The following is a 104,336-nucleotide window of genomic DNA, read 5'->3' as shown; positions in this document are numbered from 1 at the left end:
ACCAATTTTCTCATACTGTGGGGGGGGGCTGGCCACCAATTTTTTTTTCTCATGAGGAGTCCTAGCCACCAATATTTTTTAATGGGGGGGCCCTGGCCATAAATGTTTTTTATGGGGGGCCCTAACCACCAATATCTTTTTATTTTTTATTAACATGTGGGAACCCTAGCCACCAATATTTTTTTTTGTTTTTTTTTACTGTGTGGTGGGGGGCAGACCTGTAGGTGGGGCTTGAGGTGGGTGCAGCCCAGGGGGCCCAGGAAATTTTGTCGTATGGGGCCCTGCGATTTCTGATGGCGGTCCTGTTCATGGGATAACATTTAAATATAACTGCCCTTCATTTGTTTATGAACTAAAGTTAAGTAGGAAGAGGAAGGCTTAGTGGATACAACTGCTGTGGAGTCTCAGGTTCAATCCTGACCAGGGCACTGTCTCCAAGGAGTTGTATTCTACGTGGGGGTTCCCTCAAGGTACTCTGGATTGTCTGCCCCTAGTGTAGAAAGAACTTTCCTCATTCACCTCTGTCCAATCTGTGGCCAATTTGTCTACCAATGCACTGGGACATCAGGGGGAAATAATTAGATCATGCTGTGGGCTTCTGGGGTCCCACTGGCTGAGAACCCCTTCCAATCGGTCTGGCTAAGGGTTCATAGTGTCATTAATACCCCCCCCTGCCAATTCACTTCCATAGCGTATATTGTAATGCAATTATCAGGGTTTAATAATTCAGTATGGTGTTAAAGTTCAGCACTGTGCTCTAACATCACATAACACAGACCAGAGTTTGCTCAAAGCAGTCTGACAGATTAACAAATTGATCTACAGGGAGGAAAGGGTTTATCCGCCAGATTGGATTTTAATAAATCTGCCCCTGTGGGTGCCGGGACCAGGGGTCCCCTAATTATAATAGAATTTAACAATGACTATTACTTTAATGAATACACGGATGTATTTCCCCGGGGGAAAAGAGAGAACGATCAGTGTTTGACCTCGACAGGTCTGAGATGCCGGATTTTCTGATTCAGACTTTTCCATCCGTGGGGTTTAATCAATTCCGAAAAATTCGTGATTTTTTTTTTTTTTTTTTTTTAAATCAGAATTTTTATAAAATACTGCATTTATTAAACCCCAAGGATGGAAAAGTCTGAATCAGAAAATCCGGCATCTCAGACCTGTTGCATATAAGTCAATGGGAGAAGTCCCCATGATTTTTTGATGTGCGCTGGGTTTTTGCGTAATACACCCGGTGAAAATTCAGTGAAATTCGGATGAAAAAATCTGGCAAATCAAATTTTCTGGAAAATGTAATAATAAAATAAGGATAAAAAACCTGAACGTATTAGATCGGAGTTTGTAGCAGAAAATACTAAGATAAATTCCGACTTTGATAAATAACCCCCTAAATGTCCTAGACCTGTAAAAGCACTGCTGCCCAGAGAGGCCTCTCATTGGCTTATATAGGAAAGCGGGAGAGATGAGGAAGCTCAGCTGAGGCCTTTAACCTTTTAAGTGCTGGCACCAAACATCTCTGAGTCAACGGTCGCTTCTACTATTTTTGTTCAACTTGCCCTTTATTAAATCCTTTACAGCTGTATCTGGGGGTGCTATAAAGATGCACCAGAAATGCGCGTGGGCATCTCAGACAATCTCTCGCTAGTTGTAGATCGCGGCATCATTTATTCACTAGGCGCATTAACCCCTTCCTTCCCGGCTGGCGTCTCGCGTATGAACCGTATGAAGGGTCTCACAAAGGAAGGATTTTCTTGGCAATGGAGATGCTCGGTTGCAAAGTCTGAATTGGCAGTATATATTGATATTGATTATATATTGATATTTAAAGGGGAACTGCTGAAATAAATCTGAGAGATATTCTTTATTATTTTTCTATATACATGTGACAGCCTGTAACTGCCGCCCCCTGGTGTTCAGCTTATTTGCCAATACATTCCTCTCCCTGTGAGACACTGATTTATTCTGCACTTTACTCATATATAATGTGATGGATCCAGGATCAGTATCATTCATGTTACTCAGCAGCTCCTCCAGGGAGGGAAAGAGGGGGGAAGACAATACACACGGTCATTTCCACAACTGCCTGTTTCTTATACAGCAACTCCCAGCACAACTCCCAGCACAACTCCCTGCTCAACTCCACCTGATGTGGGAATTTCTGACACATGATCTGTATCTCCCTGTCCATTATTGCTGTGAGCAGAACTGTCTGCGCTCCTGCACATGTGTTGTTATAGAAAGTTACAGTGGCAAACAGAATGTGCAGTAGGACAAGATCGAGACAGTAGAACAAGATGGAGACAGTAGGACAAGATGGAGACAGTAGGGCAAGATGGAGACAGTAGGACAAGATGGAGACAGTAGGACAAGATGGAGACAGTAGGGCAAGATGGAGACAGTAGGACAAGATGGAGACAGTAGGACAAGATCGAGACAGTAGAACAAGATGGAGACAGTAGGACAAGATGGAGACAGTAGGACAACATGGAGACAGTAGGACAAGATGGAGGCAGAAAAAGAAGAAGATAAAGATAGAAGGGCAAAATGGAGACCATAGGACAAGATGGAGAGAAAAGAAGAACACGATGAAGATAGAAGGGCAAGATAAAGACTTTAGAACCAAATGGAGACAAGTGAACCAGATGGAGACAGGAGGACAAGATGAAGACAGTAGGACAAGATGGAGACAGTAGGGCAAGATGGAGACAGTAGGACAAGATGGAGACAGTAGGGCAAGATAGAGACAGTAGGGCAAGATAGAGACAGTAGGACAAGATGGAGACAGTAGGCCAAGATAGAGACAGTAGGACAAGATGGAGACAGTAGGGCAAGATGGAGAGAGTAGGACAAGATGGAGACAGTAGGGCAAGATGGAGACAGTAGGACAAGATGGAGACAGTAGGACAAGATGGAGACAGTAGGACAGGATGGAGACAGTAGGGCAAGATGGAGAGAGTAGGACAAGATGGAGACAGTAGGGCAAGATGGAGAGAGTAGGACAAGATGGAGACAGTAGGACAAGATGGAGACAGTAGGCCAAGATAGAGACCGTAGGACAAGATGGAGACAGTAGGGCAAGATGGAGAGAGTAGGACAAGATGGAGACAGTAGGGCAAGATGGAGAGAGTAGGACAAGATGGAGACAGTAGGGCAAGATGGAGACAGGAGGACAAGATGGAGACAGTAGGGCAAGATGGAGAGAGTAGGACAAGATGGAGACAGTAGGACAAGATGGAGAGAGTAGGACAAGATGGAGACAGTAGGGCAAGATGGAGACAGTAGGGCAAGATGGAGACAGTAGGACAAGATGGAGAGAGTAGGACAAGATGGAGACAGTAGGACAAGATGGAGACAGAAGAACAAGATGGAGACAGTAGGGCAAGATGGAGACAGTAGGGCAAGATGGAGAAAGTACTGTCATGATTGGCCCATGTATTGGGATCTTTATGGCAGGCTAAGACAAGACATTCCTCATTTATTTAATTGTGACCACTAAATGCATCACTGGCAGGAGGGGTCACAGTCTTGTCCACGCCCAGGTGGGGAGCAGGTTCCTACCATGTCTTTTCTCTTTGCGCCCCCCCCCCACAGCTGTGAGTTCTGCTCCCCTGTAGTTCTGACACTGGTCTCCTCAGTAACACTCCCCCCGATTATTCCAGAGGAACATGTCATATAAATAAGAGATGAATAATGTGGCGTATAGAGTGTCTCTAACTAACGTTCCATAAACCTCACAATCCCCCTATCACTGTACAGCTCTGGGAGGCTGGAGGACCTCTTCCCATTGGGTCAGCTCAGCCCCTATAGAAAACAGACATGAATTAAACCCACTGTGATTGGCTCATTATCATTGGAGTCTGTCCAACTTAAGACTGTCAGTAAGTGATACCTTTTTCTGTGGACCAACCGTGACTGCCCCATGCCACTCCAAAAACAAGGATTTTAACCTCTTCATGACCTCTTTATATGTTTCTTACAGGCCCATTTGGTGCCCTTGTGTCTTCCTTCCAAGTGTGGCCACCAGAGGGCATTGTTTCACTTCTGTCTGATAATCACAATGGCAGCTCCTGCTTTATGTAACTGTCTGCAGAACAACCTATAGGGTTATGTGTTGTTACTCCTATAGGAATTAATAGATTCCCTTTACTGTAACGCCTCCCAATAGTTTCCCATTAGATTTCATAAAATACCTTTTAAAGGCGCACTGCTTCTGTAGCTTCACCTGCTGCACTCACCTTTAAAGGGTAAGTCCTGGAATAGGAAAAACACTAAGAATCAGAGCTCTGTACCTGGATAAGTACTGGGGGAGATTGGATTCCCTTACCCAGGGGGAGGTTCCTGTCTGACCATGGGAAAGAGAACAGCCCAGGAGCAGGAAGTACAGAGAATCAGAGCTCTGTACCTGGGTAAGTACTGGGGGAGATTGGATTCACTTACCCAGGGGGAGGTTCCTGTCTGACCATGGGAAAGAGAGCAGCCCAGGAGCAGGAAGTACAGAGAATCAGAGCTCTGTACCTGGGTAAGTACTGGGGGAGATTCACTTACCCAGGGGGAGGTTCCTGTCTGACCATGGGAAAGAGAACAGCCCAGGAGCAGGAAGTACAGAGAATCAGAGCTCTGTACCTGGATAAGTACTGGGGGAGATTGGATTCCCTTACCCAGGGGGAGGTTCCTGTCTGACCATGGGAAAGAGAACAGCCCAGGAGCAGGAAGTACAGAGAATCAGAGCTCTGTACCTGGGTAAGTACTGGGGAGATTGGATTCACTTACCCAGGGGGAGGTTCCTGTCTGACCATGGGAAAGAGAACAGCCCAGGAGCAGGATGTACAGAGAATCAGAGCTCTGTACCTGGGTAAGTACTGGGGGAGATTGGATTCACTTACCCAGGGGGAGGTTCCTGTCTGACCATGGGAAAGAGAACAGCCCAGGAGCAGGAAGTACAGAGAATCAGAGCTCTGTACCTGGGTAAGTACTGGGGGAGATTGGATTCACTTACCCAGGGGGAGGTTCCTGTCTGACCATGGGAAAGAGAACAGCCCAGGAGCAGGAAGTACAGAGAATCAGAGCTCTGTACCTGGGTAAGTACTGGGGGAGATTGGATTCACTTACCCAGGGGGAGGTTCCTGTCTGACCATGGGAAAGAGAACAGCCCAGGAGCAGGAAGTACAGAGAATGAGATTTGGTCACCTGGGTAAGTACTGGGGGGCAGACTGGATTCATTTACCCAGGGGGGGAGTCCTTGTGAGGCTCACTATGCTGAGTGAGTGGGAGGATTCAGTACATTCAGTAAATTCTAATATAAGTTGCCCCCATAAATTAATTTATATCCAATGCCTCCCCCCCACTCATATTCCTTTGTGCCATTGACCCCCCATTGCGTTGTGCTCCCACCCCCTCTATTAGCTGCATTGATCCTCTGATTGGCCACTCACTGCTGAGACATGTAATGCTTTTAGTGCCACAGTCTCGCCCCTCCTGCAGCGCCTCTTATTAGCCGCACTCGTGTATGCGGGGGTAACTGCTGGTGTCGCTCACATTAACTCTGGATTATTTAGCAGCAATAATGTTACTCACAAGCCCAACTCATTCTTATATAGAGATTGACTGCTGTGTGACAATAACATTATATACAAGCCTGCTGGGAGTTGTATCTCTCTCTGTAATACTCAATTAATCACAGTGCACAGTATAGGTATTTTATTGCGCCAGTGGGTACCTGGGTATGTGGGGAGGTAGTTACTGTGCAGGTGGGAGAGGGGTGGGATACACCAGTGAGAATGAGGAATGAATGGATATTGGGAAGTTGTATCAGGAGTCAGAAGCAGCAGTGCAGAGAAGAGAAAGGGACAGACACAATGACAGTTACACAGAACTATAAACCCAGTGAGAATGAGGAATGAATGGATATTGGGAAGTTGTATCAGGAGTCAGAGGCAGCAGTGCAGAGAAGAAAATGAGGAATGAATAGATATTGGGAAGTTGATTAGAATGACAAGTTCCCCTTTAATAACAAGTGATTGACAGTATAAATGGCAGGAGGCAATGGGTCACATTTAAGGCATTGATAGTCGTGTGTCGGGGGGGGGGGTACCAGGTAATTAATCCCATTGTTCGGTATTTTTACCTGAAAAAACAGACTTTGGACAAGAAAAGATTTAACCCATTAAGTGCTGACACAGACACTGATATAAAGGTACAATTGTGTATTGTCTTGTTGCTAGGGTAAGTGGGCCCTAGCAACCAGCTAGCAGTCCAATAAAGCTATACATATATATATATATCTTGCTGAGGGTATAATGTTTAATACACAGGATAAGAGTTGCACAAGACAAGCCTGTCGGCCGGGGTTAAAGGGCACACGTACCTTATCTGAGGGTTTCAGTATCTACGTGAGGAACTTGCCCAATGTGGGTAAATAGTTGCCTCACCTGAACTTTGATTCTACCAAATATTGACTTTCTGCCACTAAGGGACCCAGTGATCTCATCTTTAACCTCATGTTTGGGTCTGGGGCACCCGAGGGCGACACTATGAAAGGAGTAAACACTGAGAGTACGGGAGACTCAGTCTCTTAAAGGCATACTAACATCAGTAAGTGCAACACTCGCCCGCTGCGCTTGTACATGGGAATATATGGGCAGTGCCCTCAGTGGGTCATGGAGTTTGAGGCGCAGCATGGCAGCTCCCACTCATAGAATTATGTAAAAGTTTTAGTATTCTACACACAGAAGTGAACTCACATCATTAAAGTCAAGAGGAGTTTGAGCACATCCATTCCCTGCGCCCCAGTGTACCCCAACTACACCCTGGCACCTCCAAAGGAGGAGAAGAACAGGAAAGTTGCAAAATAGAGTTGGCATGTCTGTAACTGATGTAGCTTGCCCATCACTTGCCCCTCTGCTCATCACTTGCCCCTCCGCTCATCACTTGCCCCTCTGCCCATCACTTGCCCCTCTGACCATCACTTGCCCCTCTGCTCATCACTTGCCCTTCTGCTCATCACTTGCCCTTCTGCTCATCACTTGCCCCTCTGCTCATCACTTGCCCCTCTGCTCATCACTTGCCCCTCTGACCATCACTTGCCCCTCTGCTCATCACTTGCCCTTCTGCTCATCACTTGCCCTTCTGCTCATCACTTGCCCCTCTGCTCATCACTTGCCCCTCTGCTCATCACTTGCCCCTCTGCCCATCACTTGCCCCTCTGACCATCACTTGCCCCTCTGCTCATCACTTGCCCTTCTGCTCATCACTTGCCCTTCTGCTCATCACTTGCCCCTCTGCTCATCACTTGCCCCTCTGCTCATCACTTGCCCCTCTGACCATCACTTGCCCCTCTGCTCATCACTTGCCCCTTAACCATTAAATGGCCAACCAACATAGTAGTCTGACTAGGCTGTGCCCCAGCATCTAGACATCCGGTCAGGGTCAGTGTCCCTTCACAAAGCAGCCCCTTGGTTCTGATCCAAGCAGAGATATACTCAATATAAACCAGTTTTGCCGCTATTCATGCACGGCTGTAACAAATCCCATTCACAGCGGGGGGTTGGGGGGGCTGCAGGGCAATTTTGGGGTCTATGTAATTGTGTCTTTTTATTTGGGAAAATAAGTGGCAAGTCCAATGTCTGGGGATCCCCATGATCTTATCTGTATATTTCTGCTCTGCAGCCTCTGGGTCTGCTATAGAAACTCTCTGCCTGTGACTCACCTGCCCGGAGTCTTCTGATTGGCTACTGAGTGGCACCTCCAATCCCTGCACTTTGTACATCACTTACTTCTCCTGTTTATTTATCAGTGTCTCCCGTTTGTTCTCTCTCGTTCTATGAACTGACTCTCTGTTGTCTCACCTGGAACTTTGTGTTTTGGGTCTGAGTTTCACCTAAAGAAACACCAACAGCTTCACACGTGGGTCTGAGCCAAAATCTACATCCGACTGGAACATAATATTTGTGTTCCAACTGCGAAACTACAACTCACAGACACATAATGCACCGCGCAACCTAGAGTGATACTTCCATGTGTCCCATTAGTTATAGGAGCCTCCCAGGGCCAGAATATATAGTTCAGTGTACCCCTAAAACTATATCAGCCTGACACCCCAATGTTTCTATATATCTGTAACCTTGTTATGAGCTAAGGGGGCCCAGTCTGAAGGTCAGTTAGGGGGAAATTTGGGGTGAGTGTTTATTTGTACCCTGGGTACCCCTGGAACTATAGCAGGGTGACACCCCAATGTTTCTATATATCTGTAACCTTGTTATGAGCTAAGGGGGCCCAGTCTGAAGGTCAGTTAGGGGGAAATTTGGGGTGAGTGTTTATTTGTACCCTGGGTACCCCTGGAACTATAGCAGGGTGACACCCCAATGTTTCTATATATCTGTAACCTTGTTATGAGCTAAGGGGGCCCAGGCTGAAGGTCAGGTGGAGATTTGGGGTGAGTGTTTATTTGTGCCCTGGGTACCCCTGGAACTATAGCAGGGTGACACCCCAATGTTTCTATATATCTGTAACCTTGTTATGAGCTAAGGGGGCCCAGGCTGAAGGTCAGGTGGAGATTTGGGGTGAGTGTTTATTTGTGCCCTGGGTACCCCTGGAACTATAGCAGGGTGACACCCCAATGTTTCTATATATCTGTAACCTTATTATGAGCTAAGGGGGCCCAGTCTGAAGGTCAGTTAGGGGGAGATTTGGGGTGAGTGTTTATTTGTGCCCTGGGTACCCCTGGAACTATAGCAGGGTGACACCCCAATGTTTCTATATATCTGTAACCTTGTTATGAGCTAAGGGGGCCCAGTCTGAAGGTCAGTTAGGGGGAGATTTGGGGTGAGTGTTTATTTGTACCCTGGGTACCCCTAAAACTATATCAGCCTGATACCCCAATGTTTCTATATATCTGTAACCTTGTTATGAGCTAAGGGGGCCCAGTCTGAAGGTCAGTTAAGGGGAGATTTGGGGTGAGTGATTATTTGTGCTCTGGGTACCCCTGGAACTATAGCAGGGTGACACCCCAATGTTTCTATATATCTGTAACCTTGTTATGAGCTAAGGGGGCCCAGTCTGAAGGTCAGTTAGGGGGAGATTTGGGTGAGTGCTTATTTGTACCCTGGGTACCCCTAAAACTATATCAGCCTGACACCCCAATGTTTCTATATATCTGTAACCTTGTTATGAGCTAAGGGGGCCCAGTCTGAAGGTCAGTTAGGGGGAGATTTGGGGTGAGTGCTTATTTGTACCCTGGGTACCCCTGGAACTATAGCAGGGTGACACCCCAATGTTTCTATATATCTGTAACCTTGTTATGAGCTAAGGGGGCCCAGTCTGAAGGTCAGTTAGGGGGAGATTTGGGGTGAGTGCTTATTTGTACCCTGGGTACCCCTAAAACTATATCAGCCTGACACCCCAATGTTTCTATATATCTGTAACCTTGTTATGAGCTAAGGGGCCCAGTCTGAAAGTCAGTTAGGGGGAGATTTGGGGTGAGTACTTATTTGTACCCTGGGTACCCCTGGAACTATAGCAGGGTGACACCCCAATGTTTCTATATATCTGTAACCTTGTTATGAGCTAAGGGGCCCAGTCTGAAAGTCAGTTAGGGGGAGATTTGGGGTGAGTACTTATTTGTACCCTGGGTACCCCTGGAACTATAGCAGGGTGACACCCCAATGTTTCTATATATCTGTAACCTTGTTATGAGCTAAGGGGGCCCAGTCTGAAGGTCAGTTAGGGGGAGATTTGGGGTGAGTGTTTATTTGTACCCTGGGTACCCCTGGAACTATAGCAGGGTGACACCCCAATGTTTCTATATATCTATAACCTTGTTATGAGCTAAGGGGGCCCAGTCTGAAGGTCAGTTAGGGGGAGATTTGGGGTGAGTGATTATTTGTACCCTGGGTACCCCTGGAACTATAGCAGGGTGACACCCCAATGTTTCTATATATCTGTAACCTTGTTATGAGCTAAGGGGGCCCAGTCTGAAGGTCAGTTAGGGGGAGATTTGGGGTGAGTGCTTATTTGTACCCTGGGTACCCCTGGAACTATAGCAGGGTGACACCCCAATGTTTCTATATATCTGTAACCTTGTTATGAGCTAAGGGGGCCCAGTCTGAAGGTCAGTTAGGGGGAGATTTGGGGTGAGTGCTTATTTGTACCCTGGGTACCCCTGGAACTATAGCAGGGTGACACCCCAATGTTTCTATATATCTGTAACCTTGTTATGAGCTAAGGGGGCCCAGTCTGAAGGTCAGTTAGGGGGAAATTTGGGGTGAGTGTTTATTTGTACCCTGGGTACCCCTGGAACTATAGCAGGGTGACACCCCAATGTTTCTATATATCTGTAACCTTGTTATGAGCTAAGGGGGCCCAGGCTGAAGGTCAGGTGGAGATTTGGGGTGAGTGTTTATTTGTGCCCTGGGTACCCCTGGAACTATAGCAGGGTGACACCCCAATGTTTCTATATATCTGTAACCTTGTTATGAGCTAAGGGGGCCCAGGCTGAAGGTCAGGTGGAGATTTGGGGTGAGTGTTTATTTGTGCCCTGGGTACCCCTGGAACTATAGCAGGGTGACACCCCAATGTTTCTATATATCTGTAACCTTATTATGAGCTAAGGGGGCCCAGTCTGAAGGTCAGTTAGGGGGAGATTTGGGGTGAGTGTTTATTTGTGCCCTGGGTACCCCTGGAACTATAGCAGGGTGACACCCCAATGTTTCTATATATCTGTAACCTTGTTATGAGCTAAGGGGGCCCAGTCTGAAGGTCAGTTAGGGGGAGATTTGGGGTGAGTGTTTATTTGTACCCTGGGTACCCCTAAAACTATATCAGCCTGATACCCCAATGTTTCTATATATCTGTAACCTTGTTATGAGCTAAGGGGGCCCAGTCTGAAGGTCAGTTAAGGGGAGATTTGGGGTGAGTGATTATTTGTGCTCTGGGTACCCCTGGAACTATAGCAGGGTGACACCCCAATGTTTCTATATATCTGTAACCTTGTTATGAGCTAAGGGGGCCCAGTCTGAAGGTCAGTTAGGGGGAGATTTGGGTGAGTGCTTATTTGTACCCTGGGTACCCCTAAAACTATATCAGCCTGACACCCCAATGTTTCTATATATCTGTAACCTTGTTATGAGCTAAGGGGGCCCAGTCTGAAGGTCAGTTAGGGGGAGATTTGGGGTGAGTGCTTATTTGTACCCTGGGTACCCCTGGAACTATAGCAGGGTGACACCCCAATGTTTCTATATATCTGTAACCTTGTTATGAGCTAAGGGGGCCCAGTCTGAAGGTCAGTTAGGGGGAGATTTGGGGTGAGTGCTTATTTGTACCCTGGGTACCCCTAAAACTATATCAGCCTGACACCCCAATGTTTCTATATATCTGTAACCTTGTTATGAGCTAAGGGGCCCAGTCTGAAAGTCAGTTAGGGGGAGATTTGGGGTGAGTACTTATTTGTACCCTGGGTACCCCTGGAACTATAGCAGGGTGACACCCCAATGTTTCTATATATCTGTAACCTTGTTATGAGCTAAGGGGCCCAGTCTGAAAGTCAGTTAGGGGGAGATTTGGGGTGAGTACTTATTTGTACCCTGGGTACCCCTGGAACTATAGCAGGGTGACACCCCAATGTTTCTATATATCTGTAACCTTGTTATGAGCTAAGGGGGCCCAGTCTGAAGGTCAGTTAGGGGGAGATTTGGGGTGAGTGTTTATTTGTACCCTGGGTACCCCTGGAACTATAGCAGGGTGACACCCCAATGTTTCTATATATCTATAACCTTGTTATGAGCTAAGGGGGCCCAGTCTGAAGGTCAGTTAGGGGGAGATTTGGGGTGAGTGATTATTTGTACCCTGGGTACCCCTGGAACTATAGCAGGGTGACACCCCAATGTTTCTATATATCTGTAACCTTGTTATGAGCTAAGGGGGCCCAGTCTGAAGGTCAGTTAGGGGGAGATTTGGGGTGAGTGCTTATTTGTACCCTGGGTACCCCTGGAACTATAGCAGGGTGACACCCCAATGTTTCTATATATCTGTAACCTTGTTATGAGCTAAGGGGGCCCAGTCTGAAGGTCAGTTAGGGGGAGATTTGGGGTGAGTGCTTATTTGTACCCTGGGTACCCCTGGAACTATAGCAGGGTGATACCCCAATGTTTCTATATATCTGTAACCTTGTTATGAGCTAAGGGGGCCCAGTCTGAAGGTCAGTTAGGGGAGATTTGGGGTGAGTGCTTATTTGTACCCTGGGTACCCCTGGAACTATAGCAGGGTGACTGTTACCCCAATGTTTCTATATATCTGTAACCTTGTTATGAGCTAAGGGGGCCCAGTCTGAAGGTCAGTTAGGGGGAGATTTGGGGTGAGTGTTTATTTGTGCCCTGGGTACCCCTGGAACTATAGCAGGGGGACACCCCAATGTTTCTATATATCTGTAACCTTGTTATGAGCTAAGGGGGCCCAGTCTGAAGGTCAGTTAGGGGGAGATTTGGGGTGAGTGTTTATTTGTACCCTGGGTACCCCTGGAACTATAGCAGGGTGACACCCCAATGTTTCTATATATCTGTAACCTTGTTATGAGCTAAGGGGGCCCAGTCTGAAGGTCAGTTAGGGGAGATTTGGGGTGAGTGCTTATTTGTACCCTGGGTACCCCTGGAACTATAGCAGGGTGACTGTTACCCCAATGTTTCTATATATCTGTAACCTTGTTATGAGCTAAGGGGGCCCAGTCTGAAGGTCAGTTAGGGGGAGATTTGGGGTGAGTGTTTATTTGTGCCCTGGGTACCCCTGGAACTATAGCAGGGGGACACCCCAATGTTTCTATATATCTGTAACCTTGTTATGAGCTAAGGGGGCCCAGTCTGAAGGTCAGTTAGGGGGAGATTTGGGGTGAGTGTTTATTTGTACCCTGGGTACCCCTGGAACTATAGCAGTATTGAGTGTAAAGTTATAATGTTTGGTGTATAAATGAGTTAAAATTAGAGTTGCACCTTTTCTGGAGAATAATACCAATCTTCCTATATTTTTATATTCTCTGTTAATAACATTGGCATCACGTATATTTTTTAGGGTCCAGATGGAATGAGCTGAAATTTAATATATTTAAACATCTCAGCAGAAATATTTGTACAAAAGAGACATTTGCCCTATTGTGACCCCCCCATGTAAATAACAGCGTAATTCCATGTTTATCCTTCTGACCCCCATTGTATCCTTAATCCCACAGCCTGGGGGCACAGGGGCAGTAAAACACACAGTGATGAACAGAACAAATTGACCAAACAAGGTCTGTGCCCCCGGCCGGTTGTATAAATATAAATAAAGCCGGGGGAGGGGGGATTAACATTACCTTTATGGGGCCCAGGTGTGAAGTTTTGGGTGAGAGGCTCAGGTGAATGATTAATGCTGATTGGACGGGAAGTGCAGGACCGGAATAACTCCAGACTCACCTCTGACACAAACACAATTGTGAGAACTTGGGATCCGTCAGCAAATAAACCATCCGGCCCCAACCAGTCACTCGCTCATTAGATTTGTCTGAAAAAACTGCTTTTAGTCTGAAAAAACTGCTTTTAGTCCAAAAAAGACCAAACAATGGAATAATAGCAACTCCAACCCTGATCTGCCCACAGAGCCTTTCCCCATTAAGTATCACCCCAAATTCTCCCACATATTTAATTAAAGAGTAAGGCCAAACAATTGGGAGAGAAAAGGAAAGGAGAGGGGATGAGAGACAGAAGGAGAGAAGGGAAAGGGGGTTCAGGAGTAGAGAGACAAATGGGGAGAGGAGAAATATAGAAGGGGAGAGAAGAGGGAGAATGGGGGGAGAGTAAGGCCAAACAGTTGGGGAGAAAAGGAAAGGAGAGGGGATGAGAAACAGAAGGAGAGAAGGGAAAGGGGGTTAGGGAGTAGAGAGACAAATGGAGAGGAGAAATATAGAAGGGGAGAGAAGAGGGAGGATGGGGGAGAGTAAGTCCAAACAGTTGGGGGAGAAAAGGAAAGGAGAGGGGGTGAGAGACAGAAGGAGAGAAGGGAAAGGGGGTTCAGGAGTAGAGAGACAAATGGGGGAGAGGAGAAATATAGAAGGGGAGAGAAGAGGGAGGATGGGGGAGAGTAAGGCCAAACAGTTGGGAGAGAAAAGGAAAGGAGAGGGGATGAGAGACAGAAGGAAGAAGGGAAAGGGGGTTAGGGAGTAGAGAGACAAATGGGGGAGAGGAGAAATATAGAAGGGGAGAGAAGAGGGAGGATGGGGGGAGTAAGGCCAAACAGTTGGGGGAGAAAAGGAAAGGAGAGGGGATGAGAGACAGAAGGAGAGAAGGGAAAGGGGGTTAGGGAGTAGAGAAACAAATGGGGGAGAGGAGAAATATAGAAGGGGAGAGAAGAGGGAGGATGGGGGAGAGTAAGGCCAAACAGTTGGGGGAGAAAAGGAAAGGAGAGGGGATGAGAGACAGAAGGAGAGAAGGGAAAGGGGGTTAGGGGAGCAGAGAGACAAATGGGGGAGAGGAGAAATATAGAAGGGGAGAGAAGAGGGAGGATGGGGGAGACCAACTAAATTGCTGCAATTTAGACACCTGGGATAAGTGGATTTAAGTCACATTGGGGCCCCCCACACTTCCACACTGGGGACAAATAACAAGCAGCAGAACAATAACCCCCATGTCACTACACTACAGGAGACAGAGATGTGACAGTCACACATTGGGGCCCCGTGTCCCACAACCTTTGTTCCTGCGCAGTTATAAGGGAGTGACGTATGTGGGTGCAATGGAGTCTGATCAGCTGATTCTCTGATAAAGGGCAAGTTGTATATTTCTGGCAGGGAAAGAAAAGCCTGTGTGCCCCCCCCCAGCACCCTGTTATTTCTCACCCCTATCATAGGGTCCCTGTATATGGCACCTCCCCCTCAGCTGGTGGGAGCCAAAAGCACCCATAGTTGATTCACCCACATACTGAAGGTAATACATATCAACATGTGCAGATTTAAAGGGGAACTAACCCATTCAATCCTGTATAGAATCCAGCCTGCCTGTTGTATAGAATAAACTTAATGTATATTTCCCTTGTCCTGCTAATTGCTTTAAATGAAAAAAAATAGGGGCCTCTGATTGGCTGCCTCAGGGCCTGCTGACTTGGCCTTTAACCCGACACTTAGAATCTGGGTCACTGAATCCTAAAGGTTTTGGCTGAAATGAAAATATCCTTAAAATCATTCTGTTTCAACAACATTTTGCAGAGTCCCTTAAATCTACAGCTTCCACCTGCCCCATTATATCATTTCCTGGTGATTTCTCCTATTTTGGGTTTGTTTTCTTTTATTTGTGAATAAACTGCCATTGGTTCAGAATTAAAGAAAAGGGGCTCAATATATATGTCTCTGCCCTCCAGCTCTTACTGTCAACTGGATTCTGGCAGTTGCACATCCCTGATTATGTGTCCTTCTATCCACCGATGATTCCCAAGGGCCCTTTTCATATACACGTCATGGAACTCATTTATTATAAGGGATAATGTACCCCCTACTGTAAATGATAAGGATATTAGAAGTCACTGAGGGGTTGTTCTGTGACCATATAAAGGCACAAGGCTGCAGGCTGAGTTATACAGGGAACTCTGAGTATCACTCATGTATTATAAGGGATAATGTACCCCCTACTGTAAATGATAAGGATATTAGAAGTCACTGAGGGGTTGTTCTGTGACCATATAAAGGCACAAGGCTGCAGGCTGAGTTATACAGGGAACTCTGAGTATCACTCATGTATTATAAGGGATAATGTACCCCCTACTGTAAATGATAAGGATATTAGAAGTCACTGAGGGGTTGTTCTGTGACCATATAAAGGCACAAGGCTGCAGGCTGAGTTATACAGGGAACTCTGAGTATCACTCATGTATTATAAGGGATAATGTACCCCCTACTGTAAATGATAAGGATATTAGAAGTCACTGAGGGGTTCTGTGCACCCCCTTTAGGCTAAGGCCACACGGCGCGATTTCGCCGCGATTCTGCGCTGGGCGAGTTGCGAGTTGCGAGTCGCTGCGGTTTTTAAGCCGAAATAGCTTTGTTAACTTTGGCGCTGGCGTCAATGCAAATCGCGGCGAAATCGCTGCGCTAATTCACACGCGGCGATTCTTTTTCTACTGTCGCCCGGAAACGCCCAGCGAGGCAACTTCGGGCGACAATAGAAAACGAATCGCCGCGTGTGAATTAGCGGCAGCGATTTCGCCGCGATTTGCATTGACGCCAGCGCCAAAGTTAACAAAGCTATTTCGGCTTAAAAACCGCAGCGACTCGCAACTCGCAACTCGCCCAGCGCAGAATCGCGGCAAAATCGCGCCGTGTGGCCCTAGCCTTAGTGCTATAGAACATATAGAAGAGATTTGTGCCAGAAAACAGAATATCAAGGTTAAACACGACATCAGCAGAAAAAAAAACAGAAAATGCCCCAAACATAAGATAAAGGGTCAATGGTCAGAGACCTTTAATCCCAGGCAGGAGATCAACAACTTGTCAGCAGAGAGGGAACCAATGGGAGGGCAGAGAAGGCGGAGTTATCAGTTCCTTCCCAATATATAGACTGGGTGCCCCAGGAACCCTCATCCTACAGCTCCTGCTGAATTCTCACAGGTAAGAGCCTCACTTGTTCTTGTAATGCTGCCATACTGCTTGTCATTGAGTATTCATTCCTTTCCCACTGGGCTAGGGGGGATATGATTTATTATTTATTATTATTACTTTTATTATTATAATGTCATTTCCTGCTGTGCCTTCCACAAAACAATATAGAGGCTTTGTCACATGTAAGATCATATGTAAATATAATATTAGGGGAATAGAAAGAAGGGGAGGCAGATGACTGATTATTTGCCCTACCACCTCCTGGTTTATTCCCTTTTGAATAAAAATAACATTTAATGTCTCAGTCCTTGAGAGCACAGGCAGCACAGAAGGAGGTGCAGGGATTTATCCAGATCACTGTAATGTCTGGGGGGACCGAGTGTAACTTCCTCTCCTTTTTTTTCAAATTTATTGGAAAATGTAGTTGCCGTTGAAAGCAGCACCTGCTTATAGTCTCTGCACTGCTGGTTGTGACTCATGAAACAATGGAGCCAGCTGATTAGAATGCCTGGAGGAGGCCCGACTCCTGCTGCGCTGTCAATCAGTCAGAGAATAGTATTGAAACATAGAGATTACACCTATGGAAACGGCCTCGCCAGGCAGCAGTGCTGTAAATGTTAATGAGCTTTTTCAACCGCACCTCCCACACCTCAAAACTCACTAACCCCCAGTTTTTCTGTGTATCCCTACAGGTCCCTGAGCTCATTCTATTCCTGCAAACATGAAAGTCCTGGCTTTGGTGGTTCTGGTCATTGCCGTCAGTGGATTGGAAGGTAAGTTCACCTTTTGTATTTTGGGGCAATGCCAGAGCTGCGGGGGGCACTTCCCTTCTCTCATAGGAAGGGGTTAAACCTATGGGACCTGATGGGAAGAACAGGGAACTGTTCCGGGGCAGTAAATAACTAAATCTCACTAATGATCAGGGAATTCTGGGAAAAGCTCATTATAACGTCTCTGTGGCTTTTTATTCTGCAGCCGGAGTGGTCAAGAGAGAAGTGCCCAGTCTGGATGAACTGACCAAGATTTTGTCTACCTGGGCCGATACCGTCAAAACCCAAACACAGGAATGGATCGACAAAGTCCAGAACGGAGAGGTGAAAGCCCAGACAGAGTAAGTTCCAAGCTGCATAGGGATATATAAATATATATATGGGAAGAGGTGCCATATTGATTCCCTTAGACAGTACAGTATGAGGGTATAGCTTATTGTGTGCCCAGAACATTCCTTCTCTGTATATTTGTATTTATACATATGGGAGGAGGAGGTGCCATATTGATTCCCTTAGACAGTACAGTATGAGGGTATAGCTTATTGTGTGCCCAGAACATTCCTTCTCTGTATATTTGTATTTATACATATGGGAGGAGGAGGTGCCATATTGATTCCCTTAGACAGTACAGTATGAGGGTATAGCTTATTGTGTGCCCAGAACATTCCTTCTCTGTATATTTGTATTTATACATATGGGAGGAGGGAGGTGCCATATTGATTCCCTTAGAAAGTACAGTATGAGGGTATAGCTTATTGTGTGCCCAGAACATTCCTTCTCTGTATATTTGTATTTATACATATGGGAGGGTATAACTTATACTCTTTGCTTTCTCTCCATACAGGGAAATCTTAGCACAAGTCAAATCTCACATGGAACCAATACAGGGCCAGTTCCAAGAAATATTCTCCCAGCTCACTAACAAGAAGGCATAAATGGGCCGTTCCTGGAAACCACGCCCCAAATCCCACCGACCCCACCACTTTTTCCTGATTTCATTTGGTTACTGTCCATTCAACTGTTTGTGGTGCAATAAAAACCCATGTCTTTCCAATTTCATTGTCTGGTTCTGGTCCATGAATGGGGGGAGGGAAACCAGTGAGTTACATTGTATCAACCACAGGAAACACAAACTTTATTCGATTTTTTATAAAAAGTAGCAATTACTATAAATGTGTAGCCTTACAGAGTTTTTTTTTTTTAGATGGGGTCAGCGACCCCTATTTGAAATTTGGAAAGAGTCAGAAGAATTAAAAAAAAATATGTGTTTAAAAAAAATAAATAAAAACTTTAGAAATTGAAGACCAATTGAAAAATTGTTTAGAACTGGCCATTCTATAACATACTAAATGTTAACATTAAGGTGAACCACCCCATTAAAAATGACAGAAAATGTGTAATAAATGTATATTGCAAAGTTGCTTAGAATTAGGTTTTCTTTTATTAGGCAAAAGATTCTTTTTTGGACGGATATTCTCTGACACGAGACAGAACCCTATGGGCCACCCTCCACTTTTAAAGTGAATTTTCATCAGTAAAACCTGGCGCTTTTACAACAATGCCACAAAGCGATGATTTTAGTGAACAGTCTTTGTGCTGGTACAACGACCATACAGAATTGACAGGGGGCAAATTCACAAAATTAGATGTGACATTGTATTGGAGTGGCATTAAAATTGGTGTAAATACAATCTCCATAGTAACAAAAGTTTAGGAGGAGGAGCTAAGGGCACAATCAGTGGTACAAGGCGCAGGTACAGCAGAGAGTCACCTGACAGGTTCAGGGGGAGGAGCTAAAGGCACAATCAGTGGTAGAAGGAGCAGGTACAGCAGAGAGTCACCTGACAGGTACAGGAGGAGGAGCTAATGAGAAATACATCAGAAATGTCGTGTGAAAGACAATATGCTGAAACTGTGTTTAAAAGACAAATTCAGAGGAGTCAGGCACCGGGTTTAGAGTATAAACTCTGCGGGACACAGACTTGCACTGCCAGGGCCAATTACAGCAAACCATCATCATGCCCCTCCCCCCATAGGCCCCTTTGTAACTGCCACCTACAGCCCCACCCACTGCCCCTCATTCCTGCTGCAGACTGCACTGGTGTCATGGGCAGCAGTGTTTGCAATAACAGGCATGGGCCGGTGCATTTGGGGAGTGTGAGTTGCCCCCATTCCACATGTTGGTAGGATCCACCACCAATTAGCACAGGGGACCAATGGGCAAATAATTGGGGCCCTAATGAGTAGGGTTGTCAAGTGTTCGGGTTTGACCTGAACGGTTTTTCTAAAGCCTGTTCGAGACTGAACTTTCTGTGCGGTTTTCAGCCTTGTAAAACCCGATCAATAATCTGGCCAATACATGAAAAGCATTTAAATACTAAGATATTAACCTCAACTAGGGTTGCCACCCGGCCAGTATTGGTATTACAAGTTTACTGGCAATGTAGCTGTCAATAAATTTGTAATACCGTTAAAAACACCCCTCGGCCCGCTCCCAATCCCCTGTAAACGTAGCTTTTGTCCTGTTTGGAAATCGCCACACCGTGGCCCTGCCTCCTTTTATGTCATAGCCCTGCCCCCTTTGAGGTCACACCCACACCAGCCGGTAAAAATTTAGCAAAAGTTGGAACCCTAACCTCAACATGGCTTAGTTACTATCAAATACAGTAACTTTCTTATTATTACAGAAACAAAAAAAAAGCAAATCAATCAAAAATAAGTGTATTTCAGAGCTTTCTGGATAACTGATTTGTGTATAATAGATCTCATACCTGTAATGAAAGGATTGGGTTTAATTATCAAGCAGAATATAGCTAAAGAGATAGGAGTGTAACCAGTGTGGTTCAGTGACATCTAAGTGACAGAATAACCTTGCCCTGGCGTCACAACTCCACCAACATCATTGTGCTCACCTCTGACGTCATCATGCCTGTTACTACATCACTGGCCCACCCCCAATGTTATCTGCCCCGCCCCCTGTGTTTGGGTTTAGTTCTCAGCAAAGATGGCTACTAATGAGTCAGGCCAAGTGTAGAGCCGTGCAGCACTGACCCAATGGAATCAGAAGACTAGGGAAGAGCTCATAAACGTTACGTCCCTGGGTCTCATCATCAGCCAGACCTGCTCACTCATTCTTATGGGGATGAAGCAATTTTGCCCACACTCAATATGGCGGCCCGAGCCTTCCATCAGGTGAGTCATACGCATTACCGCTTCCGGGATCCCCATCTCCTGCTTCAATATGGTGGATGAGGCGACTCGCCGAGTGGTGTCGGAGATTCCGCTGCTGAAGACCTTGGCGAGTCCCCGGGATAAGGAGCTGTGGGTGCAGCGGCTGAAGGAGGAATATCAGGCGCTTATAAAGGTACTGGGTGTCCAGCTATATTCCTCCCCTCCCGGGACTGCGGACCCGCTACTTGGGTTCCGCTACTTGGGTTCCGCTACTTGGGTTCGGGGTCCACTTCTTGGGGCAGAGATACAGTTAATGTCACCCGATGCCTGGGGAGCTGGAATGTTCCTACAGTCGGTGTAACCTGGAATTGTGTCCCCTGACACCCACGTGCTTCTGACGTGTTACTGGCTGTGTAAATAGCTCCCTGTAATCACTCCCTTCCCTTATTACTGATAGGGGCCCCTGTGTCCCCTTATACCTGCAACACTCCTGCTTCGTCTGTCACCTTACAGTGTGGCCCCTATTCTCATCTCATGTGTGACACTAGTGTATGGCTCTTCCTACCCCTATGTGTGGCCCTAGTGTGTGGCTCCTCCTACCCCTATGTGTGGCCCTATTCTCATGTGTGGCCCTAGTGTGTGGCCCCTATTCTCATCTCATGTGTGGCTCCTACCCCCATGTTTGGCCCTAGCGCGTTGCTTCTACCCCCCAATGTGTGGCCCTAGCGTGTGACCCCTATTCTCATGTGTGGCCCTAGCGTGTGGCTCCTCTTACCTCCCATGTGTGGCCCCTACCCCCATGTGTATTGATCCATGATTCAACCTGGTAGGCCCGTTGCACAGAATGTCAGCTCTGCAGCCCAATCCCAGAGGCATTTTGTCACACTCCAATAAGCAGTTTCTCTCTCCCCCAGTATGTGGAGAACAACAAGAATGCCGACAACGACTGGTTCCGACTGGAGTCCAACAAAGAAGGTACCAGGTAGTTATGGACATTTCCAGCCACTGCATTATTCCTGCCATGTATTCCATGGCCAGACACGTGACTAACATGTTCATTCCGTGTGCAGGTGGTTCGGGAAGTGCTGGTATATCCACGATCTGCTGAAATATGAGTTTGATGTGGAATTTGATGTAAGTCATTGGGTCAGTTTCTGGCAGTTCTGGTGCCGGTGTTATGTGGGCACAATTAACTTATAAATGGCAATACACATTGTATATAATGCTCTAGAACTCTAGGCCTATTTGTATTAACCTCCAATAGAGATCCCCTCTTGGGTAAGTGAATCCAATCTCCCCCAGTACTTATCCAGGTACAGAGCTCTGATTCTCTGTACTTCCTGCTCCTGGGCTGTTCTCTTTCCCATGGTCAGACAGGAACCTCCCCCTGGGTAAGTGAATCCAATCTCCCCCAGTACTTACCCAGGTACAGAGCTCTGATTCTCTGTACTTCCTGCTCCTGGGCTGCTCTCTTTCCCATGGTCAGACAGGAACCTCCCCCTGGGTAAGTGAATCCAATCTCCCCCAGTACTTACCCAGGTACAGAGCTCTGCTTCTCTGTACTTCCTGCTCCTGGGCTGTTCTCTTTCCCATGGTCAGACAGGAACCCCCCCCTGGGTAAGTGAATCCAATCTCCCCCAGTACTTACCCAGGTACAGAGCTCTGATTCTCTGTACTTCCTGCTCCTGGGCTGTTCTCTTTCCCATGGTCAGACAGGAACCTCCCCCTGGGTAAGTGAATCCAATCTCCCCCAGTACTTACCCAGGTACAGAGCTCTGATTCTCTGTACTTCCTGCTCCTGGGCTGTTCTCTTTCCCATGTTCAGACAGGAACCTCCCCCTGGGTAAGTGAATCCAATCTCCCCCAGTACTTACCCAGTTACAGAGCTCTGATTCTCTGTACTTCCTGCTCCTGGGCTGTTCTCTTTCCCATGGTCAGACAGGAACCTCCCCCTGGGTAAGTGAATCCAATCTCCCCCAGTACTTACCCAGGTACAGAGCTCTGATTCTCTGTACTTCCTGCTCCTGGGCTGTCCTGGGTAAGTACTGGGGGAGATTGCATTCACTTACCCAGGGGGAGGTTCCTGTCTGACCATAGGAAAGAGAACAGCCCAGGAGCAGGAAGTACAGAGAATCAGAGCTCTGTACCTGGGTAAGTACTGGGGGAGATTGGATTCACTTACCCAGGGGGAGGTTCCTGTCTGACCATGGGAAAGAGAACAGCCCAGGAGCAGGAAGTACAGAGAATCAGAGCTCTGTACCTGGACAAGTACTGGGGGAGATTGGATTTATTTACTCGGGGGATCTTCCATTATGGGTTAATGCCGTGGGGTTTGTATTATTCAAGATCAGTTATATTTTATTACTAATCATTTGGTTTAGACAAAAGAATGTGAGTAACAGAATCAGAGCAGAACTGCTTCACTTACTGATCACATGTTCCTCCCACAGATCCCAGTTACCTACCCCTCCACTGCTCCTGAAATTGCCATTCCTGAACTGGACGGGAAAACAGCCAAAATGTACAGGTAATGATGTGGGGGGTGTTCACCATTATCAGCCGAGCGTATAAGAGACTAAACTAAACTTCAACTCTCTAGACTCTGTATTCTCTCTTTGTATTTGTCTTTGCTTAGTGTCCATTCATGTGTAAAGACTATAAACAAATTTAGGCGACTGTTCCTGCTGAATTGTGCTTAGTACAGGGAATACCTATGTGCCATAGTTTTATGGGATCTCTCTGTACAGACTATGAGCAAATTTAGGGGACTGTTCCTGCTGAATTGTGCTTAGTACAGAGGAATACCTATGCTGACATAGTTTTATGGGATCTCTCTGTACAGACTATGAACAAACTTAGGGGCTGTTCCTGCTGAATTGTGCTTAGTACAGAGGAATACCTATGCTGCCATAGTTTTATGGGATCTCTCTGTACAGACTATGAGCAAACTTAGGGGACTGTTCCTGCTGAATTGTGCTTAGTACAGGGAATACCTATGCTGCCATAGTTTTATGGGATCTCTCTGTACAGACTATGAGCAAATTTAGGGGACTGTTCCTGCTGAATTGTGCTTAGTACAGAGGAATACCTATGCTGACATAGTTTTATGGGATCTCTCTGTACAGACTATGAACAAACTTAGGGGCTGTTCCTGCTGAATTGTGCTTAGTACAGAGGAATACCTATGCTGCCATAGTTTTATGGGATCTCTCTGTACAGACTATGAACAAACTTAGGGACTGTTCCTGCTGAATTGTGCTTAGTACAGGGAATACCTATGCTGACAGTTTTATGGGATCTCTCTGTACAGACTATGAGCAAACTTAGGGGCTGTTCCTGCTGAATTGTGCTTAGTACAGAGGAATACCTATGCTGCCATAGTTTTATGGGATCTCTCTGTACAGACTATGAGCAAACTTAGGGACTGTTCCTGCTGAATTGTGCTTAGTACAGAGGAATACCTATGCTGCCATAGTTTTATGGGATCTCTCTGTACAGACTATGAGCAAACTTAGGGGCTGTTCCTGCTGAATTGTGCTTAGTACAGGGAATACCTATGCTGCCATAGTTTTATGGGATCTCTCTGTACATACTATGAGCAAACTTAGGGGACTGTTCCAGCTGAATTGTGCTTAGTACAGGGAATACCTATGCTGCCATAGTTTTATGGGATCTCTCTGTACAGACTATGAGCAAACTTAGGGGACTGTTCCTGCTGAATTGTGCTTAGTACAGGGAATACCTATGTACCATAGTTTTATGGGATCTCTCTGTACAGACTATGAGCAAACTTAGGGGCTGTTCCTGCTGAATTGTGCTTAGTACAGGGAATACCTATGCTGCCATAGTTTTATGGGATCTCTCTGTACAGACTATGAGCAAACTTAGGGGACTGTTCCTGCTGAATTGTGCTTAGTACAGGGAATACCTATGCTGCCATAGTTTTATGGGATCTCTCTGTACAGACTATGAGCAAACTTAGGGGACTGTTCCTGCTGAATTGTGCTTAGTACAGGGAATACCTATGTACCATAGTTTTATGGGATCTCTCTGTACAGACTATGAGCAAACTTAGGGACTGTTCCTGCTGAATTGTGCTTAGTACAGGGGATACCTATGCTGGGATAGTTTTGGGTGGAAGAGGGTTGGTGCATTACTCAGTAATTATGTATTTATGGATATAAATCCGGTGCAGACAGGTTCTGTTGCTGCTCTAGGTTCTGTTACATTATCACACTGTTATTCATTTCACGTTCTCACTTCTGTCCATTTGTAGGGGAGGAAAGATCTGCCTGACTGAGCACTTTAAACCTTTATGGGCAAGAAACGTTCCAAAGTTCGGTCTGGGGCATCTCATGGCCTTGGGGGTAAGTAAGACAAGTGTTTGGGTCTCTTAAATCCATTATAAAAAAAAACCCTGACCGAATGATTCCAGGAGCCCCCAATTACTCACACACTTAGCTCTCATATACAATTACCCCACCCAAAACCTCCCTCCTAGTTTTGAGTCTTGAAGCAATACTTGATTTTCAGGAGTCAGGGCCAGCAGTGCAGATTCTACTTTTACAGTGTGGAAATTTGTGTCATGTGATGCTGTTTTGGGAGGAAACACAAGTTTTGTTTGTGAAAAATATATTTGTTGAATTTGGTAAGTACAGCAGTTCAGTCTTGCTTTATGGTAGGGGTTTTCGATATACACTTGGGTCAGAGCCAGGGTCCTAGTTGTTCTTGGTGTCGGCGTATGGACAGTATAGTAGTGATAGTGCCACCCCTTTTGGGGTGCGGGAGCAGAAGGGAAGTGGGGTGCTGCACCCCCAGCATTGCTTCCCATTCATTGCTGCACTCACTCTTCTATTTTCTCTCCTGCTTGTCTGACAGTTGGGCCCATGGCTGGCGGTGGAGATCCCGGATCTGATCAGCAAGGGGCTGGTGGAACACAAATCCAAGTGAACCTAGAACCCCCCGGGACAGATTTCACATGAACTGATCCAGACGGTTCCCCCTGTGTCTCTGCCGGATACTGTGCCCCTCCATTCCTTGTCGCTCATCCTACGGTTTTATTTATCAGGATCCGGCAATGGCGCTCTCATCAATATTCCGCTGTCTGGGGCGCCACTATATCTCACGCCATAAATACGCTGCCGAATAAAGTCTCTCATTGCTGATCCGACCCAGTGTGGTTCTTTCTCTGAGCCCGACCAATCGGCAGTCACTTATACCTTGTATGAGAACAGAACAGAGTCCGACTCTGGAACCTCAGCTGTGTTAGCAGAGCACTTAAAGGGGCACGCACCCCAGTTTCAATGTCTGCATAATGAAAGTTTTTGGGTGAAGTTTCCCTTTAACATCTGTATGATAGTATGATGTACAGAGGGATGTATTCTGAGACCATTTGCAATAGGTTTTCATTTTTTATTATTTGTAGTTATTTAGCTTTTTATTCAGCAACTCTCCAGTTTGCAATAGCAGCCATTTGGTTGCTAGGGTCCAAATTCCCCCTAGCAACCATGCACTGATTTGAATAAGAGGGCATAATAAGGGGCAGGTTTATCAAAGGTCGAAGTGAAAATTTGAATGAAAAAAAAAATCTAATTTCGAGCTAATTTTTGTGTATTTCAGCTAGGGAATATTTCACATTTGATTTATAATTTGTAAAAAATTTGAATATCAAAATTGATCTCTCTTTAAAACTTTGACCATTCGCCATCTAAAACCTGCCGAATTGCTGTTTGATTTGTATGTTTCGAATTTGGACGCATCCGAACTAATATGGTTTATTCACCCGGAAAAAAAACGTTGATTTTTTTTTTTTTTTTAAATAAATTTCAGTTGGTTGAATTTCTAAGTTTTTTTGATTTTGAAATTCGACCCTTGATAAATCTGCCCCTAAAAGTGTCGCCTTACAGAGCATTTGTTTTTTTAGATGGGGTCAGTGACCCCCATTTAAAAGCTGGAAAGAGTCAGACGAAGAAGGCAAATAATACAAAAAAAAGACCACTATAAAAATAATAAAGACCAATTGAAAAGTTGCTTTGAATTGGCCATTGAATAACATACTAAAAGTTAACTTAAAGGTGACCCATCCCATTTGAAAGGGAAGAGATAAGTATTGGGCTTGGCTGGGTCTATGTTTTGTGTATGAGATCAGTAGTCCTTTATCTGGGTTCTTTTTAGTTTGGTTCAGCCCAATCCCCTGTGCAGCGTCCCATAAAGAGTAGGAATGTCTCCCCTGCAGGGTAGACCTGAATGGAACAGTCTGCTTATGCCCTATCGCTACCCACAGTGCCTGCTATAGGGTAAGAGTAGCAATGGGCGGTGCTATAGATGTCTCCCAGCGGGATCCAACTGCCTGATTGTCTGTTGCTTGTCATATTGCGCAACCGCCAGGTAATTAAACTGTATTAAACAGGCAAAGTGCCCCAATTAAAGATGGCGGCTGGATAGCGGTGATGTCACCATGGGAGCGTCTTCTGCGCAGGTCTAGTGTACATTCGCTCTCCACGGCAACGCGTGTAAATAGTGGGCGTGCCAGGCTGCGTGAGACGCATGCGCACGAGAGGAAAGCGCAGGCAAGATGGCGTCGGATGCTGCGGTTGCTATGAAGCCAGGGAGGGGTAGGCCGTGAGATACAGGCAGGGAAGAGCGCGCAGGTAATGTGCACTTATGTTCTGTGGGTTAGTGGCTGCTGCTTATGGGACCTGTGGGTGCGGCTATTGGCTGCTGGGCCCGAAGTCTGTCAGTCACAGTCTCCACCTCGGCCACAGCCTTGTCACTAGGTCACATTCTACCTGTATCTCCTGCACCCACCCCTCCCCCACACTCTGCAACTCATCCCCCCCACACTGGCCTTATTATATCTATTACTGACCCCCAATACACACTGGGACATTATATCTATTACTGACCCCCCCACACACACACACTGGGTACAACATGTGGGGGGGGGTTACACGTGTGGGGTGTAAAGCTGATGTGCCCTGATGCACCCCTTGTTTAATATCTGCCCCCTCCCTCGGCTGAGTTTAGTAGTTCAGCGGCAGCAGGTGAATGGCAGGTTGTTGCTCGGGGTACAGAGGGGCTGTTCATGTCAGATTTGGATTCAGTAAACACAAATATTTGGCTGTAGCCAAGTGCTGCGCTGATATTCCCCACAGGGATATGAAGGATTAATCCAACAGACAAATAACAAAAAGGTGTCGTGTCCCTGTAGGCCGGGGCTGTTACTAATTGTGTGTATTTACCTGCCCCTCACTCAGCAACTGCCTCTCCTCCCTCCCACAATGAACTGAGCTGAGGTCAGTCGGGGACACACAGGCGCCTGCACCAGGACAATGAGGTACTGCAAGTCTTACTCCTATGCACTTGGTCTTTGTTTATTCTTATTACTTGCTTTTTATTCCTCCCTGCGCCAACTAGATATTCAAAATGCTGTTAATATATGGGATATAAACCCAAAAGTACAATTTTCCCTTATGAATGAAAATATTTTATCTTCCTGTCAGAGCTATAGGTACAGTGGGTAGTACAGTGGTGCAGGTGGGATACACAGTCCCAGTACAGTAGGTACAGTAGGTATGTGGGTAGGTAGTTTGTGTACAGGTGGGAGAGGGGAGGGATACACAGTCCCAGTACAGTAGGTACAGTAGGTATGTGGGTAGGTAGTTTGTGTGCAGGTGGGAGAGGGGAGGGACACACAGTCCCAGTACAGTAGGTACAGTAGGTATGTGGGTAGGTAGTTTGTGTGCAGGTGGGAGAGGGATACACAGTCCCAGTACAGTAGGTACAGTAGGTATGTGGGTAGGTAGTTTGTGTACAGGTGGGAGAGGGGAGGGATACACAGTCCCAGTACAGTAGGTATGTGGGTAGGTAGTTTGTGTGCAGGTGGGAGAGGGGAGGGATACACAGTCCCAGTACAGTAGGTACAGTAGGTATGTGGGTAGGTAGTTTGTGTACAGGTGGGAGAGGGGTGGGATACACAGTCCCAGTACAGTAGGTACAGTAGGTATGTGGGTAGGTAGTTTGTGTGCAGGTGGGAGAGGGGAGGGATACACAGTCCCGGTACAGTGGGTTCCCTAATTTGGGTATTTCTGGGTTACTGGTTTCTGTAAAATAGATCTTATATTTTTCAATTTATATTTTTTCCAGTTCTTCTGCGAGAGTATTATGGGAATTTCCTTGTACTTATATTTGCCTGAACTTTGCATATAATCTTTTCTCCCAGGATCCCCCTCAATATAAGAGCTACGATGCCTCAGGTATGTGAGTCCAGACTAGTCCGGGGCAGAGACATCTCGTCGGTCAGCTCACAGTCAAAGGGCACCGGCAAAGCTTTAAGTTCCCATCGTACGGTGAACACGGAACGACTGAGCTCCGCCTACAGCAATGGAGTTTCATCGGCACCCAAGCTGCGCCCGTTGCCCCCGAGACCCACAGTTGAAGAAAAGGGGAAGGTGGATCGGGGTGGCAGTTCCCAGTGGGCAGAGTCTTCCCGCTCTTCCTCCAGTAAGCGAGGACCCCTGAAGGGCGACCACATGCTCAGAGTAATAAACTCTGCCCAATGCACCAAAGCAACGGGCCAATCAGAAGAGAGCAGAACGGGCAGTTTGTCTCGGTCCAAGTCTGTGAGTCATGGGGACCTGAGTGCCAGTCGGGAGAAAACAGAGGAGGTGATTAAACACTTGGCGCGGGTGCAATTGAGGGAACGCAGTGCTTCTTCTACCAGGCGCCCATTGCTAGACACATCCCTGCTCAAGAGAAGCAGCTCACTCAAGCGACTCCATGTTCTGCCTGTTGTGGAGTCGCAACAGAAACTTGATTCCTCTTCTTCTTCTTCTTCCCGGCTTGGAGGTTGTACCAAGGCATGTGCCCTGCAGCAGCATGAGGAGAATGGGCACTACCAGCTGGGGAGGTCCTGTAATACTTCAGCCAATGAAAGTCCCCTGTGTAATGGTATCAAGGCTCAAGATCGGCCCCTGTCTGTCACGTCTCCTGTAAGTACCAGTCATTTATCTGCTCATTTACAGCACTGCTGCCTAGAGGGGACAGTGAGTTACATGAGAGGTTCACCTTCCAAACACTTTTTTTCAGTTGTTTTCAAATTGTTCTCCAGAAACAAAGACTTTTTTTCAATTGCTTTACCAAAATTTAACCATAAGCTTCCTCATACTGAAATAAGAAACTTTCTAAATACAATCAATTAAAAATTCTGTATTGTTTCTGAAATAATCAAGTTTATATTCACTATTCCTCTCTCAGCATCTGTATTAGAGCTCACTCAAATAACGGATTCCAGTACAAACAAAATTTAACAAAATCCTGCATGTAGAGAGACATGATGTCTGGTGAGTTTAATAGAGTGACCTCTAATACATCTTCTAGGCAAAAGGAGCCCCCCTATAAGATATATTGGATCTAACTGTCAGTGAATATCTGACACCCAACTGACCTGATAGGGAACTGAAGCCTGTCTGTGCTTGTGTGACTGCAGGGCTGTGATTGGCTGTCCCCCTCCTACTGTGCTTCTGGCAGGGACTGTTAGGACACGCCCACCCCTCATTTGAAACCCAGACAGGGACCAGAGAACATCTATAGGGAGCTCCAATAAAGGGGCTATTTTTAAAGATAATATTAATTTTTAGCACCATGTAAAAGCAACACCATATATTACTTAAAATTGCCTATAAAATTAGGGTTCTTTCATTTATCTTAAATGTCTCCTTTAATGAAACGCAGGGATTCTGCTCAGCAGGGACAAAGATAAGAATCAACTAAACCGATTTAGAACAGTTAAAGTCAGCGTCCCCCCGCCCTCCCAGAGCTGCTTTAGAAGGTGAAAAATGAAACTTCATTATTATAAGAAAATAGAAAGTAATTGGCGAAAAAAGTCTTTATTTCTGATTTAATTATCTGAAACCAACTGAACAGAAAAAAAGTGTTTGAAGGTGAACATACAAGATTTCCTATATGTGTGTTTGCTCTACGGCCTATGGGTCATGCTTAATAACATTGGAGATAAATATCTGGAGATGTTGCCCGTAGCAACCAATCCGATCTTTGCTTGTTTTCTAACTTCTAGATGGTTGTTTTAAATCTAATTGCTGATTGGTTGCCATGAGCAACATCTCCAGAAATCTCTCCAGAGAACACACACACGCCCTCATTCTCTATACACCCTGAAGGTTGGAGTGGATTAGGGCCCAGAATTCCCTGTTTGTGTGTATGTGACCCAGAATCCTTTGCTCTCTCCCCTACACTGATCTCCTTGGAGAAAGGCAGTGCAGCTAATTAATCCCTGGGGATGATCTCTGTGAGCCACCTAGAATAGTCCCACGTAGAGTGTAAGTAGGTGAGGAGGCAGCCCAATGTTTTAGGAGGAGATTGCCTTAATCCCGCTCACTGCTCCGAGGAATCCAGAGAAGTGAAGAAGGGGTGCCATGCCTGGGTTACAGGGGGCCCAACTGCCCGAGAAATTGCAGCGCACCCTGATCGATCAGAAAGAAGTGCAGGGCAAGGGGGCAGATATCTCTGAGTCTGTGGTGCACACGGCTATGATGGGGCTACTGCTCATGGCTAGCGAGGTAACGGGGGGGGGGGCTGATGGATGTACCCCTTACACTGACAACTATTCATGTGCCTGACCTGCAGAGCTTACAGTCCAACTTAGTGCTTGCTACTAGAAATGTAAAGTGGATTCTCACCTTATAATTATTACTAGGGAATGGAAATCTGCAGCAGGTTGTTTATGCTCCAGGGGGTTGGGTTACTGGGAGTTGTAGCAGCAGGGACATTAGACTGTGGCCCTTTATTATTGTATTACAGGTATGTGATCCGTTACCCACAAAGCTCCGAAATTACCGGATCACCCATAGACTCCATAATAATGACATAATCCAAATGTTGCAAAATGATTTCCTTTTTCCGTGTAATAATAAAACAGCAGTTTGTACTTGATCCCAACTAAGATATAATTAATCCTTATTGGAAGCAAAACCAGCCTATTGGCTTTATTTCATGTTTACATGATTTTCTAGTAGACTTAAGGTATGAAGATCCAAATTACGGAAAGATCCGTTATCTGGAAAACCCCAGGTTGCGAGCATTCTGGATAACATGTCCCATACCTGTGTTATTGTATTATATACTACACTCCCATGAATGTGGTTACTGGCTCATGATGCACCTTCAGCTTTACATCAGCTGCCATTGTGTCCTCAACCTTCATATTATCTCGCTCAGCCCTGTCAGCACAGGCTGTTTCTTTACAGTAGGGGTAAGTGATGGTTGCCGGGGTATGTGGGTAAGCGAAGGGTTGCCGGGGTATGTGGGTAAGTGATGATTGCCGGGGTATGTGGGTAAGTGATGGTACGACTTAGCTATGGGATGCAGAACTGAGCACCATCACTATGTGCGGCCAAGTACCTTCCTGCGGGAGAATGAGGAATGGGTATGAACACTGTCAGTGGCACATGTCAATCCCTATACAACATACTATACAGTATATATATATATATATATATATATATATCATATAGAGTGTGGCTTTGTGCTGCCTGAGCTCTCCGATAAAGGGGAAGATGCGTTTGCTTGGAATTCTAACCTATTCTTCTCTCTGTTTTACTGCAGCCTCCTCGCCTTCCTGCCCTCGGCTCGGGTCACGTTGGCCTCCGGAATTTAGGGAATACGGTAAGATTTCTTACCGTATGCATTCCTCCCCTGTGAGGTGTTGGCCAGACTTCTCACCCACGTATTTGATTTAATTAGGGGAAATGCTCCTCATTCTCCCTAGTGCCAGGTTGGGGGGTGCCTGTTGTAGGTGTTATGGGAGGACCCTGCTTTGAGATCTGGAGCTAAAGTTCTGACTTCAATGAACTTACAGCCCTATAGGGAGAAGGAGTGTTCAAAGCTGTAGCCATTGTATGTGATGTCTTTATGTGGCACCTATAGCAATAATGGATAGACTTGACCCATAGCGATAGTCATTTATAGGTACAGTTCCCTTTAACAAGTGCAGCTGTCCCAGTGCTGACAATACCATCCCCACACCATGTTTTCTAAATCTGTTTGTCTGTGGTTCCTCACAGTGTTTCATGAACGCCGTGCTGCAGTGTCTGAGCAGTACCAAGCCTCTACGTGACTACATTCTGCGTCTGGAATACCGACATGAACAGCCGGGCAGCTGCAAGGCCCAACAAGAGCTCACAGAAGGTACTGCAGCTTCATTTAGCCTTTACTCTGTTACTCATTGTGATTACATGTGCTCATTCATAGACAAACCGTTGTCTTGCATGCCTTACTTCCTGTTCTGCAGAGTAGCTCACAGGAAGTCTCTATGGTTAGCCATGCAATGGGATACTGCCCTCACATTTACTGCAGCACACATGGGACTAATATAATACAGGGATAGGAAGGGAACATAAGGAACGGATACTTTACAGAAAGGGGGATAGATATAGGGAACAGACTCCCAGCAGGGGTGGTGGGACTAATGCAGTAAAGGAATAGGAGGGAGAGTGAAAGGGGGGTAGATACAGGGAACAGACTCCCAGCAGGGGTGGTGGGACTAATACAGTAAAGGAATAGGAGGGAGAGTGAAAGGGGGGTAGATACAGGGAACAGACTCCCAGCAGAGGTGGTGGGACTAATACAGTAAAGGAATAGGAGGGAGAATGAAAGGGAACATAAGGAAGTGTTACTTTACAGAAAGGGGGATAGATACAGGGAACAGACTCCCAGCAGGGGTGGCGGGACTAATACAGTAAAGGAATAGGAGGGAGAGTGAAAGGGAACATAAGGAAGTGATACTTTACAGAAAGGGGGATAGATACAGGGAACAGACTCCCAGCAGGGGTGGTAGGACTAATACAGTAAAGGAATAGGAGGGAGAGTGAAAGGGGGGTAGATACAGGGAACAGACTCCCAGCAGGGGTGGTGGGACTAATACAGTAAAGGAATAGGAGGGAGAGTGAAAGGGGGGTAGATACAGGGAACAGACTCCCAGCAGAGGTGGTGGGACTAATACAGTAAAGGAATAGGAGGGAGAATGAAAGGGAACATAAGGAAGTGTTACTTTACAGAAAGGGGGATAGATACAGGGAACAGACTCCCAGCAGGGGTGGCGGGACTAATACAGTAAAGGAATAGGAGGGAGAGTGAAAGGGGGATAGATACAGGGAACAGTCTCCCAGCAGGGGTGGTGGGACTAATACAGTAAAGGAATAGGAGGGAGAGTGAAAGGGGGATAGATACAGGGAACAGACTCCCAGCAGGGGTGGTAGGACTAATACATTAAAGGAATAGGAGGGAGAGTGAAAGGGAACATAAGGAAGTGATACTTTACAGAATGGGGGATAGATACAGGGAACAGACTCCCAGCAGGGGTGGTGGGACTAATACAGTAAAGGAATAGGAGGGAGAGTGAAAGGGGGGTAGATACAGGGAACATACTCCCAGCAGGGTTGGTAGGACTAATACAGTAAAGGAATAGGAGGGAGAGTGAAAGGGGGATAGATACAGGGAACAGACTCCCAGCAGGGGTGGTAGGACTAATACAGTAAAGGAATAGGAGGGAGAGTGAAAGGGGAGTAGATACAGGGAACAGACTCCCAGCAGGGGTGGTGGGACTAATACAGTAAAGGAATTGGGGGTGCTGAAAGGAAATATAAGAAACTTTATTTGCTAAAACCACAGCTTGGAATGTTCCTAAGAAATCTCACAGTCTCTCTGCTGAGTGATCTCTGTATTACTGTGTCTGTTTCAGCCTTTGCTGATGTCATTGCCTCTTTATGGAGTCCGGATCCCCCAGATGCTGCAAACCCGGCACGGTTAAAGTCAGTCTTCCAGAAATATGTCCCGTCTTTCACCGGCTACAGGTTTGTCGCTGATTCTGGGTCGGGCTCTTATATAAGGGAGCAGCAGTCAGTGAGGGAGAGAGTTGTGCTTGTATAATCCCCCCTGTATAAACCTCTGATCACTTTCTTCTCCTAATCCCTTCAGATTAGCAAGAGGCCGCAGTGCTGGGTGTGTGGGAACAACTGCCACTCGGAAGCACTAAGCTGCTGCTATTTGTGGCTGACACTTTCCAATCTCATTTACTCCGCTTGAGTGTTTAGGAATTTTGCTGCAGCCGTTGAGCAGTGTCAGTGGATGGGGAACAATCATAGGGCTGTGGGTATCCCCATCATAGGGCTGTGCTACTAATAATAACATACAGCAGCTGGGTGATCCAGTAAAATGATTGCTGGGGGTAAAGCAATTCACCAGCATAATATCACGTGCTGTCTTGTCCCGCAGCCAACAAGATGCTCAGGAATTCCTTAAATTCTTTATGGATCGGATTCACGTGGAAATCAATCGGAAGGGCAGGAAAACTCCCAGCATTCTGTCTGATGCCAAGCGCCCCGCAGCACTGGAACATCAGGATTCTCTCAGGTATCCAGTGTTATGCCCCACCCATGTAACTCCTCATTTGCTGCTTGGCACCCATGTTTGCTTTGTGAGTGACCCTACATCCTTGATAAGAAATCTCAAAGCCGTGGTCCCCTTAAAACAGCAGTTATTTATCTGGCCACTAGATGGTGCTACAGCTACATTCTACTCCCTATCATTGATATCCTTTTTGTTATAAGAAACATGGATGTTACCCTAAATCGGACTCAAATCCCCCCATGTCCTGTTTGGGGCATCGCCAGAATTTGGGCACCTATGCACTGTGAGTCCCGCCCCCTAATGTAATCTGAAAAAGATGAAAACAGCCCAAAGACAGGCCAGTATAAAGGGAAAACGGAATATTAGTGAGTATTCCTTTAAAGGGAAGGGCAGGACCCTACTGACCCTGGTATCTGGGTGGGTTGGTTTCGTGGACAGGCATGTGCTCTATAACATGCCCCTCCTTTCCTGCAGTGATGATGAACGAGCCAATCAGATGTGGAAGCGTTACCTGGAGAGAGAAGATAGTAAAATAGTGGGTGAGTATTTGATGTCCTTGTCCTGTTGTGTAAATCCAATCTCCCCCAGTACTTACCCAGGTACAGAGCTCTGATTCTCTATACTTCCTGCTCCTGGGCTGTTCTCTTTCCCATTGTCAGACAGGAACCTCCCCCTGGGTAAGTGAATCCAATCTCCCCCAGTACTTACCCAGGTACAGAGCTCTGATTCTCTGTACTTCCTGCTCCTGGGCTGTTCTCTTTCCCATGGTCAGACAGGAACCTCCCCCTGGGTAAGTGAATCCAATCTCCCCCAGTACTTACCCAGGTACAGAGCTCTGATTCTCTGTACTTCCTGCTCCTGGGCTGTTCTCTTTCCCATGGTCAGACAGGAACCTCCCCCTGGGTAAGTGAATCCAATCTCCCCCAGTACTTACCCAGGTACAGAGCTCTGATTCTCTGTACTTCCTGCTCCTGGGCTGTTCTCTTTCCCATGGTCAGACGGGAACCTCATTCTACGTAGGTGAATGTAGTGTCCCTGCACAGGATTCTGGGGGGTATGCGTATGAAAGACTTTAAGCCCTGTGTGACCTGTTGTGGCCCAATTCTGCATTCCTACAGATCTGTTTGTTGGCCAGTTGAAGAGTTGCCTTAAGTGCCAGTCTTGTGGCTACCGCTCCCCCACATTTGAAGTCTTCTGTGATCTGTCTCTTCCTATCCCAAAGGTACCCACGTCTGCCATTACTTTCATTGCCTCCAGGGGGCAGCCATGAGTTGTGTGTCATCAGCAGGGGGCGGGGTTACAGCCAGTCACATGTCAGTGCTCATATAAAGCAGCTGACTCCTTGTTTATGTTATTACAGTAAATAAATAGGTGTCTTTCCTTTCCCTGCATGTTTGTGTCTATTGCTGTGCGGGAGCTGCCATATTGCTCAGCCATGTTTCTCCTCTCTCTGCACAGAAAGGGTTTGCGGGGGGCAGGGTGTCGCTGCTTGATTGCTTTAACCTGTATACAAAGGAGGAGGAGCTTAACTCTGAGAATGCCCCGGTAAGGAATTATCCTGACCTGTGGGGGTGTGGCCTGGCCTCTCACTGCAGTGAATGTAGCTGGTGGATGGGTGGGAGCTGCCATACTAATCCTTTCCTTCTTGTAGATCTGTGATCGCTGCCGGCAGAGGACGAGGAGCACTAAGAAGCTCACAATCCATCGCTTCCCCCGAATCCTTGTCCTGCGTATCCTTATTCCTTCATCAGAGCCTAATACCATCTACCCACAATGCAAAGCTTTATCGGGGGACTGTACAAGGTTTAAAGCATGGCTCCCCTAGTTGTGACCATGAGAACTACACACCACCGCTTTCATTTCACAGCAAGCTTTAGAAATGTAGTTTTTTTTCTGAAATACAACTCCCAGCATCCTCTTCTAGCCTCACATGCCCCCTATAATCTCCTCTGCTGCCCGGGCTGTGACTTACAACCGGAGTGAGCTGTTTGCAGCAGTGCAGTAAGCCACTGACTCTAAAAGGGGCTTTGGAGCTTCCGTCTGCCTGTGTGTGGCCAGATTAATGGCCAGGCAACCAATCACAAGCCATGTAGATACATATAGTTATACATATTACCCAGTATGCACCTCATTTGTTTCATATTGCTCTTTAAAGCCATTATCTCCCCATTCCTGTTGCTGGATTGCTCAGGTGCTTGTATGTATGCTGGAGAGTCATGGACAGCAGTGCAGCAAATATTTCACTAATGAGGGCTAATTGGCCAATGTCTGATAATGGCACCCACTGAATCACACTCACTGTACAATGGGTGCACTCCCTTTCACCCTGCAGGAATTCCTCATGCCCCGCCCCCTGCTAATTAAACATTACTCCGCATTCATTACAGTGATATTTATATTTCAGAGCTGACATAATTAAGTCTTCATATTGCCATCTGCATGTCTTAATCGCTTTATTAATGTACCCGGCTCGTTAATAGCAGCAAAACTAGCCAATCAGCATAACGACATGTCATTATGGGCATAATGAGGGGCGGGTCCTGCTCATTATTATAAACATTAATGCACATGATCCAGCAGCCGTGTGACATGTAAAGGGAAAGTATGATTCATATAAATGTCATTCCTCACAGCAACCAGCTTGATTCTCACAAAGGTCACTTGATGCTTCCCTGTACAACTGTTCCTGCTGAATTGTATAGAGGAATACTTATGCTGCCATAGTTTTATGGGATCTTTCTGTACAGACTATGAGCAAACTTAGGGACTGTTCCTGCTGAATTGTGCTTAGTACAGAGGAATACCTATGCTGCCATAGTTTTATGGGATCTCTCTGTACAGACTATGAGCAATCTTAGGGACTGTTCCTGCTGAATTGTGCTTAGTACAGGGGATACCTATACTGCCATAGTTTTATGGGATCTCTCTGTACAGACTATGAGCAAACTTAGGGACTGTTCCTGCTGAATTGTGCTTAGTACAGGGAATACCTATGCTGCCATAGTTTTATGGGATCTCTCTGTACAGACTATGAGCAAACTTAGGGGGCTGTTCCTGCTGAATTGTGCTTAGTACAGGGAATACCTATGTACCATAGTTTTATGGGATCTCTCTGTACAGACTATGAGCAAACTTAGGGACTGTTCCTGCTGAATTGTGCTTAGTACAGGGAATACCTATGCTGCCATAGTTTTATGGGATCTCTCTGTACAAACTTAGGGACTGTTCCTGCTGAATTGTGCTTAGTACAGGGAATACCTATGTACCATAGTTTTATGGGATCTCTCTGTACAGACTATGAGCAAACTTAGGGGGCTGTTCCTGCTGAATTGTGCTTAGTACAGGGAATACCTATGCTGCCATAGTTTTATGGGATCTCTCTGTACAGACTATGAGCAAACTTAGGGGACTGTTCCTGCTGAATTGTGCTTAGTACAGGGAATACCTATGCTGCCATAGTTTTATGGGATCTCTCTGTACAGACTATGAGCAAACTTAGGGGCTGTTCCTGCTGAATTGTGCTTAGTACAGGGGATACCTATGTACCATAGTTTTATGGGATCTCTCTGTACAGACTATGAGCAAACTTAGGGACTGTTCCTGCTGAATTGTTTTGGATTGTGTGACCTTATCAAATGTCTGTGTGAATGAGATGAGGGGGAGGGGTGGTACATATGAGGTGCATTCTGGGTTGGCAGGAGGAGAATCTGGCAGGATCCGTTGGTATCAGATAACACAGTCACACACAGTCCCTTAACTCTGTCATGTCCAGATCTTAACAGATTCTCCACCACCCGCTTCTCTATAAAGAAATGCTCCGTCTCAGTGGACTTCCCTCTGCACCGGCTCAACCTGAAGGAGTTTGCCAGTGAGAAGTCTGGTGAGTTTGGCTCCACCCCCTGCCAATATTGCTCCTCCCTCTGGGCATTAACAGAGGTCCCCTCTGGTGCTGCTAGTCTGAATGTAACAGCAACAGATCATACAATCTACTTATGTATTTTATTGATATAATGAGAGACCCTGTCCCAAGGAGCTTACACTCTAGTGATATAATGGGAGACCCTGTCCCAAGGAGCTTACACTCTAGTGATATAATGGGAGACCCTGTCCCAAGGAGCTTACGCTCTATTGGTATAATGGGAGACTCTGTCCCAAGGAGCTTACACTCTAGTGGTATAATTGGAGACCCTTTCCCAAGGAGCTTACACTCTAGTGATATAATGGGAGACACTGTCCCAAGGAGCTTACTCTCTAGTGGTATAATGGGAGACTCTGCCCCAAGGAGCTTACACTCTAGTGATATAATGGGAGACTCTGTCCCAAGGAGCTTACACTCTAGTGATATAATGGGAGACTCTGTCCTAAGGAGCTTATACTCTAGTGGTGTAATGGTAGACTCTGTCCCAAGGAGCTTATACTCTAGTGGTATAATGGGAGACTCTGTCCCAAGGAGCTTATACTCTAGTGGTATAATGGGAGACTCTGTCCCAAGGAGCTTACACTCTAGTGGTATAATGGGAGACTCTGCCCCAAGGAGCTTACACTCTAGTGATATAATGGGAGACTGTCCCAAGGAGCTTATACTCTAGTGGTATAATGGGAGACTCTGTCCCAAGCAGCTTATACTCTAGTGGTATAATGGGAGACTGTCCCAAGGAGCTTACACTCTAGTGGTATAATAGGAGACTCTGTCCAAAAGAGCTTATACTCTAGTGGTATAATGGGAGACTCTGTCCCAAGGAGCTTACACTCTAGTGGTATAATGGGAGACTCTGTCCCAAGGAGCTTACACTCTAGTGGTATAATGGGAGACTGTCCCAAGGAGCTTACACTCTAGTGGTATAATAGGAGACTCTGTCCAAAGGAGCTCACACTCTAGTTGCATAATGGGAGACCCAGCGTTGAGGGAAGTGTAGTGATGTTTGGGCAGTTGTTACAGTGCTAGTACTCTGATCAGACGACGAGTAACAATCCTGTACTTTACTACCTTCCTCTATTTAGTGTTCTCATTCCTTAAAGGCAAAGTGCCTGCAGCAGAGACAGCTGAGCAGTGTCCATAACAGAGAGACATGATGAGAGGTCATGTGATCATTTCCCATACTACCCACTGCCACTTCCTGTCTGCCCTCTGTGTGACTCACCAGCAAACTCTCCCTGACCCTGATTGGCTGCAGGGCTGTGCATACAGGATACTAAGTGGAGGGTGTGTATGCGCGTTATTAGCTGGAGTTGATACAGTGCTTCTCATTGGTGCTGGCGACCCAGGGTGATAACTAGATGCAATGAGCTCCCCACAGAATTCTAATCACCCCTGTATTGGGAGGGGGAGATGAGGAGGCTGCTCTCCTCCCCACTGCAGGGACATAGACTGAGCTAGTGAAGTGCAGGCCTGTGGCAAAGCTATCAGTACAAGGGCTTCATGGGTTAAATCTTACAGCACCTTTATAAGTCCACTGGGTCCAGACACAACGTACACTACTCATTGGTGCTTAAAGGGGAACTAACCCTCCCATAGTTCAGCTGCTGAATCTTCATTTATTGCACTGCTGTGCTTGCAGGGAACCCTGTGTATAACCTGTACGCATTGTGCAACCACTCGGGCAGCGTTCATTACGGCCACTACACCTCCTACTGCAAGACCCAGTCCAGCTGGTACTCCTACAACGACTCCCGGTGAGTTCCTATCGGGGGTTAATGTCCTTAATTACCTGCTACTCCTGTGACCTTATTCCCATTACACCTGAAATACCTGCCCTATATATATAACTCTCATCCTGCTGTGACAAACAGGAAGTGCTTTATGTAATGACGTACTTCCCCTTTAATCCCATCCTGCAGCGTGTCTCCCATCAGCGAGAGTCAGGTCCAGTCCAACGAAGGTTACGTTCTCTTCTACGAACTTGGCGACGCCTGCTGGAAACCCTAACCTATCAGGAGGAGGAGCTTAGCAATGGGGGCGGTGCTTCGGAAGGAAAGATCCGCCCCTTGTATCACTGCATCAGAACCAGGGACCATTGGACTGGAGTGGGTTGGGGGTTTAGAAGTGAAACTTAAGCAATAAACTCAGACTGCACCCTGATCATGTGACCAATCCAATGACCTATCCCTGCTTTTGTGATATCCCACAGTCATGTGATGTCTGTAACCCCCCCCCCTTTACCCTGCAGCCTATATTTATGTCTAAACAAGCCCTTCCCAATCAGGGAATGTTGGTGCACTACAACTCCCAGCATGCTTGGTTGTATATTTGAAAGAATGCTGGGAGTTGTAGTTCAGCCCAAGGTAAAGAACTAAGGTGTAGATATGGGCTGCTTACTGCCCTACAGGTGCCCATACTCTGTCCCCAGCACTCCACGTGCTGATCTCAGTCTCCTTTAGCTCTGCGGGGGCGTGTTAAATGTAAGTCCCTCCCCCGAGGAAACAACATTGCGTCTTATTTAAGTTTTTACCAAAATCGTTTGGATTTTACTTTTGTTTTGTAAGGTTTGTTTGTACATAAGGTGTTAACGCATCGACCTGTCACATTTGTAAATACCTGATAATGGAATTATATAAATATATATATATATATTAACTTTTAACAGTAAATTTACTACAAAAATGGTTTGCGTTCTATTTTTTTTTGGGGGGGGGTCTAAGGGTTCTTAAAGGGATAATTCACCACAACAAAACACATTGCTTTCAGGTTTTTTTTTTATTCTTTACTAGTTTTTTAAAATGTAACTTAGGGGGCTGTTCCTGCTGAATTGTGCTTAGTACAGGGAATACCTATGTACCATAGTTTTATGGGATCTCTCTGTACAGACTATGAGCAAACTTAGGGGACTGTTCCTGCTGAATTGTGCTTAGTACAGGGAATACCTATGCTGCCATAGTTTTATGGTATCTCTCTGTACAGACTATGAGCAAACTTAGGGGTCTGTTCCTGCTGAATTGTGCTTAGGGAATACCTATGCTGCCATAGTTTTATGGGATCTCTCTGTACAGACTATGAGCAAACTTAGGGACTGTTCCTGCTGAATTGTGCTTAGTACAGGGGATACCTATGCTGCCATAGTTTTATGGGATCTCTCTGTACAGACTATGAGCAAACTTAGGGACTGTTCCTGCTGAATTGTGCTTAGTACAGGGAATACCTATGCTGCCATAGTTTTATGGGATCTCTCTGTACAGACTATGAGCAAACTTAGGGGACTGTTCCTGCTGAATTGTGCTTAGTACAGGGAATACCTATGCTGCTGTCTATGCTGGAGCAGTAGAACAATAAATACACAGTGAGAGTTATGAGGAAGTTTATGTGCAGTAATAAAGTAGAATACGAGGCAGTTAAATATAATGAGTGAGTTTATTGGGAATGGCAGGGCTCCAGCATCTCACACTTCCTCCTGTGCCTGGAGAACATCAGTCTCTGGAAGGGAACTGGGCAATGATTGTAAGCTCTTAGGGACCCAACAATTAGTACATATACTGGTGCTGTGCAGACTGGGTGGGGGAGTGAAAAAATGTAGCACTGTGTCCTATGTGTTCTTATAAATCATCTGTGTCCCAAGGAGCTTACACTCTAGTAATGTATAGGGAGACCCTACCCAAAGGAGCTTACAATTTAATAGTGTATAGGGAGACCCTGTCCCAAGGAACTTACACTTTACTAGTGTATAGGGAGACCCCACCCAAAGGAGCTTACACTCTAGTAATGTATAGTGAAACCCTGTCCCATGGAGCTTACACACTATAGTAGTTGACAGGGAGTCCCAAGGAGCTTACACTTTAGTAATGTATAGGGAAATCCTGTCCCAATGAGCTTACACTTTAGTAGTGTTTAGAGAGACCCTCCCCAAAAGAGCTTACACTCTTGCAATGTATAGGGAAACCCTATCCCAAGGAGCTTACACTCTAGTAATGTATAGGGAAACCCTGACCCATGGAGCTTACACTGTAGTAATGTATAGGGAAGCCCTGTCCCAAGGAGCTTACACTCTAGTAATGTACACTCTAGTAATGTGTAAGGAGACCCTGCCCAAAGGATCTTACACTCTAGTAATGTATAGTGAAACCCTGTCCCATGGAGCTTACACACTTTAGTAGTGTATAGGGAGTCCCAAGGAGCTTACACTTTAGTAATGTATAGGGAAATCCTGTCCCAATGAGCTTACACTTTAGTAGTGTTTAAAGAGACCCTGCCCAAAGAGCTTACACTCTTGCAATGTATAGGGAAACCCTGTTCCAAGGAGCTTACACTCTAGTAATGTATAGGGATCCCCTATCCCAAGGAGCTTAGACTTTATTAGTGTTTAGAGAGACCATGCCCAAAGGAGCTTACACTTTAGTAGTGTATAGGGAGACCCTGCCCAAAGGAGCTTACACTCTTACTGTTGAGGGAGACCCTGTCCCAAAGAGCTTACACTCTTCTTATGTTGAGGGACACCCTGTTCCAAAGGAGCTTACACTCTAGTAGATTATCGGGAGACCCTTTCCCAAGGAGCTTACACTCTATGAAAGAAACAGATCAGTCTGACTGCTGAGGAGAGAAGCCACTGGGCCCTGTAGGAACAGACTGGGGGATGATGATTCTGTGTTTTAAATATTTTATAAGATTTTCACATTAAACAAATAAAATCGATATGACAGTAAATATTATACAGATGAAGAAAACATGTTACAGTCGAGACAATGGCATGTTATTATCAAACATGTTTATTATACAAGAAAACTAACAAGAACTAACGGAAATGAACTAAACTAGTGGATGTAAATGTCATAAAAGAAAGAAAGAAAAAGCTCATTCATCATGTGACATGTAGGAAGTGCTGAATGGAAAGTGAAAGTAATTGTCTGCCCCGCCTCTATAGAGGAGGGGCAGACAATATTTGATTGACAGCTGAGATGTTTAAATGAGTTTACAACAACTATGAATGTTTAATAAAAAATAGAAATTGGATTTCATGTTTAATTTGAAAAGGACTTTTATTATACAGATGTTTGTGTCTGGGTGACAGGTCCACTTTAAGGCTTCTTGTCAACGAAGCTGGTTCATATAAGAAATGGTGTCCGATGATGAGGGGGAATGAAATGAAGCTTTCCTAGAAGCACCTAGAAAAAAAGTTTCCTCTCTTGGGAGATAAAACTTGTCTTAGGAAATGAAGAAAGCTTATTATTATTTAGATGCAGTAAAGCAAAACACGGAAACAATTACATTTTTATCTTCAGTCTAGAAACCAAAAAACGAGTGACCTCCCTCCAAAATGGATTCATCTTTGGACAGGACCATAAATAATGGAAAAGTGACACATTCGTCTCACCACATTTAGGACAATTTGATATATTAAAACATTTTCCCATAGCCTAGAGCAGTGATCCCCAATGAGTAGCTCATGAGTAACATGTTGCTCCCCAACCCCTTGGATGTTGCTCCCAGTGGCCTCAAAGCAGGTGATTATTTTTGAATTCCAGGCTTGGAGGTAAGTTTTATTGTATAAAAACCAAGTATAGTGTCAAGTAGAGTCTCCTGTAGCTGCCAGTCCACATAGGGGCCATCAATAGCCAATCACAGCCCTTATTTTTCACCCCAGGAACTTGTTTCATGTTTGTGTTGCTCTCCAACTCTTTTTACATCTGAATGTGGCTCACGGATGAGAAAGGTTGGGGACCCCTGGCCTAGATGGATAAGCTTCAAGTGCTGTATCCTCCAACTCTCCGCTAAAATTCATTTATTATAATTATTAATAGATTTACACTTGAAACTGTAAAAACTCAGACCATTGAAGCTTTTGATAACGGGGGAGTCTGTACCATAAACCATAAGTAATAATATCTGATTCATGAAGCTTTTTTTTGAGTTTTGACCAAGACATTAAGGGGTAGATTTACTAAGCTTGAGTGAATAGTTTGACCATCAGATTGGTTAAATTCGATCGAATTCGATCTAATCAAATGATTCGAAGTAAAAATTGTTCGACCATTCGATAATAGAAGTACTGTCTCTTTAAAAAATCCTTTGCCAAATAAAAACGACCAAATTGAATGTTAGCCTATGGCTCTGAAATCAGGAAGGTTTAAACCTCCAAGTCTTTACTTATGAAGGGCAATTTTTGCTTTTTTACCGGTCCAAATAAATGTATTTAAAGCAGAGTCAAGTTTCTTAATATCATAGTGGGGAGATTGATTAATGGATATATTAGCTTGGGAAATAGCAAAGATTTAAAAAAAAGTGCTCGTCCCTCAATATCAAGGGGAGAATTGGCCCATGTTTCACACATGGAGGAAACTTTTTGACAGGCTGGTGAAATAGTTGAAGAATATAAATCATTTAGATCTGAAGGAATTATTAATCCTAAATATTTTATCTGATTCTTTGGGTATTTAAGTAGAGAATTAGAAAAAGAACCAGATATATTCATTACTTCAGATTTCTCAACATTGACTTTATAGCTAGAAAAAGACTGAAAGTCTTGGAATAAATCAAAAACAACCTTAAGCAAAGACTCGGGATTTTTTAAAATGAATAATAAATCATGAGCAAAGGCTAATACCTTAAAGGGATACTGTCATGGGAAAAAAATTTTTCCAAAATGAATCAGTTAATAGTGCTGCTCCAGCAGAATTCTGCACTGAAATCCATTTCTCAAAAGAGCAAACAGATTTTTTTTATATTCAATTTTGAAATCTGACATGGGGCTAGACATTTTGTCAATTTCCCAGCTGCCCCCAGTCATGTGACTTGTGCTCTGATAAACTTCAATCACTCTTTACTGCTGTACTGCAAGTTGGACTGATATCTCCCCCCTCCCTTTCCCCCCAGCAGCCAAACAACAGAACAATGGGAAGGTAACCAGATTGCAGCTCCCTAACACAAGATAACAGCTGCCTGGTAGATCTAAGAACAACACTCAATAGTAAAATCCAGGTCCCACTGAGACACATTCAGTTACATTGAGAAGGAAAAACAGCAGCCTGCCAGAAAGCATTTCTCTCCTAAAGTGCAGGCACAAGTCACATGACCAGGGGCAGCTGGGAAATTGACAATATGTCTAGCCCCATGTCAGATTTGAAAATTGAATATAAAAAAATCTGTTTGCTCTTTTGAGAAATGGATTTCAGTGCAGAATTCTGCTGGAGCAGCACTATTAACTGATGTGTTTTGAAATAAATATGTTTTCTGATTACAGGATCCCTTTCAAATGGCCATAGACTCAAAGATCCGCTCGTTTGGCGACATCGGGAGTGTAGAAGGCTGTCTGCTCTAGGAAGTGGAGGTCTCCATCTAGACCTCGATTTGGTCTGCTCTTGAGAAGATGTTGCATCGTTTGAAAGTCTACATTGTCGAGATATATCGTATCTCTTCCATCTTTGATCCTTTGGGGGAGAGACAAGTTTCGAGTTAGACTGAAGCAAGATTTCCACTGTTATTCTTTTCCAGAGGTGAAGTAAATGTTTGTGCCTCACCAGGATCACTGAAAACTCTAGTTCCAGAAGGCAGAAAAATCTTTAGTATAGCAGGAAACTTCAAGGAAAAATGAATATGTAGATCAGCCAGAGATTGGCAAGATTTGGAAAATTCCTTTAGTTTTTGGGACAAAAGCAACGAGGAGTCTTAAAATATCAAAATCTTATTCCCATCAACATCAGGGGGCACATTTATCAAGGGTCGAATTTCGAAGTGTAAAATACTTCAATATTCAACCATCAAATTGAAATACTTCGACTTCGAATATCAAAGTCGAAGGGGCAGATTTATCAAGGGTCAAATTTCGAGGGTAAAAAAACCCTCGAAATCGACCCTCGAAGTAAAATCCTTCTAATTCGAATATCGAATTCGAAGGATTTAGAGCAAAAGCTTCGAACAAACCATCGAATAAAAATCGTTCTATTGAACAATGAAATTGTTCGAATTGAACGATTCAAACTATTTTTAGCGATCAATCTAAGGATTTTTATTCCATCAAAAAAACTTAGAAAAGTGTTGGGGAAGGTCCCCATAGGCTAAAATTGGACTTCGGTAGCTTTAATCTGGTGAAGTATGAAGTCGAAGTTTTTTTTAAAGAGACAGTACTTCGACTATCGAATGGTCGAACGATTTTTACATCGAATCGTTCGAATCATTCGATTCGATCAAATTAGATCGAATTTGACCAATTCGATGGTCGAAGTAAATAAGATCTTTAAAAACTTTTTGTTGTTGCAAAAAATACTTCGAAATTCAAATACTTTTTTATTCGAACTATTCACTCGAGTTTAGTAAATCTGCCCCAAAGTATTTTTCACCGAATTTGGCCATCGAATGATCAAAGTAAAATCATTCAATCATACGATTAAATCGTTCGAATCAAACGATTTTAGCGTACGATCGAATGATTTTACTTCGATGGTCTAGAAGGTTCCCATAGGCTAACATAGCACTTTGGCAGGTTTAATTTGGCGAAGTATTGAAGTCGAAGTTTTTTTAAAGAGACAGTACTTCGATTATCAATGGTCGCATATTAGAACGATTTTTACTTCGAATCGAAGTCAAAGTGAATTCAAAGTCGTAGTATCCTATTCGATGGTCGCAGTATCCAAAAAATTAGTTAGAATTTTTTTACTTCGAAAATTCCCTCGAATTCACTTCGACCCTTGATAAATCTGCCCCCAAGTGTTTTAATATTTTTTGTAGGCTTGAAATAGTCTATTTTTGTCGGAATAATCCAGGTATTTGACAATTACAGCTCTGGTCTCATGGGCTGGAGATCTGCAGGGGGTCCAATCCTGCGAAGAATCTCTATTTTGAAGCTTTGACATTCTTAAGGGAGACCAAGTTTGAGGGGAATTGTTTTAGAAATCAAAGGGGCAGATTTATCAATGGTCGAAGTGAATTTGAAGGAATTTTCGAAGTAAAAAAATTTTAAGTAATTTTTTGGATACTTCGACCATCGAATAGGATACTTCGACTTCGAATTCCATTTGAAGTAAAATAGTTAGAATATTCGATCATTCGATAATCGTACTGTCTCTTTAAAAAAACTTTTACTTCAATACTTCACCAAATTAAACCTGCCGAAGTGCTATGTTAGCCTATGGGGACCTTCTAGGGCAGTTTTCTAAGTTTTTTGAAGTCGAAGAAAAATCGTTCGATCGATCGCTGAAATCCTTCGAATCGTTCTTTACTTCGACCGCAAATGACCAAATTCAACGAAAAAAACATTGACTTCGATATTCAAAGTTGAAGTAATTCAATTCGACGGTCGAATTTTGAAGTATTTTCAACTTCGAAATTCGACCCTTGATAAATCTGCCCCAAAGTGTTTAATGAGTCATTTTGGAAAGATTCGGGAACGTTTAGGAATCCGAGATTGTTCCTCCTGGATCTATTTCCCAAATCATCCAGTTTCAACTCAAGTTCTTGAGTTTGTTTCTAGGGATGCACCGAATTCGGGATTCGGTTCGGGATTCGGCCTTTTTGAGCAGGATTCGGATTCGGCCGAATCCTTGTGTCTGGCCAAACCGAATCCGAATCCTAATTTGCATATGTAAATTAGGGGCGGGTAAGGAAAATCACATGGCTTTTTGTCACAAAAGAATATTATTTTTCACTTTTTCCATTCTTGGCCCTAGTTTACATATGCAAATTAGGATTAGGTTCGGTATGCGGTTCGGTATTTGGCCAAATCTTTCACCAAGGATTCGGCCGAATCCCAAATAGTGGATTCGGTGCATCCCTATTTGTTTCTCTAAAGAGTCCAACCCGGATGAAGAATCAATCATATCGTCTTGGATTTGAGAAACCACATCCTCGATCTCCCCAAATCGTTTATCGTGTGCTGAGAGTTTCTCTGAGATGTTAAGGTGGCCATAGACGCAAAGATCCGCTCGTTTGGCAACATCGCCAAACGAGCGGATCTTTGCCCATTAACGAGCATGGCTATATCGGGGGTAATCTGATTGTTCGGCCGATGTGCCGTGGGTCCCGGCGGGATCAGTTGGGTCAAAATCAAACCTGACCGACCGACTAAACGACCGATCTCCGCCGGATGAAAGATGTCGGCACACGCCACACACGCAGCGCCGGATTTCAATGAGGGGCGCCCCTAGGCCGCGCGGTCCGACCAGGCGGCTGCGCGGTCCTAGCGCCCACCTCACCTCCCCTTCCCATTGCGCCGGCGAAAAAAGCGCCGGTCGCAGCTGCTGTAATTGAATGGGGACGCACACGTCCCCATAATGCGGCTGGGCGGCATGCCGCCCCTATTTTTTAGGCCCAGGCCTATGCAGCCTTGCCGCATATCCGGGCCTGCACACACGATCCGAAAATGGTATAAATCCTCGATTCGTACGATAGGATCCGTGTGTCTATGGCCACCTTAAATCATTTAATCTGGAGTTTGTCGTTGGCTCAATGTCTGGATTAATGAGTTTGGCTCGTTGAGCCGCAATCAGAGATTAGATCCGGTCAGATAAGGAGGATCTGAGTGAAGCAGATTAGTGAGAAGTTTTATTAGTGTCCAAATCCTGTTGTTTTCCCATTTTGCCGTTAGCCTTTTCGTATGTTTTGCCATTAGTAGGGATGGGCGATTTTTTTCGCCATGTTTCGCCGAAAAAATTACGCCCATAGACTTCTTTGGCGAAAAATAAAAGGTGCGCGTCAAAACAATTTCGAAGCGCGACAAATTTTTTGTGACGGCCATAGACTTTAATGGGCATCTGCGACATTTCACCGGCGGCGGATTTTTGGTTAAACGGGTCAAATTCGCCGATTCCCTAGCCATTAGCTTTAGAGGACATTGTAGATGAGGGAGAAAATGTTTCCATATACAAGAAGTATTAAACAACAATCCCAATACTTGTATTTAATAATGTGAGTATTTAGTTTCTCTTTAATGTAATTTTTCTTTTTTTTATTATTCAATTTTTTTCTTTTTTTTTATAAATTTTCCTTTTTTCTTTGTTTATTTATTGTTTTTTCCTCCTTGCTTCTCGAACTCAGTTTCCGTCTCACCAAACAGCAGCTTTTCAACTCTCACTACAAACATTTTTCATCACCAGTTGCGACACAAACTGTGACCAAAGTGAGTCGGTGAAAGGAAACCGATATTATGGCGATTCTAGACCCCAACCTCCATTCCTGCCGGCGCCAAACCGCGAGTCCTCGGGATGACGATTCTATTTGTGGTCACGGCTCTGCGTGAAACTGGCGCCACAGGGAAATTCCCCCACGGGATGATTTGGGCAGTTCCTCGGGGGCGGGTTGTGTGGAAATCTCTTCTGTTTATTCTGACTGCATTTGTTCGGCTGGGGAGGAACTATAGAGGCGGCAGACCCTGTGGCTGCTGGGGGAGGCTGTGGGGGAGACGATGCCCAGTCGCCCCTGAATAGATTGGAAGGAACATTATGTTTCCTTGGGGGTGGGATTATTGGCCCCTGTGTGGGGCCACAATGACAAGGCACCTGCCTAGGAAGGTCATTGAATAAAGTAACATGTAGATATCAAGCACCTATAGGGAGACAAGCAATGGGTTAACTATAGTCCCGGCCCTTGCAAGTGTCAGCAGTGGGGTTATATAATAGTATCAATGTAGGGAGTAAATAAAATAACTCTCCTCTGCGCAAGGAGTAGTAACCTACGATCCTGGGGCTCATCATCAATGGATCATATAATTATTAATCATTATCCGCATAGTATCACTATAATAACCATTAGTCAACTACAGCTCCCAGCATTCCCTCTAGTGGTCGCTTATGTGTAACTGTCAGTTATTCCCATCAGCAGCCACTGGCTGACAGCTAAGGACCTGCTCGTCCCTTTCAACTTGCCCCCCCACTGGCCACCACTGGTATTGCACCTACTTGCCTCCCCCAGCACTTCATTCCAGTGTGAACCATACACACCTTCAGCACCCACCTGTACACCCAGCTGTACACCCCCATCTGTACACCCATCTGTACACCCACCTCTGTACACCCCCATCTGTACACCCACCTCTGTACACCCATCTGTACACCCACCTGTACCCCCATCTGTACCCCCATCTGTACACCCACCTGTACACCCACCTGTACACCCACCTGTACACCCACCTGTACACCCACCTGTACCCCCACCTGTACACCCATCTGTACACCCACCTGTACACCCCATCTGTACACCCACCTCTGTACACCCATCTGTACACCCATCTGTACACCCATCTGTACCCCCATCTGTACGCCCACCTCTGTACACCCATCTGTACACCCATCTGTACACCCACCTGTACCCCCACCTGTACACCCATCTGTACACCCATCTGTACCCCCATCTGTATGCCCACCTCTGTACACCCACCTGTACACCCACCTCTGTACACCCAGCTCAGACAATACATTACTAGAGCAGACGTTGCTTCTCCAGGTGTTGTAGCAACTCCCTGTACCCTCAACATAACACAGGGTTACTTGCTGGGAGTTGTAGTTTAACAGCATGTGACACTAATATGGAGTCTGGTCCCTACACCCCAATAAAACAGCCCCCCATTATAACCCATCACTTGTACACTCACTACAGGCTCCCCCCTCCTTCAATAATCCTGATTGTATGTCAGCTGGGGGTTCCCAGAGCAGGAAGAGGACACAAAAGCTAAAGCAGCTCCCCCGCCCTTCATGTAACTCCCCTCCAGCCTCTTCTATTGAAAGCTGATGAACAACTGGCCTACTGAGTGTAGCAAATGTCACGTCTCCATTAATAGAGGGCTAAGGCTCCCCCCACCCAGCAAACAAACAGCCCGAGGCCTGGGGAACAGGATCTGTGAGTAGGAGGAGGGAAGGCGGAGCCAAGAGGAGGAGGGGGATGTTGGAATCATGAAAGCAGCATCAGAGGGAAGGGAGGAGAGAGTGAGGCCATGACAGATGAGAGCTGAGCCCACACAGGGACAATATCAGCAGATTGGAGCACATTTCACCCACGGCAACAAATAAAGGGTAAGTTCATTTTCTTCATACAAAGGAGATTGGGCTGAGGATTGTCCTGGGGATGAGAATGGGGGGGGGGAGAGAGACCTGAGCTCCCACTGCGGCTGAGACTTTAACCCTTTCCACTCTCCCTCTTTTTAACTCTTTCCACTCTCCTGCCTCTTTAAATGGACCTAAACTGCCAGCTCCTTCCCGGCTTTAAGACAGTTTGCCACCTGCTGCTCACCTGAGATAAGGATGCTGGGAGATACAGTATGGCCGAGGATAGCATTTCTCCTTTCGATCGCTAGCTCCCAGGAACAGGGCTGCTTACCTTGTGTACATGGGACTGACTGATGTGAGGGGAGGTTATAGGGTTTCATGCCCCCATGTGAAAGTGTAAGGAGATTAGAATGTTTATTCCCTGGATAGTGACAGAGGGATAATGTATTCTGTATATAGTGAATAAAGTACCCCCTGTTGTTCATTATAAGGATATTATAAGTCAAGAGGAGTGACTGTGCCTTTATACAGGTCCTGGAACTCCGGGGTGACTTGTAATAACCTCATCAAGGGCTACTTTATTATAATACACAAGTTGTAGTGAGTCATGTGACAAAAATGACATCACTAAGCTCTGTTTATAACTGATGACATCACTAAGCTCTGTTTATAACTGATGACATCACTAAGCTCTGTTTATAACTGATGACATCACTAAGCTCTGTTTATAACTGATGACATCACTAAGCTCTGTTTATAATCAATGACATTACTAGGAGCCATTTATTACTGATGACATCACTAAGCTCCATTTATATAATTTTAAAGGGATACTGTCATGGGAAAAAATAATTTTTCAAAATGAATCAGTTAATAGTGCTGCTCCAGCAGAATTCTGAACTGAAATCAGTTTCGCAAAAGAGCAAACAGATTTTTTTTATATTTAATTTTGAAATCTGACATGGGGCTAGACATATTGTCAGTTTCCCGGCTGCCCCAAGTCATGTGACTTGTGCTCTGATAAACTTCAATCACTCTTTACTGCTGTACTGCAAGTTGGAGTGATATCACCCCCTCCCTTTCCCCCCAGCAGCCAAACAACAGAACAATGGGAAGGTAACCAGATAGCAGCTCCCTAACACAAGATAACAGCTGCCTGGTAGATCTAAGAACAACACTCAATAGTAAAATCCAGGTCCCACTGAGACACATTCAGTTACATTGAGTAGGAGAAACAACAGCCTGCCAGAAAGCATTTCTCTCCTCAAGTGCAGGCACAAGTCACATGACTTGGAGCAGCTGGGAAATTGACAATATGTCTAGCCCCATGTCAGATTTCAAAACTGAATATAAAAAAATCTGTTTGCTCTTTTGAGAAATGGATTTCAGTGCAGAATTCTGCTGGAGCAGCACTATTAACTGATTCATTTTGGGAAAAAAAGTTTTCCGATGACAGGATCCCTTTAAGGATATTCATGGCTTTTGTGTATTATATAGTGATACAATGTAACAGGTGGAAATCTCCTGTAATGACCAAATGCTTTGATGCTCCTCATGTTCCTCCTCTCATAGTGTCGCCCCGACAACCTGCCAATCTGACCAATCAGCTTTCACCATTCCATAGGCTACAACCTGAACCAACTCTGGGCTTTATAAACTCCAATCTGATAATCCCAAAATCTGAGGCCTGACCAAAGATTGGGCCAGAGTCTGCCCCCCTCTAGTTAACTTGCTGTTCCCCTGTACCGTCATTGGTCAGCACTGAGGAATAGGTTGGTGCTATATATATATAATACACAAAAGCCATGAATATCTTGTAAATTATATCCTTATAAACGGTGAGTTCTGATGTCATCAGTTATAAACGGTGAGTAGTGATGTAATGTGATGTCACATGACTCACTAAAATTTGTGTATTATAATAAATAAAGTACCCCCAGTTGTAAAATATGAGGATATTAGAAGTTACCTCGGAGTTCCATGACCTGTATAACTCGGCCTTCGGCCTCGTACTTTTATATGGTCATGAAACTCCTCGGTAACTTATAATATCCTTATATTTTACAAGAGGGGGTACTTTATTCACTATATAACTGACAGTCTCCTGAACTCTGATTGGCTGCCGCCCTCTCCTTTCATTATATTCAGCTCTTTCCTCCTGACTTTGTGCTGAACATGAAGCGTCACTGTGTGGCGGCTGCTCCATTTTGTTGGCAGAAAGTAACTGGCCTCTCTCTATTACAGGGCTCCAAAGGGCCAACAAAAACATTGCCGGTTCAGTTATATAGCGACCAATCAGATCATTTGTTCAACGAGAGGTTCTTAATGTTCATTCCCTGCGTTAGAGTTTCCTACAGACCAAGGGATCCGAACTGTACTTGCTATAGAGTTAGGCTGTCACAGGCTGCTGGGAGTTGAAGTTCTGGAACTGCTACAGGGCATTTGGGTAACACTTGTTTTAGCTGTTTAACAGCTGGGACTTATAGTTTAGTCTGGCTGCTCCTTCTCTTGGTAGGAAATCCCATAACCTGACTGTCCTTACAGTATGAACCCCTTCCTATACTGATGGTGAGATCTCCTTTCCTCCCCACCAATGAATCACTCATTCCCCTCTCTTGGTAGGGAATCCCATAACCTGACTGTCCTTACAGTAAAGAACCCCTTCCTATACTGATGGTGAGATCTCCTTTCCTCCCCACCAATGGATCACTCATTCCCCTCTCTTGGTAGGGAATCCCATAACCTGACTGTCCTTACAGTAAAGAACCCCTTCCTATACTGATGGTGAGATCTCCTTTCCTCCCCACCAATGAATCACTCATTCCCCTCTCTTGGTAGGGAATCCCATAACCTGACTGTCCTTACAGTAAAGAACCCCTTCCTATGCTGATGGTGAGATCTCCTTTCCTCCCCACCAATGAATCACTCATTCCCCTCTCTTGGTAGGGAATCCCATAACCTGACTGTCCTTACAGTAAAGAACCCCTTCCTATACTGATGGTGAGATCTCCTTTCCTCCCCACCAATGAATCACTCATTCCCCTCTCTTGGTAGGGAATCCCATAACCTGACTGTCCTTACAGTAAAGAACCCCTTCCTATACTGATGGTGAGATCTCCTTTCCTCCCCACCAATGAATCACTCATTCCCCCTCTCTTGGTAGGGAATCCCATAACCAGACTGTCCTTACAGTAAAGAACCCCTTCCTATGCTGATGGTGAGATCTCCCTTCCTCCCCACCAATGAATCACTCATTCCCCCTCTCTTGGTAGGGAATCCCATAACCTGACTGTCCTTACAGTAAAGAACCCCTTCCTATGCTGATGGTGAGATCTCCTTTCCTCCCCACCAATGAATCACTCATTCCCCTCTCTTGGTAGGGAATCCCATAACCTGACTGTCCTTACAGTAAAGAACCCCTTCCTATGCTGATGGTGAGATCTCCTTTCCTCCCCACCAATGAATCACTCATTCCCCCTCTCTTGGTAGGGAATCCTATAACCTGACTGTCCTTACAGTAAAGAACCCCTTCCTATGCTTATGGTGAAATCTCCTTTCCTCCCCACCAATGAATCACTCATTCCCCCTCTCTTGGTAGGGAATCCCATAACCTGACTGTCCTTACAGTAAAGAACCCCTTCCTATACTGATGGTGAGATCTCCTTTCCTCCCCACCAATGAATCACTCATTCCCCCTCTCTTGGTAGGGAATCCCATAACCTGACTGCCCTTACTGTAAAGAACCCCTTCCTATGCTGATGGTGAAATCTCCTTTCTTCCCCACCAATGAATCACTCATTCCCCCTCTCTTGGTAGGGAATCCCATAACCTGACTGTCCTTACAGTAAAGAACCCCTTCCTATGCTGATGGTGAAATCTCCCCCCCCCCCTTAAATAACTTATTCCCCTAAAGGAATTTAGTGGAGCCAAGGAATTTCAGTGAAGTGGATAGTCTTGTTTAAGAACAACAGATCGTTGCAACACGAGGCAATTTAATAGAAGGTTATGGGATGTCGTCACAGGCAATGAATGGGGCAGTTGATTGGGAATAGGGTGGGGGAGCCTGGGGGTTTGATTGGTGCAAAGGAGATATAATAAAACTGTTGACATAACAAGAGAGTTACTCGTAGTTGAAAGACGCGTATCACTAGTTAGTGGCTGAGAGGGGATGAAGCTGCCGTTACTTTGCATATAATGATCAAGGAGAGATATGGGGGTTACTCGCAGGTCGGTTGGTTTGGACTGAACTTTAGCCCCGCCCACAGCCTTCTTCTGCCCCTGCCACCTTTTTATATACTGGCACAGGCCCCGCCCCTTGTGTACAGGTACAGGTATATAAAGAGGGAACGGGAGTTCTTGTTGAGCGGCTCATCACTAGAGACAAGGTAACCAGCAGGTGCCTCCCCTCTGATCATCTCTGAAGTGCTTCCAAGGTCCTAGAGGGTAAGTGTTTAACTGAGCCCCACCCCCCTCCTCAGCTGCACTTGAACCTTGGCTGTAGATAAGCTGCCAGTGCCCCAACCCCTCCCCAACTGTCACATTTCCCATGCCATTATGTACATACAGCTTTCTGCTCTCATCTTACCAACTGTCAGTTTTTAAAGGGAAACTGTTGCTCATATGAATATAAATCTTCACTTATTGGCAGTGAGTGCTTAAAGGGGCAGTAGCACAAGTATTTATTTAAATAGGATCTGATATTCCCCGGTACTGACTGTGTTTTTGCTTCAGTTTATATAAATGTTCCTCCCAGTTCTTCTCCATCTGCTCAGGGGGGGAGATGCAGTTCTGCGTGGGAGGGTCCAGCTGCCGTCTCTCTATACTGCGGCTTTGGTGGGGAAATTGCTGCCAATTTGCAATAAATATGAGTAATAAAGTAATAGAGACAGAATAGGGCCCCATAGCGACAGTATTGATCAAGTACAACTATAGAATTACTTCTCCTGTGCTCTCCATCTGCCAACTATAACCTACAAGTGTTTATTCTTCATTTATATGAACATTATTATCCTAATTATCAAACAGTTGGCACGAGTAGAGCAGTAATTATTTGCAACTTTACTGCCAATGTCACTGGCACACGGCACAGTCTCACCCGCCTGCACTGTCATACTGCAGCCTTCCTCTACTACATGCGCCCTCTTGTGGCTGCACAGATCCTATCTGATCCCCATTGTAAGCAGCAGTCCTGTCCTGCTTTATGGCAGCTGAGATTCTAGCTATCTGTATAACAGAACATTCTGTCCCAGTGGCTGCACATTAGAAAGAAGTTGTTACTGGTAAATACTGAAATGCCGCCCAACCTGAGGCTTTCTACACTGTAGCAGAGGATACTGGGAGTTGTAGTTCAACACCAGCTGCAGAATGGGGTATAGGGCAGTGTAGAGGGACACTAGATGTCATTATCCGGCTTCAGTTCAGTCTCCTACAAAGTAACACTTCCCACTGAAGCACAATGGGGGGTCTCCTGGTCTCTATGTGCTGAGTCAGCTGGGGAAGTTGGGCATCATGAGACCAGGAGGGAAAAGGAGGAAGTTCTAGTAAATGAATAGTAAAAACATGGGTTTCTATTTTGAGTTCAAATGGCGCTACATTAGTAGTAGGTTGAGAAGAAGTTAGTAGTAGGTTGAGAAGAAGTTAGTAGTAGGTTGAGAAGTAGTTAGTAGTAGGTTGAGAAGAAGTTAGTAGTAGGTTGAGAAGTAGTTAGTAGTAGGTTGAGAAGAAGTTAGTAGTAGGTTGAGAAGTAGTTAGTAGTAGGTTGAGAAGTAGTTAGTAGTAGGTTGAGAAGTAGTTAGTAGTAGGTTGAGAAGAAGTTAGTAGTAGGTTGTTAGAAGTAGTTAGTAGTAGGTTGTTAGAAGTAGTTAGTAGTAGGTTGTTAGAAGTAGTCAGTAGTTGGTTGTTAGAAGTAGTTAGTAGTAGGTTGTTAGAAGTAGTTAGTAGTAGGTTGTTAGAAATAGTCAGTAGTAGTGTAATAAAAAACTCTCACCCTGGTGGTCCAGTGGTGCGGCAGGGACGCCCGCCACGACGCTCCTCTTCGGCCGCCATATTGGATACTTAGGGCGCATGCGCCCGCATCTCGTTCCTTATATTGACGCGGACGCGCTGTCGTGATGACGCTGTCACTCAATGGCGCACAAATCAAGTACTATATTAGTCTCATTCTGGCTTCCAGACCTTGCCCTTATAGGATCTTGTTCCTGGTGCTTCTGTGCTATTGAGCTTCTGATTTATCCGTGTTTTGATTCCTGCTGTGACCCCTGCCTGGCTATTGATTATCCTGACTTCTGACCCCTGCCTGATTACCGACTTCGATTCTGATTAACCCTCTGATTGACTTCCTGGTTTAACCCTTGCCTGCCTGACTACGTTTATTCTCTGCCTGCCCCGACCCGGCCTGATCTGACTAATGTATTGCCTAATGCCTTGTACCACGACCTTCTGCCCAAAGACTTTCCCTACAGTTGTGCCCCTTCGCATGTTTAGAAGCCCTCGCCTTGCACCTCTCGTTTTAAGACCTGGCGGCATCTGAGTAGCTGAGGGCTCCTCCCGAGGCCAAAGGCGGCTGCTACAGGCGGAAGCACGAGCCGAGACCAGGGTGCTTGCCATCGGTTCTAGATTATGTTGCCAACCGTTACAAGTAGGTTGAGAAGAAGTTAGTAGTAGGTTGTTAGAAGTAGTTAGTAGTAGGTTGTTAGAAGTAGTTAGTAGTAGGTTGTTAGAAGTAGTTAGTAGTGGGTTGTTCTGGGACAATACACTGGCAGCACCTTCATTACTTTACCCCCCTCCCCCCATATGTTTCTGTCCCTAGGAGTCAATTCTATGCCAGGGGAGCTTTTGGTTTCATGTCCCCTCACTTTTTGTTGCACCCCTAGGTCCCAATGATGAGGCGTGTGTTAGAGCGCCCCTGCACTCTGGCAATGCTCATTGGCTTCCAGTTTGCCTTCATGGTCTACTTCTCCTTTGGTGGCCTCCGCAGCCTGACCTTTATCTTCGGACACTCCATTGAGCCCAGTTTTGACTATTCTCGCACCCATGATGTCTACAGCAACCTCTCCCTGGTCAACTCCATGGTGCTCCCTACTAGCACAGCAGAGGACATCCTGCTTCCTAGATGCCCAGAGAGGTCACCTTATTTGGGTAAGTCTTGAGAAGGTCAACTTCTGGGAGTGGGGTGCATGATGGGACTATTGTAGGTAGATTAGGGTGCATGCTGGGACTGGTATAGAAACAATGGGGTGCATGTTGGGACTGGTATAGAGACAGTGGGGTGCATGCTGGGACTGGTATAGAAACAATGGGGTGCATGCTGGGACTGGTATAACTTGGAGGCAAGAGGGTTGTGAGGTCCAGACCCAGATTTCCTATTAGGGCCCAGTAGTTGGAGCACAGACTAGTTAGTAGTAGTAGTTGGAGCACAGACTAGTTAGTAGTAGTTGGACCACAGAGTGGAAAAGATGGCTTCCTGACCCTATTTACTCTATCTTAGTGGGCCCCATTACCGTCACCTTCAGCCAAACCCCCTCCCTTAAAAAGGTTCAAGATAAGAACCCCCTGGTGATAAAAGGTGGGGAGTACAAGCCCCCGAACTGTGAGGCCCGGCACCGCACGGCCGTCATCATCCCTCACCGGAACCGAGAGACTCACCTGAGGCACCTGCTCTATTACCTGCACCCCTTCCTGCAGCGCCAGCAGCTCCACTACAGGATCTACATCATCCATCAGGTGAGGGATTGTTTTGGGTATTGGGGTGCTGGACTGCCACTTTGTGGGGTCACACAGATCAGAAGTTGATTCTCTTGTCATACGTCTCTGTCCCTCAGGCGGGTAACTCCACGTTTAATCGGGCCAAGCTGCTGAATGTTGGGGTGAAGGAAGCTCTGCGGGACGAGGACTGGGACTGTCTGTTTCTCCATGATGTAGATCTGATACCTGAGAATGACTTCAACTTGTATGTGTGTGACCCCTGGAGCCCCAAACACGCCTCTGTAGCCATGAACAAATTCAGTTACAAGTGAGGGGCTAGTGTTGCTTCTCCCCTTTCTGATGCCCTTGTCTCTGCTTCTTTATCATCACATGTTCTCCTCTCTTCAACGGATCTTCCTTCTTCCCTCTTTATCCATCTCTCTGCTGGTTCTCCCTGCTTCTCAAACTCCCCATTGACTCTCCCTTCTTCCCTCTTTATCCATCTCTCTGCTGGTTCTCCCTGCTTCTCAATCCCTCCAATGACTCTCCCTTCTTCCCTCTTTATCCATCTCTCTGCTGGTTCTCCCTGCTTCTCAATCCCTCCAATGACTCTCCCTTCCTCTGTGCTTACCCATGTCTCTGTTAGTTCTTGGTGCTTCTCTCCAGTAGCTCTCACTTCTTTCCTGGTTGCTCAGCACAGAGTAATGTACTACTCCCATCTTCTCACCAATAGCCAACTGCACCTCTCACGTGTATATGACATTTTTTCTTGTTCCCACGTCAGCCTGCCATACCCTATGTATTTTGGGGGAGTCTCTGCCTTGACCCCAGACCAGTATATGAAGATGAATGGATTTCCTAATGAGTATTGGGGATGGGGAGGTGAAGATGATGATATTGCCACCAGGTAAGTTTGATGGATCACATCTCCTTTCTGTTAAACCTTTTATCCCTTTCCCATCTTTTCTCATTTGCTAAAACTCTTTTCTGCCGCCCAACATACCCATTCACCTCATTTTTATCAATGTCTTATTTACCTTCACCCCCTTATCCTTCACCAATCCTCCACCACCAATCTCCCTCCCCATTTTTTCTTTCCACATACCCAAATATTTAGCAGGTGGGCGGCCCTATACCCCCCCACCAATGATTTTGAGAGCTGACACCATGTGGGGTGCTGAGCCACTCCCCCTTCTCATCTCTTGTTTTCTTCTCTCCGTGCTGCATGACTCCCCCATCTCTTCCACTTGGATTTCATTTCTCCATTGAGTTTTCTTTTGTCCCTCTGGCTGTTATTTGTGTGTTTGACCAATCAGATGGCAGCAGGTAAGTGAATGGAGTGAAACAGGAGAGCAACGGGAGCAGCTATTGTGTAGCCAATAGGAACTCCCTGTGCTGCCACAGCCCCGGCAATGCCCTCAGCCCTCAAGTGTCTGTGCCCAGGAGAGCAGGGCATTATGGGTCTCTGTCCTAAAGATTTTGGGAATAATGGATGAGCAGGGCAGTATGGATCTCCGGGTCTTGTCCTAGAAGACAGGGCCCCATTGGTCGTTGTACCAAGGAGAGTAGGTAATATAGGTAATATAAGTAATATAGGTAATATAAGTAATATAGGTAATATAAGTAATATAGGTATTATATGTAATATAAGTAATATAGGTATTATATGTAATATAAGTAATATAGGTATTATATGTAATATAAGTAATATAGGTATTATATGTAATATAAGTAATATAGGTATTATATGTAATATAAGTAATATAGGTATTATATGTAATATAAGTAATATAGGTATTATATGTAATATAAGTAATATAGGTATTATATGTAATATAAGTAATATAGGTATTATATGTAATATAAGTAATATAGGTTTCAGAAAATCTATGATGGGTGGAGCAGTGCAATGGGGCCTCACTAAGAGCAACAGTATTATAGGGATCAGGAATAAATGAGGCAGCAGATTGCATTGTGGGTAGAGAGGTGCACTGTGGATCTGAACATCATAGGTAGAACTGACCCAGTTAGTAGGCTCCTCCCCCTGTAGATTCTCAGTTACTGGAGGCGGCCATGTCTATTCTTGCAGTAGAAATACCGACATGGAGAGAATGTCTCCACCCTCTATATCTGCCTTAACCGGACTCCTTTATTTCCCTACACTTTAGGGTCCGTCTGGCCGGTATGAAAATCACCCGCCCGTCCGTTGCCGTGGGCCACTATAAGATGGTCAAGCACAAGGGAGACCATGGCAACGAGGAGAATCCACACAGGTGAGAAACTGCTTCACCAAAGGTCCAAATGTGTAGGCCGAGGCCTTCTGTGCCCAGGAGATTAGCAGGTCCCATTAGCCATTTCTTCTGTTACTGGACCTCCTCCTGCTGGTCTCCTGGGCACGAGGCCCATCAAAGTAAAGAACCGGCTGAGAGAAATAGGGGGTGGCAATTATTTAGCAAACCAGACCCCTAAGAATATCTTGTTCACTTCTCCTGCAGGTTTGACCTTCTTATCAGGACCCAGAGAATGTGGAAGACAGACGGCATGAACTCGCTGAACTACAAGCTGCTGGCCAGAGAGCTGGAACATCTCTACACCAACGTGACTGTGGATATAGGGGTGGACCCCAGGGCAAAGAAACCCCTCAGAAATCGGGGTCCAACCCCTCCACCGATCCGTCGCTATGTCAACAAGACGAGCAGCACCTCAGTTGACAGTCAAATAAGAAACCAGGCGGATAAACTAACCAATGTGTCGGAAATAAATGGGGTGGAGCCATCTGCAGAAAATAAGGGCCCCGTTGTGGCCCCGGAGTCAACAACAACTGAAAAATTGTCCCTGCCCATTGCAAGTGCCCCACCCAGAGAAAGAGTGGAGGACAAGCAGATAAGAGTGATTCGGAGTACAGAAGATAATAATAATAAGGCTCAGGTAAAAGAAGTGCAAGCTGACGTGGCAAGGAGGGGTAGGGCGCAGCGCAGCAGCAAGCTGGAGAGGCAAGTGGACTCGTTTCGAGCAAAACCTCAGGACGATGTAGGAAAGTCTTTGCCACAAAGTGATCTTAGCAGAGCTCCCGTCTAAACCAATCGGATGGGGCCCCTCGTAATGCTTCTGATTGGTTACTGCGGGGCGGGACTCGGATGCTTCTACCTGCGTGTGCCGATTTTTGTTTCGTTGCACCAGTGAGACCTCAGTGTCTTATGGAAAATGATGGGATGTTGTTTCTGTTATGGGCTCGTAGCAACCAGCGACCAGCGACTCCTTAGCTTTCAAGCTGTTGGTTATGGCCGAGCAGATTCCTACAGCCTCTTGCATTTGGATTTTCGGGGATGACTAGGGATCGTGACCAGCCTTCTCCCAAACATTCATCCCGGACACCGGAAATTTATTAAATTAGGAATCTTCCACCTCTAATATAAGCCCAGGGGGACCAGCAATGGCCGAAGACTGACAGTTGGGGATCTCCAAGGCAACAATAATCCAAAAAACTAATGTAAACCATTTGAAGGCCTCAGGGGAAGCTTTACTGGGAATGGGACCTCCCTGTACCCAAACCAGTGTCACAACTGGGGTGTCCCCTAAATAACAGGAGCCTCAGTGATGGGACGGGGGGGATACAGGATCCACTGTGAATATAGAACTGATCAATCAAGCGACACTGCCTTGTAAAAATCTGTACGGGCAGCAGCCGACCTCTCCACATCCGCAGTAGACAAGGTTGTGCATAGAAATGATGGGTATATTTTTTAAAGGGTAAGTTAACGTTCGGTGCTGTGCACTGACCACTATTACAGAACGATTATCTCCTCCCCCATCAGGGGAAATAATCTTCTGTCCCACACCAAACATTTTCGGTGTTGTTCTTGCAGGAAAACGTTTTTTTGACAAGTACGAGTGCGCCAGTATTTATTTAGCGGAAATTTAAATAAAAAAAGTGTTTTAATCCGGACCCCTTCAGGACGGCCCTTGTGAGTAGAACTCGGCTGGACCCTCTGTACGGGGGAAGGGGCCATGATGTATTTGCTTAAATTATGTCCAACCACAAATCTGCCTCTTTATTTAACAGGTTTTATGATTAATTTATTTCAGATATAAATATATATATATGTGTGTGTATATATGACACTGTAATTCACCATGTGCTGGAAGTGATTTCATTCAGATTAAAGTAAATAAAATAAAATGCTCTTTTTTAAACATATTATGTTGTTTAGAGGCGTGGCCTAATTAAACATCCTTTTATGGTGGTGGGGGATGGGAACAAAAGGACCCCCCAGAGGAGTAACTACAGAGGATTCGGATTCGGTACAGCCAGGCAGAAGAATTCGGCCTTTTTCAGCAGGATTTGGATTCGGCTGAATCTTTCGCGAAGGATTCGGGGGTTCGGCCGAATTCAAAATAGTGGATTCGGTGCATCCCTAGTAATTAAAGGGATCCTGTCATTGGAAAACATGTTTTTTACAGAACACATCAGTTAATAGAGCTGCTCCAGCAGAATTCTGCACTGAAATCCATTTCTCAAAAGAGCAAACAGATTTTTTTATATTCAATTTTGAAATCTGACATGGGGCTAGACATATTGTCAATTTCCCAGCTGCCCCTGGACATGTGACTTGTGCCTGCGCTTTAGGAGAGAAATGCTTTCTGGCAGGCTGCTGTAAGTAAATGTGTCTCAGTGGGACCTGGATTTTACTATTGAGTGCTGTTCTTAGATCTACCAGGCAGCTGTTATCTTGTGTTAGGGAGTTGCTATCTGGTTACCTTCCCATTGTTCCCATTGTTCTGTTGTTTGGCTGCTGGGGGGAAAGGGAGGGGTAAGTCGGTCACTTACCTGTGCGACTCCAGTGTCCCAGCATGTAGTGAGGGATAAAGTCCTGGCACGGGACAAACAGAAATGGGATCAGATAAGTCTTTCTTTTCAATTTCTTTTTATTGTAGGTAGAAGTTGTAGGCAGAAGTTGTAGGTAGGATTTGTAGGTAGAGGTTGTAGGCAGAAGTTGTAGGTAGAAGTTGCAGGTAGAAGTTGTAGGTAGAAGTTGTAGGTAGAAGTTGTAGGTAGGATTTGTAGGTAGAGGTTGTAGGCAGAAGTTGTAGGTAGAAGTTGTAGGTAGAAGTTGCAGGTAGAAGTTGTAGGTAGAAGTTGTAGGTAGAAGTTGCAGGTAGAAGTTGCAGGTAGAAGTTGTAGGTAGAAGTTGTAGGTAGAAGTTGTAGGTAGAAGTTGTAGGCAGAAGTTGGAGGTAGAAGTTGTAGGTAGAAGTTGCAGGTAGGATTTGTAGGTAGAAGTTGTAGGCAGAAGTTGTAGGTAGAAGTTGCAGGTAGAAGTTGTAGGTAGAAATTGTAGGTAGAAGTTGAAGTTGTAGGTAGAAGTTGCAGGTAGAAGTTGTAGGTAGAAGTTGTAGGTAGAGGTTGTAGGAAGTTGTAGTTGGTACAGTGGGACAAGATACTAACACTTTACTTCAGGGCTGTTATTATTACAGCTGAAAAGGACATGTCCCCATATTTGCTGAATATTCGGAATTGCTCATATGGAGCGAGAGGGACCCGGAATCATCCTCCTGTACATTCGTTCTGATCACTAGTGAAGGGCTGGGATGGACTTGTCACCTGATTAATGTTCACTATACTCCGCCTCGGCTTCTGTCGCACTCCCAGCTGATCAGCCACCACATTCGTTGCCAGTTCTAGAATTTTCTTGGAGGCCACGGCGTTGGGGTCCCCTATGCTGCTATGAACCATGCGCCCCCCAACATCACCTCGTGAGAATAAAGGGAAAGGAGCCAGTTAACATCCAGCCACAAAGGAAAAATATATAATATTAGTAGCCATGGGGGCAACCATTCAAGCACAGGATACACAGTAGATAACAGATAAGTACTACTATAATTTATATAAACAAGCTGATGTTTAGCCATGGGGGCAGCCATTCAAGCACAGGATACACAGTAGATAACAGATAAGTACTACTATAGTTTATATAAACAAGCTGCTGTGTAGCCATGGGGGCAGCCATTCAAGCACAGGATACACAGTAGATAACAGATAAGTACTACTATAGTTTATATAAACAAGCTCAGGTGTAGCCATGGGGGCAGCCATTCAAGCACAGGATACACAGTAGATAACAGATAAGTACTACTATAGTTTATACAAACAAGCTGCTGTGTAGCCATGGTGGAAATTTGAAAAATGGCTATATGGCACAGGTTAAATAGTGGATAACAGATAACACCATTATGTCCTACAGAGCTAATCTGCTGTGTAACCTGAGCCTATTCTCCTTTGAATGGCTGCACAGCAGCTTGTTTATATAAACTATAGTAGTACTTATCTGTTATCTACTGTGTATCCTGTGCTTGAATGGCTGCCCCCATGGCTACACAGCAGCTTGTTTATATAAACTATAGTAGTACTTATCTGTTATCTACTATGTATCCTGTGCTTGAATGGCTGCCCCCATGGCTACACAGCAGCTTGTTTATATAAACTATAGTAGTACTTATCTGTTATCTACTGTGTATCCTGTGCTTGAATGGCTGCCCCATGGCTACACAGCAGCTTGTTTATATAAACTATAGTAGTACTTATCTGTTATCTACTGTGTATCCTGTGCTTGAATGGCTGCCCCCATGGCTACACAGCAGCTTGTTTATATAAACTATAGTAGTACTTATCTGTTATCTACTGTGTATCCTGTGCTTGAATGGCTGCCCCCATGGCTACACAGCAGCTTGTTTATATAAACTATAGTAGTGTTTCTGAAGCAAACACATCAGTTTTACCAGTGCAGGGCAACACTATATGATATTTTCATTGCTTTAAAACAGTTGAATTTTTTTGTGTCACTGTTCCTTTAAAAGGAAAGCAAACAGGATCGTTTTTAGGCCCCTCCCACTCCATTGGTTTCCTTTGTTTCCTTTCTACCGTTGGCCAGTGTTCCTGTTTGTGTGCCCAGAACATTCCTTATGCAGTGTCTGTACAGTGACAGTACAGGGTATATAGTAGTGCAGTGCGGGAGCTGCCATAGTGCTGCAATGAAACCCCAATAAGACTTTATCATTGAGAAGGTCAGGTGGTTACGGTGAGTCGAGTGGAGCTGGAGCCATGTTTGTTGTGCTGTGGGAAGGCAATGGAATCATATCCCCAGCAGCGCTCTGTCCTCTGATGATCAGATCAGGTGTCCAAAGCCCTGGGGAACACGAGACAGGTAACAAAAAGTGGGGTGAACTAACAGGTTCCCCAAAAAAAGACAATTCCACTGGGAGTAACATGTGCAGGAGAATCCGCAGTAACACTCAGTAGCTCAGGCTGAATAATGACACGTGTCCATCATGTTCAACCATTCCTGCTTGGGAATTTAAAGAAATAACTCCCAGTGTAAAGCCAAGAAGTTTATAGTCTCACCAGTAGTACAACGCTACAGCTCGAGGTGGAGCCTCCAACCAAAGGAAAAAATGGCAGCCACCCACACATCCCACAAACAGGCTTGGAACAAGACTGACATTTTTATTTTAGGCCACAGAGTAAATTAATTCATAGCCGTACGCCAGGAGTGGCCATACCTTACTAATGGTCTACTTTTAGACTTTACTTCCCCTTTAACGGGACAACATCAGTAAAATAGAATAAGGCTAGAAATGCTGTATTTTGTATACTAAACATAAACATGAACTTACTGCACCACAAGCCTAATCAAACAAATGATTTATGCTTTCAAAGTTGGCCACAGGGGGTCACCATCTTGTAACTTTGTTATACATCTTTGCAAGACCAAGACTGTGCACATGCTCAGTGGGGTCTGGGTTGCTTAGGGATCGTCATAAATGATCAAAACAGCACAAGTCAAATAATATCTGCCAGAAGCCGATACAACAAGATTAATAATCAGAATATACAGACTGCACTGGGTCCTGTGTTGTCATGTCATCTAATGTGGATTTTATAGTTTTTGTATTGTTTAATATAAACTTTCTCCAACTCTGCAGCAAAATAATCCTCCAAATAGAATCCCAGTTTATCTGTTTAAATCTGGCTCCATGATCTTTGTCCCTGCAGCTGGAGTTGGAAACAGTAAAGGGGATGTAAAGGCAAAAATAAAATCCAATACAAATCTCTACACAGTCGCCGACTGCTCTACAGGGAAACAAACAAAGCTGCTTGAGTTCTGCATGGCTGGGAAGTAAGGTGGGGGCTCCCCCTGCTGTTCATAAGTATGATTGTTTCCTTGCAGAACAGTTAGGGACCGTCTGACAATTCCTATCCACAGCAGTAAATGAAGGGAGAATTTCACTGCATACAGTCAGGTTTCTTATAAAAACAGTAGACATTTTTTAATTAAAGTATATTGGAGATAGGTTTCTTTTTCATTAAAGAAAGTAAAAATGGGATTTTATTTTTTTGCCTTTACATGCCCTTTTAAGATCTACATCATAACTGTTACCATTCTGTTCCGTGGAAATTATTATACTGATTTATGAGAGAGTTTATTTTGCCATATTTAACAAACAACTATTTCTTATGTAAAGTTAATATAATAAATATGTGAAAGAAGAGACCGGCGGGTGATGTAGACAAGCTGTTTGTCAAATGTTCTGAACGCTAGTTGTGATTAAACAGGTATGGGACCTGTTATCCAGAATGCTCGGGACCTGGTCCTTTCCGGATAACGGGTCTTTCCGTAATTTGGATCTCCATACCTTAAGTCTATTAGAAACTCATATTAACATGAAATAAACCCAATAGGCTGGTTTTGCCTCCAATAAGGATTAATTATATCTTAGTTGGGATCAAGTACAAGCTACTGTTTTATTATTACACAGAAAAAGGAAATCCGTTTTATAAATTTGGATTACTTGATTATAATGGAGTCTATGGGAGACGGGCTTTCCGTAATTCGGAACTTTCTGGATAACGGGTTTCCGGATAACGGACCCCATACCTGTATTAGTCAGTCAATAAAGGGATCACCACTTTTGTTATTTTTTATTTCAGAAGGGTTGCCCTGTAACATTGACAGTGTCCTGAGATCTACTGATCACCAGCTAAATATCTACTGGGAGATCCTGGTCTACGTTGTGGGAGCCCCTGCCTTACGCGTTTCGTGCCTGTGGATTTCCAGCTCCTTATTTAACCCTCCTTCTTTATGGAAAGAACAGCAGCCCAGTCCAAACATTTGGAGTGACTTACCCTTTATTTACACTTCCACTCCCATGACCTTTCCTCCTATTTCCCCTTTAGTGTAAACTCTCCACTCTACTGTTTCCCTTCTCTCGGTAGTGTCCCCCTTGGGCTGCTCTCTGTCCCGCTCTTTCATTGTCTTCGTTCCTTTACTTCTCACATTTGGACTGTTTTCCACCAAAGAGTCAAGAGCTTCACATTCAGTCCAGTTCTAAGTGTAGGGCCCCGATATTGAAGACCATGGGGTGTATTTATCAAGGAGTGAAGTTAGAAGTGGCCACAGTCCTCTAGAGTGAAATTCCACCACTATTCCATTCATTTCTATGGGAAGAGTATTTATCAATGGGTGAAAGTGGAAGTCCATCTTTGATAAATACGCCTTTCAAAATCCCATAGAAATGAATGGGGAGAGGTGGAATTTCACTCTAGAGGACTGTGGCCACCTCTAACTTCACTCCTTGATAAATACACCCCTATGTCACACATGGGAACAACTATTGGGAATGAACCCTGGCCTTCTGTGATTACCCCACTCCCTGTCTCATTCCGCTCAGTCTCGGCTTTATGGCACGGCTGTAAAATCTCTGTATTCCTGTGTTCCCTTGGGAACCATTATCAGGATCAGGATAACTAATCTGTGGGGATAGAAAGCTCAAAAACTCTGAGCAGCCTCCAGCTGGTGTAACAGATACGCTGGTGATATAGAGCAGTAACAAGTATTATTATTCCATCATGTATAAGCCTTACAACATTTGTGCTCATTGCTGCCAATTTATTAACAGAAATGAGACGTGTGGTTCCATCAGAAGCCTGCAGAGTGCACCCCCTAGTGGCCGCAGTGAGAATAACATGCGAGAAAGAAAGGATCCAGTAATTGCACAATACATAGTGAATAAAGTACCCCCTCTTGTAAAATATAAGGATATTATAAGTTACCGAGGAGTTTCATGACCATATAAAAACACGAGGCTGAAGGCCGAGTTATACAGGTCATGGAACTCCGAGGTAACTTCTAATATCCTCATATTTTACAACTGGGGGTACTTTATTTATTATAATACACAAATTTTAGTGAGTCATGTGACAGAAATTACATCACTACTCACCGTTTATAACTGATGACATCACTACTCACCGTTTATAAGGATATAATTTACAAGATATTCATGGCTTTTGTGTATTATATATATATATATACAGGGCCGCCATCAGGGGGGCACAGGGGGTACAAGTGTAGCGGGACTGGGCCTGAAGGGGGGCCCGGCAGTGCTGAACTTTTGGAAAGAGCCAGGCCGCCCTTGACAGCGCAAGTCCTGAACAGCCGAAATGGGGAAGCGCCGAAAAAGCCAAACAGCCGAAGTCCCTAAGAGGCGAAAAGACCCAAAAATCATGAAAAAAGCCGAACTCCCAAAGAGGTAAAAAAGACCCGAAGTCACGAAAACAGCCGGAATTGAAGCAGGAAAAGAACTAAAGTCACGGAAAGGAGGCGAAGTTGAAGTCCTGAAGCCACGAGTTCAATTCCTCAGAACACCAATGTGTGTTTTTTTTAATTTTTTTTAATCCCCAGGCTATTTTTTAATATCTATAGGCCCCCGCCACCAATGTTTTTTAAAAAAAATATTCTTTGGGGCCCCAATTTTTTTTAACTTGTATGGGGGGCCCTGGAGCCAATGTTTTTTTAAAAAATGTTCTTTGGGGCCCAAATTTTTTTTTTAACTGATAGGGGGGCCCTGGTCCCCAATAGATTGTTATAACTTGTGTGTGTGTGAGTGGGGGGTGGGGTTACCTTTTATAGCGCTGATGTCTGTGTGGTCTTTTAACTGTGATGTGGAGTGGGCGGGATCTGGGGCGGGGCTTGGGGGCGGGTCCTGTGATTTCTAACAGCAGCCCTGTATATATATATATATACTTACTACTGGGAACCTTTAAAAAGTACAATATTTTATTTGTTACATATTAAACAGGGGTCAACGTTTCGGTCCTTTCCTAAGACCTCTTTCAAGACCACATCATAGAAATATAAATCTAAATAAATCAGAATAAATAAAATGATTTATTCGGTTGTTTTTAGTGCTATGATCTTAAAAAGGTCTTAGGGAAGGACCGAAACGTTGACCCCTGTTTAATATGCGACTTCCTGAACGTTACAAAGTCTGCACTTACACTGATCCAGAATGTGAGTAGAGATAGAGCGCAGCCCCTCCTCCCTCCACTCACACTCAGAAGGTCCCCGTCATATTGTAGATTTACTACAGCCGCAGTGGCCGAACTCATCTGCTGCAAATCCTTTACTAAAGGTTTCAAGTCGGGGCTGAGCAGACGGATAAGTTGTAGGAATAAAATGCAAATAATGAGACATCAGCAGGGGCTTTACTTGTATAAGGATAAGGTTGAGGCGTGTTTTGGAGTAGGTCTTAGATACTGGGGGGCAATGGGGAGACTGTAAATGGGTCTGTAGTGGTTGTTGGGGGGTAAGAAGAGCTGAAGGGCCACAGGTAGGGTTGTCAGTATTTTACCGGCCTGGCTGGTAAAAATGATGGCGGATCCCAATGTTATTAATAGGGAAAAAAGGTCGATAAATAGGAAGGCCGGTATTTTTTTCTAGAAAAGGTGGCAACTCCACAGGTAGGACTAGCAATAATTGTAATAATTTCAATGACCTTTTGCAGGAAGAGCGCTGAATATATAATAATAATAATAATCAGCAACGCTGCCATCTGGAAACTTGATCTTATGAAAACAATTAAAAAAAAAGGTCAAATATTCTTGTTCATTGTTGGGCTAAAAAAGGTTGAAAAATCCTGGGATTGTAGAGATTATAGAGAACTGGAATGAACAATGGATTCTAAATGCAGAGGGGGAGCCACGTGAGCCAGAAACACCAGGCAGAAAACTGACAGTTTAGAAGATGAGCGGGGGATGGGTTTATAGATAAGATAAGAAGGAATATAAATACAGACTATACAATGAATCCTTTGTTGTCTCGTTTCTATGGTCACTAGAGGATCAATAGGGGCAGAGTAGAAAGGTGAGAAAGATTAGATCTACAAGAATGAATCTCTGGTGTAAGTCTGGCCCATTCCCTCCAGTACCTCCCATCCATTAACTGACGTCCTTTCCAACTGCCGTATGGGGGTCTCCTTGTGAATCTGAACCCCTCTATTCCTCCAGTGCTTCGGAGAGGCCCTGCATCCCACCCTGCAGGGACCACTGACCATACCTCCCAACTGTCCCTTTTTCAGAGGGACAGTCCCTCTTTTGACAGCTCAACCCGCAGTCCCTCATTTGTACTGGAAAGTCCCTCTTTTCTATGCACTGAACAGCCAGAAAAATAAACAAAGTTTCTCACTTAATTGGCTTTTAGCAGAGAGCCCAGAACAGCCAACAGGTGCAAATAAGATACTTTGTAACAATTTTGAGACACAAAAACACAGTTTAGACAAGGAGAAATATTTTCAAACTTTCATAACCTGCCAAATTTTGTAAAACGAACATGGTAATTAGGGGGTGTGGCCACAGAAAGGGGTGTGGTCAAAAAATTGCTGCGCTACGTGCGGGAAAATTTTTTTTGTCCCTCTTTTTACTTCCAAAATGTTGGGAGGTGTGTACTGACTCCGGCGCTCCTGTTTGGATCTTTGGATCAGTTCAGATCCATGGGGGGCCCTTTATCTAATACAGACAATAGAAATAAATAAAAAAGATATAGATATATATCGGCTGCTATATACAACCCTATAGAGCCAAGCGTATCTGCATTTCCTATACATGATGAGCAAAGGGGTGGGTTCAGCTTTAAATAAAATGTGATAGAATGGCTTATTGTAAGCAACTTTTCAATTGGTCTTCATTATTTTTTTTTTATATATATATATATATATATATATATATATATAGTTTTTGAATTATTTGCAGCTTTAAAATGGGGGTCACTGACCCCATGTAAAAAAAACCAAACAGATTATCTGTAAGGCTACTAAGTTGTTGCTATTGCTGCTTTTTATTACGCATCTTTCTTTTCAGGCCTCTCCTATTTATACTTAGCTCTCTTCTTCATGCCAATGCATGGTTGCTAGGGTAAGTCAGGCCCTAGCAACCACATTGCTAAAATTGCAAACAGGAGCCCTGCAATTGTCTCAGAATATATATCATAATAAAAGTTAACACAAATGTGAACAACCCCTTGAACAGCATGCTAGTATTAATATGAGAGGGAGCTGTCATACTACTAAACCTAGCAGGGTACTATGGGAGATAGAACTATACGTACATGTGGGTCTGACGGTGCAAGAGCTCCCTCTTGTGGCTGAATAGCGTATGTTATAGAGAATATACATCTGCCCCAGTGGAGTTTACAGTCTAAGGCCCAAAATCACATACACCCTATAGGACTAATATATTTGCCTTTATATTTTGATGGAAGAAATCCAAAGAAAACCCTACAGACAAAGGAAGATCATACGAACACCTTGCAGATTGTGCCCTGGCTGGAATCAAACCCGTGGTCCCAGAACTGCAGGGCTACAAGAGCCAACCCATTGGCCAACGTCCTCCCATTGCCCAGAGCGACTATTGGATTCAAAATACACACAGACTGGGGTTTTTGGTTTGGATTAAAAGACCTTTAAAATAAGCGAATATAACATTGACGAGAGTATTCTAAGCAATTTATTGTAATGTTCATTCATTATTTAATTTGTATTCCAAGATATATTGGATGTAACTGTCAGTGAATATCTGACACCCAACTGCTGCATGAAGAGAGAATGAAGAGAAACAGATGCTGAGAGAGGAATAGTGAACATAAACTTGATTATTTCAGAAACAATACAGAATATTTAATTGATTGTATTTAGAACGTTTCTTATTTCAGTATGTTCCCCTTCATTTTCTCGATAGTTCCCCTTTAAATACCGGGGGGGGGGGAGACAGAATTCACTTACTAACGGAGAATGAAGAATAAATGATGTACTGGTTAGTGTAATAGTTTATAAAGCACAGTATATAATATATAGATGTCTAGGGAGATATTATATTAGATGCTGTATTATAAAGCACAGCATATCGATTGGGGAAGCCCGTCGGGTGGCCCCACACATGGGCCAATAAACTGCCAACTCGGTCTGTCTCCAGCTTTTATTGGCCCGTGTATGGGGACCTTTAGTAGAATGTTATAGAATGGCTAATTCTAAGCAGCCCAAAACTAGCCAAGAGTCACTTGAAAACCAGCCCAAAACTAGTCAAGAGTTACTTCATAACCAGCCCAAAACTAGCCAAGAGTCACTTCAAAACCAGCCTAAAACTAGCCAAGTCACTAGAAAACCAGCCCAAAACTAGCCCAGAGTCTCTTCAAAACCATCAAAACTAGCCAAGAGTTACTTCATAACCAGCCCAAAACTAGCCAAGAGTCACTTCAAGAAAAGCCCAAAACTAGCCAAGAGTAACTTCAAAACCAGCCCAAAACTAGCCAAGAGTCTCTTCAAAACCAGCCCATAACTAGCCAAGAGTCACTTGAAAACCAGCCCAAAACTAGCCAAGAGTCACTTGAAAACCAGCCCAAAACTAGCCAAGAGTCACTTGAAAACCAGCCCAAAACTAGCCAAGAGTTACTTCAAAACCAGCCCAAAACTAGCCAAGAGTCACTTCAAGAAAAGCCCAAAACTAGCCAAGAGTTACTTCAAAACCAGCCCAAAACTAGCCAAGAGTCACTTCAAGAAAAGCCCAAAACTAGCCAAGAGTCTCTTCAAAACCAGCCCATAACTAGCCAAGAGTCCCTTCAAAACCAGCCCAAAACTAGCCAAGAGTTACTTCATAACCAGCCCAAAACTAGCCAAGAGTCCCTTCAAAACCAGCCCAAAACAAGCCAAGAGTCGCTTCAAAACCAGATCAAAACTAGCAAAGATTCACTTGAAAACCAGCCCAAAACTAGCCAAGAGTTACTTCAAAACCAGCCCAAAACTAGACAAGAGTCACTTCAAAACCAGCCCAAAACTAGCCAAGAGTCCCTTCAAAACCAGCCCAAAACTAGCCAAGAGTCACTTGAAAACCAGCCCAAAACTAGCCAAGAGTCACTTGAAAACCAGCCCAAAACTAGCCAAGAGTCCCTTCAAAACCAGCCCAAAACTAGCCAAGAGTTAATTCATAACCAGCCCAAAACTAGCCAAGAGTCCCTTCAAAACCAGCCCAAAACTAGCCAAGAGTCCCTTCAAAACCAGCCCAAAACTAGCCAAGAGTCACTTGAAAACCAGCCCAAAACTAGCCAAGAGTCACTTCAATACCAGCCCAAAACTAGCCAAGAATCACTTCAAAACCAGCCCAAAACTAGCCAAGAGTCCCTTCAAAACCAGCCCAAAACTAGCCAAGAGTCACTTCAAAACCAGCCCAAAACTAGCCAAGAGTTACTTCAAAACCAGCCCAAAACTAGCCAAGAGTCCCTTCAAAACCAGCCCAAAACTAGCCAAGAATCACTTCAAAACCAGCCCAAAACTAGCCAAGAGTCACTTCAATACCAGCCCAAAACTAGCCAAGAGTCACTTCAAAACCAGCCCAAAACTAGCCAAGAGTCACTTCAAAACCAGCCCAAAACTAGCCAAGAGTCCCTTCAAAACCAGCCCAAAACTAGCCAAGAGTCCCTTCAAAACCAGCCCAAAACTAGCCAAGAGTCCCTTCAAAACCAGCCCAAAACTAGCCAAGAATCACTTCAAAACCAGCCCAAAACTAGCCAAGAGTCCCTTCAAAACCAGCCCAAAACTAGCCAAGAGTCACTTCAAAACCAGCCCAAAACTAGCCAAGAGTCACTTCAAAACCAGCCCAAAACTAGCCAAGAATCACTTGAAAACCAGCCCAAAACTAGCCAAGAGTCACTTGAAAACCAGCCCAAAACTAGCCAAGAGTTACTTCAAAACCAGCCCAAAACTAGCCAAGAGTTACTTCATAACCAGCCCAAAACTAGCCAAGAGTCCCTTCAAAACCAGCCCAAAACAAGCCAAGAGTCGCTTCAAAACCAGATCAAAACTAGCAAAGATTCACTTGAAAACCAGCCCAAAACTAGCCAAGAGTAACTTCAAAACCAGCCCAAAACTAGCCAAGAGTCACTTCAAAACCAGCCCAAAACTAGCCAAGAGTCCCTTCAAAACCAGCCCAAAACTAGCCAAGAGTCACTTGAAAACCAGCCCAAAACTAGCCAAGAGTCACTTGAAAACCAGCCCAAAACTAGCCAAGAGTCACTTGAAAACCAGCCCAAAACTAGCCAAGAGTCCCTTCAAAACCAGCCCAAAACTAGCCAAGAGTTAATTCATAACCAGCCCAAAACTAGCCAAGAGTCCCTTCAAAACCAGCCCAAAACTAGCCAAGAGTCCCTTCAAAACCAGCCCAAAACTAGCCAAGAGTCACTTGAAAACCAGCCCAAAACTAGCCAAGAGTCACTTCAATACCAGCCCAAAACTAGCCAAGAATCACTTCAAAACCAGCCCAAAACTAGCCAAGAGTCCCTTCAAAACCAGCCCAAAACTAGCCAAGAGTCACTTCAAAACCAGCCCAAAACTAGCCAAGAGTTACTTCAAAACCAGCCCAAAACTAGCCAAGAGTCCCTTCAAAACCAGCCCAAAACTAGCCAAGAATCACTTCAAAACCAGCCCAAAACTAGCCAAGAGTCACTTCAATACCAGCCCAAAACTAGCCAAGAGTCACTTCAAAACCAGCCCAAAACTAGCCAAGAGTCACTTCAAAACCAGCCCAAAACTAGCCAAGAGTCACTTCAAAACCAGCCCAAAACTAGCCAAGAGTCCCTTGAAAACCAGCCCAAAACTAGCCAAGAGTCCCTTCAAAACCAGCCCAAAACTAGCCAAGAGTCCCTTCAAAACCAGCCCAAAACTAGCCAAGAATCACTTCAAAACCAGCCCAAAACTAGCCAAGAGTCCCTTCAAAACCAGCCCAAAACTAGCCAAGAGTCACTTCAAAACCAGCCCAAAACTAGCCAAGAGTCCCTTCAAAACCAGCCCAAAACTAGCCAAGAGTCCCTTCAAAACCAGCCCAAAACTAGCCAAGAATCACTTCAAAACCAGCCCAAAACTAGCCAAGAGACACTTCAAAACCAGCCCAAAACTAGCCAAGAGTCACTTCAAAACCAGCCCAAAACTAGCCAAGAGTCACTTCAAAACCAGCCCAAAACTAGCCAAGAGTCCCTTCAAAACCAGCCCAAAACTAGCCAAGAGTCCCTTCAAAACCAGCCCAAAACTAGCCAAGAGTCCCTTCAAAACCAGCCCAAAACTAGCCAAGAATCACTTCAAAACCAGCCCAAAACTAGCCAAGAGACACTTCAAAACCAGCCCAAAACTAGCCAAGAGTCCCTTCAAAACCAGCCCAAAACTAGCCAAGAGTTACTTCATAACCAGCCCAAAACTAGCCAAGAGTCACTTCAAAACCAGCCCAAAACTAGCCAAGAGTCCCTTCAAAACCAGCCCAAAACTAGCCAAGAGTCCCTTCAAAACCAACCCAAAACTAGCCAAGAGTCCCTTGAAAACCAGCCCAAAACTAGCCAAGAGACACTTCAAAACCAGCCCAAAACTAGCCAAGAGTCACTTCAAAACCAGCCCAAAACTAGCCAAGAGTCACTTCAAAACCAGCCCAAAACTAGCCAAGAGTCCCTTCAAAACCAGCCCAAAACTAGCCAAGAGTCCCTTCAAAACCAGCCCAAAACTAGCCAAGAGTCCCTTCAAAACCAGCCCAAAACTAGCCAAGAGTCCCTTCAAAACCAGCCCAAAACTAGCCAAGAATCTCTTCAAAACCAGCCCAAAACTAGCCAAGAGACACTTCAAAACCAGCCCAAAACTAGCCAAGAGTCACTTCAAAACCAGCCCAAAACTAGCCAAGAGTCCCTTCAAAACCAGCCCAAAACTAGCCAAGAGTCACTTCAAAACCAGCCCAAAACTAGCCAAGAGTCCCTTCAAAACCAGCCCAAAACTAGCCAAGAGTCCCTTCAAAACCAGCCCAAAACTAGCCAAGAATCACTTCAAAACCAGCCCAAAACTAGCCAAGAGACACTTCAAAACCAGCCCAAAACTAGCCAAGAGTCACTTCAAAACCAGCCCAAAACTAGCCAAGAGTCACTTCAAAACCAGCCCAAAACTAGCCAAGAGTCACTTCAAAACCAGCCCAAAACTAGCCAAGAGTCACTTCAAAACCAGCCCAAAACTAGCCAAGAGTCACTTCAAAACCAGCCCAAACTAGCCAAGAGTCACTTCAAAACCAGCCCAAAACTAGCCAAGAGTCACTTCAAAACCAGCCCAAAACTAGCCTAGAGTCACTTCAAAACCAGCCCAAAACTAGCCAAGAGTCACTTCAAAACCAGCCCAAAACTAGCCAAGAGTCACTTCAAAACCAGCCCAAAACTAGCCAAGAGTCCCTTCAACTTAACTTCAACTTGGCAAATTGTTAGACGTTGCTGCGCTGCTGCGGGAGGTTTTCAGCAGAGGTGAGATTGTAAGCTCTTTGGCACAGGGCCTTCCTCATGTATGTAGGGATGCACCGAATACACTATTTTGGATTTCGGCCGAACCCCCGAATCCTTCGCAAAAGATTTGAATACCGAACAGAGTCTTAATTCGCATATGCAAATTAGGGGTGGGAAGGGGAAAACATTTTTACTTCCTTGTTTTGTGACAAAAAGTCACGCGATTTCCCTCCTCGCCCCTATTTGCATATGCAAATTAGGATTTGGTTTGCCCGGGCACAAGGATTCGGCCGAATCCTGCTGAAAACGGATGAATCCTGGCTGAATCCGGAACCACATTGTGGATTCATTGCATCCCTGTATGTATGTAACTCCATATGTTCTATGTATATAATTCATGTCATTTAGTTGTATAAACACATTTACTGTACAGCGCCACGCAATATGTTGGCGCTATATAAATACATACTTACATTACTGGGGTTCCCCTCCTTTCTCAGGTCACATGATCTGCTGGATGTTCCCATGTGACTGCGCTTCTATTACTGGCAGCCCAGGTTACAGCCAACTACCGACTGTCCTGTGTGACCCCAAACACTCATTCAGACCACACAGTGATGGGGGGCAAGGAGAGGGGGTGCTGCACTCTTAGTCCCATGTTACTTCTGCCTGTCCCCCCTTCTGGGTTTTGGTGGGTGAATCCGCCGAGTTACAAGGGGATATTCCCAGCCTTTTACACTGGATCCTCCATAGAGCGGCGCCATTACTGCTTATTTATAAGGAATTTATTATAAGGGAGGGCGGTCCTTCTGCAGGATGGACAGGATCTGACTCCGCCCTGTCTCCACTGTCTAACCAATACCAGCACATATCAGACATCGTTGCAGTCATCATCATAACCCCACCTACTCCAGCACTTTGATGCCTGCCGATTGGCTGAGAGATCCAAGGTCACATTATTCCGTGTGTCTTTTATTTTTGTTTTCCAGTTTGTTTTTCTGCTCCAGAAAGGTTTTGTTACTGATTATTATGAGCGTTGCTGCAGTTCCCCAGTTTGTCCAGCAGAGGCTTCCATAACTGACTGACTACCCCTGGTCTATTGAGGAAGGAAGTAGAGATTAGGAGGCGGGATCTCTATGTACTGCGCCGCTTCCAATCAGTGCTTGTGCTCTTAAAGTGGTGCTTCCCCTTTAAAGGAACTTTTAGTAGGTTATAGAATGCCCAATTCTAAGCAACTTTTCAATTGGTCTTCATTATTTATTTTTTATAGTTTTTTTTAATTTATTTGCCTTTTTCTTTGGATTCTTCTCAGCTTTCAAACAGGGGTCCCCGACCCCATCTAAAAACAAATACTCTGTAAGGCTACACATTTGTTGTTATTGTTACTTGTTATTACTCATCTTTCTATTCAGGCCTCTCCTATTCATATTCCAGTCTCTTATTCAAATCAGTGCATGGTTGCTAGGGGAATTTGGATCCTAGTTACCAGACTGCTTAAATTACAAACTGGAGAGCTGCTGAATAAAAAGCTAAATAAGTCAAAAACCACAAACAGTAAAAAATTAAAACCAATTACAAATTGTCTCAGAATATCTCTCTCTACATCATACTGACAGTTAATTTAAAGGAGAACAACCCCTTTAAAGTATAGTTTATTGTATGCAATCAGGGACTGATACAAAATAAGAATTAATTGAGGTCATTTCGCATTAAGTCTCTTTAATTGGCCTGAAACAAACCTTAATATCCCCAAGGTCCTTTTGAGGATAACAAAACAGTAATACATGAATTAAAAGGTGTATTAGGAGACTGAATTTATCTGAATTTTATTTTGCTTTAAAAAAAAAAAAATTCCATTTAAAACCTGGCCGGCCACGAACCCAGCATAGAACAATATAAATACATAAAAAGATTCTTCAAAATGATTCAGGTAGGTGGTCACGTAAAATCACAGTAATAGGAATTTTTTCAAAATCTGCCAATTATGTAGAGCAACATTACAGTGTGAGTTATAGTTCTGCAATCAAATGATTACCAAGTTGCAGAACTATAACTCCCACCATAATACTCCCAAATTGGAGAACTGTAACTCACACCAACTGTTGTTGCAAGACTGGGGGAATCATTGAATACAATTTAGGAGATTTTGGAGAATTCCTGTTATTGTGATTTCAAGTGACCACCAACCTGAATCACTTTGAAAAATCTTTTTATGTATTTATATTGTTACATGTTGGGCTCCTGGCCAGCCAAGTTTTAAATGGAAAATAATTTTTAGAGCAAAATAAAATTCTAATACATTCAGATTAATTTGGTCTCCAAATAAACCTTTTAATCAATTTATTACTGATACAAAATAGTCATTATTGGGAGATTTATTTGATTTTTCTGCCTGTGTGGGACAATGTATGACGTATCCAACGGCAACCAAAGACTTCCCCTATATAAATATGGCTTTTATATTCCCTATAAGTGAGTATAAGGATATTTAGGGTGAGACAATAGGGGCTGTTACTAGTAATGAGCAGCAGGTGGCAGCACTGAGACACGTTTCCTCCTATTGTTCTTGGCTCATTGGACTCGTGTTCTGTTCCAGTCTCTGCCTTTAATCTGTTCCACAGAGAGAGAGAGAGAGAGAGAGAACGAGAGAGAGAGAGAGAGAGAGAGAGAGAGAGAGAAAGAGAGCGAGAACGAGAGAGAGAGAGAGAGAAAGAACGAGAGAGAGAGAGAGAGAGAGAGAGAGAGAGAGAGAACGAGAGAGAGAGAGAGAGAGAGAGAGAGAGAGAGAGAGAGAACGAGAGAGAGAGAGAGAGAGAGAGAGAGAGAGAACGAGAGAGAGCGAGAGAGAGAGAGAGAGAGAGAGAGAACGAGAGAGAGAGAGAGAGAGAGAGAGAGAGAGAGAGAGAGAGAACGAGAGAGAGAGAGAGAGAGAGAGAACGAGAGAGAGCGAGAGAGAGAGAGAGAGAGAGAGAGAGAGAGAGAGAGAGAAAGAGAGCGAGAACGAGAGAGAGAGAGAGAGAGAGAGAGAGAGAGAACGAGAGAGAGCGAGAGAGAGAGAGAGAGAGAGAGAGAGAAAGAGAGCGAGAACGAGAGAGAGAGAGAGAACGAGAGAGAGAGAGAGAGAGAGAGAGAGAGAGAGAACGAGAGAGAGCGAGAGAGAGAGAGAGAACGAGAGAGAGCGAGAGAGAGAGAGAGAGAGAGAGAGAGAGAGAGAGAGCCACGTCACATCTCTCCTCCTCGTATCCCTTTATTTAGCTCCAGCTTCATTACCCCTGTGTTTATTATATCCATTCCCTGCCCGTGACTATTGCTTTGTGCAGGGTTATTATTGTATACACATGCAGGGGCTGAGTAATGTCATGATCACTACCTGCTAGGGTTGCACCAAATCCTGCATTCGGTTCGGGATTCGGCCTTTTTCAGCAGGATTCAGATTCGGCCGAACCGAATCCTAATTTGCATATGCAAATTAGGGACGGGGAGGGAACTTGTGTGACCACAAAACAAGGAAGTTAAACATGTTTTCCCCTTCCCATCCCTAATTTGCATATGCAAATTAGGATTCAGATTCCGTTCGGTATTCGGCCGAATCTTTCGCGAAGGATTCGGGGGTTCGGCCGAATCCTAAATAGTTGATTCGGTGCATCCCTACTGTGCGATTCATTGTGGGAAATATATTTATTGCTTTTAATCTTGTTTTTTACTCTACAAAGTTCCTGGGTAATAGTGAATAAACATGGGGACGACTGTAGCGCTGCTTAGTTATTGTGTCCCACATGTTGGACTGCAGAACTAATGATTGTTTCTTTATAGGAGGTACTTACCCTTTAACTACTTCCCTGATACTGCTATAATGGAGACCCTTTCCCATGGAGCTTACACTCTAGTGGTGTAATGGCGGTTACAGCCCCATAGAGCTTATACTCTAGTGGTATAATGGAGACCCTTTCCCATGGAGCTTTCACTCTAATAGGAAACCTTACAGAGATTACACTCCAGTGGTATAATGGGAAACCCTGTATCAGGGAGCTTACACTCTAGTAGTGTAATGGAGACCCTTTCCCATGAAGCTTACACTCTAATAAGAAACCTTAGGGCGATTACACTCTAATGGTATAATGGGAAACTCTGCCCCAGGGAGCTTACACTCTAGTGGTATAATGGGAGACCCTGCCCCAAGGAGCTTACACTCTAGTGTTATAATGGGAAACCCTGTATCAGGGAGCTTACACTTTAGTGGTATAATGGAGACCCTGTATCAAGGAGCTTACACTCTAGTGGTATATGGAAACCCTGTGCTAGGGAGCTTACACTCTAGTGGTATAATGGGAAACCCTGTGCTAGGGAGCTTACACTCTAGTGGTATAATGGGAAACCCTGTACTAGTGAGCTTGCACTCTCTCTGGGCCACCTCTGCTGGGAGGCAGTTCCACATCTGTACTGAAGGCTGTGCCACGTGTCGATTCTGCTGAACATCCCATTCAATGGGGATAAAAAAGGGGAGGGGGGTCTTTTTTCATGAAGCTTTTTTGGCAGGAGTTTCCCAACACATTCCCATAAATATTGCTGGAACGGCTGTTAAGGAACAGATTTATCTCAGTACAGAGCGTGTTGTACACCCCCCTCCCCCGAGGCACATGGAAAACGCTCACCCCAATTATAAGTGTGTGAGACACGGGGTTGGGGTACTGGGGTGTTCAGCGCAGCACGATGATTCTCCCCACCCCTATGTACTGGCACATTCCCTCACCCTCATATTGCCCCTTCTGGGGATTGGTTCATTCCAGCCTGTACTCTGCATTTAGCCTTGTTGCACCCAAAACCCAGAATTCTACCCCCTCTGTATCACTGTAGCCCACATTTAACCTGTACCCCCCTGTACCCTATTAACTGACTTATTCTCCCCATAGCCTGTGTATTGACCTTATTCCCCCTGTACCCAATATATAGACTGGTTCCCCCTGTACCCAAATGGTTCCTCCTGCACCCAATATATAGACTGGTTCCCCCTGTACCCAAATGGTTCCTTCTGTACCCAATATATAGACTGGTTCCCCCTCCTGCACCCAATATATAGATTGGTCCCCCCTGTACCCAAATGGTTCCTCCTGTACCCAATATATAGACTGGTTCCCCCTGTACCCAAATGGTTCCTTCTGTACCCAATATATAGACTGGTTCCCCCTCCTGCACCCAATATATAGATTGGTCCCCCCTGTACCCAAATGGTTCCTCCTGTACCCAATATATAGACTGGTTCCCCCTCCTGCACCCAATATATAGATTGGTTCCCCCTGTACCCAAATGGTTCCTCCTGCACCCAGTATATAGACTGTATATATAAGTCCCCTCATATCTTTCAGCTAATTCCCCCCTTTCCCTTGTCCCAAGAGCTGACTGGGCCCGGCACAGAAGAAATACAAACACGGCACTTGTTCCATATAAATATATTTAAATAATCTTGTGCACGTTGCTTCTTCACAATACAAAAAAATAATTATTAAAAAAAAAGACTAACATTAAAACCAACACAGGGATTGTGACCTCTGTATATCTCTGGGGGTGTCTGTATCTAATGCTGGGGGGCCTTGGTTACCAGATCCGACACCCAGAAGGGCTGATTTTAGGGTTAAAGGACCCCCCAGCATTTACATTAAAGCAAAAAAGAGCAACAGCTGAAGGGTCTGATTTTATGTCCAGTCTCTCATTCATGTGATACAGCCCCCCCTAATAGAATTGTTACCCCCACCGACTCTGCACCCCCTGTTCTCCATACCCAACATCTTCCCATTGGGTAATGACGTACTGTACCTTGTTTAGTAGTTGGTGGAAGACGATCGCAGAGCAATAACTGCACCCCTAGTGGAGAGCAGGAGTAACAGCACCTCGTCTATTCCTATTGGATGATGCAACAGTTGTTATTTAACCTAAGCAGTGTGACATCATTCTGCAAGTACCACAATATGACATCATCTCACACTCAGCACTAACCAATCTACTCGTTAATAAATAGTTAATAAATAGGCAACAGCATACAATCAAGTGAATGGGAGGTTGTACACAATGATAAGGGGTTAATGATGTTCATCTGCTGACGACAAATATATATAATATAATATCAGACGCCAGTGTGCTTGATTTCAAACAGCAGATCAGTCAAAGCTGCGTTCTGATTGGTTGCTACTGAGCTGCAGCTTACTTTGTGCCTGTTATGATATTTACCCCGTAGACTGCATTGCAGACAAAAGGGGGCAGATTTATCAAGGGTCGAATTGAATTTATTCTGTCAAATTCGACTAGGGAGTTATTCAAATTCGGATTTGAGTTTTTAAAAAAATTAGATTTTAGAGATTTATCATACTCCGGCCCTTTAAGAACTCGAAATCGACTATTCGCCACCTAAAACATGCCGAATTGCTGTTTAAGCCAATGGGAGGCTTCCAGGGATCAATTTGGAGTTGTTTGCAGCCTTCCTGATGTCGAGTTTTTTCAGTTTTGATCCAACTGAGTTTGAAAATTTAGATTTTTTTTTAAATAAATTTAGATTGGTCGAATTTCAAATTAATGGGAGACTTTTTAAAAACTCACATGAATTCGAAATTCGACCTTTGATAAATGTGCCTCCCCATGTAACACCGTGGTGAGTCAGTCCCACCCGGGCCATTTATGTAACAAGACTATCTATGGTATCTCTTCAACGAGACCATGGCTTAAGGTGGCCATAAACGGGCACATTAAAGCTGCCGATATCAGTCCTTTAGACCAATTGGGCAGCTTATCTGCCCATGTGTGGGGGCTCCCGATGGGTCTTCCCGATCTATATCAGGCCAAAAATCGGCCAGATATCGATCGGTCAAGTTCGTTTTTTTTCTACAATCCAGGACTGCATCGGCTAGTTGATGAGGTCCTGCGACCCATCGGTGCCCATTCGCAGCATTGTAATCCGATCGTTCGGCCCCAGGGCCACCTTTAGACCTCTAGGGATCATCACGATAGCACCTTTGTTTCCTCATAACGAGGCGACGGCTGTAACGAGTCCCTATTATATCAGAGCAGCAACATGTTCTTGGGCAGACCCCAGGGAAACACGTAACCAGCTCTGGTCTAACATTGCACGTTCTACAGGTGAGGTTGCCCAGTAATGGGGCCAGCAGATCCATTAATTCTAAGCCCTGAGAGCCCAAATTGATTTCTGTAGGAGACATTCATAATAACCAAGCTAACCTTCCTTTTTGGCTAACACCATGCGCAGAAATATGAGGTGCCAAGGAGGACATCTGCCAGCCGTTTCAGGCTGTTCCCCGTTGACTTCATTGTTCTATGTCTTTGTAGGTTTATATTAAATAAGGCGTATTAATAAGTTAGGGTTTCCAGACCCTACTTTCAGTCCAAGGAGATGTGTCCAATGTAAGTTTGCTGCTGCGGGTCCAGCTTCTTGGAGTCGTAACCAAGAGACATTGACATAGTCCCATCTGGAAGAAGAAGCTCAGCGTACTCCTGAAGAAAACCTTCTAATACGACCCTCCCACGGTGCCTTTGACATGAATTGCCCAGCAGAAGCAGAACGTTGAGGGAACAGAGCAAGAGTTAATGCAGAAAGAAGTCTGGAGAGAAGCCACGAGTGGTGGACCTGCCAACATCTGCGGCTTTTTGTTTTTCGACTCAGCAACATCAAATATGCCTAGTTCTCATCCATGGAATTATCCTCCTTTTAGGTTAGGCTAAGGAACATCTCTACTTAAGGTTTATGTTCATTTTCTTCTGTCTGTTTGTTTTCGGTTACAAAGGTCTGTCCTTTCTGCATGGAGGCACAGGAGTCAACTATCTTCTTGATACCAAAAAAAAACCAAACAGCAGTGATCCTTTGATGGGTGCCAGATAATTCAGCAACCTTGTACTTCCTCACTTGCTATAAAGGCATCAAACCCTTTCTTAAAACTATCTAATATATGTTCCAGCCTTGTTACCAGCTTACCACAGTGCTTTCCTATAGGTCTTGGAGTTTTAGGTCCATTGTCTCCAAAACACTTCTTTCTCCACCCTAAAATATTGAGAACTTGCGTGGCTTAGCCTTGGTGAATGAAGACAGTTGTGTTCCTGAGTCTACTCATTGTAATAATTATTTGTGGCTGTTCCTTGTCCTCCTAAGAATTTCCATGATCTGAGCTCTTCGTTTCACCCAGTCATCAGTGGCTTTTTTCGGCGGGCTAGATCGAACCGTGGGCTTGGGAACAAAAAACGTGTACTTGAGTCGCGGCACTCGCTGGTCACTGACCACTAAAGCTTGAAGGGTCAATGACTCTTTGAGAGGACCACGTCCAACAATGGTCTCCACTGCCTTTGTGGCTCCACTGTACTTGACGGATGCACCTCCCCCGACACTGATGTCCAGTTCTGAGGGCACCAAGATGTAATTGCCGTTAAGAGCATAGGAGCCATCTTGCCTCTTTATTGCCAGGTAGACTCCGTCGCTGGTGGAAGATGAACCACTGTTTTGACGTATCAGAATATTGGTGGCACCAGCAGGAATTGTAACCACATTGTTGTAGCCATATCTGTCAAAAGGAAACAGAGATCAGTTTAATTCTTAGGTCCCCTCTACATACCAGGTACTATAACAACTAGGGGTACACAGCACAGGTACGGGCAATTTTGGGGGGGGGGGATCCACATTGAGCTGAAGAGAGGGAAGAATGGCAGCGGGGAACGAGTGACTGGGCCAAACAGTATATTGTTGGGCACCAATACTACTTGGAAAAATGTTTGAATTAAAAGTTAGATTTGACAGATGTAACCTCACTTTCTGCTCCGTGTTCTTCAGCAGATCCCAGGAAAAGGGACAACCCGCCTTGGGATAAAGTAGGGTCTGAATTGGTTTTAAGGGAGGGGGAAGACTCCATAGCTGAAGTCAGGGTTGAAGTTATCTTGGAGATTGTCACCTGGGCTTTGTAAAGGATCCGTAGGTCTTGGTACAGGTAGACCCGTTCCCTCCGCACACCATGCACTTGTCAAACTTCTTCTTGGACCCAATAATCCGGTCACATCCGGCATGGATGCATCGCCCTTGAACACACACGGAGGTGGAGTCAGGCGAGCATGGTGTCCCGTCTGCCACCTGGATAAAGAGAATGGGTCAAGAAGATGCTTGGACTTCAGGCAAAGAACCCAAGACTACATTCCTAATCTAGTTAGGACTTACTCATTCTTCACCATAAGACTGATATTACTATTTCATCTATTGTTCTCTTTACTTAAAAATCAAGTTCTGTTCTGTGTCACTTACCCTTGGCTCCAACACATAGTAGAATCCCAGAGGACGAGACTGGCAGGTAAGTTTACAGCGGTCCTTCTCCGCGATGCCGTTATATCTTGGCACCCAGTCTATCGGTGATGGGAACGTCTTGAACATATCTGTCCTGTGGTTGTATGCCGCGCACTGCTGTTCTCTGTAGGTCAGAGCTGCAATTGGACAATGGAATTCCCGTTTAGAGCGGCTGAACTTGGCTCACCCCAGAAGCAGGTAAGTACTGAACGTACAACTCACCGTTGCCCACAGCGCATATCTGGGTGTTACAGGAGCGATACTGGGTCCTTTTGCCCTCACAGTACTTTCCACCATTGCGTGGAACAGGTTTGTTGCATTCACGGTGGGAGAATTGCACACCACCTCCGCATGTCCGGGAGCATTCTCCAAATGGGCCCCAGGGTCCCCAACCACCATTAACTTGTATCTGCAAAGAAATAAGGACAAGTGTTACCTGGCTGCCCCCTGACAAAAGCAGGAACACAACAGCTGAAGGGAAATTACTGGCTAAAGCATCAACCACTTTTTCTGGAAAGAAATTCACAATGGAAATTTTCTTCCGACACATTCCTCTTGGAGGAATCTCATGTCTTGGCATCCGGCCACCAACGGAATATCTTATGAAAAAAAAACTGTGTATTTTGGCCAGTGATGAATGGTTACTGGATTTTAGGCCTACTGGTCCCTTAAACAAAACGATGAAGGCAACACAAAGTAGAAGAACCGTAAATTAAATTGTTTTTAGAGGGGAAAATCTAAAATGTACTTACGTTAAAGGCTTTCATCTCCACTTTGCTGATGCATCGGCCATTCATGCAGGTCTTGCCCACTCCGCAGCTGGTGCCATCAGCCCAGGGGAAGTGTTTGGTTTGACACATGAAGTGTCCATCGATTTTGCCCGTGCACCAGAGAGAAGAGCAAGGTGTGTAAAGGTTTGGGCAATGACGAGAGTCTGGGCCAAAAGTCAGTTGGCACTGGCGATCAGAGTCATAGTCGTTTCCCGGGAAAGGCACCGGTAAGCGGAGAGGAGTGCGAGGCTTATCCAAAAGGCAGTGGCCTGGACAGAGAGAAATAGGGGTTAGGCCAGTCCTCATTAGAAGTTGCAGAACCTCGACACAGAAGGCTGAGCAAGAACTTCTTACCATTTCCATTATCTAAAAAGTCTGTGATGAACTTGGCACTGCAGGGAGACCACAGTTCTTCTGGGTCAACGAAGGACATCACCGGAGCCATCATGTGTTTGGTGTTGCTGGAGGGGCGGTTGAGTTCCACACAGGGCTTGGAATTGTCATGGAGCATGTTAAAAACGTGGCCTAAAAGGAGACCAGAAGTAGAACAATGGAATTACAAAACCAATACTAAGATCATTTAACCAATGACCCTTTATTTTCTGACCATTTATATGATCCTTACCAAGCTCATGTGCCGCTGTAAAAGCTGACTGCAAACCATCATCTTCAACTATGGAACAGCTTCGGGAAGGATCACACACAGTGCCAACATCAGCCATGCCCAGAGTATCACAGGTGGACATACCACAAAGGTTCTGTGGAGAGAACAAGATGCCAGGGTTAGAAAGTAGGCCAACATTCACAGCAGAGCCAGTTCCACCAATGGAAAGCACCGCCCTTAGGATTTACAAGCTTAACTGGACTTTGGTTGACCAGGACTCAAGCTCAGCTACTAACCTGCCTGGTGAAGAGTATCGCTGTATCAAAATGCTCAGAATCAGAATCATTCAGCTTGTTCAGTCCTTTCTGCCACTCGCAGAAGTTCCTCAGCATCTCGGCAGCATTGGTGGTCATCTTTAGGCCACCGTACTTCTGGGACTTGTCCGCCTTTCCAATAACAACAAGCCGAGTCACCACCACATTAACCGGATTCTTCAGGCTAGGATGGCGGAAGAATTTGGCTGAAGCTGCCATGACTGTGAGCAGATAGCGCTTGAGGTCTGCTCCATGGAAGTCTGCCATGCTCTCATCTGCTACAACCAGCGTCTCCACATAGCGAGGGACAGATGCAAATCTCTGGTGGAGAAGAAAGGAAGAGGCTTAGCTAAAACATCAAGGAAAAGCACTTTTTTCCTACAATCAATCAGCAACAGGACACATCCCTGAACATAAAAGCATTTCTCTTTGCCTCAATAAACCTCTCTGTGCTGCCTCATTGCTCGCCAATGTGGGGATGTCATTGTTTAAACCTGGTTGAGGTAACTTCAAAACCACATGAATGCAGCTTGTGCTTAATTGTATTTCCAGATAAAGCCCTTTGCCTGGGCCTTCTCCCCAGGAAGAGGCCCCTCTTATCCATAGAATTTTTCTAATTATTCACAAGGCTCCCTATGTTCCTGCATTAGGCCCCACCAGGTCCCCACAAGTCGATCCCCAGACCCAATGAGAACAACATAAGAACAGGGTCATCTTTAGTTGTGGAAAGGTCTGAGATTCTCTGCTCTTCAACTGTTGTTCCAGCACCCCCCAATTTCTAATGGGTATTGGGGAACGGTTGTGGTTGGGCAACACCTATATAGAGCTTTACAGTTGCCATCTTGCCCCACTGCTGCTAACTTGCCCCAATTAAATTGTTTTTCTAATTTCCCCCATAGTTGTTTATTACACCTATTAGATGTACATCTAACTGATGTGAGAGTGGGCCCTTGATATCAGGTTCTCTGATGGACCCAAAGAGGCCCAGTCCGACACTATTTGGGTGGGACTACAGGGGTGGGGCAGAAAGTCTGTATCTGAAGCAGTGACCTGGACTAGAAAACTCTGATGGAAGCCTAAGGGGGAGTGGCAGGTAGTTAATAACTCCAGCAGTGGGTGGAACTAGAACACTGATGGAAGCCTCAGGGGGAGTGGCAGGTAGTTAATAACTGCAGCAGTGGGTGGAACTAGAACACTCTGATGGAAACGTATGGGGCGGGGCAGCAAGGCTGACTCAAGCAGTGGGCTGGACTAGGACTCTGATGGCTGCTTACAAGGACACAGGAAGGAAGTCTTTAAGAGTAAATAAATGAGATGTAGTAGCGCTTAAGACAAGTGGGAAAAAAGGCATTTTATGCAATGATATAATATTCAGCATTAAGTTTCATTGAAACGATACATTTTTAGGGATGACTTTTGTAACGGGGTCAGACCAGGTGGCGTGTTGCATCAGAGACAGACACCGGAAAGTTCTTGGAAGCGGAGCAAGTTCGCATGGAAAGACACAGAGTAGAACAAAGTTTTGCAATTCTGTCCGGATGATTAATGGCCCTGACGAGGTTCCTTAATCCTAAGAATTAGGGGGAGCGCAGTGATTTTTAACATCAGCTACACGAGATGACTTCACGTTTGACGCGGCGCCTGGATGTTGCCGTTTATTAGTGTTACTCACTCGGGATCCACGTGAGAGCTCTGCACAATGTAAATAGCACATCTGCACCCGGCCCCCTTGTATCAGTCAATCCCAGAGCTTGTTTGGATGGGGGTCTCATCTTCATCTGTTTGCTGTTGTCTGACTCAAGGCCTTGCGCAAACCCGCCATTAATGGCCCATCCTCAATTACTGCATAAACACTGCGACTGAATAACCAAAGCAAATTAGAGTGTGAGCGTCAGGGCGAGTGCCCCTAACACACAAATATACAAGGACAGGAAGTTTAGAGAAGGTTCTGACTCATGATATGTTTGTATGGAAGTCAGCACAGCTGCAAATAACCGAGGATGTGTTATATTTATGGGGAAAGCCATTTCTGATCCGTCCAAAAGCTTGCCCTCGTCTTGAAGCTTGATATGTTATCTGGTTGCTATGGGTCTGCCACTATGGCAACCAGAAAGTAGACCGATGGCAAGGCTAGATATGTATCATCAGTTATGTATCACTTCTCGCCGGCAGCCAGAGCCGATGTGGGAGCTGTTGTTTAACAACATCCCAGCGAACGCTTAATTTACACATTGAACTTGCCCTTTAAAGCGGATGTTCACCTTTCAAACACTTTTTGCAGTTCAGTTGTTTTCAGATTGTTCCCCAGAAATAAGGATTTTTTTTCAATTACTTTCCATTTTTTCTTTTTTTACATTTTTCCAAAATCTAAGCGTAAAGTTGAATGTTTGGTGTCTGAGTCTGGCAGCTCAGTAATTCAGGTGCAGACAACAAACTGGTACAATTTGCTACATTTAGGGGCAGATTTATCAAAGGTTGAAGTGAAAATTAAAAAAATTCTAATTTCAAGCTAATTTTTGTGTACCTCGACTAGGGAATTGTCCAAATTCGATTCAAATTTGAAACTAGAATAGCTGTTTTAGCCCATGGGGGACCTCCTAGAACCCATTCGGAGTTAATTGGTGGACACTTAAAAAATATAGTTTTTTTGGGGGGAAATTCGTACGATTCGAAAAAGGACCTATTTGGCCAAAAAAAACCTTCAATTTAATTTTTTTTTTTAATTCAAATTTCGAAGTTTTTCAAATTGGAAATCTGCCCCTTAGTTGATCCATTTCTCAGCAGTATCTGTATATCGGTAACTATTGTATCAAGTCTATCAAGTAATAAAACAGAGGGATTCTGCTCAGCAGGGACAAAGATAACACATGTATCAATTTAGAACAGTTTACAGGGTCGGCGACCCCTCATCCCGGAGCTGCTTTAGAAGGTGACACTTCAATATTAGAAAAACAGTAACAAATAGAAAGTGGTTGGAAAAAAGTCTTTATTTCTGGTGATGTGTCTGACACCAACTGAAGTGCAAGAAGTGTTTGAAGGTGAACATCCCCTTTAGGAGGCTTGTTGAAGCCGGGGGTGGAGATGCTATCAGCGCTGATTACCTCCTGGGTACCCCTTTCATTTCCTAAAGTACCCCTATCCTATCCATTCTGTCCATCCTATCCAGGATTTTACGCTTGAGCAACCTGGAAAGCCTTCCCCTATTGAGCATTGTGCTCCAAGCCAAGAGGGAGACAAAGAAGCACATTCATCCATTTATTGTGTGCAAGGACAGTAAAAGCGAGAGCCTCATGAGCGATCTGCTGTGCCACAAGTTTGCCTACTCTTCTGCCAACACACACGCTGGCACCACGAGGCTGAGCCTGGCACAAGTCTTACAGACCCTTGTAAATCCCCCACTTACCTGCCAAGGCTACACACCCCCCCGTCCAACCAGTGTGCGTGGGAACAACACTTGGATTATTTATAAAACGTGTGAGAATAGACATGGAATCTCCTTGGCACCGATGCTGTAGCCTGGGCAATTCGCTTGGCTGTGTGACAGCCATAAAGTGAGGATCTCACTCAATGGCCTCATGTTAATATGACAGTGCCATAAAGCTCAATGTGTCAGTTTAGTTTAAAGGGATACCTGAAAGCAATATGAGACCATGTATCGGATGAATGTAATAAGGTCTAGTAACCCATAGCAACCAATCCGCTGTGTGTTCCTGCTAATTGTTTGCTATGGGAAGATGTCAGCTGTGGGGCCTACAACTCATACCCAGAATCCTTCACTGGACTGTGGTCCTGTTAAGTACCCAGAATGCCTTGGAGCGTCTGGCGGAGGTCCCAGGCCAAAGCCTTATAGAGAAGGAATTACTGGGAAAGGGCGGCGGAGATGAATGAATATTTTCCATATTTCCGTGTGTATCTGAGACGAGGTGGAAAAAGGAAGGAGTGTGATTAGGGCGCTGAGAAATGGCTGCTTGTGGTAAAGTCATTAGCCAAATTAACCCCCTGAACTCCTTGGCTGGGGCCCAGGCAAGTCTCCGGGAGACCAGAAGGGATGTCAGTTTTCCATCCAGCGCCCACAGACCAGACAGACAGACAGACAGTGGGAGGAACTGGGAGACATAAAGATTCCTGACTGGAGTGGGTCACCGGCAACTCTGTACTTCAGCCCAAAAACTGACAAACCCATTCACTGCTGCCACCAGCCCCCCAATACTGACAAACCCATTCACTGCTGCATCTCACCCACCAGCCCCCCAATACTGACAAACCCATTCACTGCTGCATCTCACCCACCAGCCCCCCAATACTGACAAACCCATTCACTGCTGTATCTCATACACCAGCCCCCCAATACTGACAAACCCATTCACTGCTGCATCTCACCTACCAGCCCCCCAATACTGACAAACCCATTCACTGCTGCATCTCACCCACCAGCCCCCCAATACTGACAAACCCATTCACTGCTGCATCTCACCCACCAGCCCCCCAATACTGACAAACCCATTCACTGCTGCATCTCACACATCAGCCCCCCAATACTGACAAACCCATTCACTGCTGTATCTCATACACCAGCCCCCCAATACTGACAAACCCATTCACTGCTGCATCTCACACATCAGCCCCCCAATACTGACAAACCCATTCACTGCTGTATCTCATACACCAGCCCCCCAATACTGACAAACCCATTCACTGCTGCATCTCACACATCAGCCCCCCAATACTGACAAACCCATTCACTGCTGTATCTCACCCACCAGCCCCCCAATACTGACAAACCCATTCACTGCTGTATCTCATACACCAGCCCCCCAATACTGACAAACCCATTCACTGCTGCATCTCACCTACCAGCCCCCCAATACTGACAAACCCATTCACTGCTGCATCTCACCCACCAGCCCCCCAATACTGACAAACCCATTCACTGCTGCATCTCACACACCAGCCCCCCAATACTGACAAACCCATTCACTGCTGCATCTCACACATCAGCCCCCCAATACTGACAAACCCATTCACTGCTGTATCTCATACACCAGCCCCCCAATACTGACAAACCCATTCACTGCTGTATCTCACACATCAGCCCCCCAATACTGACAAACCCATTCACTGCTGTATCTCATATACCAGTCCAGAGCAGAAACACATTATTTTAAAGGGGAACTAAACCTGACTTTCCTTCCTGTATGTCTGCACCTATAAATATATGTGGGTGCTGCCATATTGCTTAGAAAGGTACAACAGGTTATTGATACATGTAAGGATCCCGTCACAGTTAAGCAGCCCCTTGTCTTTGCTTCCAGTACTGAGATTTGTTGGGAGTTGCAGTTCTGTTCTACTCCATTCTTTATCCCTGCACTTCCAAGTGTCCCTGTTTGGCTGTGGATCTCTGAGTGATCTCCTGTGTGGAACGTAGGGAACGTGTTCAGACAAGGTGGTGCCTGAAGTGAACCCTTTACAGGATTATTTTGCTGCAATTTCCCTCTAATATCAATGACAGCCCCCCCCCAGAGGTATGGGCTCTATAATGAGCCTCTGCACTGCCTCATGTCTGCATCACATGACCTAGCCTACTGCTGGCTTTGCATGCTGGGATCTGTAGTCTTCAATCAACCCGACCTCCAATCATGGTCTACTAATTGGCTCCACCCACTTACCCATCATTCCATTGTATTTGTTACATGGCAGAACTGAATCAGTGAAGGCAAAACACACTTATGTACAAGCTGAGACTAGGGATGAGCACGGAGAAAGGATTAGGCAGATTCATTTGGCCTTGTTTTGTATCCAATCAGGAATGGGTTAAACCACTGGTTGGCTTGTAAAGGGCAGGTAAATGAATCCAACACAAAGAGGTGCTCTCAAGGGTGAAGCAACTTCAGATGCTGACTGTGTGCCCAACACTACACAAGGGTCCCATTGATGGTCCAAATCTCTGAGCTCCCCCCTCACCTTTGTCTAATTATGAATGATAATTATCTAAAAAAAAGAATCTACACCCTGGCACTGCCTCTTATACCTTCTATGGGCTGGTGGTTTTATTCTAGAGCTTTTATCCCACTCCCCAAGCAAATGTGTCCAGGTTTCCCCCTTGTTAAATAAATATATATATATATATATATTATACAGATAGCTAGAATCTCAGCTGCCATAAAGCAGGACAGGACTGTTGCTTACCTCATCTATAAAAAGGGAAGAAATCCATAGTTGTTCTTGTTTGGGTTCTACATGGGACAATAGGTAGGATTAAAGGAAGGCCTTAGTGTTGGAGATTGAGTTAAAGGAATTGTTCAGTATAAAAATAAAAACTGGGTAAATAGATTGTATGTGAATACATTTTTTTTTATCCAATATAGTTAGTTAGGCAAAAAAATGTAATGTATAAAGGCTGGAGTGAGTGGATGTGTAACATAATAGCCAGAACACTACTTCCTGCTTTTCAGCTCTCTTGCTTTCCACTGATTGGTTACCAGGCAGTAACCAATCAGAGACTTGAGGGAGGGCCACATGGGACATTACTGTTGCTTTTGAATCTGAGCTGAATGCTGAGGATCAATTACAAACTCACTGACCAGTTATGTCCCATGTGGCCCCCCTTATAGTCACTGACTAACTCAGAGTTAGAGAGCTGAAAAGCAGGAAGTAGTGTTCTGGTTATTATGTTACACGTCCACTCACTCCAGCCTTTATACATTACATTTTTGTCTAACTAACTATATTAGATACATGTTTTATTTTGCACAGACTATCTATTTACCCAGTTTTTATTTTTATACTGAACTGTTCCTTTAAGTGGATGTGCCATGGTCCAATTTATAAGGAAAGTGACAGACTGGCTGCTGGTATAACTCACTCTCCAGGAATCAGGGATAGTCAGCAAGTTCTGCGCTTCTCTATGGAGAAGTGGTTTGAGGTCACTAATACTCAGGTCCTACCTAGTGACTGGATCTAGTTATCTTAGTGTTTATACAAAGGAAGTGCATCTGAGAGTTACAGTATATATATATATAGTACCCTTTCCTCAAACACTTCAACAAGGGCCCACATGAGAGCCTAAATATATACTAGAAAACCCCACACGCTGCATGATTACCTGTCACAACCTGGAATGTTCTCTCACTGACAACAAGAAGAGCCAGCACTTTAGGATGGAACTGCTTTCTGGCAGCCTGTTGTTTCTCCTACTCAATGTAACTGAATGTGTCTCAGTGGGACCTGGATTTTACTATTGAGTGCTGTTCTTAGATCTACCAGGCAGCTGTTATCTTGTGTTAGGGAGCTGCTATCTGATTACTTCCCCACTAATATCACTCAGAGCACAAGTCACATGACTGGGGGCAGCGGGGAAACTGATAATATGTCTAGCCCCATGTCAGATATTAAAATTAAATATAAAAAAAATCTGTTTGCTCTTTTGAGAAACAGATTTCAGTGTAGAATTCTGCTGGAGCAGCTCTATTAACTGATGCGTTTTGAAAGAAAAACATTTTTTCCCATGACAGTCTCCCTTTATGCACCTTATCCAAACACAACAAGGGAACCATGACGGCTCACTCAGTGGCTCTGGGGGGATGTTGCTATTTGATCCTACCTGGGAAACCCCAAACAGGTTTTACCCAGTGTATGTCTATACAAGTAACCAGTAGCACCTCCCTCTAACCCTTCCATGTTACACCACAGGGCCATGTTTGGTTGTTATAGGGTCCAACACAATCAGTGAACGAAGGACTAAAGTGTGAGCAGAACTGTTTTACTGTCTCTATCTTGGCCAAATTTTACCATCTTACCTCACTTTCACCAATATGCCCAACTGTCACCATCTTGCCTCACTTTCACCAATATGCCCAACTGTCACTATCTTGCCTCACTTTCACCAATATGCCCATTTGTCACTATCTTGCCTCAATTTCACCAATATGCCCAACTGTCACCATCTTGCCTCACTTTCACCAATATGCCCAACTGTCACCATCTTGCCTCACTTTCACCAATATGCCCAACTGTCACTATCTTGCCTCACTTTCACCAATATGCCCATTTGTCACTATCTTGCCTCAATTTCACCAATATGCCCAACTGTCACCATCTTGCCTCACTTTCACCAATATGCCCAACTGTCACCATCTTGCCTCAATTTCACCAATATGCCCAACTGTCACCATCTTGCCTCAATTTCACCAATATGCCCAACTGTCACCATCTTGCCTCACTTTCACCAATATGCCCAACTGTCACCATCTTGCCTCACTTTCACCAATATGCCCAACTGTCACCATCTTGCCTCAATTTCACCAATATGCCCAACTGTCACCATCTTGCCTCACTTTCACCAATATGCCCAACTGTCACTGTCTTGCCATAGTATGTCCATCTTCTCCTATGGTCTCCACCTTGCCATATTGTATCTTCTACCCCCCCCCAACACTTCATACCTACAACTGCTGCATTGAGTAACCCTAATATACACAAGGCCCTGGACAATCCAGCCATATTTGCACCCCTAGAGACAGATGTAGTCCTACCTTGGATCTACTTGAGGCAACTCTGGACTTTACAACGTTGTCTTTCGGTTCAAGATCGGAAACGTTCTCTGTAGCTTGAGGTCCTACATTGCACATGGGACCGTTGGATCTATTTGGAACTTTTCTGCGGATGACATGCGCCCCGGCACCTTCTACGCTGTTCAGTCCTCCACCTTCCAAGGGTTGGATGTGAAATTCAGCCCCCCGGTACTGCAGAACTCCAACGAGAGAAGCTCCATTGTGGTTGACAGCGGCGATAGATTCTGGGTCGGAATTGACCGATCCTGTGAAATAGCTGCCGGGTTCGGAGAGGCCATTAGCATCAGACTGTCTGTTTCTGCCCAGGTACTGCACTGTCAGATCTTCGGAGAGAAAACTGGGGTCCCTCTCCATATCCAAAATCAATTCTTCTCCGAATGCCCAGAATCGGAAAACCAGGTGGCCGTCGGAGGGCACCTCATTCCCTGGCCAGAGTGATTGGTCCTGACGGAAGCTCGAGTTGAGTCTTTCCGGAAACACAATTTCCTCCTTGTAGCCGGCTTGGGAACTCTCAGCGAGAGCAGCGATCACGTGCACCCAGGCAACAGCAAAAACAAAGATCCACGACACCTTCACAGGAGGCACCGGCTTCACCGACAAAGTCATGATTCCGAAAAACAAAAAAGTCCAATTGCCGAATTAAAAAGCAAAAGAGGAATCGGTCTTTGTGAAAGGGATCAAAGCTCAGGGGAGAACTTAGAAAATGAAATGAAAGAAAGTGGAAAGATCTTCACCTGGTGAAATCCAAGATACTGGAAGTTTTAAGAACAAAAACTTTTCTTTCTTTACTTTAAAAAGCCCCGGGTTTTGTTCTCTGCGATTCCCGTAACTCAAAGGGAAGATTCTAGGAATTGTTCAGCTCTCGTCTTGCACGGAGGATGAAATATTTTTATGTTTCCAGTTTCTTGAAGTTGAAAGATTCCTTGGAAAATAATTTGGTTTTTCTGCTTCTTTTGTGCACTTCTCCCAGTGTCTCCCTTCTCCTCTTGGGCTCCAAACTAACTGATCCCTCAGCCCACTCTCCTATTTAACAGCTGTCTCAGCTCAGCTCCCATTGGCTGGAATCTCTCCTCATTTTTCCTGTACTCACTCAGCTCCTTTACATGGAACATCAGGGTTTTTTTTTTCTTTGGTACATAAATTATGATACACATCCTCTTCCTCCCCTCCTTCTAAAAGAAGTAAATAAATAAAATATCCCAGCCAGAAAAGGGGAATTCAGTTAAACAGCAATTTAAACCCTCACCTACGCCCCCTCCACACACAAACTTTTTCAAGTTAATTAACCATTTCCCAGCTATATATTACAAGAAAGTCACATTTTAGCCCTCCCCTGACCCAATGGCGGCAGAGTCTGCTCCCCCAGTTATTGCACTCCCTGGGTTTCTAGGGTTAATTGGCAGTTTTCCTGGGATAGAAGAGCGGAGGCTCGGAGCCAAATCTGACACAGCGATTTCAATGTCCGTACATTGCTCCCTGGTTCATTTTCCCAGATTTATTTGACTGCCTCCGTTCTTTTGTTTTACTAGGCATCTACTCGCAGCAGGCAAAGGGAGGGGTTTTTTTGGGGTGTATTCCTGCAAAGCCACATTTGTGCTGAGCAAAATGAACTAAATGCAAGATTCATCCAAATTTTCTTTATTTTTTAAAATATTTATTTTCCACTTTCTTTCCATCTCTGGGACAGAATGTTCTGTTATACAGATAGCTAGAATCTCAGCTGCCATAAAGCAGGACAGGACTGCTGCTTACAATGGGGATCAGATAGGATCTGTGCAGCCACTGGGACAGAATGTTCTGTTATACAAATAGCTAGAATCTCAGCTGCCATAAAGCAGGACAGGACTGCTGCTTACAATGGGGATCAGATAGGATCTGTGCAGCCACTGGGACAGAATGTTCTGTTATACAGATAGCTAGACTCTCAGCTGCCATAAAGCAGGACAGGACTGCTGCTTACAATGGGGATCAGATAGGATCTGTGCAGCCACTGGGACAGAATGTTCTGTTATACAGATAGCTAGAATCTCAGCTGCCATAAAGCAGGACAGGACTGCTGCTTACAATGGGGATCAGATAGGATCTGTGCAGCCACTGGGACAGAATGTTCTGTTATACAGATAGCTAGAATCTCAGCTGCCATAAAGCAGGACAGGACTGCTGCTTACAATGGGGATCAGATAGGATCTGTGCAGTCACTGGGACAGAATGTTCTGTTATACAGATAGCTAGAATCTCAGCTGCCATAAAGCATAATAAATGGTGGTTGAGGCTAATTTTGCCGTATCTCCATTCCAATACAGACCTCCTTGTAGATCTAACAATGAAAGAAGAGGAATCAGCATCCCATTTTGCTTAGGACAGGGGTAGGTTTGGGTTCAGGCTTCTCATAAGGAAACAATTTCACTAGAACGGAGTCAGATAATAAAAAGAAATTGCAAACTAAATGTTTTTTTGTTTTTTTTGGGGTAAGATGGATGAGATAAGGATGGGATGTCAGAGGATCAGCTGCTCTGTATTATAATAACCAGTAGGATTAGCTAAGGATGCTGGGACACCAGTATGAACCCATCAGTGATTTAGGTAAGGGCTGGACATGTGATCCTGTATGTGGAGTTTGAATGTCTTGTCTCCCAGATACATAAAGTCATTGCTGTTTCACTGTTTCTTTTTGCCTCGTTATCTTGTGATTTAAATCTAATAATATTATTTCCTTAATTGAAACCAGTGCAGGCTGCATACTCCCAGCAGCCCCGTGCCCCTCGGGCTTCTTGGGATACACACATCTGGCTGGGAATTCCTGTAGGAATGACAGAAAAACAGATGTTTGGACAAGGTGATGAAATGGTTCCATGAGACTGAGGAAGTGCTGCAGAGAGTCCAGAATTGCTCTACTGTCTCTTTAATGCAGGGAACATACACTCTGCACCCTGGAGCTTACAGTCTAGTGGTATAATTGGAGACCCTGCACCCAGGAGCTTACAGTCTAATGGTATAATTAGAGACCCTGCACCCAGGAGCTTACAGTCTAGTGGTATAAATTGAGAACTTGTCCCAAGGACCTTATGGTGTAATGGGAGACCCTGCACCCAGTCTATTGTTATAATTTAAGACCTTGCACACAGGATCTTACAGTCTAGTAGTATAATTGGAGACTCTGTCCCAAGGAGTTTACAGTCTGTTGTTATAATTTGAGACCTTGCACGCAGGAGCTTACAGTCTAGTGGTATAATTGGATACCCTGTCCCAAGGAGCTTACTCTCCACCACTACTTTGCATAAAAGCTTGCTATCTAGGGGCACAATGGGAATCTCTCTTACAAGGAGCTTACAATCTATTGATATAACAGGAGAATCTGTCCCAAAGAGCTCAGAGTGTAGTGTATAATGAGAGCGTTCCCTAAGGTGGGACGACTGTTGTTTATAGGGAGAAGCCAGATGATCCCACCCTGACAAGAAGCACCAGTTTCCTTTCAGGCAGATTACAGTTCAGGACAATCTTCCATCTACTGAGCTTTATTGGATGTGTCTATGTGAGTGTGAGCTGGCTGGAAATGTACCCCAGATATAACTGGGTGTGTCACGGCTGCCACGCTGCAATTTGGGATGAAACCGCATTCTGCTGGACACATAAACACGGCATAAAACTGCACTGAGCCCACACAATAAACACACAGCAAGGAACATTAAAGGGACACTGTGCTCTGCATCTTGGAGTTCAGCAAACACTTTGTATAGAGCTCTACTTGCTGAACTGTACCCCCTTGTACTCCCCCATTTGTACCCCTAACAAAAGCCTGTCACCCCTAAATGTTACATGCTACAGCTTGTCACCCCAGCAACCAAACAGCAGTCTGATTGTGACTCTAACCCTCCCCTAACTGACCTTCAGACTGGGCCCCCTTAGCTCATAACAAGGTTACAGATATATAGAAACATTGGGGTGTCACCCTGCTATAGTTCCAGGGGTACCCAGGGTACAAATAAGCATTCACCCCAAATCTCCCCCTAACTGACCTTCAGACTGGGCCCCCTTAGCTAATAACAAGGTTACAGATATATAGAAACATTGGGGTAACAGTCACCTGCTATAGTTCCAGGGGTACCCAGGGTACAAATAAGCACTCACCCCAAATCTCCCCCTAACTGACCTTCAGACTGGGCCCCCTTAGCTCATAACAAGGTTACAGATATATAGAAACATTGGGGTGTCACCCTGCTATAATTCCAGGGGTACCCAGGGCACAAATAAGCACTCACCCCAAATCTCCCCCTAACTGACCTTCAGACTGGGCCCCCTTAGCTCATAACAAGGTTACAGATATATAGAAACATTGGGGTGTCACCCTGCTATAGTTCCAGGGGTACCCAGGGTACAAATAAACACTCACCCCAAATCTCCCCCTAACTGACCTTCAGACTGGACCCCCTTAGCTCATAACAAGGTTACAGATATATAGAAACATTGGGGTGTCACCCTGCTATAGTTCCAGGGGTACCCAGGGTACAAATAAACACTCACCCCAAATCTCCCCCTAACTGACCTTCAGACTGGACCCCCTTAGCTCATAACAAGGTTAGAGTTACATTGGGGTAACTATCATGTCTCACCTCCTATCAGTTACATATATATATAATATTCCCTGCTATGGCTGTTTAGGACATGAGGACTGAGTTGGACAATGAGATTATGGTATTTGTGGTTACAGTTGTGTCTGTTGCTCTTGTTGTTGGGTATAAAGAGTTTAGTTGTTTGTCCCACTGGCACATACCATGGCTCATAACTGCCCATTGTTCAGGGTCCGTTTAGTAGTTTCCGGTGCCTAACTGCCAGTTTGCCAACTCAACCGTCTCAGGAAGTTGCAATTTCCATATGACTGTACCACTTATGTCACTTAATGGGGGGATCCTATTAATAGAGTTAGTGTCTGGAAAAAAAGGGAAATAGAATTGGGTGTTGTAAACTGTTCCTGTAGGTTGACCGGAATCTTTGGACCTTCCCAGCATAGTAAGTACAAAGCTGTGTTTGAGTCAATGGCAAGTTTTCCTGCACCGCATCACATTGTGTCATGGTCAGTCTCTACTGCTGCAGCATCTGCATGGTCCTCCCATATGTATAAATACAAATATACAGAGAAGGAATGTTCTGGGCACACAATAAGCTATACCCTCATACTGTACTGTCTAAGGGAATCAATATGGCACCTCCCTCCTCCCATATGTATAAATACAAATATACAGAGAAGGAATGTTCTGGGCACACAATAAGCTATACCCTCATACTGTACTGTCTAAGGGAATCAATATGGCACCTCCCTCCTCCCATATGTATAAATACAAATATACAGAGAAGGAATGTTCTGGGCACACAATAAGTTATACCCTCATACTGTACTGTCTAAGGGAATCAATATGGCACCTCCTCCTCCCATATGTATAAATACAAATATACAGAGAAGGAATGTTCTGGGCACACAATAAGCTATACCCTCATACTGTACTGTCTAAGGGAATCAATATGGCACCTCCTCCTCCCATATGTATAAATACAAATATACAGAGAAGGAATGTTCTGGGCACACAATAAGCTATACCCTCATACTGTACTGTCTAAGGGAATCAATATGGCACCACCTCCCATATGTATAAATACAAATATACAGAGAAGGAATGTTCTGGGCACACAATAAGCTATACCCTCATACTGTACTGTCTAAGGGAATCAATATGGCACCTCCCTCCTCCCATATGTATAAATACAAATATACAGAGAAGGAATGTTCTGGGCACACAATAAGCTATACCCTCATACTGTACTGTCTAAGGGAATCAATATGGCACCTCCTCCTCCCATATGTATAAATACAAATATACAGAGAAGGAATGTTCTGGGCACACAATACGCTATACCCTCATACTGGTCTGTCTAAGGGAATCAATATGGCACCTCCCTCCTCCCATATGTATAAATACAAATATACAGAGAAGGAATGTTCTGGGCACACAATAAGCTATACCCTCATACTGTACTGTCTAAGGGAATCAATATGGCACCTCCTCCTCCCATATGTATAAATACAAATATACAGAGAAGGAATGTTCTGGGCACACAATAAGCTATACCCTCATACTGTACTGTCTAAGGGAATCAATATGGCACCTCCTCCTCCCATATGTATAAATACAAATATACAGAGAAGGAATGTTCTGGGCACACAATAAGCTATACCCTCATACTGTACTGTCTAAGGGAATCAATATGGCACCTCCTCCTCCCATATGTATAAATACAAATATACAGAGAAGGAATGTTCTGGGCACACAATAAGCTATACCCTCATACTGTACTGTCTAAGGGAATCAATATGGCACCTCCTCCTCCCATATGTATAAATACAAATATACAGAGAAGGAATGTTCTGGGCACACAATAAGCTATACCCTCATACTGTACTGTCTAAGGGAATCAATATGGCACCTCCTCCTCCCATATGTATAAATACAAATATACAGAGAAGGAATGTTCTGGGCACACAATAAGCTATACCCTCATACTGTACTGTCTAAGGGAATCAATAT

The 104,336-nt window shown here is 44.8% G+C and overlaps 4 protein-coding genes and 1 long non-coding RNA gene across 11 annotated transcripts; 4 read left to right on the top strand and 1 right to left on the bottom strand.

Moving 5' to 3' along the window:
- Positions 1 to 16,556: 16,556 nt before the first annotated feature.
- Positions 16,557 to 18,439, top strand: LOC121397596. Of its 2 annotated transcripts, XR_005963782.1 has the most exons (4): positions 16,557 to 16,624; positions 17,308 to 17,388; positions 17,591 to 17,726; positions 18,230 to 18,439. It is a non-coding gene; the product is annotated as an uncharacterized LOC121397596 (long non-coding RNA). The 2 variants fall into 2 exon arrangements; XR_005963783.1 differs by lacking the exon at positions 16,557 to 16,624 and having other exon boundaries at positions 17,247 to 17,388.
- Positions 18,440 to 20,568: 2,129 nt separating this feature from the next.
- ufc1.S (ubiquitin-fold modifier conjugating enzyme 1 S homeolog) lies at positions 20,569 to 25,721 on the top strand. Its single transcript, XM_041574554.1, has 6 exons — positions 20,569 to 20,749; positions 21,471 to 21,538; positions 21,627 to 21,690; positions 23,007 to 23,083; positions 24,833 to 24,923; positions 25,435 to 25,721. The coding sequence occupies exons 1-6, from the start codon at positions 20,627 to 20,629 to the stop codon at positions 25,504 to 25,506; spliced, it is 495 nt and encodes a 164-aa protein (XP_041430488.1). The 5' UTR covers positions 20,569 to 20,626; the 3' UTR covers positions 25,507 to 25,721.
- A 1,344-nt stretch (positions 25,722 to 27,065) lies between these two features.
- usp21.S (ubiquitin specific peptidase 21 S homeolog) lies at positions 27,066 to 41,584 on the top strand. 4 transcript variants are annotated; one of them, XM_018233548.2, is made up of 14 exons: positions 27,066 to 27,206; positions 27,813 to 27,892; positions 28,778 to 29,546; positions 32,179 to 32,238; positions 32,637 to 32,760; positions 34,313 to 34,424; positions 34,846 to 34,983; positions 35,455 to 35,519; positions 36,099 to 36,202; positions 36,439 to 36,525; positions 36,632 to 36,710; positions 38,753 to 38,860; positions 40,539 to 40,653; positions 40,819 to 41,584. In XM_018233548.2, exons 2-14 carry the CDS (start codon positions 27,888 to 27,890, stop codon positions 40,904 to 40,906), a joined length of 1,854 nt encoding a protein of 617 aa, XP_018089037.1. In that variant the 5' UTR covers positions 27,066 to 27,206; positions 27,813 to 27,887; the 3' UTR covers positions 40,907 to 41,584. The 4 variants fall into 4 exon arrangements, with proteins under 4 accessions (XP_018089037.1, XP_018089039.1, XP_018089040.1 ...); XM_018233550.2 differs by lacking the exon at positions 36,439 to 36,525; XM_018233549.2 differs by lacking the exon at positions 27,813 to 27,892 and having other exon boundaries at positions 27,083 to 27,206.
- A 10,249-nt stretch (positions 41,585 to 51,833) lies between these two features.
- Positions 51,834 to 63,757, top strand: b4galt3.S (beta-1,4-galactosyltransferase 3 S homeolog). 2 transcript variants are annotated; one of them, NM_001091119.1, is given in 7 exon segments: positions 51,834 to 51,903; positions 58,749 to 59,013; positions 59,363 to 59,598; positions 59,697 to 59,887; positions 60,344 to 60,466; positions 61,728 to 61,832; positions 62,055 to 63,734. In NM_001091119.1, coding segments are annotated over 6 exon segments (1,497 nt in total). In that variant the 5' UTR covers positions 51,834 to 51,903; positions 58,749 to 58,754; the 3' UTR covers positions 62,638 to 63,734.
- Positions 63,758 to 84,987: 21,230 nt separating this feature from the next.
- On the bottom strand, positions 84,988 to 99,169 carry adamts4.S (ADAM metallopeptidase with thrombospondin type 1 motif 4 S homeolog). Of its 2 annotated transcripts, XM_018233546.2 has the most exons (9): positions 97,720 to 99,168; positions 89,171 to 89,509; positions 88,896 to 89,028; positions 88,625 to 88,795; positions 88,253 to 88,539; positions 87,723 to 87,909; positions 87,462 to 87,637; positions 87,118 to 87,293; positions 84,988 to 86,733 (listed from the first exon to the last, which is right to left on the bottom strand). In XM_018233546.2, the coding sequence occupies exons 1-9, from the start codon at positions 98,362 to 98,364 to the stop codon at positions 86,298 to 86,300; spliced, it is 2,550 nt and encodes an 849-aa protein (XP_018089035.1). In that variant the 5' UTR covers positions 98,365 to 99,168; the 3' UTR covers positions 84,988 to 86,297. The 2 variants fall into 2 exon arrangements, with proteins under 2 accessions (XP_018089035.1, XP_041430484.1); XM_041574550.1 differs by lacking the exon at positions 87,118 to 87,293 and having other exon boundaries at positions 86,469 to 86,733; positions 97,720 to 99,169.
- Between the last annotated feature and the right edge of the window lie 5,167 nt (positions 99,170 to 104,336).

This window comes from Xenopus laevis, chromosome 8S, assembly GCF_017654675.1.
Source record: "Xenopus laevis strain J_2021 chromosome 8S, Xenopus_laevis_v10.1, whole genome shotgun sequence".
NCBI lineage: Eukaryota > Metazoa > Chordata > Amphibia > Anura > Pipidae > Xenopus > Xenopus laevis.
The sequence above is the reverse complement of the archived record's forward strand: the minus strand, read 5'-3'. Positions and strand labels throughout refer to the sequence as shown.

What these genes read in the sequence shown, in the direction of transcription:
- ufc1.S (XM_041574554.1), top strand. Translation starts at nt 20,627, where the DNA reads ATGGTGGATGAGGCGACTCGCCGAGTGGTGTCGGAGATTCCGCTGCTG. An exon ending in AGTTTGATGTGGAATTTGAT is followed by an intron (nt 21,691 to 23,006) that starts GTAAGTCATTGG and finishes TTCCTCCCACAG; the next exon opens with ATCCCAGTTACCTACCCCTC. An exon ending in AAAACAGCCAAAATGTACAG is followed by an intron (nt 23,084 to 24,832) that starts GTAATGATGTGG and finishes GTCCATTTGTAG; the next exon opens with GGGAGGAAAGATCTGCCTGA.
- usp21.S (XM_018233548.2), top strand. An exon ending in CCGTCTTTCACCGGCTACAG is followed by an intron (nt 34,425 to 34,845) that starts GTTTGTCGCTGA and finishes CTTGTCCCGCAG; the next exon opens with CCAACAAGATGCTCAGGAAT. An exon ending in TACTCCTACAACGACTCCCG is followed by an intron (nt 40,654 to 40,818) that starts GTGAGTTCCTAT and finishes CCCATCCTGCAG; the next exon opens with CGTGTCTCCCATCAGCGAGA.
- b4galt3.S (XM_018231942.2), top strand. Translation starts at nt 58,755, where the DNA reads ATGATGAGGCGTGTGTTAGAGCGCCCCTGCACTCTGGCAATGCTCATT. An exon ending in AGAGAGGTCACCTTATTTGG is followed by an intron (nt 59,014 to 59,362) that starts GTAAGTCTTGAG and finishes ACTCTATCTTAG; the next exon opens with TGGGCCCCATTACCGTCACC. An exon ending in GGATCTACATCATCCATCAG is followed by an intron (nt 59,599 to 59,696) that starts GTGAGGGATTGT and finishes TCTGTCCCTCAG; the next exon opens with GCGGGTAACTCCACGTTTAA.
- adamts4.S (XM_018233546.2), bottom strand. Translation starts at nt 98,364, where the DNA reads ATGACTTTGTCGGTGAAGCCGGTGCCTCCTGTGAAGGTGTCGTGGATC. An exon ending in GATATGCGCTGTGGGCAACG is followed by an intron (nt 87,638 to 87,722) that starts GTGAGTTGTACG and finishes GTCCAATTGCAG; the next exon opens with CTCTGACCTACAGAGAACAG. An exon ending in GGATCCTTTACAAAGCCCAG is followed by an intron (nt 86,734 to 87,117) that starts GTGACAATCTCC and finishes TCCTTTTGACAG; the next exon opens with ATATGGCTACAACAATGTGG.